Here is a 143222-nt window from a genome sequence, read left to right on the forward strand (position 1 = left end):
CCTGCGCTAGCCTAGGACGGACCGCGGTTCGATCCCCCGGTGTCCCATATGGTCCCCTAAGAAGCCAGGAGCAACTTCTGAGCGCATAGCCAGGAGTAACCCCTGAGCGTCACAGGGTGTGGCCCAAAAACCAAAAAAAAAAAAAAATAAAATAAATAAATAAATATTCCTAAAGAAAAACTTATAGGGGCTGGAGATAGGGCATTTGCCTTGCGTGCAGGACAGTGGTTCGAATCCCTGCATCCCATTTGGTTCTCCGAGCCTGCCAGGAGCAATTTTTGAGCATAGAGCCAGGAGTAACCCCTGAGCACTGCCGGGTGTGACCCAAAAACCAAAAAAAAAAAAAAAAAAAAGAAAGAAAGAAAATTCAGGGATGGAGAGATAGCATGGAGATAGGGTGTTTGCCTTGCATGCAGAAGGACGGTGGTTCGAATCCCGCATCTCATATGGTCCCTGAGCATGCCAGGAGCGATTTTTGAGTGTAGAGCCCGGGGGAATCCCTGAGCGCTGCCAGGTGTGACCCAAAAAACAAAATAAATAAATAAATAAATAGCCCTCACTTAAAATAAAACCCAAATTTTATTGTTTTTGTTTTTGGGCCATACCAGGCAGCACTCAGGGGTTATTCCTGGCTCTGCACTCAGAAATCGCTCCTGGCAAGTTCTGGGGACTATATGGGATGTCAGGGTTTGAACCCGGGTCCGTCCTGGGTAGGAAGCATGCAAGGCAAACATCCTACCACTGTGCTATCACTCCAGCCCCTAAAACCCTAATGTATATTTTTACTGGCCTATTCTGATTTTACCCTTAAAATTTTTTCTTAATTCTCTTGACTCTTTTTTTTTTTTTTTTTTTTTTTTGGTTTTTCGGGCCACACCCATTTGATGCTCAGGGGTTACTCCTGGCTAAGCGCTCAGAAATTGTCCCTGGCTTGGGGGGACCATATGGGACGCTTGGGGATCGAACCGTGGTCCTTCCTTGGCTAGACACCTTACCTCTAGTGCCATCTCACCAGCCCCTAATTCTCTTCACTCTTAATAAATTTTCCATTTTTAGGATTTATCTATTTCATGTAAGTTTTAAATTCTGGGGGCTGAAAGTAATAATACAGCAAGTTAAGATACTTGCCTTGTATACAGCTGACCCAGGCTTGATCCTGGCACCCTTTGTTGTTCCAAGAGTGAAACCAAGAGTGATCCCTGAGCACAGAACCAGGATTCATACCAGATCATTGCCAAGTATAGCCCAAAATAACAAAAAAAAAAAATGTTTAATCAATTTATTAGCAAATAATTATTCATAATATTAATTTTAATGTGTGTACTTATAAAAATGACTTTAAAATTTACTTTATCAAGTCGCCTTCTTAGTGCAGTAGGCAGCGTGTCAATCTCATAAAATTTACTTTATCAACTTATCCAGATTCATTTACAACTTTGTGGAATTTCATGAGTTTCATTCTATTCATTGTGTGCAACCTACACACCTCCTCAATAAAAAAAAAGCCTCTCTCAAATGTGAAATATGAAAAAACACTAAGTGGGGGCTACAGAGATAGTATGGCAGTTAGGGCATTTGCCTTGCATGTTGTCAATTTTGGTTCAATACCTAGCATCCCAGATGGTCTCCCAAGCATCAGCAGGTATGATACCCAAGCATAGAGCCAGGAGTAATCACTGAGCACCACTGGGCATAACTTAAATACAAAAAAAAAACTAATAAAACAAATGACCAAAGTCATCATAACTGGAGATTTTGTCTATAGAATTTTGGGAGCTGGACCGATAGCACAAGCACATAGCCAACCCAGGACCAACCCGGGTTTTATCTCCAGCATTCCACATGGTCCCGGAGTGTTCCAGGAGTGATTTTTTTAGTGCAGAGCCAAGAGTAACCCTTGACTGCCACTGGGTGTGGCCCCCCCCCACAAAAAAGGAATTGAGTTTACATTATAGTGGGGAATGAAGGAATTGGTGGAGAAAAGTGGAACTCTGGTGATGGGTGTGATGCTGGAATAATATTCACAGAAGGATAATTAAAAGTATTATAAGGGGGGGCTGGCGAGGTGGTGCTAGAGGTAAGGTGTCTGCCTTACAAGCACTAGCCAAGGAAGGACCTCGGTTCGATCCCCCGGCATCCCATATGGCCCCCCCAAGCCAGGGGCAATTTCTGAGCACTTAGCCAGGAGTGACCCCTGAGCATCAAATGGTGTGGCCCGAAAAACCAAAAAAAAAAAAAAAAAAGTATTATAAGGGGAGCTAGAGAGACAGCACAGTGATAAAGCCAACCCAGGACCAAATCCGGTTCAAATCCCGGCATCCCATATAGTCCCCCAAGCCTGCCAGGAGCAACTTCAGAGTGCAGAGCTAGGAGTTAAACCTGAGCGCCACCAGGTGTGACCCAAAAAGAAAAAAATAATAATAATTAAAAAAAAATAAAAGTATTGTAGGGGCTGGAGCAATAGCACAGCAGTAGGGCATTTGCCTTGCACGTGGCTGACCCAGGACATACCATGGTTTGATCCCCCACGTCTCATATGATCCCCCGAGTCAGGAGCGATTTCTGAGAGCATAGCCAGGAGTAACCCCTGAGTGTTACCGGATGTGGCCCCCCAAAAAAGTATTGTAAAGACTGAAACTTTAATAAAAATGGTTTCACTTTGTGTTTTTTTTTTCTTTTTGGACTAAACCTGGCAGTGTTTAGGGGTTATTTCTGGCTCTGCACTCAAGGAATTACTCCAAGCTGTACCTGGGGGACCTATAGGATACTGGGGATTAAACCAGGGCCAGCTGCACACAAGGCAAATGCTCTATCCACTGTACAAGTACTCTGGCCCCTAAAAAATTGTTTTCTTTTACAAAGCCTTCAGGGCTAGACAGTACAGTGGGTAGAGTATTTTCCTTGGATACAGCCAGATCCCCAGCAACCCCTATAGTTTCCCTGAGCTCCACAGGAGTCGTTTCTGAATGCATAGCCAATCCCCTGAGCACCAGTGGGATTGACCAAAAAGTCCTAAATAAATACGAAGTCCTTACTTTTTATTTACCCCTTAAAAATATGGGGCTGGTGGGGTCAGGGAGATAATACAGCATGGTTAAGGCCCTTGCCTTGCATGCAGCTGACCTGGGTTCAATCTTCCTCATCCCATTCTTGAGTGCCTGACCACCACCAGGTGTGACCCAAATAGCAACCACTAAAAAAGTTATATGTGGCATGTAGAAGTCTCTTTTTTTTTTTTTTTTTTGGTTTTTGGTTTTTGGTTTTTGGTTTTTGGGCCACACCCGTTTGACACTCAGGGGTTACTCCTGGCTATGTGCTCAGAAATCGCCCCTGGCTTGGGGGGACCATATGGGACGCCGGGGGATCGAACCTCGGTCCTTCCTTGGCTAGCGCTTGCAAGGCAGACACCTTACCTCCAGCGCCACCTACCCGGCCCCAGAAGTCTCAGGTTCAATTCCTGGTGAGGTCTGGTGATGCTCTGACACTACTTGGGAAGTCCTCAAAACTTTGTCCTCTAAACAAAATTAATATGGAGCCAGACTAATAGTCCAGGGGTACATGTGACCAAATCCTGTTTCAAATCTCTGCCACCACATATGATCCCGAGCCCTCCCAGGGGTCACTATGGAGCAGAGTACCAAGACTAGCTTCTGAGCATTATGGATGTGACCAAAATATATAATAACCATCTAGGGTTGGAGCAATAGATAGTAGATAAAGTCTTTGCCTTGCATGCAGCCAATTCAAGTTCAATCCTCAGCATTCCATATGGTCCTCTGAGCCCTCCAGGAGTGATTCCTGGGTTAGGAGCCAGGAGTAACCTCTGAGCACCACCGGTTGTGATCCAAAAACCAAATAAAAAATAATAATAACCATATGGAGATGAGTAGATGATTCAGTGGTAGAACACATGTGGTACATGTGTGAAAACCTGATTTTCACCTAATACTTACAGGCTGCCCCTAAGCACAGCAACACCAAACCCAGGCAACAAACTCAAAGGCCAGTGCTGCTGGGCCACCAGTTGGGAGAGTTCCAGCCCCCCAGGGTGCCATAGGATAATAATAAAAAAAAGACAGGAAAGCAGAGATAATATAGGGATCAAGTATGCTGCCTTATATGTAGCCAATCCAGGTTCAATCCCTGGCATCTAAGGTCCCCTGAGCATCAACCCAGGACAAATCCCTGAGCACTGGGAGGACAAAAACAAAATAAGCATAATAAACATATTACATTACATATAGTAAAAAATAGATTGAAGGGCCCGGAGAGATAGCACAGCAGCGTTTGCCTTGCAAGCAGCCGACCCAGGACCAAAGGTGGTTGGTTCGAATCCCGGTGTCCCATATGGTCCCGCGTGCCTGCCAGGAGCTATTTCTGAGCAGACAGCCAGGAGTGACCCCTGAGCAATGCCGGGTGTGGTCCAAAAACTGAAAAAAAAAAAAAAGATTGAAAATAAAATATGTATCTTTCTGAAACCCCAGAGAGAGTATAGCAAACAACAAACATATCTATTCTGTTTGGGTGGCTCTGGAATGTTCCTTCGTTACCAGACTCTGAGAGTTTTCTTACCTTCTCGGGTGGTATGTTCTCTCTCACATTTCCTGGAGGAAAAGGTTTGGACCTAGGGTGAGGAATCATTGGCTTTAACTCCCATCCTTGTAAAGAGCCTCCGTGAAGCTAAGCAAGCAGGGTCACGGGAGGTCAGACTTAAGAGGTCATGCTGATTCAACTGCAGATTAAGAAAAGGGAGTTTGGGGAAAGATACCTGATCAAAATGCCAATGATGTGCTGAGAAAGGCCTGACTTTGCCCTGAAACACCCCACCCATACAGTCCCACTCTTGGATGATCTGGGAATCACTGAAAGGAAGGTGGCAGGGCCCCCCACAGTAACACAGATGAGAGCAGAGGACCAGCCCACCCGGACCAGGGCCTGTTTCCATGGGGTCCACAGAAGACTCGGGCTTGGTTGGGCACAAAGGTTCTACCTCGTCGGAAAGTCCCACCAACATGAATGCAAGGGCCGATCCAGGCGAGAAGGAGGTGGGCCCTCAAAGGGGCAAGTCTTGGAGGTTCTCAAAGGACAGAGAGAATGAGCCATCACAGCTAACAAAGTCTCTCTGGGAGTAGTAGAAATGAAGAAAGAACAGGGAGAGAGAAGGGAAATTGGAAACAGAATGTAGAACTCTATATATATCACCAGTCTGAAAAGAATTATAAGAACTCAACTAAGACAAAGGGAGAGAGGATTGAGGACTGGCCACCAGGATCCTAATGAGCTGTGTCATGGCATAGCATGGGGAATAGAGAAGAAAAGGCAAGCATTGAGGGTCAGAGCGATGGCGGTAGGGTGTTTGCCTTGCACGTGGCTGACCTAGGACAGCTCGGCCCCCCAGTGTCCCAGATGGTCTCCCAAGCCACGAGCAATTTCTGAGCACATAGCCAGGAGTAACCCCTGAGCATCACAAAATGTGACCCAAAAACAAACAAATCAAAAAAAAAAAAAAAGGAAGTATTGGAAACCAGACTGGAGGGCGTTGGTTCTGGGCCTGTGATGCTGAGCTATCCCATTAGAAATGAAAATATTGGGGGCTGAAGTGGTGGCGCAGGGCATAAGGTGTCTGCCTTTTCGCGCTAGCCTAGGACAAACCGCTGTTTGATCCCTCAGTGTCCCATATGGTACCCCAAGCCAGGGGCGATTTTTGAGTGCATAGCCAGGAGTAACCCCTGAGCGTCACTGGGTGTGGCCCAAAAATGAAATTAAAATATTCATGGGGCTGGAGAGATAGCACAGTGATAGGGTGTTTGCCTTGCACGAAGCCAATCCAGGATGGACAGTGGTTCGAATCCTGGCATCCCATATGGTCCCCCATGCCTGCCAGGAGCAATTTCTGAGCACAGAGCCAGAAGTAACCCCTGAGCATTGCCAGGTATAACCCAAAAACAAAACAAAAAGCAAAAAAATGAAAATATCCTGTGGGTCACAGAGATAGCACTCGAGTAGGATTTTTGCCTTGCACACAGCTGGCCTAGGTTTGATCCCCAGAACCCCATGTGGCCTTCAAAAGCCCTAAGCACAGAGGCAGGGGTAAGTCATGAATACAGCCAAGTGTGGCCCAAACATCAAAAAGAAAAAAAGAAAAAGAAAAATACCTTGAACCATGAACACTAAAAGCTGAAGCCTGCAGGAAAGGTAGAGAACAGGCTGAGCTAGATGAGCTGCTCGAGAAAGCCCATATGCTCAGGGATTATATGCAGTGCAGGGTATACCAAGTGAAGGGTAAATGTCTTAATCTCTGTACTTCCTCTCCAACCTAAGAAAGTTTGTTTTCCTTTTTAGTTTCTGGGCCCCAACACCCAGCAAAGGTCAGGAGTTACTCTGTGCTCAGGGTCCACTTCTGACAAAGCTCAGGGATCTAACCTGGGTTGACCACATCCAAGGCAAGCACCCTGCCCTCTGTACTATCTCTCTAGCTCCCTGGGAAATGTTTTCAAGCAGAAAAAAGATAAATAAATAAATAAATAAATAAATAAATAAATAAATAAATAAAAGATAACCTCTATGTGTATCCAAAGTGGGAGTGTGCGAGAGATAAGAAATATAGCAATCCGTCTCCTCAAAAAAGTAGGAAGGTGCAATTCTGAGTTGGAAGAGGAAATCTAGATGTACAATGAAACCCATCTGCAGTCAGGACAGGGAACCAGAGCAATAGTACGGACAGGAGTGATCCCTGAGCATAGAGGCAGGAGTAAAACCTAAGCAGCCCTGCCAGGTGTAGTTAAAAAAAAAAAAATCTGGGGCTGGAGCAATAGCACAGAAGGTAGGGTGTTTCTCTTGCACTTGGGCACCCTGTGTTTGACCCCCATTATCCCATATGGTCCCCCAAGCCTGCCAGGAGTGATTTCTGAGCACAGAAGCCAGATCCAGGAGTGCCACTGGATGTGGCTCCAAAATAAAACGAAAAAATCAGAACAGAAAAACAGGTCTCGAGGGTGAAGGTAGGGGTAGATATGAGTTAGAGCAGCTACTAGGGAGGGTGTGCTGGGGTGACAGGGGGTTCTGATTAATGAAGAAGGCCCAAAGTAGTTGAAGTCCCAGATCTGAGCAAGAGATAATCTTCTCTTGTGCCTCTGGGTCTCTGAAAAATTTTAGGGTCCAGTGGTCCAATGGTTTGGATTCAACTTTAACCCCACAACCTCACTCATCACACCCAAGATTTTCTGTCGCTACCCATGCAGGCTATATTTGATGTATTTTACTTGACGTTTGACTTCGAACTTGGACTGACATCTTGGTGACTTGTCCTAAGTCCAAGGTTCATCTTGTGATGTCACAAACTCTACGGTCCTCCACCTGAGCGGAGGTCAGCATTTTAAAACCAAGAAAATGAAACCATTTCTTCTGTGGCAGAGAACTCTGAATCCCTTCAAACAAACTGTTACCCATCTTGGTGTTTCTTTTCACGGATGGACATACAGCACTGACAGAAGCTATTGCACACACAGGTTGACTGAGTAAAGATGAGTGCAAGGCAGAGATTCACTGCCAGATGGCATGGGGATGACGGCACTTTTTCTGGAAACCAAACACTGCTCAGGAATTCTTCTGATCAAAGTACAGTTCGTTGACCCCAGAATTCCAGCTGGCACCCACAGATGGGCCAAAGCATGCTTTCCAACGGCTGGTTTGGACTCTAAGCCTAAAGCCCAAGAGGAAAGCTTCAGAGTGGTACGACATGAGAACCGGCCTGGTCTAAAGGCAATCTTGCCCAAGGTGCAACATTGGGCTGAACTGGCCCAGGACCATCTCCAGAAGAGATTGCCATCAGGTACACGGGGTATCCGATTCAGTGATGCTTTGTCAGAGGTCAGGGAATAGCTCAGGGGGGTCAAGGCCATATGTCCTTCATGCGTAGGAACCCAAGTTCAATCCCTAGCACTGCATGACCCCTGGTACCATCAACCCTGTTTCCAGCACTGCTGGACCCGAGCTTTGCTGGCCTGAGCATTGGCTTGCCCTGCCTAGCAGTCTGAGTATCGCCAGAAGTGACCCTAAAGGCCCCTAATCACTGCTTGAACCAATGACCCTGCTCCCCCCCAAAAAAATACTCAAATAAATCACATTTGATAATGTCCTAAATGTGACCAAATGTTAATTGACCCCAAACATGACATTCTCCTGGGCAACACCAGGAAACTTTTGGGGGGTGGGGGTCGGGCCATACCCAGCGGCACTCAGCGGTTACTCTTGGCTCTGCACTCAGAAATCCCTCCTGGCAGGCTTGGGGGACCATATGGAACGCCAGGATTCGAACTATTGTCTCCTGTACCAGCTGCGTGCAAGGCAAATGCTCTACTGCTGTGCTATCTCTCCTGCCCTAAGGAAAAACTTTGAAGACAAGATTTTGCCTCACTTGTTGATAGAGGCCTTTGGATTGGTCCTTATACTGCCTTCTATTTCTTTTTTTCTGGCTTTTGGGCCACACCCGTTTGATGCTCAGGCGTTACTCCTGGCTAAGTGCTCAGAAATCGCCTCTGGCTTGGAGGAGACCATATGGGACGCTGGGGGATCGAACCATGGTCCTTCCTTGGCTAGCGCTTGCAAGGCAGACACCTTTACCTCTAGCGCCACCTCGCCGGCCCCATTAACTGTCTTCTAATTAGATGTCTCTAGATTGGTTCCTTTGGTGTTTACATGTTAAAAAGCTGTTTCCCGGGCCCGGAGAGATAGCACAGCGGTGTTTGCCTTGCAAGCAGCCGATCCAGGACCAAAGGTGATTGGTTTGAATCCCGGTGTCCCATATTTCCCCCCCCCCTCCCCCCCCCCCCGTGCCTGCCAGGAGCTATTTCTGAGCAGACAGCCAGGAGTAACACCTGAGCACCTCCGGGTGTGGCCCAAAAACCAAAAAAAAAGCTGTTTCCCCTCAAAGTGGTGGCACAGCAGTAAGGCATCTACCTGCCTTGCGCACGTTAGCCTAGGATGGGCTGCGGTTTGATCCCCCGATATCCCATAGGGTCCCCCAAGCCAGGAACGATTTCTGATCTCATAGCCAGGAGTAACCCCTGAGCATCACCAGATGTGGCCAAAAAAACAAAACAAAACAAAAACAAAACAAAAAAGCTGTTTCCTCATGCCTCCTCATCTGGCTTTTTCCCCCCTCCCCTTGGGGGTGGACTTTGCTTTTCCCAATAAAGGCTGTTTTGGAGGTTTAGAGGGGAGCCTGCTATCTTGGCTCGTTGTTCCATATAATGGAGCAACTGGCTTGTGGGAGGAGCTTGTGGTGTGAGTTTCTGGCCTGCTATTTCGTCCCAACCATATGTAGATTATTTCCTGCGTTGGAATTGCTGCTGGACCTGCATCTGTTGTCCTACCTCGATTGGGGGCACAGGGATCCCTCTCCCTCTCTGGGTATTGTGCAATGCACAACCCACCATTTCACAATTTGTAGGACAACAAAAACAGTGGCTCAATAAAGAGGTATGAAGGCAAATACCCTTTTACCAGTTTGATAAAGTAGAAGGATGTTGTTTTAAAAAAAAAAAAGTTTTAGGGGCCAGAGAGGTAAGGCACTTGCCTAGCATAGGGCTAATGTGGGTTGCTTCCCCGCTCTTAATACGTTCCCACAAACCTACCAGGAATGAACCCTAAACAAACAGCCCTTTCCAGCCTTCAAGATGTCAAAGTAGGACCTCCAGTGTGAAGATTTCCTTGGGTCTACCTGTAGAAGCCATGATCAACTGTGCAGATAACACAGGAGTCAAAAATCTGTATATCATCTCTGTGAAGGGGATCAAAGGACGACTGAATAGACTCCTGCAGCTGCTGTGGGTGACATGGTAATAGGCAGTGTTAAGAAAGCCAAACCTTGGGGCCGGGCGGTGGCGCTAAAGGTAAGGTGCCTGCCTTGCCTGCGCTAGCCTTGGATGGACCGTGGTTCGATCCCCCGGTGTCCCATATGGTCCCCCAAGCCAGGAGCAACTTCTGAGCGCATAGCCAGGAGTAACCCCTGAGCGTTACCGGGTGTGGCCCAAAAACCAAAAAAAAAAAAAAAAAAAAGAAAGGCAAACCTGAGCTCAGGAAGAAGTACCTCTGGCAGTGGTAATTTGACAACAAAAGTCATACTGGCATAAAGTCATACATGTTTATTTTAAAGATAATGCAGGGGTCATAGTAAACAATAAAGGCAAAATGAAAGGTTCTGCTATCACCGGATCAATTGCAAAGGAAAGTGTGGACTTATAGCTCAGGATTGTTTACAATGCAGGCAGTATTGCTTGATTCTTTGGTGATTGTGTTTGTTAAAAAGAACCCATTAGAAGTACTTACTTCCAGGGCAGGGTGAGAGTATTTGGCTTAATAAATTCATTCTGTTATTAAAAGGGGGGGCAGAGAGATAGCATGGAGGTAGGGTGCTTGCCTTGCATACAGAAGGATGTGGTTAGAATCCCGGCATCCCATATGGTCCCCCGAGCCTACCAGGAGCGATTTCTATGTCCTGCTGGATGTGACCCAAAATCCAAAAAACAAACAAACAAAAACACTCTGATAGGCTTGGGAGACCACATGGAGTGGTGGGGACAGAACCTTCCTTGGCTGTGTGCAAGGGAAGCACCCTACCTAACTGCCGTACTATCATTCCAGCCCTTAACATTGTTGTCTTTGATAATATGCTTACATCTATCCTTGAATTTAGGTCAAAATATTTAAGTGGGGCCAGCAGTTATTAAGATACAGTGGATAGGGCATTGCAAACGGCTGACCCAGATTCAATTATCAATTCCTATGGCCCCCCAAGCCTGTCGTCAGGAGTTAAGTCCTGAGCTCCACCAGATATGCCCCCGCCAAAAAATATTTAATGATCTTCCCATTAGAACTATCAATGAAAAAAATAGTTTGCGGGCCTGGAGAGATAGCACAGCGGCGTTTGCCTTGCAAGCAGCCGATCCAGGACCTAAGGTGGTTGGTTCGAATCCCGGTGTCCCATATGGTCCCCCGTGCCTGCCAGGAGCTATTTCTGAGCAGACAGTCAGGAATAACCCCTGAGCAACGCTGGGTGTGGCCCAAAAAACAAAACAAAACAAAACAAAAAAAATAGTTGCAGGTTTGTAGTGTCAGATGAACAATACTATCTTGATTTTGCAACACACTGCATTAACCGGACCTATCTTTATACAATGAAACAATAGCCATTCCACTCCTAACAGAAAATCACAGAAATTTTGTCTTTCATATGTGAGATGCTAAACTACCAACAACTTTGAGAAAAACTGGTTGAAAATCAGTCTGAAAACAGATTCATCAAATTATCATCAGTCACAAGAAAGAAATTTCAACAGAATTTAAGTCATGACCCCTAAATTATTAGGGGCCTCACAGACAGTATAGAAGGTGCTTAACTTGTAAACAGCTGACCAGGGCTTAATCCTAGACACTGTATACAGTCCTCCAAGATGTCAGGAATGATCCCTGAGCACAGCCAGGTATGGCCCCAAAACAATAACAAACCAAAAAAATCTTGTTCTAAGCTCTGCTAATCTACAGTGAGGATCTAGGAAAGCATGCGGGGCTTCTAAAATAGTGGTTCTTTTCATCCATCAGCTTATTTTGATCCCAGCAAAAACCTAGTGAGGGAGGTGCTTCAGCAAACCTCATCATCCAAGAGATTAGCTCAGAAGTGACAAAGGGGGAGAGCTCAAAGGGCTGAGTGCAAGCTTTAGCTGCCAGGTCAATCTCCAACTACCAACTGAGTGCAACTATCAAGCATACAGGGGAGAAGTCCCTAAAGCACTACCTAGAACAGGGGTGGCGAACACGCGGCTCAGCCGCATGCGGCTCCCGGACAAAATTAATGTGGCTCTTTGCCTCTTATCATTATTTTGTATCCTGTGGCTCTTTGCCAAGTTTGGATTTTGTTCTGCTGCTTCTGAGGAGGGACCTTTGAGGAGAGATCTCTGAGTGCGCAGTCCTGCAGCCGCCAGGTTGCGTCATCCCATCTCCCATCCCTTGGAAAGAACTGCACGGGCCAGCGACGGGGGGGAGGACCCGTGTCACATGTTGGGTCACATCTTGCCATTAGTTCTTAGTGTGGAGGACGCAGCACGTAGCACATCCTCACCATCACTGCAGGATTTTGACCCTTACTCAAAATGGCAAAATGCAATGTGTGTTTAATAGATTGTTAAAATGAGATGCTTTTGTGTGTTTGTCTGTTTTGGCAGGTCACTACGTGGTGTGGCTCTCTGACTCTCACAGTTTAAAATTTTGGATCTTTGTGTTGAACTTGTTTGCCACTCCTGGCCACAATGACCACCACCCCCACCCCAAAAAATAGAGAAACCTGCAAGGATTCAAATATGATGTTCCCTTGCCAGAATTATGAAGTTACAGACACTGGTATCGTCAATTGAGGGACTTTTTTTTGTTTGTTTTTTGGGTCATACCCAGCAGCGCTCGGGGGTTTCTCCTGGTTCTACGCTCAGAAATCACTCCTCACAGGCTCAAGTTGGGGGACCATGTGGGATACCGGGATTTGAACCACCATCCTTCTGCATGCAAGGCAAACATCCTGCCTCCATGCTCTCTCCCCAGCTCCAGTTAAGGGACATTTTAAAACAAGTCAATCTCCTGACTCAAATGAAGGACTTTAAAAATGAAATCTCAAACAAGTCCCTCGGTGATTCTGAACCGTCCCTATGAGGATCTCAAATTTATCCTAAATCTAAAACTAATCAGAAAACCCAGCTTTGGGGCTGGAGCGATGGTTCAGCAGTAGGGCGTTTGCCTTGCACTTGGCTGACCCAGGATGGACTGCAATTCAATCTCCTGTGTCCAGTATGTTCCCCCCAAGCCAGGAGCAATTTCTGACCCTATAGCCAGAGTAATCCCTGAGTGTCAACTGGGTGTGGCATGTGCCCACCCCACCCCCCCACCCGCAGGAAAAAAAAAAAAGGAAACCCAGCTTTTTTTTGGGGGGGGGAGGGGTTGGGTTTTTGGGCCACACCCAGCAGTGCTCAAGGGTTACTCCTGGCTCTCCACTCAGAAATCGCTCCTGGCAGGCACAGGGGACCATATGGGATGCCAGGATTCGAACCAACCACCTTAGGTCCTGGGTCGGCTGCTTGCAAGGCAAACGCCGCTGTGCTATCTCTCCGGCCCCAAACCCAGCTTTCTTATCCTTCACACAGAGCTGCCCAATTAAACCAGGAAGCGTGTTCAAGTTTATGGCCAGTGATCTAACATGAATTAGTCATCCCCAAAAGACTTTATGTACCTCAATCCAAAGAGCCATGACAATGGATTCACAATGTCCAACTGCATCATCAACTCTGTGGCACTTCTGAAAAGTACCAACAGATAAGGACTTTGAATTCCTTCTGATAGTGCTTAGCTATCAACTTATACAAAACATAAATTTCCTAGAGCTGGAGTGTTAGAAAGTGGGTAGGGCATTTGCCTTGCATGCAGCCAACTCAGGTCCAACCTGTGTTCCTCCACCGACATCCTATATGGCCCCCCGAGGCTACCAGAAGCAATTTCTGAGCAAAGAGCCAGGAGTAAACCTTGAGCGTAACCAGGTGTGGCCCAAACACCAAAAATATTTAAAAGAAAAATAAATTTCCAGAAGCAATGAAGGTGTAAAAATCAAGTATTGCAGTTGGTACTTGAAAAGTCATACAGTGACCCAGGTCCGATTCCCAGCATCCCATATGGTTCCCCAAGCCTGCCAGGAGTGATTTCTCAGAATAGCCCCAGGTGTAACCCAAGTACTACCAGGGGTGGCCCCAAACCAAAAATAGACAAAATACAACTTTAAAAAAGGGAAAAATTGGGGCTGAAAAGATAACACAGCAGTAGGGCATATGCCTTGCACATGACTGAACCATAACAGACTTGGTTTCGATCGATCGCTGGTGTCCCATATGGTCCCCCAAGTCCGGAGCGATTTCTGAGAGCATGGCATTAAGCCCTGAGTGTCAGTGGGTGTGGCCAAAAAACAAATAAAGGGGAGGGGAGATTGGTGACAGCTTTCTTTTACAGGTTGCTTTTACTACCTCCAAAAAAACCATTCCATGGGGCCAGAGAAATAGCATGGAGGTAAGGCATTTGCCTTTCATGCAGAAGGTCATTGGTTCAAATCCCAGCATCCCATATGGTCCCCCGAGCCTGCCAGGAGCGATTTCTGAGCATGAAGCCAGAGTAACCCCTGAGCGCTGCTGGATGTGACCCAAAAACCAAAAAAAAAGAAAGAAAAAATTCCATGTGAAGAAAGGGCCTGAGGAGGCTTCACTGTAGTTCTGCCATGCTTAGGACCTCTGAGAGGAAAGATTTCTCATAGTAACTAAAATGCAACGCAGTGGGAGGCTAAGAAACGTGAGAATCAGAGGGGAAATGGAAAGTGTCAGTATAAGCACACCTGTAAAACCTGACCCATGACCTGTGATTGTTTCTTTACCTATCATTTAAACCTAAAACTACATGTCCAGGGCAAGACAAATTTCAGAAGACACGACACTCTTGAAATACAGAATTTTATTTAGAAACTGTTTAAAGTAGAAAAAAACCCTGTCAAGAAAGACCAGGTGGAAAATGAGTTCCCAATAAAATGGAATTTTAGGGCAACAAAAGTCTAAAAGGCCACAAAAGAGAAATAGCACCACTGTTATTTGAACAATGGCTAGTTACTTGCATTTTTTTTTTTTTTTGGCATTGTAAATCACTGAATCTGGGTTTTCCTCTGAATTCCACACAGCATGCACTACACGATTTTATCATAAAATATCTGCTTTCTACACACATTTTAGGACAAGCTACCACCAGAAACAAATCAATGCAAATACATCAGGGGTTGAACAATCTCAGTAGTGGGTGACACACGCTTTGCAGAATTCTGCTAACCAAAGAAACTGTAATAGGCTGTGGGCAAAGCAAATGAGGGCGAGTTAAGGGATGAGATATTTTAAATATTAATAATAAATTCAGACATGGTACTGAAGTTTCTGCAAAAGAAAATTAACATTTAGTAACACGCTAACACATTTTATCTCCAAAGAGATTAGTGCACTGGCAAAGGCTTCCGAGAACAGTGGGGGGCTGTGGGCAGCAGGTGTTGAAATTCACGGCCTGGCAGCGCCCAAGGGAGTGCGAGCCTACACAGACCCCTCCCCTGGCTGCAGGTCCACAAAGTACTTGCAGCCTGGTCACCGACCAGCTGAAATTCCACTCTAAGCAGCAAATGTGAAGGAGCCAAAGAGGAGACCCCAGTGGGCAGGGAGGACAGAGAAGAAAAGCATGTTAAATGTAAACTTAAAGGGCATAAAATGGAACACAATCCCAGAAATGTGGGCAAATTCCTGAAAAGTAATGCTAAGATTTAAAACTGGATAATCTCAACTCTTTAAAAAAAAAATGTAAGAATGCAAAAGAAACTTCAGGGGTCACTGAAGAAAGATCACCAGGAAAATGCTTGATGAAAATCAAGTTCTTCACCTCAAAGGTCTCTGGGCTGAATTGCGCGCCCTCTACTCATCCAGGCAACAATGCCTCTCGCTTGTCAGCAGGATGCAATTGGTCAAAGATTCCCAAAGGCATTCCAGAGCAACTTTGACTCTCCACTGGAGCCCTGTGGAGGCCTGTGAAGTTTCAAGCAGCTCATGAGGCCTATGCACAGCAGCTTCAAGATGTCCAAGTCGGCCCTTCCTTCCCCAGACACAATGGCAAACACACAGCATTTCCTATCACATTCCTTTTTATATTTTGAAATATGGAAGCATCTTTTAAATACTCTTAAGGCATTTATTTATTAAAATTTTTCTGCCAAAATTTCACATTAGTCTTTACATTTTCTCTCCCGAGGTCACCACCTCAGCATATTTATTACACAGAAACGCCTCCTCCAGCACTCAGTGTTAACCAGCGTCCACACGGTGAGCCCATGGCCAGCCTCTGTTCCCTGGGTGAACCAACTAGATGTTAATACTGCTCTGCTACAAGGTAAAAGCTCCTAACTCAAACTTATTGGAAAAGGAGTGAAACTTCTGCAAAGTGCACTTTAAGAAGAGGTACGTTTTGCTTATGGAAAGAAACCAGTGAGTCCTCTAAGAATAAAAGGGAGTATTTTACAGTTAAGCACATGATTTGGAGTGAAAAATCCCGATGCTGCTCTGCTGGTCCACGCTCTTAATACTCTTCTTGATCCTCTTGGGGGCCTCCTTCATCAGGGATCACAAAGCCTTCCTAAAATGGGAAAAGAGCAGATACCTGTCACTCAAAAGAAAAGTAGCAGCTTTGTATGTGGGTTCATTTCCCTATAATTAAAGCCTCTCAAAGTCAACAGCTCTTCCAGTCTCTACTGCACACTTGGCACTTAATGACTCAGGCCAATGACCACTTGGTTCATGAAATCACTTCACAAGGGACAAAGCCTGAAGATCAAATTCATCATCACACTTTTGGTGGTGATGCTTATGTCCAGTGTCTTGCTAGGATAGAGATTTCATATGCTACTAAGCTAACCAATTTTTTTGTGTTTTTTGGTTTTTGGGTCACATCTGGCAGCACTCAAGGGGCCACTCCTGTCTCTACAGTCAGAAATCGTTCCTGGCAGGCTCGGGGAACCATATGAGATGCTGGGATCAGAACCACCATCCTTCTGCATGCAAGGCAAACGCCCTACCTCTGTGCTATCTCTCCTGCCCAAGCTAACCACTTTAAATATGTGTAACTTATGTTTGTACTACCTAGCTCATTGAAGCAGGGCTAGAGAGACAGTATAGAGGTTAAGGCACATGTCTTACGTGAGGCCAACCCTGGTTTGATTCCTGTACTAGATGGTCCCTAAGCACCAATGAGGTGTCTCAGCTAATCCTCAGCATGGTAGAGTCTAAAAGCACTACATCCTTGGGCCCATAACCAACCAGCCTTTTTGGCCAAGAATTTTCAATGAGACACCCCCCGGACTTCCTCCCAATAAAAGAACCCCATTAAGTCCCTCTTCATAATGGCAGAAATGCTCCTACTTTTATGATTTGGAAAAACTACAGCATCCTAGCTTCTACCTCCCTTTCATTCCGTAACACATTCTGACATGAATCCACTACAGAGAACTCCCTGCCAGTAAGAAGCAGGGTGCCCCTTCACCTATCCCACCTTTTGTAAACTAAATCTCTATGGCTGAATTTATGGTAGATGGAATTTGATCCAAGTAATGCTCATGGGCCAGAGAGAAAGTACAGTAGCTAAGGTACTTGCCTTATACATGGCCAACCCAGGTTCAATCCCCTGCACATGAATACTTTTGATCCATTAGCACAAAGTCAGAAGCAAGTCCTGAGCACCACCAGGTGTGCCCCCCCAAAAAAAAAAAGAGGAAACAAAAGCATACTTACCCTAGAGCAAGAACCCTAATGCTTTAGCATCTTTATTTTCATTATGTGGCACAGAGCAAAATCAACTAAGATCTTTTAGATCAACTTTTCAATCATCTGCCTAGTTCCTCCCAAACTCACAGTGAAAATGGTCCCAAAAGAGGCTTCTCTTTGTAGTGTCCTACACATACAAGCTAACACTATGACAAAACTGGAAACTGTCTGGACATGCTGGGGGCCCTGAGGAAGGCAAAAAGCTCAGACCCATGGATCCAGGTAGTAGCATGGGGAGGCGAGCAGATTGTCCAGGGCAAGAGTAGCACTTTGTGGCCTGCCTCACCTACAACTGTGGTTCTATTTCTGTGGACACAGAAATGGGCCAGTGGCACAGCCCTCCAGGCAGAGGCAAAAGTGCCTCAGTGCACTCTGAGAAGGCTGAGCTGCACAGGACAGACATCAGCAGTTAAGTGTGCCAAAACCAATCAGACAAAATACATTTTCTTAGCACATGTTGCCCTAGGTACATGGTGCCCAATCTTAATATGTGTATTTTCAGGGGCCTGAGAGATAGCACGGAGGTAGAAAGTTTGTCTTGCATGCAGAAGGACAGTGGTTCGAATCCTGGCATCCAATATGGTCCCCCAAGCCTGTCAGGAGCGATTTCTCAGCGAAGAGCCAGGAGTAACCTGAGCACTGCTGGGAATGACCCAAAAACCAAAAAAAAAAAAAAAAAGTGTATTTTCATACTTTTATGCTGGGTTGTGCACTGGGGCTCCCTATGCCTTTAGAGAAGCCTGCATTCTCTTTTGAACGCATTACTCTTTCCTATCCTCTCCCTCAGAATTTCTAAATAAAGCCCGTTTTTACTTTTAAAAAAAAAGTGTTTTCTGGGGCCGGAGAGATAGCATGGAGGTAAGGCATTTGCCTTTCATGCAGAAGGTCATTGGTTCGAATCCCGGCGTCCCATATGGTCCCCTGAGCATGCCAGGAGCGATTTCTGAGCATGGAGCCAGGAGTAACCCCTGAGCGATGCCAGGTGTGACCCAAAAACCAAAAAAAAAAAAAAATAAAAAATTTTGTTTTCTTAGGACCAGAGATGATCTGGGGGTTAACACTTGCCTTATATCACACCCAATTCAGTATAATACCGAGTATTACATAAGGTCTCCTAAACACTGCCAGGGTTCAATCCTGAGCACCTTAAGGTAGGCCCCAAAGTAAACATGGGCCAGAGAGATAGCACAGTTGGTAAGGGCTTGTGCATGACCCACCAAGGTACAATCATCCACACCACATATGGTCCCCTAAATCCTGCCAGGAATGATCCAGAGCCCTAAGCCACACTGGGTGTGTTCCCCCAGCCCCTCTCAAAAAAAAAAAAAAAAGCGACCATTTTTCTGGCAAAATGCAATGAAATCCCCTCTTGAATACATACATCCGTGGCATACAGAATATCCACAATCCTCTGTAGTACTGGATTGTTCTCCCCCTCGTTCTCCTGGCAAATTAGCTCAATGTTCCTGAGCTTCCCGAAGTAGAAATCTCTCTCTTTCTCCAAATCTTCAACAGTGAGTTTCAATACGTTGACCTGTACAAGATATGACAGAAAGTGAAAACAGTAGCATCCATGTGCCAGACACAGCACACTAACTTCTACCAGCAGAGGCGCTCTTTCACCAACTCTCTACCAGGGACACGAACCTATTGAAATTTAAAGTAGATTTTTTTTCAGCCCCAGAGGTTCATTTGTGGTTTTAACCTTAACTCTCTAACTCAGGGGTCCTCAAACTTTTTAAACAGGGGGCCAATTCACTGTCCTTCAAACTGTTGAAGGAGAGCCAGATTATAGTAAAAACAAAAATTATGAACAAATTTCTATGTGGCCCGCGGGGCGTAGTTTGAAGACCCCTGCTCTAACTTCTAGAAAAGGAAGTGAACATGCAAGAACTGGTTGGGAAGTGAAAAGATAATCTGGGAATAAGAAATGTGCCTTGCAAGCACTCAAACCCAGTTTGGTCCCTATAACCATATAAGATCCCTTGGGCATCACCAGCACATGTGCAGGTATGTTCCAAACCTCCAGTCTCATTCCCCAGCCCCGAAGAGACAATGCACAATCCAGCCCAGCAATGTTGCTGACAATCATACCCAGAGGCCTTACCAGGGCATGGGCCCATCGAGTCCAGGTCTTCCTAGTGTGAAAGTCAATAGAAAAAAGAGTCTAATGTGGGAAAGCAATGTCAAATGGGGGACAGACAGACTGCCTCAAGACAATCTCCTAAAACAGCTTAAGACCTGGTACACAAAACCTCTCCCCAAATGGATGTATGTGTGTCTGTGTGAGAAAGAGATTCATGCCTCCACAGAGAAACAACTCTTTCCCAGATCTCTCTCAAAAGGGAGGAGAGACAGCCAAGGCAGGTAGGGAATGGACCCCACCACATTCTACCACAGGCTCCACAGAGTGGCATGCCTGCTCACACACATGCTGTAATCTAGCAGATACAGCCACTTGGCCAAGAGGCTCTCACTTCAGCAGGGCTGAGTCAACACCCCCATGGTCTGGGGGGAAGAGAGGCACATACATCTTCATTCCAGTGGCTTCAAACCTACCACAGATAAATTCACCTTTGTGCTCACTGAATGCAGATGCCTTGGCACATGAGATCACAGACCAGGGCCACCAGGCAAGACAGAAAACAAAGGGACTGCCTACTGAGAGCCAATGAGTGACAGGGGCTCTGGGAACCAGAAGGTGCCACAGAAATCTCATCTCAGTCCCAGAGAGAAAGAGTAAAGGGATTAAGGTACCTGCCTTGCATGCAGTTCACCCCAATCTGATCCCCAAAACTAGAAGGTCCCCCCAAATAGCCAAGAGCAAGCCCAGAACCAAGCCAAGAGTAGCCCCAAGCAACCACCAAATATGACTAAACTACTCCCCCACCCCCCAGAAAATGATGAACCTTGAAACTCACAGCTGCAAAAAACAAAAATGAAGCAAAAAGTCCCACCAACTCCCCGCACGAAGAAGCCAAACACAGTGAAGCCATCGAACACCAGCCAAAGGGGAAAGAGAGTTCCATTTCCCTAACCTGACCTGCAGTCGGAAGCATCCAGAGGCCAGGGAAAGGTGACCAGGCCACCAGGATGCGCTCATCAGACTTACCTTCGACGGGTATCACCAAAGTCCTGAACAAACAAAATCAGAGTCAAGGTTCTAGGCAGCCTTTCTCTGGCCCTTTGTCAATCACAGAAAGGGCTTTTGAGATGTTCTGAATTTTCCATCAAGTACTGCTGTTGTCTAGTAGCCAACCAGCTAAATCATTCATTGCCACACACATTCACCCCTACTCTTACTGCTCCTCATTGTCTTTCCTTAAAGTACCAATCAAGGAGCAAGAAGGGTGTTTGCCTTGCACACAGCCAACTGAGTTCAATTCCCAGCATCCCATATGGTCCCCAAGTCTGCTAGGAGTGATCCCTGAGTATAGAACCTGGCTGGATTAAGCCCTGAGCATTGCTGAATGTTACACCCCACTCAGGAAGGGCACACATATCAGAAGTGTTGCACTCCTGAAAAAGAATTATTTGCCAAAAAGGTCCGCTTAGAGCAGTCAAATCAGTTGACCCTTTGCGTGGATTGTTTGGCCATAATTCTAAAGTGGCTGTAACTATCTCTCTCTTTATTTTTCTGACCATTATTAGAAATCAGGCCTCTATATTTCATTCTAACAAAGAAGCACAGTACAAAGCCCGCCAAAAGTATCCTGCTGAGCTCCCTTTGTGATCTCTCTCTCCCCTCATTTTCTTAAAGGTATCTATCTGGTTTCTCCTTACCTGTCTCTTCACATGCTAATTCTAGCTCTGATCTCACTGGTTTATCCCCTTTTCGTTTCTCCCTGGCTACGCCCCAAATATCTATTTAAGGCCCAATAATGCTCTGGCCTCTCTCTCTGGCCTCACCTCTTGTTTTCACCATGTAATTCTGTGTGGTCTCATTTATTTCATATTTCATAAATTCATATTTCATATTCACCTCTTCATGCTCCCGCTTAACTCTCAGTGGGAAAATGAACTCACTAAGGTTGTGCTTAGGGACTTTTTATCTCATTAGGATAAAGGTCCGCAGCACCTGAATATTGTCCAAACTCAAAAAAAAGGAACTACCAGTTAATCCCAAAGTACAGTGAGTCCAAGGTGGTGAAGAGAAGGGCCAGAGAGAGTACACTGGGCAAAGCACTTGCCTGTATCCAAAGTCAACCAGGTTCAATCCCTCAACATTCCATAGGGTCTGTCAAGCACCACCAGGAGTGATCCTTGGGTGCAGAACCAGGAGTGACTCTTTTGTGGTGGTGGTGGTGGTGGAGGGTTCTTTGGCCACACCCAGTGATGCTCAGGAGTCACTTCCTGGCTCTGCACTCAGAAATAGGTCCTGGCTTGGGGTACCATATGGGACGCCAAGAGATGGAACCACAGTCCGTCCTAGGCTAGTGCGGGCAACGCAGATGCCTTACTGCTTGTGTCACCACTCTGGCCCCATCAGGAGTGACTCTTGGTATCACCAGATGTGATTAAAAAAAAAAAGTGAGGGCCGGAGAGATAGCATGGAGATAAGACGTTTGCCTTTCATGCAGAAGGTCATCAGTTTGAATCCCGGTGTCCCATATGGTTCCCCGTGCCTGCCAGGAGCAATTTCTGAGCATGAAACCAGTAGTAACCCCTGAGCACTGCTGGGTGTGACCCAAAAACCACAAAAAAAAAAAAAAAGTGAGAAGAGCAAGAGTTGACCAGAAGCTGAATAGAATCTTCAGTTCAAAGACTAACGCACCAGGGAGGAGACCATCTTATTGCATGCCTGGTGGCCTGAGTGCGTGAGGAAGAAAGGGAGCCAGGACAGTTTAAAAGGTGGCATCATAGATAAGGTGCTAAGCCTTGCCAGTGGCAGACCCAGGTTTGATTCCCAGTAGCCAATAAGGTCCCCCCCAGCACACTGAGGAGTAAACCTTGAGTACATAGAACCAGAAGTAAGCTCTTATTACTGACTAGTGTGACCCCCCCCCCAAAAAAAAAAAAAAACACAAACTAGAACAACCCCATAGATCTAGACCACAAAGTCAGTCCTGCATCATAAGCCACACAGAGAGGTAAAAAGCTAAAACGCAGCAGTCACTGCATCTTCTCACAATTATCTACAACAGACATTCTCAGAGCCTCCCTCCCAAGAGCATCCCATCTGCAACCCCAGGTAGTCTGATGCACTCTCCAGTGACCAAGCCCGGAGGGTATTCAGGATGTCCACACTAATGGGGATAGTCACACTGAAACCATGGCCCCCCACATACAAACATCAGCAGATGCTACTTGAGGCCACCTCTAAGTCCCTACTACAGGAGTAGGGAGGAGTGAGTAGAGGACCTAAACATTTCCAAATGAAAGTACAGCTGTTCTTCCATTTGGCTTTTAGGGAGGGAGGGAGGGAGGGAGGGAGGGAGGGAGGGAGGGAGGGAGGGAGGGAGGGAGGGAGGGAAGGAAAGAGAGGGAAGGAGGGAGGGAGGGAGGGAGTGTGTGTGTGTGTGTGTGTGAGAGAGAGAGAGAGAGAGAGAGAGAGTGTGTGTGTGTGTGTGTGTGTGTGTGTGTGTGTGTGTGTGTGTGTGTGAAGGGAGCATGGAGTGTGTGTGTTCAATCCAAAAGAGGAGGTAAGGCGTTTGCCTTTCATGCAGAAGGACAGTGGTTCGAATCCCGGCATCCCATATGATCCCCAGTGCCTGCCAGGGGTAATTTCTGAGCATAGAGCCAGGAGTAATCCCTGTGCGCTGAGGGTGTGATCCAAAAACAAAAAAAATAATAAAATAAAATAAAATAAAAAATGTATTTAATCCTGAAAATACTTCAAGTCACTAACCTAGTGCCAGGATGAAGCTCAGTAGAACATGCCTGGCATGACTGAGGCCCTGGGTTTTAATCCAGGCACCACTACCCCCAAAATGACTAACTGAAACAGAAAAGGAAGGGCTAGAGCAATGCTATAGTAGATCAAGTGTTTGCCTTGCACAAAGACAACTTGGGTTTGGTTCCTAGCACCCCACAATGTCCTCTGAAGTCCTGATAGAGGTCATCCACGAAGGCAGCACCAGGAGTAAGCTCCGAGAAAAGTGTAGTCCAAAAACAACAAAATAAACCCAAGAGGCTGCTACTGGCTTTTTTTTTTCTTGGGGAGTGCGGGGGGAGGAGGAGGCGGTGGTGGCAGCTGGAGGGGGGTGGAAGCGGCCGCTACTGGCTTTTTTTCAATGATGCTCAGAACTCCCCACAAAACAAATAAATGCCCTACAAGGAGCCAGGTGTCCGGCCTGAACCTACTGGCTTTCGTACTAGTTCCACTTTCTTCCTCTTTTTCTGGGGGTGGTGGTGGAGGAAGTCACACCCAGTAATGGTCAGAAGTTCCTTCAAGCTTTGTATGCAGGATCACTCCAGCAGTACTCAGGGGCCCATATAAGATGCCTGGAATTGAACTCACACTGGTCACATGCAAGGCAAGCACCTTACCCACTGTACTATCTTTCCAGCCTACTAGTTCCACTTTCAACCTGAATTCTAAATGACTGCTATTTGAGTGCAGGCTGTAAAACCTTTTAAACTATGACACACAATGGAATTGTCCTATTGTCAAAGCCAAAATGTAAGATACTCTAGATCTCAGAGCCAAAGGGGAGTCTGAAAACATAAGCATAACAGTGATCACACACATGCTGCTACAAGTTTGTGCTCTCCAACCAGCACCCAGATGTCCCCACCAGCCCCAAAGGACTAAAGCAAGCAGACAAGTCAGCTCTCCCTCCAAGCACTCACCCCAGCTCTCCTGTTCAGCACAAAGAGTGTTCTCTCTGCCCCAACCCAATCTGCACCTACCTGCTGCATTAATTCGGCTGCTTCATCATCCCCATTGCCCACACCAGGGTTCTTCCGCACCACTCCTGGTCCAGCCTTAGGCGTTGCAGTAGTTCTGTGTGTTGCAATGGGCCTCTGCGGGGCTGATAAAGAAATAGAGGTTTTCTAAAAGACTTTTCAAGAGAAAATCCACCAAGGCCAGAGCTAACGCACAGTGGCAGGGCATTTGCCTTGCATGCAACCAACCCCATATGGACCCTGGTTCAATTCCCGGCATCCCACATGGTCCCCTGAGCACAGAGCCAGGAGGAACCCCTGAGCACTGCCGGGTGTAACCGCCCCCCACCCCACCCCACCCCCCTGTGGCCAATCCTGGGTTCACCCCGGCACCAGGTGCTCCCTGTGTATCACCAGGCGAACTGATGGTCTGGTTGGCCAAGATCACCAGGAGGGGGATCGGAGAGATAGTATGGAGGTAGAGCGTTTGCCTTGCATGCAGAAGGATGGTGGTTTGAATCCCAGCATCCCATATGGCCCCCTGAGCCTGCCAGGAGCCGTTTCTGAGCGTAGAGCCAGGAGGAATCCCTGAGCGCTGCCAGGTGTGACCCAAAAACAAAACAAAACAAACAAAAACAAATCACCAGGAGGGGTCCCCAGGTCTCCTCTTGGAGACCTCCTCTCCCCCATAAAAAAAAAAAAAAAAAAAAAAAAGAAAAATTGATCCATCAGATAGTTAAAGGAGGCTGTGGACCTCTGCCCTCCTCAGTTTTTCAGTAAGAGGATTCTCTGTGAAGGGACCCAAAGCAAGAGCCCAGCATGCAAGAAACTATTAACTTATTCACCCACAGTGTCCTGGACACCTCACAGCAGAGCTAATTACCAAGTTCAGTATATCTATACACACGCACGCACACACACAAGCACACTGACTAGGTTTTCTAGTCTTCTCCATAGTAAGGGCAGGACAAATAGGGGTTAAGACACCTGCAAATGGTCAAATCCCCAGCACCCCAGATAGACTCCTAACCCTTAACAGCAGTGATCCTTGTACAGAACCAAGAGTAAGCTCTGAGCTTTTTTGCTATGTGGCCAAATACAAAAATTAAACACACAAAAGACTTCTCAGTATTAGTAGTCCAAGAAAAATGTATGAAAGGGCTCAAGCTATCTACAAGTTAAAACAACTGAGCCACTCAAGGTAAACTTAACATTTGTGCATTTAATAATTCAGAAATCATTTTGTCAAGTTTGTACATTATGCCAGGCTTAGAAATAACTGACCTCCAACACTATTCAATAACCATTGGATTGAGGGGAGATGACACAAAGGGATGGACCACATATTCTGTGGCAATCCTGATCGCTGGCACTGCATGGTCACCGTGTGGGGTCCCAAAACCACACACGCACACAACTAACCACAGGTCTTACAACCACAGTAACAAGCATTTTATCTAGATGGTCTCTAGTATATGTTGCAAAGGTTAAATACATAATGCGAGCCTCCACATGCCTATTAGTCTCTGTAGTAGACAACCGCCTCCCTAAGTAGATAAGAAATAAAAGAAGTAGTAATTTGGATTTACAGAAATCTCCAAATCAGTATTTGAAGAAACACTGCATGCTTTGCAAAATGATAGTCACTTATATTTGCAGTGCCGGGAAGAAAACCCAGGACCTCACACATGCAACTCAACTGCTCAATCAGAAGCTACATATCCAGCCCAATAGCCAGTTTAGAATTCAGTTCTGTGGGCTAAAAGATAGCACAGGGATTAAGGCACTTGTCCTGCAGGCAGATGTCAGTTAAATCCCTAGCACCAAATATGTCCCTCCCTGAGCACCACTGGGTATGGTCCAAACCTCCCTACACACAAACTAATTAATGTTTCAATGATCACACTGTAGCAAAGTGATTCCTGCACATAACTTAGGTGTGTGGGTGGTTCTGTTAAATGCATACACACAAAATCTATGCTGTTCACAACACATTTACCTAATAACATACTTCTCCAGACACATACCAATCACTTCTGTAACTACTGAGCTGTACATTTACACTACATCAAAGGCAAAGAAGAAAGACCACATATTCTATCACTCCACTTATAGGCAATGTTCGTGTTCAATCCAAGTCAGGTAGACAGCTTCTGCATTTTGCATGCACAAGGCCAGGTTTGATTCCTGATGCTTCATGATCCCCAGAGCACCACTAGGAACTCTGCCCTAGAGCAACAAACCAAGACCAAAATACCACTGGGCATGGCCCAAAAAAAAAAAAAAAAAAAAAAAAATAGATAGATAAATAAAAATTAAAAAAAAAAAACAAAAAAACAGAATAGCCAAATCCATAGTAAGTGGATTAGCAGGCAGGAAAGAGAGAAACAGCAGGGAGTACTGAGCAGCTATGACCCAGAACAAATTTTCAAAAAGGAAAATGTGGATTAGAAATTGTCTAGTTCAGCCCAAAAGGAGAACTGAGAACATCAATAGGTCATTCAGTTTCCTTCATGGACTATAGGGAAAAATAAAAAACAACTAAAAGTGCTATCTGAACACACCAGTGTATAGACTAAAAACCATTCAACAGGTCCGGAGAGGTAGCACAGCAGTAGGATGTTTGCCTTGCACGCAGCCAATCCAAGACAGACAGTGGTTCAAATCCCAGCATCCTACATGGTCCCCTGTGCCTGCCAGGACCAATTTCTGAGCACAGAGCCAGGAGTAACCCCAGAGCGCTGCCGGATGTGACCCAAAAAACCATAAAAAAAAAAATAAACCATTCAACAACACACTTTCAAAATTTAAAAGCACCCAATGTACTTCTCCATCTACTAGCAGACCAAAGTTTCTTTTCAGGGCTCTTTCAGACTTTAATTAAAGCTCTTGCTCCCTTCTAGGGGGGAAAAAGCTTCTACAGAACACCCACACTGTTCCACAATGCAAATATATAAATATGCTTCAGACAACATCATGGAAGACCAACTACATCAAGGCCTTTAAAAAATGTCTCGGGGCCGGAAAGATAGCACAGCGGTGTTTGCCTTGTAAGCAGCCAACCAAGGACCTAAGGTGGTTGGTTTGAATCCCGGAGTCCCATATGGTCCTCAGTGCCTGCCAGGAGCTATTTCTGAGCAGATAGCCAGGAGTAACCCCTGAGCACTGCCGGGTGTGACCCAAAAAACCAAAAAACCAAAAAAAAAAAAAAATAAACAACAGAAAAAAACAAATGTCTCCAATAGGGGCAGGAGAGATAGTACAGATGGCTACCTGCCTTGTACACGACCAAACTCAACTCAATCCCTGGCACTATGAGGTGTAATTCCTGAGTATCACCAAACAAGAGAAGATTAAAGAGGGGGGGAGGCAAATGTAAGGCCATGTTAAAGAGAACTAAGAACAAGGACCAGAGCAATAGCACAGTAGTAAGCCTAGCACACAGCAGGCCTGGGTTTGAGTCCCAGCATCCCATAACCCCCGAGCCTGCCAGGGGCAATTTCTGAGCGCAGCCAGGAGTAGCCCCTGAGCACTGCCACGTGTGGCCCCCCATAAAACAAACAAACAAACAAACAATAACAGAGAACTAGGGGCCGGCGAAGTGGCGCTAGAGGTAAGGTGTCTGCCTTGCAAGCGCTAGTCAAGGAAAGGGCCACAGTTCGATCCCCCCAGCGTCCCATATGGTCCCCCCAAGCCAGGGGCAATTTCTGAGCGCGTTGCCAGGAGTAACCACTGAACAAACAGATGTGGCCCGGAAAAAAAAAACAAAACAGAGAACTAAAACAGATATAGGTCTGCCTGATGCCACAATCCATGCTCCTAACATGTGGCTTAAAACAAACTCCTCAAGCATATAGAAATGATGACTACATAAATAGCTGGAATACTGCACTTGGAAAAGGTGCTCTGGGATCTTTTACCTGCACTGCTAGAGCTGAGAGGTTTCTTCGGTTTGTTCAGAGCAGGAGCAACAAGAGAGGGTGCCACAGCAGTCTCTTGACCTTGTCTGGCTGCGACAGGGTCATAGTCTTTCCCATCGTAGTTTGCATCAAAGAACTTCTTGAACCATTGAACAAATTCAAAATTGTCCTGAAACTTTCCTTTTACTAATTTGTCCACAGGAATTATCTGCAAAGAAAAAAGACAAGCTTAGCCCAGAGCAAAAGAATTTTGTTAAGATCAAATCAATATAAAGCTGTCTAAAGGAAATATAAATAAAACAATAAAAACAGTGCAGAACCCCCTCCCCTTAAGTGTCCAGAACAAAATAGCAGTCTAGCAGGCAAGGCTAGAGTTTAATCCCCAACACTCCATATGGTCCCTCAAGCTTCACCAGAAGTGATCCCTGAGTATAGAGCCAGAAGCCCTGAGCACTACTGAGTATGCCCCCCACCCTCACAAAAATGAAGGAAGGAAGGAAGGAGGGAAGGAGGGAGGGAGGGAGGGAGGAAAGAAGGAAGGAGGTAGGGAGGAAAGAAGGAAGGAGGTAGGGAGGAAGGAAGGAGGGAGGGAGGGAGGGAGGGAGGGAGGGAGGGAGGGAGGGAGGGAGGGAGGAAAGAAGGAAGGAGGTAGGGAGGAAAGAAGGAAGGAGGTAGGGAGGGAGGGAGGAAGGAGGGAGGGAGGGAGGGGGGAGGGAGGGAGGGGGGAGGGAGGGAGGGGGAGGGAGGGAGGGAGGGGGGAGGGAGGGAGGGAGGGAGGAAGAAGGAAGGAAGGAAGGAAGGAAGGAAGGAAGGAAGGAAGGAAGGAAGGAAGGAAGGAAGGAAGGAAGGAAGGAAGGAAGGAAGGAAGGAAGGAAGGAAGGAAGGAAGGAAGGAAGGAAGGGAAGGATCAAGAATATCTAGAACAGGGGCCAGAGAGATAGCACAGCAGTAGGGCCTTTGCCTTGCAAGCGGCCGACCCAGGACCGATGTTGGTTCGAATCCCGGCATCCCATATGGTCCCCGTGCCTGCCAGGAGTGATTTCTGAGCACAGAGCCAGGAGTAACCCCAGAGCGCCAGGGGTGACCAAAAGAATATCTAGAACAAGTCACACTTTGTCTTTAAAATGGTATTCATCACCTGCTAGAACCCTTCCAATTCCATAAATTTATAAAAAGACTCCAAAATGGGGCCGGGCGGTGGCGCTGGAGGTAAGGTGCCTGCCTTACCTGCGCTAGCCTAGGAGACGGACCGCGGTTCGATCCCCCGGCGTCCCATATGGTCCCCCAAGCCAGGAGCGACTTCTGAGCGCATAGCCAGGAGTAACCCCTGAGCGTTACCGGGTGTGGCCCAAAAACCAAAAAAAAAAAAAAAAAGACTCCAAAATAAAAAAGAGCAAATAGTATACAATATCCAAACTATTCCAAAGATGATAGCTATCAGATCACTCTATAGTAGGGGTCTCAAACTCGTGGCCCGCAGGCCATTTGCGGCCCTCCATACAACATTTTGTGGCCCTGCCCTAGAGGAATCTTTGTTTTGTTTTGTTTTGTTTGGGTCACAACCTCAATGTTCAAGGCTTACTACTGACTTTGCACTCAAGGATCACCCTGACTTTGCCTCCTGCGGCCCCCAGGTAAATGAGTTTGAGACCCCTGCTCTATAGTATGTATCTCTCCAGAGTCAGAACAGGCAGGGGTATACTATACCGCCCACCCCACAAAATTCCCCAAGTCATCGGGAATAATCTCTGAGCATGGCTAGGTATTGCCCAAAAATAAAACAAAACAAAAACAAACTAACAAGAGTAAATATGTCAACCCAGTGCCCTAGGACCTTTCACACGATAAGAAATATAAAAATTAACCAGATTCCTACAACGAACAGTATTAAAACAACTTTCGTCTTCTATATCCATGCTAACTGCATTTTTGGGCTTTTTTGTTTTTTGGGTCACACCCGGCAGCGCTCAGGAGTTACTCCTAGCTCTATGCTCAGAAATCGCTCCTGGCAGGCTCCGGAGACCATATTATAGGATGCCAGGATTCAAACCACAGTCCTTCTGTGTGCAAGGCAAACGCCTTACCTTCCCACTATCTCTCTGGCCCCTAACTGCATACTTTTTAGAACTTTAGTTTTTATTTTTGGATCACACCCAGTGGTACTCAGGGATCATTCCTGACAGGACTCACTGGTCTATGGAAGGGTCAGCTGCATGCTAAGCAAGCACTCTACCTGCTATATGTTACTCCAGCCCCAAGAAATTTGTATTAAAAGAACAAGAACCACATTATATAGTCTTGTGGGCTAAGCAAATGGTATATTAGATTAGGCGCTTACCTTGCATGTGGCTAATCTGGACTGACTCCCCTGACATGATATGAAGCATGTATAAGGAGTAATCCCTGAGTATATTCAGGTCTGAACCATCCCCCCAAACAATCTAAGGGTAGATGTAATAAATATTCAAAGACCCTAAGGATATGCATTATATTGCAGGAGGCCTGGGTTTGGTCCATGTCACTGCATCGCCATAGAACTGAACTGTGAGTAACAGCTGAGCACCACTGGGTGTGGCCCAAGTACCAAAATAAAAATACAAAAAAAAATACAAAAGGCAATGAAGGGGCTGGGCGGTGGCGCTAAAGGTAAGGTGCCTGCCTTGCCTGCGCTAGCCTTGGATGGACCACGGTTCAATCCCCCGGTGTCCCATATGGTCCCCCAAGCCAGGAGCAACTTCTGAGCACATAGCCAGGAGTAACCCTTGAGCATTACCAGGTGTGGCCCAAAAACCAAAAAAAAAAAAAAAAAAAAAAAAGGCAATGAAGATGGCTCAAAGTACTGAAGCTTGAAATACTTAATACTACTCTCTAAGAGAATACTTTCATTCTACCATAAGGAGAGCATTAGAGAAATAAATCCAGAGATTGAAAGTTCATTACATTTTGTTTCAACTTCTTTTTTATTTTGAGGACACACCCAATGGTGCTCAGGAGTTATGCTTAGTTTAGTGCAAAGCGGGCCAAAAAGTGTCCTAGATAGAACCAGGCCTCTTGCATACAAAGCATGTGCTCTGGCTCACTGTGCTACCTTTGGAGCCCTAATATTTTATTAATCATCAGTACAGATTTATGGATTGATTCCTAAAGCTACTAACTTAATCACAAAGATGACTGCAGAAAAACTGAGGATAGGTAGAAGGGAAATTTGTTCCCAGTAAATTCTATTAAGGTTTCTTATTTAGATAAAAGAAAAAATAAAAGGCTCAGAGTCAGAAACTAGCACCTCTATCCTTAGTTTCTATGAGTTAGAAGACAGATCAGGGGGCCGGAGAGATAGCATGGAGTTAAGGCGTTTGCCTCTCATGCAAAAGGTCATCGGTTCGAATCCCGGCGTCCCATATGGTCCCCTGTGCTTGCCAGGAGTGACTTCTTTTTTTTTTTTTTGGTTTTTGGGCCACACCCGGCGGTGCTCAGGGGTTACTCCTGGCTGTCTGCTCAGAAATAGCTCCTGGCAGGCACGGGGGACCATATGGGACACCGGGATTCGAACCAAACACCTTTGGTCCTGGATCGGCTGCTTGCAAGGCAAACACCGCTGTGCTATCTCTCCGGGCCCAGGAGTGACTTCTGAGCATGGAGCCAGGAGTAACTCCTGAGCACTGCCGGGTGAGACCCAAAAAAAAAAAAAAAAAAAAAAAGAAGACAGATCAGGGGGCCAGAGAGATAGCATGGAGGTAGGGTGTTTGCCTTGCATGCAGAAGGATGGTGGTTCGAATCCGGTGTCCCATATGGTTCCCCGAGCCTGCCAGGAGTGATTTCTGAGCATAGAGCCAGAAGTAACCCCTGAGCGCTGCAGCCAGGTGTGACAACCCCTCCCCCCAAGAAAAGAGAAGACACATCAAAGGAGCCACAGATTCCATCCCCAGCATGGTCCCAAGCACTGCCATGAAGAAGCAGGTAGCCAAGCATACAGTAAGAAGCCCCTTAGCACCTCCCCAGAGTAGTCCAAAAACAAAACAGGAGGGTGGAGAGAGAGCAAGTGGTTCGTATGCAAGAGACTCAGGTTCAATTTTGAGCAGTCCCAGAAACTGCCAAGATGACATACCAACAGCCAGAAGTCCCTGAGACTGCCAGGTGTGGGGCACACCCTCTAGTTTCACTCTCCCTCCCCTCCCCCTTCCCTCTTTCTCATGATCCAGAGATGTAGTTCTGCAGTAGAGCAACTGTGAGGTCCTAAATTTGATGCCCAATAATGGGTTAAAAAAAGAGGAAAGGAAACGTTTTTTTGTCTGTTTCTTTTTGGGCGACCCTGGAGATGTTCCAGGATTACTCCTGGCAGTACCTGGCAGATCACATGTGATGCCAGGATCAAACCTGGGTTGGCAATATGCAAGACAAATGCCCTATATTTGGCTGTATTGTGGCTCCGCCCCTGAAAAGAAACAAACTGGAAAAATAAAACTTACTTTGTCAACACCCATTCTCTTAAAACCTGCTTGTAGTATTTTGAAGTTCTGAATATATTCATGTTCTAGCTTAGCTTGAAATTTCACTTTCTTCAAGGCAATGGAGCCAGGAAACAGCATGTCCATAAACTGACAATATGCAGCCCCTAAATAAACAACACAGAAGAATAAAACACAGTCATTAAACGCCATTAGTAAAACAGCAAATGCTTTCACCAATCCATTGAACCTAAATACCATTACAGGGAAATCTCCCAAAGGCAATCAGGAAATTTGGGACTCCCTCCAAGGAATCTCCATCAACTATGTCAGCAGTCCAATGCTAGAGACCACCCAAAGAATGGTTCCAGGATCTCCACGACTGGGACTGGCAATTTGCTCAGGAGACCATGGGTGAGGATTAGACTGGACTTGGCCACATTCAAGGCAAGTGACTTAACATCTGTATTCTTATTTATTTATTTTTGGTTTTTGGGTCACACCTGGCAGTGCTCAGAGGTTACTCCTGGCTTTATGCTCAGAAATCGCCCCTGGCAGGCACAGGGGACCATATGGGATGCTGGGGTTCGAACTGCTGTCCTTCTGCATGAAAGGCAAACGCCTTACCTCCATGCTATCTCTCCGGTTCCAACATCTGTATTCTTTGGTCCCAATAATACCTTTGGTTTTATGTATTTTCTTTGGGGTGAGGGGCACCTCCAGCAATGCTCAGGAGTTACTCCTATCTCTATACTCAGGGATCACTCCTGATAGTGCTCAAAGGACCTTATGAGATGGTGGAGACTAAACCTGGGTCTGCTACATGTGAGGCAAATACCCTACTCGCTCCAGGCCCCCCAAATATAATGTAAACCTTTATAATAAGGATCCTCAAAATCCAACAACTTCAGGAATGTGGCTCAGCAGTAGATTGATTAATTGCCTGCATGTGTAAGGTTCTGAGTTAGATCCCAGTGATACCCCCTAACCCACACATACATTCCTTCATTATCATTTAGCTTCAAACTCAACTTTTACCATCTGATTTTGGCTAGATTAGGACAGAGATACATAGTCAACATTACATGGAATCTCAAACTTGGTATTATTTTGGTTTTGATTTTTGGGTGCAGAAATCAAGCCTGGGGCTCTGGTATGCACGAAATTTGCTTCAGTTCTTTTAAGCTATCTCCCCAGCCCCAAACCCCATATCCATGTTGCTCAGAATACTCCTAAGCTTGGGATCACCGTGGAGGTGTTTGAGGGATCACAAACCACAAACTTTTGATTAACAACCCAGGCCTCCTACCTGTAAAACATGAATTCCAACCCTTTGAGCCTCTATCCAGCACCATACTCCATTTTTCAAAACATGTAACAAACAAATTTTTTTGTTTTTGTTATTGTTGTTACTTGTCCTTTTAAAACTAGTTTTAGAAGGGCTGGAGCAATAGCACAATGGGTAGGGCATTTGCCTTGCAGCGAGCAGCCAACCTAGGTTCAATCCCCAACATCCCATATGGTCACCCATGCCAGTCAGCAGTAATTTCTGAGCTCAGAGTCAGGAGTAATCCCTGAGCACTACCAGGTGTGACAGCACCCCACCCCATTCCAAACAGTGGGAAAGGGACCTGGAAGACAGGTAATAGGTTGCCTTGCTGATTCTAGTTGGATGTTCCCTGAGCAGAGACAGATGTAAATTCTGAGCATTTCAGGCTGGGTTCCCCCTTCCCTCCAAAACAAATAGAAGGAAAACAGGTGAAACTGTCTGCAAGGAGAGAACCTCCTCTCCACAGGCAGGAAGGGGACATACTCCTCAAGTACCTACAGTTCACCCTCCAACCTTATTATTTTCCTAACATGTCTACCATCCCAAAATAAATTTAATCCCTCTATTCATAATACTGAACTGTCCAAGTCTAGCTGGCCAAGTATCTCTAGGAGTGGGCCTCAAGTCTCTGAGCACTGCTTGGGAAGCCTTTGCCCTACAACTCCTTTATCATAAGAAAGTAATGCTCATCATCCCATTTGTTCCCCAATTCTTTCCCCCACTTGCCATTATTTTTTCCATCTCCACCCCTAAAGATACTTTTTTGGTGCTTAAAATTTCCAAGAGTACTGGGGCTGGAACTATTGTTCCAACATAGCAGGTTGGGTACTTGCACTACACATAGCCAACGCTGGTTCAATCCCCAATCCTGCCCATTGTGATCCCCAATCACCAACCCAGGAGTAAGTAAGCCCTGAAAACCATCGGGTGTAGTCCAAAACAAAACAAAAAAATTCAAGAGTATTATTTTCCTAATGTCTCATGCACACCCCAATTCCAGGGCAGGTGTCAACCTGCTGCTGTCCATCCTCCAGGGCTAATTCATCAAAAGAGAAAGCCAGTGACTAAGCAATCGGCATCCTGCAGAACAACTTGACATCACCATCATGTGTGTGGTCAGCTTCCTTTAAATCCACCACACTGGCTCCCTGCCAGCCCTTGCCTGAAGAATGCTGTCACCGTTACTTTCAGAAAGATGCAAAGAAAAAAAAACTAGAAAAAGACCAAAGTGATATTCTTCGAAGAAAAGAGTGTCAGAAAGTGAGTCTTGTTTTGGGGGTAGATGGCTTATTTACTCTTCTAACAATAACACACTGTGCGCATTTATGAACCAGGAACTTAATCTATTCATACATTTTTTTTTTTTTTTAGTTTTTGGGTCACACCCGGCGGTGCTCAGGGGTTACTCCTGGCTGTCTGCTCAGAAATAGTTCCTGGCAGGCACGGGGGACACCAGGATTCGAACCAACTACTTTTGGTCCTGGATCGGCTGCTTGCAGGGCAAACACCGCTGTGCTATCTCTCCGGGCCCTTTCATACATTTTTAAAAGGGACACTAAGGGTAATGGTAATAGCTAGAGCACAAGCTTTGCAAGCTGAATTCCCTGAGGAGTGCCAGGTATAATCCCTGGCAATAGTAAATAATAATAATCCCCTCCCCTATAAAATAACTGCCAAAGGGGCCCGGATAGCACAGCGGAGTTTGCCTTGCAAGCAGCTAATCCAGGACCAAAGGTGGTTGGTTCGAATCTCGGTGTCCCATATGAGACAGCCAGGAGTAACCCCTGAGCACCGCCAGGTGTGGCCCAAAAAACGAAAAAACAAACAAACAAAAAAATAACTGCCAGAGATAGTATAGAGCACTTGTCTCCCACAGACCAACCCCAGCACCATATATGGTGCTGAGTATTGCCAGAAATAATCCCTGAACAATGCCAGATGTGGGCTAAAGAGATAGTACAGCAGGCAAGCCGTTTGCCTTACATATGTCCAACCCGGTTTAGATTCCCAGCATCCCATATGGTGCCCAGAGCACCACAAGGAGTGATTCCAAAGTGAAGAAGAGCCAGTAGTAATCTCTGAGCACCACCAGTTGTGGCTCAAAATCAAACAAAATATTTCAAACTTTAAAAGAAGGAAAGTGACAGGCAGACAATGGAAGCACAGTAACATAAAATGATTAAAAATATTGGTGATGGGAATGATGCACTGGTGAAGGTGGGTGTTCTTTATATGACTGAAACCCAACTACAATCATATTTGTAACCAAGGTATTTTAATATAGATATAAAAAAAAAAAAAAGTACTGACTTGAGGGGCCGGGAGTGCTGGCACAAGCGGTAAGGCATCTGCCTTGCTCGTGCTAGCCTAGGATGGACTTGGTTCGATCCCCCCGCATCCCATATGGTCCCCATGCTATGAATGATTTCTGAGCACATAGAAAGGAGTAGTATCACCAGGTGTGGCCCAAAAACAAAATAAATAAGTACTGAATTGGGGCTGGAGTGATAACACAGCAGTAGGGCATTTGCCTTGCACACACAGACCTGGAAATGACCCAGGTTCAATCCCTGGTAACCCAAATGGTCCCTGGAGCCTGTCAGGAGCAATTTCTGAGTGTAGAGCCAGAAGTAATTCCTGAGCACTGCTGCAAGTGGCCCAAAAAATGTACTGACTTTAATCTTTTGTTACGTGCAATTAAAAAAAACTAAACACTTAATAAAAATAATCAGTAACAATGCTTCCTAGATTCCAAAGTCAAAGACCCAGTTTCTACAACAAAGTAACAACACTAAAAAAAGAGTCAACAAAGGAGGCCAGAGAGATAGCACAGCAGTAGGGAGGACATTTGCCTTGCACACAGCCTATTCAGGACTGACTGGTGGTTCAAATCCTGGCATTTCAATGGTCCCTTGTGCCTGCCTGGAGCTATTTCTGAGCGCATTCTGAGCGCAGAGCCAGGAGTAGCCCCTGGGCGCTGCCAGGTATGACCCAAAAACCAAAAACCAAAACAAATAAACAAAAAACTATACATTTAATAAAAATAATCAGGAACAATGCTTCCGAGAATCCAAAGTCAAAGACCCAGTTTCTACAACAAAGTAAAATACTAAAAAGAGGGCCCAGCAGCTGATCCAGGACCAAAGGTGGTTGGTTCGACACCGGGGTGTCCCATATGGTCCCCGTGCCTACCAGGAGCTATTTCTGAGCAGACAGCCAGGAGTAACCCCTGAGCAACGCCGGGTGTGGCCCAAAAACAAAAAAAAAAACAACAACAAAAAAACAACAACAAAAAATACTAAAAAGAGGGGCCGGGCGGTGGCGCTAAAGGTAAGGTGCCTGCCTTGCCTGCGCTAGCCTTGGACGGACCGCGGTTCGATCCCCCGGTGTCCCATATGGTCCCCCAAGCCAGGAGCAACTTCTGAGCACATAGCCAGGAGTAACCCCTGAGCATTACCGGGTGTGGCCCAAAAATAAAAAAAAAACAAAAATACTGAAAAGAGTCAACAAAAGGGGGCTGGAGAGATAACAGCAGTAGGACATTTGCCTTGCATGCAGCCTATTCAGGACTGAAGGATGGTTCGAATCTCAGAATCTCAATGGTCCCTTGTGACTGCCTGGTGCTATTTCTGAGTGCAGAAGTGTTGTGTAAACATTTTTATGGGATTATTATGTTACTGACCCTACCCTTATGGTGATTGTGCCCTACCCTAGGATGTGATCTGGCATTCTGCTCCCGCCCTAGGGTGGCACCTGATTCTGCTCTCATCATTGGGTGGTACCTGATGCTGGGGCATAAAAGCAAGGGTCTGTGGAAGGTGAGGGGCTTTTTTCCTGGGGCCTATTCTTAGGCCTTTTGGCTTCGGCCTCTTCATGGAATAAAGAGCTGTTTTCTTCAGAAGCCTGACTGCCTATTGGCTTTCTTCCCGCCGCATTCACCTCAGAACCGCCTGCTTAACAGGGTAACAGACGCTCGTGGTCCGAGCTGGAAGAAAAAGGCCTCATCCTCCATCCCTCCATCAGTCAACCTCATCAGGAGCTGATTTGCAACACAGAAGTAACCCCTGGGTGCTGGCAGGTATGACCCAAAAAACAAAACAAGGAACTATACATTTAATAAAAAATAATCAGGAACAATGCTTCCTAGATTCCAAAGTCAAAGATCCAGTTTCTACAACAAAGTAACAACATAGAACAACAAGGATAGAATAATAGAACAGCACAGCAGCAGAGCGTTTGCCTTGCCTGTGGGATTTGATTGATTTCCAGCATCCCATATGGTCCCCAGCCTACCTGGGGCAATTTCTGAGTGCAAAGCCAGAGTGACCCCTGACCACCACTGGGTGTGACCCAAAAACCAATCAATCAATCAATAAAGTTTAAAAAATAATAAAAAAATAAAGTCCCCCAAATATGATCATGTTACTTAAATAAAAAATATATTTAATAAAAAAAAATAAAAATAGACAAATAAATAAAGTCCACTACTTCGGTTTTAAGAGATTTAAAGTTGTTTATTTAGGGGCCAAAGAGATACTGTATTTCCCTGAAAATAAGACATTGTCACTTCCCTACCCCTCTCCTTCCTCCCTCCCTCCCTCCCTCCCTCCCTCCCTCCCTCCCTTTCCTTCCTTCCTAAAAAAAAGAAAAGTATTTCCAGATGAAATTTCTGGAAGTTGCTTTAGGAAAAAAAAAAAAAGAAGACTGTCAGAAAATAAGACCTACTTACAGGTTTCCTTCTGGGTGAAATATAAGGCATCCCCCAAAAATAAGCACACCCACCCCAGGTTCTGACTCAGAATAAAAGTTAATTTACCATAAACTGGTTGCTAGGGTCACCCACCTGGGGTCTGTAGGATTCAGTTGGTCTGGTTTGTGTTGACAACTACCATACTATGGTACTGTATACAGGTAATGAATTTCCTTTATTTTCATTTAACAATAAATGTGTACCATATTCTTCTTTATGAAAAAATTAAGACAGCCCCTGAAAATAAGACCTAACGCATCTTTGTGAGCAAAAATTAGTAAGACACTGTCTTATTTTCGGAAAAACAGGGTAGTACAGTGGGTGCTTGCTTTGTACATGGCTGATGCAGGTCCAATCCCCAAAATCCCTGAGACCCATCAGGTGTCATCCCTAAGTGCAAAGTCAAGAGTAAGCCCTAAGTAACACCAGGTGTGGCCTCAAAACCACCACCAAAAGTTGCTTAGGGGCAAGAGAGATAGATGGCTCAAAGAGCTGAAGTTCGGGCCAGAGCAGTGGCAGTAGGGCATTTGCCTTGCATGCACTAACCTAGGACAGACCGCGGTTCAATCCCCCGGCATTCCAGATGGTCCCACAAGCCAGGAGGGATTTCTGAGTGCATAGCCAGGAGCCAAAAAAGCAAAAAAAAAAAAAAAAAGAGCTGAAGTGCATACTTAGTCTGTTGAGAGACATGGTTTAATCCCTAGCAACCTCATGGTCCCTTGAGCACTATCAATAATGGCAACCTAAAAAAATAGAACCAAAACCTATGGGTGGAAAGCAAAGGTTAGAGATCAAGCTGAGGTCCAACCTGGGCATATGGATTTCCCTCTCTCTCAGAACATACAGATAATGAAAGCAGCAGGATGGAACAAGAGGAAGATGGGTGACTGGGTCATGCTGCTACACTCTGACTGTAACAGTTAATACAAGATCTTGACTCTTAAGAGTCAAGAAGATGCCCCAGGGACTAGAGAACAAGCTTTGCATGTGCAGGTTCCATCCACAGCACCACTCAGTCCACCAACTTGCTGGAAATACCCCTAGATACTGCCAGATATAAGCCAAAACCAACAAAAAGAAAATTAAAAACTAAGACCCTAATAAAAATGGACCCAGTAATTAAGCAATTCATAAGAGGAAGCTGGGAAAGTGGTTCAGAAGTCAAGTACTATAATGGGTAGAGCATTTGTCTTAACGTATATCCAACCTGGTATCCCAATCCCAGGTATCCCATATGGCTCCCTGAGTAATATCAAGAGTGATCTGAGTATTGCTGGGTGTGTCTCAAAAAACAAAGCAAAATTATATACAGGCAGCCAGAGCAATAAAATATAGACCCTCGCAACTTTAGAAAAAATAATGATCAAAGACCTCTGATCCATATATACTTCTGTATCTGGGAACCATTGAAGAAAGAAATAGGTAAGATCTATTTTAACACAGATCTCAGTAGTAACAGCCACTCAGCCTATTCATAAAAAAAATCCCAAAAGCTGGCTAGAGAGACAAGAGTCGATAATGTGCTAGTCTTACTTGTGGCCAACCTGACTTTGCTCCTGGCATCACATAAAGTTCCCGGGGTACTCCCTGAGCACTGCCAGGATTGGCTCAAAAAAGCCAAATAAGGACTGGAGAGATAGCACAAAGGTAGGGCATTTGCCTTGCATGCGGCCGACCCAGGACCAAAGGGGTTCAATTCTCAGCATCTTATATGTTCCCCTAAAGCTGACTAGGAGTAATTTCTGACCGCAGAGCCAGGAGTAACCCCTGAGCGCCACCAGGTGTGGCCTAGAAACAAAAAAGGAAAAGAAAAATTTTTTACAATTAAAAGGGAAAAGTAGGGCCCGGAGAGATAGCACAGCAGCGTTTGCCTTGCAAGCAGCCAATTCAGGACCAAAGGTGGTTGGTTCGAATCCCGGTGTCCCATATGGTCCCCCGTGCCTGCCAGGAGCTATTTCTGAGCAGACAGCCAGGAGTAACCCCTGAGCACCACCGGGTGTGGCCCAAAAACCAAAAACCAAAAAAAAAAAAAAAAAAGGGAAAAGTAATCACCCAAACAGTGGTTTTGTCAAACTAGAAGAACTTTTTTTTTTCTATTTTAGTTTGCATACCACACCTGGCAATATTCAGGAGTTACTCCTCTATATTCAGGAGTCAATCCCGGTAGGCTAAGGATACCATATGGCATATCAGGGATCAGCCCACTACTAGAACATTCTTGCTTTAAATCTCTCCCTCTCTACCAAATTCTTATTAAATAGTCTGAGAAAACTGAAGTTCAAGGGGCTAGAAATATAGTATAGCAGGTAAGGTGCTTGCCTTGCACATGGTCAACCCAAGTTCAATCCCGGCCACCACATTATGATGCCCCCAAGCCCTGTCAGGTGCCACACTCATGATCCCTGAGTGTGGAGCCATGAATAAGTCCTGAGAATCACCAGATGTCGTCCAAAAAAAAAATTTGCAGCTGAAATAGCATTGCCCAACTGTGGCCTTGTGCTACTTAGGAAAAAGATATTCAAGTGATAAATTAATGTAGAAATAGAACAAAGACAAGTATTGTTCTCAGCGAAGCATTTTGAAACTGGATGTAGAAGGTGCAAACAGAACTCAGAGCTAAGCAAAAGCATCAGCATAGACTCTAGACACACACTTCTTTTTTTCATTTTTGAGTCATACCCAGCAGGGCTCAAGGCGACGCCCAGTACTGTGCTCATGAGTAACTCCTGGCGATGCTCTGGACACACACGGTGCCTAATGCAAGGATTAAACCTGAGCTTCTCGAATGCTTTGCATACACTCAGCACTTGGACCTATTTTTCTGGCCCTCAGCAATATACTCTTTGAGAACTGGAAGTTCATTCAAGAAGGGGAAGCAAGGCAAGGCTGAAAAAAGGGAAACAGTGACCAAAACACAAAATGTGGACCTGCAGCTACTACAAGCAGACACTGGCCTTATGCAATCCTAAAGGAGCTGCAGCCTTTCCTGAAAAAGCAGTGATGGCTTGCTCTTACCTGAGCACAGCTGTTCAATCTTCGTCAGATTCAGCTGCAGAGACTCATTGATCCATGCCAGCATGTCATGTCGACTCAGATTGTCACTGGTGACTGATGTTGAATATACATTCACTGCCATCTTCTACAGCATTGAAAAGAAAGAAAAGGGCTCACATTAAAGGAGAGGCGCAGGAGTGAAATTCATTCAAGAGCAAACCTAGTGTTGAAGGCTCAACGGTTTTCTTTTCTTTCTTTCTTTCTTTTTTTTTTTTTTGGTCCTGGGGATAGAACCCACCAGGGCCCCAGACATGCCAAAGCATGTGCTACCATGAAGCTACATCCTTGACCAACTGAACACTCAATTGTTAGGCAGTGCCTGCTTCCCCAAGAGGCCAAACCAGATACACTAGGATTCCAGCCAAGGGTCCAGACCTCCATGGGTACATGGTGCCTGAAATCAGCCATTTTGCCACTGCCCAACGCTCGCCAGCTGAACACTTAGGCTCCACTTTAATGTGAATGGCATAAAGCTTTATCTCCAAGAGCTCTGACTAAAGGGATAATTAACCATTTTAGGAAAAGGAAAGTCAAAGCACAATTAGACCATTTCCTGCTTACAAAAAAGAAACCCAGACCAGACAAATATTACAGGGACTTTCCTTGCATGCAGTCAAACAGAATTCAATCCCCAGCACCACACACGGTTCCGCCTCTCTGGAGTGACCCCTGAACATAGAGCCAGAAGTTAGGCCTGAAGCTTAAGTCAGTATGGTCCTAAAACAAAGAAAAATTAAAAACAGCAGTACAGCTTTATCTACTGAGGTATCAAAATGTTTATTTTGAGGGCCTGAGAGACAGTACAGAAATAAGGTACTTGTCTTGCATATGGCTGACAGGGTTCAATCCACAGCACCAGATATGGTCCTGAGTCCGATGGGAGTGATCCCTGAGCACAGTAGGTGTAGCCACAAAACCAAAACAAAAGTTCACAACATTTCCCTTCAGATAGCGAACTTTTATTAATTCTTATCTACAGTTTATTTACAGTTTTCCAAAATTACTTTGAAAACTGTTCATATGTCTCAGAGAATTAAGAGGCTAAAGAGATAGTACAACAGGTAAGGCACTTGCATCGCACTCAGCCAACCTGCGAGGATGGCACTACATACCATCCTACAAGCCCATCAGGAGTGATTCTAGTAAACCCTGAGCAGAGCTGGGTGTAACCCCCAAATAACTTTAGTAAAGTAAAACAATAAAAGCTCAGCACTCCATGGAAAGTAAATAAACTACCCTAAAGGCAGCTGAGTCCCTGTTATTAGATCTCTGTTGAGTTCCCCCATGGAAGAGTATGACAGCCAATTAACTAGGCATCAAGAGCTTCGAATATATGGGTCTAGAGAGGGAACAGCAGGTAGGGTGCTTGCCTTGCATGCAACCAACCCGGGTTTAATTCCTGAATGCAGAGCAAGCAGTTACTCCTGAACATTGCTAATATGGCTCCAAAACAAACCAAAAAAAAGAGCCTCAGATGGGGCTGGAGCAGTGGTGCAGGGCATAAGGCATTTGCCTTGCTTGCGCCAGCTTAGGACAGACCACAGTTCGATCCTGTGGCATCCCATGTGGTCCCCCAAGCCAGGAGCAATTTCTGAGAGCATAGCCAGGAGTAACCTCTGAGCGTCACCAGGTGTGGCCCAAAAACCAAAAAACCAAAAAAAAAGAAAGAGCCTCAGAGCCAGAGTAATAGCACAACCGTAAGGCATTTGCCTTGCACACTGCTGAATCCTGCTGCTGAAAAAAGTCTCAGACATGTGTCACATGATCCTGACAACTCTGAAAGGTTCAGTCATTCTCCTCAAGGTACAGAAGAGGGAAGAGGTGAAAATATGGAAAGCCCAGCCAAGACAGCTAAATCCACATTCCCCACCCACCCCTCACTTCTTTGCAAAGTTCTCAAATTTGAACATACAGTACACTATTAAAGTGCTACTACTAAATGTGGGTGCCCTGACCATCCTCATTCACATACTGTTCTTGGGGATGGAAACCAAACAAGGAGAAACAAGATGCCTGCTATTGGGAACACACATGTTCTGGAGAGCAGAGCTTTCGAGCTTCCTTGACACATCGACCCTGTTTCGGGCGGAAATCAACACTCCCATGGAAATCGATCTTAAGTGAAACGGGGCCAGCTAGTGGTGGTGTCCAAAGCTACTACTACCCGCACCCCTCATCCCACCTCTCACCTGTGATTGAGAAAACATCACCAATCCCAGGGGAAATACTGATTCACACAGTAAGAAGAGAAAGAGGAAAGGATCTTTAAAGGAAGATTTGAGAACCAGAGTGAGCTCACTGGGCTGAAGCCATGTGCTTTGATACAGGAGGTCTGAGTCTGTTTGGATCCCAATACCCACAATATCATCCCTGAGTACCAAGCCAGGAGTAGCACCCAAATTTCTTCAATATGACTCAATGGCAAAAAACATGGTTCGCATGCAGGAGTTCCATCCCCAGTACTGGGAACTGGGGGGTAAGTGAGGCTTAAAAACAAGACACAAAGTGAAGTCTGAATTGTAGAACTCAGAAGGAGGTAGTCATGTGGGGACCTGGGGTGGCAAAAACCTAGTGAGGAGGATGAGCAGTACAGATGAAGAGAGACAAAAAGGAGCCAAATCATGTTAAGGTCATGGAATCATTTTATTCTCTAGTGAAGGATAGAGCTCAGCAGCAGAGCACCTGCCTTGTACGTGACAGCCTCGATTCTACTCCCAAGTATCCCAGATTTATTAGGAATCTGCTATAGGGAATCGCACCTTCAAGCTGGGCAGAGCTCACCCTACTGTACTACTAGCAGAGGGCGGACAGGAAAGAGGGAGACGAAGGAAAATGAACTAAGAGCAAGGCAGGGGAGTCCACACCTAGTGAGATCTGGGCAGGCCCCTAATAAAACATAAAACATTTGCTGTGACATCTGAAATGCTTGCCAGACCAATCTCGCTGAGGAACATAGAATAAAAAAATATGAAACAAATGGGGCCGGAGCGTTAGCACTGCGGATCCAGGACAAACCTTGGTTGGATCCCCAGCATCCCATATGGTCCCCTAACCCTGCCAGGAGTAATTTCTGAGCACAGAGCCAGGAGGAACCCCTGAGTGCCGCCAGGTGTTACCCTCCCCCAAAAATCCTGGGGACTCAAGATGGTTTAATATATGCACTCAATTAACATCATACACTACAACTGAAATGCTTCCCAGTATTGCCAATACTGAGGGAAACAGTGATTTGCACACTCCAAATGGCATCTGTCCCCCTCAACTTAGTGGCCAGATTAAGAACTGGTCTTCTACTTCCTTTATTATGGTCTGCCCTAGGCTGCTGCAAATCACATAGCTACAGAATCTGGGCTCTACTCACCCAAGAGAGGTTCCAAGAGAGGGTATCAACTTATCAGTTCTGTGTCCCCACAACCCCACCCCCACATCTGCACACAGAGGGGTACTCAGCAATACAACTTGCTTTCAGGCTGGCAGGACAGAAGTGTCAGAGAGAGAAAAATATATCTACATATGCTTTTTCTTTTCTTAGATGGCAAGTTATATTCCTAAACTTAGATAATAGCACCAGGAGCCAACACAACTAGGGTTTCTCATACCACATGAATAAAAACCTCTTGGGCCGCAGAACCTCATTTAAACCACAACACAACTCCAGTTTCTGAGCCTTTGCAGAACAAGATTTGGGCTGGAGGAAATTAGCCCTATGCATAGAACTGTAGATTTCTTGCCACCAAGACTAGTCTGAACTGGAGGCCACTCATTAATTGTATAACCCCTGGCAAATTACTTAACTTTAATACACCTCAATTATACTACAGAATTAAGGCCACCTATCCGAAGAGGAAAATGGGGAGGCTCAAATGAGATAAGGCATATAAAATACTGAGCAGAGTGACCAGCACAAAGAGTAAGTATTAAACAAGATGCAGAGTAGGAAAGAGTCTGTCTCACTCATTGGCAAAATCAATTCCAGTGAACTGTCACCCAGTTTTCATTCCAATCCGCTCCAAATCTCCAAAATTATCTGAGTTTGTCTCAGTTTGTTCTTATATAGTAGCTAGAAAATATTGTGGGCCAGCGTGTATGTAATGGGCTGGGCACATGTGGTGTGTGCAAGAGGCCCGCACCATATGGGCCCTCAACTATGACCAGGAGACCCACCCGCACCTCTCAAAGCACTCCACAGCACTGATGGTCCCAAGTCAACATGGTCCCAAAGTCAACATCAACAAAATCAGGTCACACATCTTTCCACCCCACCCCCCACTGCTTAAAACCTGTGTGCAAAAATGCTATTACCAAGCAGAAAACATGGTTTTCATGATTGAGCCCTTACCATCTATTTTTCAATACACAAACATATTCTGAACAATGTATATGTCCTACCATCATATAGTGAAAGCTGGTATAGCCACGTGTCTCCTGACCACACCCAATTTTAGAGAACTTAATGGCCTTTCATCATCATATAATTTAAAACGCTTTCATTAGCAAAGACTAATACCAGTGCCATATGCTCTGCAAAACCTGCAGCCACTTAATACTTGAGTGAGGCACCCTGTGATGTGTAATAAACATCCCTAACTCATCCTATTAATTGGCTTTTACAGGTAGTCAAAGCATAGCCTAGTTCTCAGAGCTACAGATAACTCCATCTCCACCTCCTACTCAGCAAATATTCCACTGGAGGGGCTGGAAAGATAGCACAGAGATAGCACAGTGGTAGAGCATTTGCCTTACATGCAGCCGATTCAGGACTGAAGGTGGTTCGAATCCTGGCATCCCATACGATTACCCGTGCCTGATAGGAGCGATATCTGAGCGCAAAGCCAGGAGTAAACCCTGAGCACTGCGAGATGTGATCCAAAAAAATAAAAATAATTCCTCTGGACCGAACACCTGTGACCATTGGTAAACATGAGCCTTAAAAGAAACTTCTGGGTTGGGGCCGGGCGGTGGCGCTGGAGGTAAGGTGCCTGCCTTGCCTGCGCTAGCCTAGGATAGGACGGACCGCGGTTCGATCCCCCGGCGTCCCATATGGTCCCCCAAGAAGCCAGGAGCAACTTCTGAGCACATAGCCAGGAGTAACCCCTGAGCGTCACAGGGTGTGGCCCAAAAACCAAAAAAAAAAAAAAAAAAAAAAAAAAAAAAGAAACTTCTGGGGTGGAGATATAGCACAGCTGTGGGGCATTTTGCCTTGCATGCGGCCTACCTGGGAGGGACCCAGTTCGATTCCAGCATCCCACGTGGTCCCCAGCCTGCCAGGGGCGATTTCTGAGTGCAGAGACAGGAGGACCCCTGGGCTCTGAGTGTGGACCAGAAACCAATCCATCAATCAATCGGTGAATCAGTCAATAAAGTTTTGAAAATAGATAAATAAAACTCCTAAATTCAGGGGCTGGGGAGATGGCTCCAAGGACTAGAGTACATACTGTGCACGTCTGAGTTCCGGGCTGCATCCCTGACACTGCATAGTCCGAGAACATCAGGCCAAGAGTAGCTCTCTGAGTACTGCAGGGTGTGGCCCCTAGACAAAAGATGTCAACCCAAGTTCGTGGGTTGTTTTGGAACTGTTTTAGATTTTTTTGTTTGTTTGCTTTTTGGTTTTGGCCACACCCCGTGACGCTCCCGGGTTAATTCTGGCTATTGGCTCAGAAATCGCTCCTGGCTTAGGGGACCATATGGGACGCCAGGATTCGAACCACAGTCCATCCTGGATCAGCTGTGTGCAAGGCAAATGCCCAACTGCTGTGCTATCACTCCATCCCGATCTGTTTTGGTTTGGGGTTTTTTGGGTTTGTTGTTTTTTGTTTTTTTTTTGGGGGGGGGCAAGGAGGGAGACTTAAACCACACTTAGAGGTGCTATGCATTTATTTCTGACTCTGCTCTTAGGGTTCACTCCTGGTGGTGCCCAGGGGTACAGATTTAGTACAGGTATTGAAACCTGATCAGCTATAAGCTATTAGCTCCACACTATCTCTCTGGCCCAGGTTTTGACAGCTTAAATAAGATCCTTCTGGGTCACCGAGGTATCCCTCTCCTACAGGGTACCCCTAGCAGGCTCCCAAACCTATACTGACTAAATTCTGCCTGATGAAATGCTCTAGAAATTTCAAGCACCATATTGAGCCCCACGGAACGAGCTGGAGGGGAACGGACCACCAAAAAAGACAGGATGGAGTATGCCTTCCTTCCCCGGAAAACCTGTGCAAAGCAGAGAGAGCATCCTGGTGATGGTGAGCGCTTAGGGAACAAACACATCCTAAATGAAGCTTCCCAGCGTGCCAAAAACCTGTGGGAGACTAGCTTTGCGCTTGGAGGAGAGCACAGGGGAGAGCGCACAACGGGGAAAAGGGGGGAGGGCTGCTGTCACACCCAAGTGTCAGCATCCTCATCGGTGACACATGCTGACGCATGATCCGCCCCCAGCCAGCCAGCCAGCAAGCAAGCAATTGCAAGCAAGCGCTCAATGCATGCGATGCGGTGCCTGGCCCTACTGCTCCTCTCCTCCTGGGGTATCACTCGTCCTCCAGACCTCTCCCAGGGTCTCGAACCTGGCGTCACAGCCCAGTCCGTCCTCCGGGGTCAAGATAGATCTAATCCGCGTCTTCCTTTTCCTTATTTCGCTTCTTTCTCCCCACCACGACAGATCTATCAGGAAGGTGCTGGCGGGTGCCCCCACTGGGCCTGGCTGGGTATATATGGAAGAAATCCATCCGCAGAGCCTGCGCTGAGGCACCCCAAATTACCTTGTGGATGAGGAACCGGGAGCTTCCTGCCACGCATCGCATTGCACCGCGCTCGGGGACATTTTTGAGCACCGCGTGGCCACGGTCTCCCCACCTCCATAGTCCCCGTAACACGGATGACAAAACTGAGACCCTGCCCAAGGTCGTCTGGCAGGGAAGGCGTAGGCGGCAATCTGCATGGATCCTAGGGCGACATCCCCTCCCGGGGACGGGTCACCCTGCAGCGCGGCCGGCGGGGACCACGTCGATCACAGACACAAGCGCGCGCCCCCTTACCTGCGAGTCTCTTCGGGTCAGCCCGGAACCTGCCGCCGCCGCCGCCGCCGCCGCTGCTGTCCGCTCGCACGCGCCGCCGCGGCCCACAAGCCCCCACGCCGCTCGGGGCAGACCCACTTCCGGCGCCAGGCCCGCCCCCGCGCGCGCCCCTGGCCCAGCTTGTGCGCGTGCGCGCGCCCCTGGCCCAGCTTATGCGCGTGCGCGACCCCGGCCAGCTCGTGCGCGCGCTCACGGCCCCGCCCTTCCCCTCCCCCTCCCTCCCCCGAAGCGCACGGCTGAGGGGACAGCTCCGGCCCGGCCGCCACCGCCGCCCCCCAAGAGCCCGCCCGCCGGCGCCCGCCGAACTCCCCGCTCCCGGCGCCCCACGCCCGCAAGCGACCCCGGCTCACCGGCTCAGCGGAACCGCTCCTCCACCACCCGTGTGACCGGCTCCGGGCTCTGGTTCCGTCTTCGTCTCGTTCGTTCAAACCGCCCGACCCCGCCCGCCCGCCTGCGCGCGTGCGCACACTGGCGCTCGAGCCCGCGCCCGCGCGATGACCTCACACGTACGCGCCGACGTCGCGGCTCGTCCTCGGCAGCGCGGGGCGGCTCCTTTTATAGACACGGAAGCGGCGGCGACGGCGGCAGCGTTGTGGCTGGCTAGGGGCGGAGCTTTAGATGGACGTCCGGGAGCCGAAGGGGCGGGGCTATGGTTGCCACGGAGACTGAGGTCACGTGGGGCAGCCGCCACTGAAGCCCCGCCCCCTGCCCGACTCTTCTAAAGAAGGCGGGAGCCTGGGGCCGGAAGAGAAATAGCATGGAGGTGGGACGTTTGCTGGAGATCAAACCTAGATAAGGGACTGGAGAGGTGGCACAAGCAGTAGGGTGCTTGCCTTGCACGCGACTGACCTAGGACAGTGCACGATTAGATCCCCAGGCGTCCCATTTGGTCCCCCAAGCCAGGAGTGATTTCTGAGCACATAGCCAGGAGTAACCTCTGAGTATCACCGGGTGTGGCCAAAAACAAAAACAAAACAAAAAAAAAACTAGATTAGCCGCAGGCAAGAAGAGTGCCCCACCCTTTGCACTTATTCTAGCACTCAAGGGCCCTTTACTTTCTTTTTAATGACAAAGTCGACCTGTTTATTTGTTTACACCTCTATTGTCTGTCTCTCCATAAATTCCATAGAAGTAAATACTGTGTGTTCCTGGCTGTGTCCCAGAGAATGGGATGAGTGCTGAAAAAAATAAGCCCAGTAGATAAAGAAGAAAGTGAGGATCAGCAGCCAAAATAGTAGGCAGATCCAGGTTTTGAGATTTCCCTGCCTTACTCATGCATTCAACAAATATTTTCCCTGACCCCATAGGCCCGAGCAATTTGATGGTGAGCAGCAGCCGTATCTTCTGAGCTCCTCTCTGGGTTTGGGGACTCAGAGGGCTGAGCTCATCCATTGCATGTGAGGTTTTCTGGGTTGGATCCATGAACTGTATCCCTTCCCCACTTCACTCCACTACGACCGTTTTTTCTGGCGTATAAGACGACTTTTGAAACAAAAAAAAGCCAACCGAAAATTGGGGGTCGTCTTATACGCTGAGTATATCCCGAAAAATGTTTCAATATACCACTAAACGAAAATTGTCTGAATATTGCCACAAAACAAATTTTCCAACTCGACCCTGCACCAATCACTGCAAGGCTGCTCGGACCGCCTCTCTAACTCCGCCAATCCAAGCAGGCTTTTGATGCATGCGAATTAGGCAATGTTCTGGACCCGAATCTACACTGTCACAAAGCCTGCTCAGATGGGCCAGAGTCTAAGAGGAAGTCTATTCCAGTAGAACCTTTGGACCTTTGCTTGTAGCAATTGGCTCACTGTGGTACGTAGTTGCAGCACAGGAACGTTCTGTCTGATACAGCGAATATAGGCCTAAACCTATGTGTTAACTGCAAAATTAGGGGGTCGTCTTATACGCCGGCAAATACAATACCTGATAACTACCTAGTGCATCCCCCCTGTACCGCTAAGCCTAAGAGTTGAGCCTGCTCTTGGTGGAGCAGGTACCAAGCATCAGGCTAGTACTGTTGGACTATATGCACTAGAAACATATGAACCCAGGGCCGGAGAGATAGCATGGAGGTAGGGCGTTTGCCTTACATCCAGAAGAACGGTGGTTTGAATCCTGGCATCCCATATGGTCCCCCGAGCTTGCCAGAAGCGATTTCTGAGCTCATAGTCAATAGTAACCCCTGAGCACTGCCGGGTGTGACCCAAAACCCCCCCACCCAAAAAGAAAGAAACATATGAATCCTACTCTCCAAAATTACTTCAGGAGGAGTGAAAGAAAGCATAACTAGGGGGCCAGGAAGGTGGCACTAGAGGTAAGGTGTCTGCCTTGCAAGCGCTAGCGTAGGACGGACTGCGGTTCGATCCTCCGGCGTCCCATATGGTCCCCCCCAAAGCCAGGAGCGATTTCTGAGCGCATAGCCAGGAGTAACCCCTGAGTGTCACCGGGTGTGGCCCAAAAACCAAAAAAAAAAAAACAACACAGAGCCAGGTATAACCCCTGAGTGCTATTGAGTTTGACCCAAAAACTAAAAAAAAAAAAGTCACTATTTTAACCAGCACCTTTGATTGTTGCTTCCCTAATTTGCAACAGAGGTCCATCACAGAGACCTGACCTAAGCTGAGCAGTGCTGGAAGGACTCCCAGCAATGAAGCTGTGGGACCCAAGCCATAGCACAGCCTTGCAAACTGCCAGTCCAAGTTCAATCCCAACATCTCATATGGTCTGCCAAATCTGCCACCAACTCCTGAGCACCACAAGGTAAAGCTACCCTTCACCAAACTAAAAATAAAGGGCTGGAGTGATAGCATAGCAGTTGGCTGTTTGCCTTTCATGCTATGTCCTGGGTTCGAGTCCCTGCAATATGGTCCCCCAAGCCTATCAGGAGCAATTTCTAAGCACAGAGCCAGTAGTAACCCCTGAGCACCGCTGGGTGTGGCCCCAAAACCTAATGTATATAAAATTAAATTAAAGAAGAGATGAAGTTTTTTTTCTTCAGATAAAATACAAGCTTGGCCAGAGGGTTGAGTTAGAAACAAACTATGGAGAGAAATAGCAGAGCCCTTTAATCCCATAATATCCACAGTAGGACTATGCGGCTATAGGGAATTGACAGAAGCATGGATACTAAAATCAATATATTCACAAGGGCTTCAAGGCAATACATTTTTTTGTTTGTTTTGTTTTGATTTTGGTTTTTAGGCCACACCAGACAGTGCTCAGGCATTACTCCTGGCTGTCTGCTCAGAAATAGCTCCTGGCAGGCACGGGGGACCATATGGGACACCGGGATTCGAACCAACCACCTTTGGTCCTGGATCGGCTGCTTGTAAGGCAAACACTGCTGTGCTATCTCTCCGGGCCCAAGGCAATACGTTTTACCCCCATAAGATATAGCAGAACAGTAGCTGCCAGCAACCAGGTGAATTCTTCTAAGTACCCAAACAAGCAAGTCTTGACTAGCTTAAATCCTGACTTGGCTCGAAGTTAGAATGAAATGTGTGTCAAATTCTTAAGCCTCTCCCTGACTATAGTATGTGCTCAAAAAATGTCCACGATTTAAGGCCTTTTTAGTGAAAAGCAGTATTCTATTTAAGTTGATAGTCAATACTACCAAAAGATCTTTTTGTTGAGAAAAGATGTTGGGGGGAGGGGGGGAGGGAAAATCCATTTAGAAAGCCAAATCAAGTCCAGGACTAAGAGTATAGCAGTAGATCATTTGCCTTGCATGTGTGAGGCCCTGGCTTCCATCAAGGGTCAGAACTGAGTCTAAACTGGTTCTAGAAACAGGTATTCAGAGATTTCTGAGCAAGAAATTTTTTTTTCCTTATTTTTTTGGTTTTTGGGTCACACTCAGCGGCACTCAAGGGTTACTCCTGGCTCTACACTCAGAAATCACTCCTGGTAGGCTCAGGGGACCGGGATTCGAACCAACATCCTTCCGCATGCAAGGCAAACACCTTACCACAGTATTTTCTCTCCGGCCCCTGAGCAAGATTTCTACATAGAATTACCTACCCTCCCATGAGACCACTCTGGAAGATAATGCCATAGGGATTCTCAGGGTGTACTTCCATCCTGGGAAGAGATTAGCCATGTTACCTTGGTCATTTTGAGCCTCCTAGATTACCAAATGTTTAAGGGTGGGGAAAGAAAATATAATTCCCAGCCAGCTGACAAAATATGTCTAGAGACATCAAGCTTCATCTTTATGGTTTGTGTCTTGTTTGTTCATTTCTGGGTCACACTCCAGGGTACACAGGAAACCATGTGGTGCTCAGGATTGAATTTGGGTTCAATACACTGGGTATATATACTGGAATCCCAGTGTTTCTTTAGCCTCTTCAAACTGATCTTTTTTTTTGGGGGGGGGGATCACACTCAGCAGCACTCAGGGGTTACTCCTGGCTCTATGCTCAGAAATCGCTCCTGGCAGGCTCAAGGGACCATGTAGGATGCTGGGATTTGAACCACTGTCTTTCTGCATGCAGGGCAAACGCCTTACCTCCATGCTATCTCTCCGCCCCCTTCAAACAGATCTTTAATGCATGTTTTACTATATGAACTTACCCAGTTATCACAAAAAATGTTCATCTCTTCTCCAAAATCAAAACACCAGGATTTGGGGCCAGAGCGATAGCACAGTAGGTGCTGTCTGCTCAGACACACGACCAACATGGGTTTGATCCCCAGCATCCCATGTGGTCACCCAAGCCTGCCAGGAGTGACTTCTGAGCTTAGAGCCAGGAGTAACCCCTGAGCACTCCCAGGTATGTCCGCAACAACAAAAAAAGATGACTTCAAAGCCCGAGTTTTTGTTGTCATTGATTATTCTTTTGTTGTTTTTTTGAGCTTTATTGGCTGTTGGGCCACATCCAGCAGAACTCAGGGGTTACTTCTGGCTCTGTGCTCAGAAATCGTTCCTCGCAGGCCAGGGATTGAACCCAGATCAGTCCCAGGTCAGCCACATGCAAGGCAAACACCCTACCACTGTGCTATCACAACAGCCCCTGTTTATTCTTTTGTTGTTGTTTGGTTTGGGGGTCATACTTGGCAATTCTCAGGAGTGACCCCAAACCATGCTCAAGAAGCCAGGCAATGCAGGGATTCAAACCAGATCTGAGGCATGTAAGGCAAATACCTTACTTCCTGTACTATCTTCAGATCCAAAGCTGAGTAGTTGTGTTGGAGCTACATCCAGCGGCAGTACTCAAGCTTACTCCTAGCTCTGTGTTCAGGGCTTACTCCTGGTAGTACTCCTGGTAGTACTCAGAGCACCATATGTAGGGGATCAAAATGAAGTCAGCCTCATGCAAGGCCAAGTCTTAAACAGGTATTATCTCTTCAGCCTTCAGGACCTTAGATTCACAAAAGTACCAGAGACTATTCAACTAAAAAATAGTGTTGGAGGGTCTGGAGAGATAGCACAGTTGTAGGGCGTTTGCCTTGCAAGAGGTCAACCCAGTACAGACCTAGGTTTGATTCCCGGCATCCTATATGTTCCCCTGGCCAGCCAGGATCAGGAGTAATTCCTGAGCGCCACAACAAAAACACAGATCCAGGATTAAACCCTGAGCCCACAAATCCAGGAGTAAACCCTGAGCACAGCTGGGAGAGGCCCAAAACAAAAATAAATAAACAAGACGGTGGTGTTGGAAGAGCCACAGAACCCTCAGAAATTCGTGGAGCAAAGCACAAGTGTTAATTTTAATACTCTGCCACGATTGTCTCTTTCCTTGAAAGAAGGCTCAAATTGGGGCATGGCTCCTAGTCTGATTTAGAATTAGAAGCAAAGAAGGCTTTCTGGAAGAAGTGAAACCATTCCTAGCAGGGTGCAAAGGCTAAACAGGCAGATAACAGCAAACACAAGCTGCACCAGCTCCAGTGAAACCAGCCTGTTTTCTGGCCGTACCGACAGCTATCGGCAGGAACTAAAGCTCAGAGCATGCAGCTAGGTTCTAGCACCAAGATACACTGTTTGAATGTTTCAACTAAAATGTAACCAGCTGCATTCTGAAATGGATACCAAGGACATTTTTGGGGGGAGTGCAGATCGATATCTCAGCAGCAGGACAGTGCAGCTGACCCAGGACAGAGCAGGGTTCAATCCCCAATATCCCATATGGTCCCCAAGCCTGCCAGGAGCAATTTCTGAGCAGATCCAGGAGTAATCTGAGTGACATAGGTTGTGGCCTAAACCTTCCCCCCAAAAAAATCATTATTTGGGACAAATAGAAAAATACATATTGGACTGGAATGACAGCACAGTGGGTAGAAAATTTGCCTTGCACACTATATTCAGGCACTGATATAAAGAAATAAATATATATATACATATATATACATATATATACACACACACACACACACACACACACACACACACACACACACACACACACACACTGATCCCTGGCATTCCATATGGTCCCCCAAGTCTGCCAGGAGCAATTCTGAGCTCAGAGCCAGGAGTAACCCCGGAGCACCACTTAGTGTGGCCCCAAAACAAAAAACATACTGATGAAAGAGTATATCTGAAATTGACAAAACGAGCAAAACGTTAACATCTGGGAATGTAGATGATGACCATTTAGAAATTCTTTGTACTGTTCTTGGAACTTTTCTTGGGGGGATTTATTTTGGAGCTATATCCAGTGGTGTACAAAAATTGTGCTTGGGGACCTATCCTAATGGCCCTAGGCAGAACATGGGGATCCTACATGTTAGAATGCACTCTCAGCCCATTGAGAAATCTCTCTAGCCTCTAAAATTTTTATGAGGTCAGAGTGATAGGTTAGGCTTGTGCACAGCCAGCCCAGGTTTGATGCCCAGCATTACATATGGTCCCCTGAGCCTGCCAGGAATAATTCCTCAGTGCAGAGCCAAAAGTAAAACCCGAGCGAGCACTGCTGGTTATGGCCCAAAAACGAAAACATGAAATGTAATGAATTTATTTTGGGGGGCCGGAGAGATAGCATGGAGATAAGATGTTTGCCTTACATGCAGAAGGACGATGGTTCTAATCCCGGCATCCCATATGGTCCCCTGAGTCTGCCAGGGGCGTTTTCTGAGCATAGAGCCAGAAGTGACCCCTGAGCACTGCCAGGTGTGACCCAAAAAACAAAAACAAAAAAAATTTATTTTTTTTGGGGGGGGTTGTTGAGGCCAGAGCCACTGGTGCTCAGAGGGCTATTAGTGGCTGTGTGCCGAATAGTATTCTGAGTTATCAGGAGACCAAATATGGTTAAGTTCAGCCACATGCAAGGTGAGCACCTCGTGCACTATTAATCCCAAAATTGCCATTATTTTTTGTTTTTATTTGGTGCCTAGACCCAGAAGTGCTAGGATTACTCCTGATAGGGTTTGGGGAGCAAATGTAATGCTGGGGATTAAACCCTGGTCAGATCCATGCAAATCAAGGGTTTTACCTGCTGTACTTCTCTCCAGCTCTCTTCTTAAAGTTTAAAATATATATTGGGGCGGGGCCGGGGAGATAGCATGGAGGTAAGGCATTTGCCTTTCATGTAGAAGGTCATCGGTTCGAATCCCAGCATCCCATATGGTCCCTCGTGCTTGCCAGGAGCAATTTCTGAGCATGGAGCCAGGAGTAACCCCTGAGCACAGCCGGGTGAGACCCAAAAACCAAAAACCAAAAAAAAAAAAAAAAAAATATATATATATATATTGGGGCCTGAATGGTAGGGCATTTGCCTTGCACACAGCCAACCCAGGACAGATGGTGGTTTGATTCCCAACATCTCATATGGTCCCACGACCCTGCCAGGGGCGATTTCTGAGTGCAGAGTCAGGAGTAAGCAACCCCTGAGTGCCACCAGGTGTACCCCCCCCCAAAAATATATATATATATAATCAGGACAGAAGGTAGGCACTGACCTAGTGAATAGCTGACCCAGGTTCAATCCCTAACATCCCGTTTGGTCTTTCAAGCAACTCCAAGAGTGAAAGTCAGATATATATATAGTTGTTATATATACATATATGTAGCTATATATACATATATATGTAAAAAATAAAAATATGTATAAAGTATATATAAAAGAAATATATTGAATGAACTGCACCATTGGTTGGTAGGCAGAGACCTGGGCTCAATTCCCAGCACTACATGGTCCCCTGGCACCACTGGGAGCCAAAAATCAAGCACAGTGCCAGTAGCACCAAACACTGCTAGGTGTTGCCCACACCCCTAACTACCCTTAACGTAAGGGTAGGACAGAAGGATAGATTAAAAGGGAGAATCCGAAGAAAACAAGAAAGGGAGATCAAGAATCGTAGGCAATGGGGCCGGAGAGATAGCACAGTACTATCTTTGAGCCCCATGAAAATTGGGCTGCAGGCCAGAGAGATAGCATGGAGGTAAAGCATTTGCCTTTCATGCAGAAAGTCACTGATTCGAATCCCGGCATCCCATATGGTACCCCGAGCCTGCCAGGAGCGATTTCTGAGCCTGAAGCCAGGAGTAACCCCTGAGCACTGCCGAGTGTGACCCAAAAACCAAAAAATAAAATAAAATAAAATTAGGCTTCAAAGACCCATAGGTAATCTTAGGTTCCAAACATATAAAATATAAAGCAACATAGTGAGACCAGAATGGGAGCAAAAGCCAGAACACGTAGATTCCACTCACAACTGCTGTTATGGCTATGGGCCCTGCGAGGTGCTGTGGTGTCCTGGGCCTCACCTACCTACATGACTCAGCCATTCTGAGGGCTGCTCACATTCTCAAACAGGGTGCTGGTAACCTTTTCAGTGCTCACTTCTACAAGCATACTTTCATGTACATCATATATCAAGGGAGTTGGGGGTCCCAGAAACATCCCTGAGGGTGGTCACTATCACTCCAGGTTGGTCTGTTCTTTGGTGGGGGTGGAGGGACGCCTGGCTGTGCTCAGGACTTACTCTTAGCTCTGCACTCAGGATCACTACAGGCAAGGCATGGGGGATCACATGTGGTATTAGTTGTGTTCAGCAGGGGGTCAATAATTCTCCATCCTTACAGGTGTGATGAACCCAAACTTTGAAACAAAAATCTGAGTCCCCTTTCATGGGAACCCTCAACTACTGTCTAGGAAGCTGTTCATAATGCCCTTTCCCACAAAGGGGCATTTTCAAGGCCTTTCCTTGCCAATGAACCTAGAACCTACCTAGAGAAAAATAACACCCCACCTCTACCCCACCCCACTTCACATGCCCTATGGGCAGGCAAGGACAGTCAAGAGCATCTCACCCGTGGGGCTCGTCCATCTCCTTTCTGGACCCTCCGAGGCCTCGGCCGGGACTGTTTGTTCTGCTTCATCCTGCCCTGACATCTGGTGCAGTACTGTACACAAGATGGTGTAATGGGGCAGGCAGGCCTCCTGGGGTCCCTTTGCCTCAGAGACAAGTGCAAGGCCAGCTTGCTAATTGCCAATTGTCTCACCATAGAGACTCCTAACTGGTCTCTTCAAAGCCCAGTGGCACCTAAGAACATTGATTTCTTGTCTTCTGCTTAAATTCTGGGCTAGAACCTTCGCAAAGGAACATGGACCTGACTATAGTCTAGCACACAAAATTGATGATTGCCCTGCATACAGAAGGATGGTGGTTCGAATCCCAGCATCCCATATGGACCCCCAGGCCTGCCAGGAGCAATTTCTGAGCAGAGCCAGGAGTGACCCCTGAGGGCTGCCTGTGTGAACTGCCCCCACCCAAAAAAAGTTGAGCTGACCATCTGAGCTCCAGATTCTCAGCTGATTTGCATGTGTGCCACTTACAGTGCCTTACCTTTCTTTGGAAAGATGAAGTTTTTATCCTACCCAAAAGTTTTTAAAGGATCATGGTCCCTTGACAGCCTCTGATCCAATGTTGTGTATGCACATTTCATAACCTGAGTTCCCATCAGCTCCAGGACCCATTGAGCCATCTCCCTAACCCAATGCTTAATTGCCTAAATTACAATTCCAAAGATGGCTGATCTGAATAATTAAAAAACCCTCTAGGCAGTGGAAATCTAGTACATGGATAGTGTGTAAGCTACCTAAGCTGCATAAAACCCAAATTCTGCAGATCTCTGGGCCATGTTACCAGAACCAGCACTCAGTCCATAGCTCCACTAGCAATCCTATTTCCAGTTCTGAAAATCAAGGTTTCTGAAATAGATGTAACAGTAGTAAAGAACTTCCAGGTTCTGTTCAGAGTCTATCTGAATGTGAGGTGTAGTGATCTGGTGTGGAAGCCCCACCCCCACCCCCAGGGATGACAGGGCAAAGAACCAAATTCAAGGCCCATTCATATGAAGCACATGCTGTCAGTCAAATCTCAGATTCCAGCATTTAAAAAAAAAACTCAGGGAGAGTTGATACACTGTAGGTTTTGAGACTTGAGCACCAAGGCACTGAAATCACTGAACTGCAGTAACACTCCAAGCAATGAGCCCTCTCCCCGACAGTTCTCTGTACCAGGTCCTCCCATGTCCCTCTGCTTGCACCCACAATAAAAAGAAGGGAGGCTGTTATAGAGAAATACTGATTTTAATCCAACATAAAGTAAACTCTAGGCATCCTCATCCTTCAGCCTAAAAATTAGCAACTGTTGAGACAAGGCACAATTTTTCCCCATCATTTTGTTACGTGGCTCCAGTTACAAAAAAAAGATTTATAAAGTCTGAGGTTTGTTTCTTAAGGTGTATATTAAAAAAGTCCACAAAACATGACATTTTTCTTTACAAAATAGCACCAGTAAGTAGAGTCAAAAGGTGTAAAAACCATTACAATAGCATTTTTGAAATGCAGCTTGTCAGTCCTCCCATGCCATCTAAAAACCAACTTGTTGAGCCCCTAAACTGACTCAGAATAACAGGTATTTTAAAAATCCCCAGAGCTTGGCACTTAACACTGCAGTTGATGTGTCTTAGAGAAGGTGGTGGTGATGTTTTGGGCCCTTCGTGTCTACTGGGTACTGGATGCAGAAATGGCTACGGGAGGGGGGAGTGTCAGGCTTTCCCTCTGGCGAGGTTATCTGGAGGGAAACCTTATGTATGTGCAAGGAGTAGCCTTCTCCTTTGCTATTACCCATGGGGCAGAGGAAGGTAGGGAGAATGGTTCCTGGTTATATGGCAGCTTCTAGCTCAGGGCATTCCTGAGCTCCCCATTAGTCTGCAGCCCCTATATGGACCAGGACCAAGTTGGCCCTACCCTTAGACCCATGGGAAGCAGCAGCCCTGAGTGATGATGCCATCCCTGCTGAAATAATTTCACTCTAAAATCAAATATTCTAAAAGAGCCCCCCCCCAAGCACAGGTTGGGGGGGGGACTGAAGACATTCCCTTATCTGGCCCTAAGACAAGTGGAGGAGTAGACACAAACACCAACATTCTGGGTCCTTGAAAAATGAAGTTTCTTAGCTGCACAGCGGCACACAGAGCCAAGGGACATGAGATCATCTGCATCTTGGGTGGGTTTATTGCATGGACCTGAGCACCAGAGCGCAGTGGCGCTATGGTTTTGGCATCTTAGTCATCATTTTTTCACTGAATAGGAGACCCAGGATGGGGAGGGAGGGGAAGAGAGTCATCTTACTACCTACTTCAAGTTTTAAAGTTTTAGAAGACAAAAAAAATCAGCACCAAGTCTGGCTGTTCCATACAGCCAGGTGAATGTGCACTTGGAGATGGGCATCTTGTGTCACCCTGCCAGGAAGTGAACAGGCTGCTGGCTCCCGCCGAGGTATGCTGTGTGGCACCACACACAGCTGAGCTGAAGGAAGGGCACAGCCCAGGCTCTGGGGTAAGGGTTCTACCCAGGACCCCAGGTACCCCAGCAGGTCATTGGAGCAACTATTCACAGGCAAAGTAGTCCTTTAGCGGGGCAAAGAGATGTCTGATGACAGGCACGCTCCAGGACCTCCCAAGCAGCTTCTGGCGGGCACCGCGGCCCATGTTGGACACGTCTGTGTAGTGCACGGGAAAGCCAAAGATCCTGTGGGAAATGAACAGAGGTAAACACCCATGTCAGACTGCTGAAGGTCCACTGGGAAGTGCTCATCTGGCCAAGAAAGTGCAGTGTCTACTCTTGGCAATCACTTTGAAGCCTCCAAGGTCTGGATGAGTCATGGTTCTACAGGACACAACAGGATCTGTTCTGTGCCTCTTCCCTAGCACCATGCCATAGAACGTAGTGGAAGCTATGGAACATTTTACAAATGAATGATAACCTGACCCTATTAAAAGACAATGTCTGAAATGTCAATATTTTGAACTATACCTAATGGCCCTTGGGTTAGTCCTGGCTCTGTGCTCAGAAATCACTCCTGACAGGCCTGGGGGTCCATATGGGATACTGGGGATTGAATCTGGGCCCATCCCATGCAGCACACCTACTGCTGTGCTAATGCTCCAGCCCCAAAAACCTTCATTTTTGTTGGAATAGTTCTGCAGCATTGGGTGTGGCCAAAAAAAAGGTAGAGAGAGCACGATACTTATAAAGTCAGTAATGACTCATTTGATGTACAGTATACTATGTTTTTTGACTCTTTTTTTTTTTTTTTTTTGGGGCCACACCCAGCGGTGCTCAGGGGTTACTCCTGGCTGTCTGCTCAGAAATAGCTCCTGGCAGGCATGGGGGACCATATGGGACACCGGGATTCGAACCAACCACCTTTGGTCCTGGATCGGCTGCTTGCAAGGCAAACGCCGCTGTGCTATCTCTCCGGGCCCAGTTTTTTGACTCTTAACTAAATTAAGGGCATCAATTGCACTTGGATGACAAATATCCTCTATGATTCTCACAGACCTCAGTATGCCACAGTAAACTTGAGTGTACCTAACTGTACCCATAAGTCTTAGCAGGTGTACAACAACTACTAGCAAACACATCCAATGTCCAATGTCTGAGCTGAGAGAGTGGTTACACTTAGAATGTTTTAGGGCCTATGACTTTATAATCTTCAGAAAAAATATTTAACCCAGGACTACACTAGGCCTGAGCCATAGCAGAAAGGGAAATGTCTGACATCTCTAGCAACCAGAACTTACTGGGGTTTTTAGGTGTGTGGGGTCACGCCTTTGGATCATACCTAGAGGTGTTCAAGGACGCTGCATTAAGGAATCATTCCTGCTAGTGCTCGGAGTACCATGAGATGCTGGGAATCAAACCCAGGTAGGACACATGCAAGGCAACCATCTTACTGATTTCTCTCTGGACTTCTGTTTTGGATTGGGGACATACCCAGAAATGCTATATTTCCAGTGCAGTATTTACTTGCTTTGGCCATGTGATGTCATGCTTAACCCTGAATGTGCTAGCCCTTTGAGAATGCTCTCTGGACTCAAACATGGCATTATTGGATACTATGAAAACTATTGTTTCATAGTGATTTGTTTCATAGCGATTATCTACAATGAAAATTCAAAGAAGCCCCCAAATTTAAGGACTATTCATAGGTCTTTCCATATTTTAACTATAAAACATAGTCCCCCCCAAAATAAACAACAGTAAAACAAAGTGTAAGCTAAGAGCTGGTTCTTTAAATAGATGCTATCAACTTAGCCAAATAAATCGAAGAGATAGGGTAAAAAGCAAGGCAGGAATCAGATATAGATTGAGCAACTTGGCAGAAGAAAGCTTGAGAAGATCAGTGGCATGTTACTAGGTATGCACTGGCTGCTGGCTTAACCTTCCTGGTATCCCAGCGTGTTAAGACAGGAAAATGCAGACAGCTGGTGTCTAATGACCCCTTGGCTCACATTCCTTACACCATCCCTCCCCTTCCACCATTTCTGCTGGAATATCGGGTCTGACTCAAAGCTTTATCCAGCCCAGCTCACACAGGCCAATGAACCTTCTACACACAGGTGTTGGCAGGCCTTCACCACTTCCCCTCTTGCTGTCTAGATAGTTCCCTCGCCACAAGAGGCCTTGCTCACCTTTCTATCTCAGTGCACCACAAAATATCTTCTTTGCCATTCATGACAACGGGGAAAAGTTGATTTTTCCCCTGTTTGATCGAGTTCGACTTGGTGGTTATTGTCTGTACTTTCTTTAACTGGAGAACAAAATGACATCATGGAGTGAACACAGAACTTACTAAGAGAGGGAAGAAGGGTGTGGAGGAGAGGGAGGGAGAGAGTGGCAGGGCTGAGCTTGCAGAGAAAAGAATTGTTAGGACCAGAACAATGTGCGCTGCCCACAAATGCTAAGAAAGGAGTGAGTGCACAGCAAAGATGAGCCTCAGACATAAAAAGTGACCGTGAATGAGAACATATGGCATTAATTAAGCCAGATTGAGGGGAAGACGAAGAGGATGGTCACCAGGGTTTGTATAGTGATAAAAAGCACTGAATACCTTGATGAAGGGTATTGTTAGAAAAATACTTTTTCTTTGGCTTATTTTTTCAAATGTATTATTTATTTATTCAATTGTTGAGAAGACCAAGTTGAATTGTATCTCTAATCCATATTCAAAGGAAACTATTTGCCTCTTCTGAGAGGTCATTCTAAGACCCTCCTCTGCTCTGCACTTGGAAACTGAACAGAGAGATCAGATCATGTGGAGAAAGATCCCAGCACCATGGAGTCAAGGGTAGGAACAAAAGGCCTTTCTTGGGAGCTACAAAGTGCGCTCTCCGAAGCTAAAATCCAGCAACTATTGCACATATCTTACCTTGGCTGTCCTATTGAACTCCAAGCAGTCCTGCAGCTCGAGTTTATCATTCTTTGATGCTATCACAGGCCTGGGGATAGCCAAAACCCATTACTTCAAAGGGCCCACATCTACTTGGGCACTTGAAGTCCAAAAAACTGAGGATCTCTGACTTTACAATGTGCTCTGAAAATTAAGACTGGCTACAAAAATGAGCAAAATGACCTAAAAGATAGTCTATGACTAGACACCCATTGACCCTGATTCCAGGGACATAACACCACCATGATGCCCTCAAAGGAAGAGAAGGGGGATTACACGTTATAGGACACCTTGTGGTCCCAGTTTCACAGGTTTGCTTTTTGTTTGCCAGGACCTTGAGCTAAGTAAGCCTCATTTTTCAGAACCACTGGACCTGGGATGAGAAGGGCTACCAAATGTAGGTAACAAGACTGATCCATGATGGCATGGTGACCTGCTTGTAGATAGACTCAGGAGGCCTCAAGGACAAAATGTGGATGCAGTTAGATTTCTTGAGAAGGCCCATTGCCCTCATTATAGCTTCAAAATTTTAGTTGCAGTCAAATTAATATGCCCAAGAAAGGGAATGAATAGAATAATCAAGACCAGTAACCAAGCAATTCCAGCAGAAAAGCAGCAAGAGATCTAAATGCTGAGGTGTTCTTCCAGGCAGCAAGAGGTAAACAGTGTCAATGTCCTTGATTCTGAACCTAATCTAACCCTGTCCCCACTTCCATCTACTTCCCCAGCTCAGCCCTATGAACCAAGGCATTTGCTTCCTTGAAAAATCAATGGCCACTGCCTGGTTGATGTGCATAAACCCAGAGTTCAGTTCAATGGCCCAGTTCTTATCATAACTCAGTAGACAATACTGCAGCCTTCACTGACTCCTCACTTGTTCACCTCAAAATTCTCAGAATGTCAGAGATCTGATCCCTTCCTGCAGAAGAAATTGCAACCTGCCATTCCCAGAAACTTCCTATCCACTCAGGTGCCAGATGCATATAGGGCTCCTGGGTACTAGAATCAGAGTCACAACCTCATAAATGGCAAAAAATGACCATCATCTTTCTCCCCATAGTGTAAATCAGGGGTCTCAAACTTGTGGCCCTGCCCTAGAGGAATTTTGTTTTGTTTTGTTTTAGCTGTTTGGGTCACACACCCCAATTACTACTGACTTTGCACTCAAGGATCACCCCAACCTTGCCTCCTGCGGCTCGCAAGTAAATTGAGTTTGAGACTGTAAATGGATAACTGAAACTAAAAACCAGGCCCTACCAGTACAGATGTAAGGCTTGCATGCAGTAACCAAGGGAATTCCCAGAAGCACTCATGGTCCCTCCAGGGGAAGATTCCTAAATGTAGAGCCAGGAATGAGCCCTTGAGCATTGCTACCCTTGGTCCAATAATAAAAAACAACCTGAAACTTGGCACATACCACATCTCCTCTGACTCTGCATGCCAGAGACATCTCCGGCTTTCAGTAATTTCGTTGTTTTATCTTTTTTTTTTTTTTACCTTTCCTTCCTAACTAACTGACAACACCTGTGTGCGGATCTGTAAATCTCTGACAACTTATCCTCTCCTCTTAGCCTACAAATAACTCCAGTTCCTCTACTTACTTTGTGGGGAAGGTAAGTCTCCTTCCACCTCTCCACTGCCAGCCATATCAGAAACCACTTACTGCATTCCCCACACTACTCTCATTAGCAAGTTAATATATATGAGTGCAGTGACTTGCATTCCAGTAGCCACACCTCCAACTCTGCTGGCAGACACTCAAGCTCCAGGGTGGAGTGACTGAGCCAGATTCCCTCTAGACACAAGGAAAGCATGAGCTGATATGAAGAATAAAAATGCCAAGATGCCAGGATATTCTCGTAGCTATTGTAGAGCTTTCTGTCTTTGCATGGTTAAAAATGCAAGAAACAGGGCCCAGAGAGATAGCACAGCGGCATTTGCCTTGCAAGCAGCTGATACGGGACCAAAGGAGGTTGGTTTGAATCCTGGTGTCCCATATGGTCCCCCGTGCCTGCCAGGAGCTATTTCTGAGCAGACAGCCAGGAGTAACCCCTGAGCACCACCAGGTGTGACCCAAAAACCAAAAAAAAGAAAGAAAAAAGAAAAAAAATGCAAGAAACAGGGCCCGGAGAGATACCACAGCGGTGTTTGCCTTGCAAGCAGCCCATCCAGGACCTAAGGTGGTTGTGGTTCGAATCCCAGTGTCCTATATGGTCCCCCATGCCTGCCAGGAGCTATTTCTGAGCAGACAGCCAGGAGTAACCCCTGAGCATCGCCGGGTGTGGCCCAAAAACCCAAAAAAATAAAAATAAAAAAATGCAAGAAACAGGCTTCTAACACTTCCTTCTATTGCATTAATATAAAAGCAACTCAGGGGCCGGAGAGATAGCATGGAGGTAAGGCGCTTGCCTTTCATGCAGAAGGTCATTGGTTCGAATCCCGATGTCCCATATAGTCCCCTGTGCCTGCCAGGAGCAATTTCTGAGCTCATGCATGAGCATGGAGCCAGGAGTAACCCCTGAGCACTGCCAGTTATGACCCAAAAACCGCAAAAAAAAAAAAAAAAAAAAAAGCAACTCATACAGGTGGGGAAGGAAATCTCACCATGAAAATTTTATATCTTAATGAGGTTGGTCTTCCCTGAAACCACGGTAAGAGACTATAATTAATCCTGGGTCCTGCCACTGCCTTGCAGTTTCCAACATAAAATTGATGATTAAAAACTTGGGTAAAGGTTTCCTGGCTAATAAAATTAGAGGGATGGGGCTGGAGAGACAGATAGCCAGGAGTAACCCCTGAGAACCGTCGGGTGTGGCCCAAACAACAAAAATAAATAAACAAATAAATAAAATTAGAGGGATAACTGGTGATGGGATAGGTGTACCTTTTATATTTTGTTTTTGGGGGGCCACACCTAGTGACACTTAGGGGTTACTCCTGGCTATGTGTTCAGAAATTGGCCCTGGCTTGGGGGATCAAATGTGTAAAGGAAAACGCCCTGCCGCCAGCACCAACATTCCTCCAGCCCCCTGAATACCTTTTGTAACTTGACTTCAATGCAATATCACTGCAAATATTTTTAATTTAATAAAATAAAATTTAAAGATAAGAACATTGGAGGAATAGGCTTTGCACACTACAAATGCTATCTAAAAATGTTATAAATTAAGTCATAAAAGCCTGATTTCAAAATCAGTGCATCCTGGGGCCAAAGCTATAGCACAACTGGTAGGACGGTTGCCTTGCATAGGCACCTAGGCATTCCTTATGATTCCTTGAGGGCCTAGCCAGGACTGATTCTGAAGCTCCGAGCCAGGAGTAATCCCTGAGCACTCCAGGATCTGCTCAAAACTAAAACTAAAAAAATATTTCATTTTATCCCTAGAGGCAGGGATAAAATCACCCTCATTCATGTGATTTTATCTAGGGAAACAGCTGGGAAGACTGTACCAAGAAACCAGCTTCTCTGGGAGATTCATGCTCTGTGCCACGCCCAGGAGCAGAATGAACCAATCAGACAGACTTGAATCTGCTGAGATGCCCCGGTAGTTACTGAATCCCAGAGCTTCAAATGAAGTCCAGGGTATAGCTGTTTCTTAGCAGAGTAAGTTCTTTCTGGAAGGCTTGCACCTGGGCCCTGTCTCCATGCTTGGCCAGACTTAGAATGAATGAAGGTTATGAAGGTTCATTGCCCCTTGTTACCTGTTCATCCCAGGCAGGTTGCCCCAGAAGTAGCGAGCCCTGTGAGCTGCGGAAACTTTGATAGCATCAATCATGACTGGATTGCACTGTAGGGAGAAAAGAGGAACCAGTGACCATTCAAGCAGCAGCTGTCCCTTGGCTGTAGTAGGTGTGTGTGAGATAAGAAGGGACAGACCAATCTCCCCAGGAATCTTGTAGACCACAGGTCCTGGGTCTTTGTTGATGATGGGGCAAGGAAGAACCCAAGTTCTAAGACAGGGAATGTGAGATTAGTACAAAGTGCTGCACTGAGGGTTAATGAAGGCAGCCAAAAGTAAATCAAAATTGCTTTTGGTTGTTGTTTTATTTGAAGAGGGAGGGGTTACTCAAGGATCTGCTCAAGAATTATTCTTGGGGGCCCGGAGAGATAGCACAGCGGCGTTTGCCTTGCAAGCAGCCGATCTAGGTCCAAAGGTGGTTGGTTTGAATCCCGGTGTCCCATATGGTCCCCCGTGCCTGCCAGGAGCTATTCCTGAGCAGACAGCCAGGAGTAACCCCTGAGCACCGCCGGGTGACCCAAAAACCAAAAAAAAAAAAAAATAAAATAAAAAAATAAAAGAATTATTCTTGGGCCCGGAGAGATAGCACAGCGGCGTTTGCCTTGCAAGCAGCCGATCCAGGACCAAAGGTGGTTGGTTCGAATCCCGGTGTCCCATATGGTCCCCCGTGCCTGCCAGGAGCTATTTCTGAGCCGACAGCCAGGAGTAACCTCTGAGCAACTCCAGGTGTGGCCCAAAAACCAAAAAAAAAAAAAAAAAAAATTATTCTTGGCAGGGCTCAGGGGGTCATATGGAATTCCAGGGATTAAACCTGGGTAATATTATGCAATGCAAAAAGGCCTATCCATTGTAGTATTATTGCTCCAGCCTCCAAGTCAAAATTTCTTTGGCCAGATGAGGTCCTGGTGGCAGGATATAGGGGAAAAGTTATGTCAATATTTATTATCACTTTACACATATGTGAAAATTAGATTTTGTGTGGTTTCTATGATGGCAGCTCAGAATAAGAATGAATCTGGGGGGCCGGGCGGTGGCGCTGGAGGTAAGGTGCCTGCCTTGCCTGCGCTAGCCTAGGACGGACCGCGGTTCGATCCCCCGGCGTCCCATATGGTCCCCCAAGAAGCCAGGAGCGACTTCTGAGCGCATAGCCAGGAGTTACCCCTGAGCGTCACAGGGTGTGGCCCAAAAACCAAAAAAAAAAAAAAAAAGAATGAATCTGAAGGGCCGGAGAGATAGCATGGAGGTAAGGCATTTGCCTTTCATGCAGGTCATCAGTTTGAATCCGGCTTCCCATATGGTCCCCCGTGCTTGCCAGGAGCAATTTCTGAGCCAGGGGTTTCCCCTGAGCACTTTCGGGGGGGTGACCCAAAAACCAAAAAAAAAAAAAAAAAAAGAAGAAAAGAATGAATCTGAGGGGCCAGAGTGATAACAAACCAATAGGGCATTTGCCTTGCATGTGGCCCACTCAAGATGGACCCGAGTTTGATCTGACATCTCATAAGATCTCCAAGACTTCAGGAGTGATTTCTGAGCGAAGAGCCAGGAATAACCCTGAGCAGCGCTACATACATGCGGCCCTCCCAAAAAAAAACAGAATGAATTTGAGTTCATAAATGGGACATTAAAATTTTATAGGCCATCACAAGAAAACTGGCTTCAAGAGGCTTAAGAGCATACACATGAGACGTGATATTCTTTGCTTGTGGGAAGGCATAGGCTAGCTTATAGGGTGGCCTTCCACCTGGGTTTCATTCTCAACTCTGGTTACCCTGGGGAGTCCCCAGCACTGCAGAAATCTAAAGCATGGCCTCTTGCAGTGGCTTGGCCTGTTTGCCAAAGAATCCCTGCAAGAGACCTGAGAAACACATCCCACAAATGCAAAACCAAGAGTTCCACAAAGAGAACCAAATTACAGTTCTGAAATCTGCCATAATCAACAGTCAGCATTCCTCCCATGAGGACATAGGGTGCCCCTTACCTCCAGGAAGCGAGAGATATCTCTTTTATCTCCGACTTTCATGGCTACCACATTCTCGAACATCCAGAAGAAGGGTCGGTCATCACCCTCCTTAGGGCGTGAATAATTCAGCAGGTGGTAGAACTCAAAGAAGAGTCTACCTGTACCCTCTGGGGGAACAGAACACAGAGGACACATAAGGCAGGTCCCAGCCCTTAGCACCTGCCCGGATTCCAGGGAGATCTGTGAGGACTGGTAGGTCCTGGGCAGACAGTGGCTGCCTTTGCACTCACTAAGCACCCTCTGACTCTTATCCCATGGGCTGATAACTCACAACAGAGTCTGCAAGCCATCAAGGCTGCCTTCTCATGGCAGCCAATAGAAGGGCTGCTTCTACGACACAGGGTTGGGTTCAAAGATCTTGACAGTGGGGCCCAGAGCACACAGAGCAGGAGAACCCTGCAGCTCACCATACAGACCCTTCCGGGCAGGATTCACATTGGAGAGGTCATTGCACGGGCTGCCACCGATTACCAGGTCAAAAGGACCCCATTCTTCAATCTGAGAGAGAAACTAGTGTTTAGTGGAGATACTACTCTCAGTAATGACCCAGAAACAGAAAACCCCAATCATGGTATTATAACAGAGTATACCACTGTACTATTGACCCCAGAAAACCTGATGTCCAGGCTTCTCTTAGTGTTAGTTAGCTTTTCTGGATCCTTGCAAACTGTGTCATGTTTCAAGACATAGGTCCAGGGTCTCAAACTCGTGGCCCGTGGGCCGTTTGCGGCCCTCGTACGACATTTTGTGGCCCTGCCCTAGAGGAATCTTTTTCTGTTTTGTTTTAGTTGTTTGGGTCACAACCCCCAATGTTCAAGGCTTACTAATGACTTTGCACTCAAGGATCACACTTCTTTGTCTCCTGCGGCCCCCAGGTAAATTGAGTTTGAGACCCCTGCATAGGGGAGACCTGGGAGTACGTAAGGTGAGATATGTTTGCAGGGATCCCTGGGAGTAAGGATTTGGGGTGAGGGACATATTTTCACAGCTCCAGAAAACTCACATTTCTCTTGGTGATGTTCCTGACATCATTCACATATTTGATGTTGCCCTCATGTTTCACTGTCCCCACTGCAATGGACTCCTCACACACTTCGGAGGCCACATATTTCTCAACTTTGATGCCCAGTTCTTTGAGCACCAAGTAACCTGGAGAAGAAATATAAAATGGGTTTTACTGGCTGGAATACTCCCTGCAGTGAGTTACAGACCAGCCTTCACAAGGACTGACAGGCCAACAGTGGTTAGCATAGTTCACGAAGCATCTCAGGGACAAAATATGGCGTAACAGGTGGGCATCCATCTCTAAGAATACTGCCTTAGTTGTGGCAGCCCTGGCTTTCATCCAACATCATACACACATCTAAATCTTATTAATACTTTGAGGGGCCAGTGATATAGTACAGAAAGACTAAGTGCAGAGCCAGGACTAAGCTGTAGATGTGTCCCAAAAACAAAAACAAAAAAATGGAGCAGAGACGTAATACAGATAGTTCATAGGGTACTTTTTTTTGGTTTTTTGGTTTTTTGGGCCACACCCGGCGGTGCTCAGGGGTTACTCCTGGCTGTCTGCTCGGGGGACCATATGGGACACTGGGATTCGAACCAACCACCTTCGGTCCTGGATCGGCTGCTTGCAAGGCAAATGCCGATGTGCTATCTCTCCGGGTCCCTAAGGATCGCCAGGAGGGATCCCTAAGCACTGCTAGGTATGAATGCAAAAGATAACAAAGTTTGTGGGGCTGGAATAGTACAATGGCTAAGATGCTTTGTTTTTCACAAGGGTTTGATTCCTGGCACCCTGTATATTCCCTTGAATACCACCACTAGAGATACACAGGAATTACTGAATTCCAGGAATTTCTTCTGAGCAAAGCCAACTGTGAGCCATATAAAAGAAACCGTATAAAACAAAATTTAACGATAAAGGGCCATTGAATGCCTATGCATAAAGAGCTTTGCCTTTTACACTAATGGATTTCATCCAGCCCAGGGGCAGGATGAACAAGTCAGACAGAGGATTGCTGCCGAGATGCTCATGTACTCCCTGAACATCAGGGATCCAAAGGAAGTCCAGGCATGTTTCTCTAATACCCCACAATGGGTGATCCCTGAATATGGCCATGTGCAGCCCCCCCCCAAAATAAAAGCAAACAAATAGTCAATATATTTAACACTATCTGACTGAGGCATAGAATAAAATTGACAAGTCAAAGTCCTGACACAGAAAATACCTGTCTAAGGTTCCTGGTCAAGGTCTTATTTTATTGCAGGTGATCTGCTGCCAGAGCTGGATCCTAATAGGGGGATGAAGTCCTGGCAAAGATTTGGAAGCTATTGTACAAGGTCAGTGTTCTGGGCAATATGAGACAACCATCCCTGAATATGCATGACAGGAGGTGCTCTGTAACAGACTACACTGCTGGCTGCTCTACTGAAATGAATTGCAAAGAATCTGATTCCAGGATTAAATTCATTGCATTGGGCAGATCCCCAGAATCTCCTGGCTATGTCAAATCTGTGTTTGGATAAAGTGGGAGGAGCAGCCATATTGGTACCTCATTAGTACTAAGAGTTGCCCCCATTAATGTCTGCCCTGTCTGCCCTACTTGTTGCTTTAGGAATGAACAAGTTTTTTCTAAGGAACTGTCAAAGGACACTTGGTTTTGACAGAAGGTGGCCAAGTCATACCCAGGAGTTTATATGCTGAGGCCAGTTACACAGGAGCAGTCGACTCACCTGTTGCAATGCCATCGAACAGAGATAAGACGCGAATAGGCCGTCTTCGAGATGCAGGGATGGCAGGGTATAATTTAGGGGCTTCCTGCAATGTTCAAAAATGAGGTCATGGATGAGTCAGGACACTGGTCCCTCACAGTTGGAAAGGAGGCAACCTAGTTGAGATGGGGGTTTTTGTAATCTCGGCCCTACAGTGTATTTTTAGCTGAGAACTTCTCTCGCCTTAAGTATTCTCTCGCACCGGAAACACACTTGTTCCAAACTTGAGTGCCCTTGATTCTCAATATAGCAAATATCAGCCCCACTAGGACACACAAGGAATCCCTGGCATAGGCTTAATCTTCTGCTTCATTCATTGTATGTATATATATTGGTTTCTGGGTCACATCCGGCAGTGCTCAAGAGTTACTCCTGGCGTCATGCTCAGAAATCGCCCCTGGCAGGCACAGGGGAACATATGGGATGCCCGGATTTGAACTACCATCCTTTTGCATGCAAGGCAAACACCATCTCTCCGCCCCCATTGAGCGCATATTAAGTCATGCTTAATTATCCAACTTCTACAAGAGATCCCTATATCTACATAGTCACCTCTGTTAAGGCCCAATGCAGGACCATTGTTTAGCTACTGAGATGAATAAGGTCCTCAGAAACTCAGGAATAATGTAGAAGTTCCCAAACTGATTTAGACTACAGTTTTCACAATAGCCAAATATACAGAAGCACAAGACATAGTTCATTTAAGAAAAAGAATATGCTGTGCTAACAGAATACTGAACTTCCCTATTGTAATGAATACCCCCAGATCTTTGCTGTTGACAAGTAATAGTTCCCACTTGGGAAGGCCTGTATATATATATTCATTTTCTTTTTTTTTGTTTGTTTTTGGTTTTGGGGCCACACCCGGCGGTGCTCAGGGTTACTCCTGGCTGTCTGCTCAGAAATAGCTCCTGGCAGGCACAGAGAACCATATGGGACTCGGGATTCAAACCAACCACCTTAGGTCCTGGATCAGTTGCTTGCAAGGCAAGCACCGCTGTGCTATCTCTCTGGCCCTGGGGCTTCATTTTCATTCCTTCCAGACAGCTGCCCTTGACATCCCCCAACCATTGGGTCATTGGAGCCCAGGGCCTTACATATTCAAGTCCTGTGTCGCTGGTGAAGAAGGTCTGCAAGCGCATGTTCCAGTCCTTGCGACGCCTCAGGACTCCATGGCAGCGCTGAGGGACACACATGTAGCAGCTCCAGGGCTCCTGCAGTTTGGCCTCGGCAGCTGTGCCTTCACCCACTAGCAGCTCCAGGCATTCCACACAGAAGCACCTTCATAAAAGTAGGGAGAATGGAGGCCTGATTCATTGGGACAGTGTCCTAGGACAAGGCACTCTGATGCCTTTATATCTAAGGATAATATTTGACTAGGGTTTCACTAGCTCCTTCCTTGGTGTCTGTGGACCTGAGGTTAACAAACTGGATTTTATCTCCCTGTTGATATTCCTGGCATAGGAATTCCTTTCAATAGAAAGATCATGACATAACGTGTTGTGGGGGAGCCCCCACCAGTAATGACCCAGCCACGCTCACCGGCTGCAGCTCGTGTTACTACAGAGCAGTAGCTCTCGGCCTTCACAGCACACAGTGCAGTAGGACTGGTAGCCATCATCATCATACATGTAGAAGAGCTCGAGGAAACGGTCCTATAGACAAAGTAAGCAAAGGCCTGGTGAAACACAGGATTATAATGTCATATGAGCTCTAGGGTTCTGACATGCCTCTAGAACACATCCTTAGCCATCTGGGGAGGAATGACATGCCAGGGAATACATTCAACAGCAGGCAGGCAAAACTTACCCGACATGTCTGGCAGAGGCCTCCCTCAAAGAGAGGGTGGAAGGACACAGGGTTCTTCTTGCCACAGGACAAACAGCTATCTGTAAGACACATACAGCTTGTGCAACCTAGCCTACACAAGCCATTGAAGCACTGGGTTCAAGTGTTCTTGAACAAGCACACCAAACTTGTAGGACTCAAGGACCTTATACTTCATACTTTTTAAGAGGGCTGCGTTGAGCAAGCAAGTAAGGTGCCTTGCCTCCCACAAAGTCCATGTTGTTTGAAATTCCCAAGCAACCCAGAGTTCCTTGAATCCACCAGGCGCATGATGAAGTGCAAACAGGAGTAAGCCTGGAACAGTGCTGGGAATGTCCCACTAAAACAAAATGCTTTAAAAAATGTTCCCAAGGGGTCGGGAAGGTGGCGCTCGAGGTAAGGTGTCTGCCTTGCAAGTGCTAGCGTAGGACAGATCATGGTTCAATCCCCCAAGTCCCATATGGTCTCCCCAAGCCAGGAGCAATTTCAGAATGCATAGCCAGGAGTAACCCCTGAGCGGCAAACGGGTGTGGCCCAAAAACCAAAAAAAGGGGCCGGGAAGGTGGCGCTAGAGGTAAGGTGTCTGCCTTACAAGCGCTAGCGTAGGACGGACCGCGGTTCGATCCCCCGGCGTCCCATATGGTCTCCCCAAGCCAGGGGAGATTTCTGAGCTCATAGCCAGGAGTAACCCCTGAGCGTCAAACGGGTGTGGCCCAAAAAACAAAACAAAACAAAACAAAACAAAACAAATTCCCAAATCCAGCTTAACACAATCCTATGCAGGGCAGGTGCCTTATCTCTTGCATAATCTCTGAGCCCTTGTTATCCATTGACCATACAATCCATGCAGCAACAGCAAAGCAAGCTGCTTTCTGTTACGTGGCACTTGATTTCATGTGCTTTAGTCAAGACCCAGGAGCTGGACACAAATCCCACACCAAATCTGGAGCTAGAGAGGCTCAAAGGGTTCAAGCTTTCCCTGTGAGTTCAGGATTTGATTCCCAGAACACAATATCCTTGGACCTGGTGTTCCAAGGCTAAGAGCAGAGAGGGCAGGAGGGTCTACAAGGCAGGAACTGAGTGACTCATTCCTGTTCTGAGGAACCAATCACCTGATAAGTATTTGTAATGTCTGTCTATAGATTCATTCAGTTTGGACTCCCTATGATCCATTCATGGCCTTTCTGTTGTTGTTTTGGGGGCACACCCAGCAGTGCTCAGGGATTATTCCTGGCTCTGCACTCAGAAAATTGCTCCTCACAGGCTGAGGACCATAGGGGAGCAAACCTGGGTCTGTCCCGGGTTGGTCACATGTAAGGAAAAAACACCTTACTGCTGTGCTATCTCTCAGCCCCTCATGGTCATTTCTAATCCAATGGCAGCCCTCAGTCAGGAGACTCCAGCTTGGACACAGTAATAAGATGGAGGCAGTTGCACTAGCATTACAAGGGGTAAAGGAGGGAGATGTGGGATGCATGCTGGGAACAGGGATGGAGGGAGGACAACATTGGTGGTGGGAATGAACCTCATTCATTGTCACTATGAAAGATTTATAATTAACTTTGACTACAATCAAAATAAAAAGATGGAGACAGTGAGCCGGGCCAGCCACTCACCTCTCAGCCCAAACCACATGTAGATCTGGGGTTCTGAGCCAATGATCCCAAGTATCTGTACTTATCTCCTTTTCCTGCTGTCTTAGGCACATAATATCTTGGCCATTTTTATATTCTGAAGCCCCAAATCACCTTACCACATCCACCCAAAGATCAAGCTCGTATATTAGTATAATTTAAAAGTTAGACATCAGGGTCATAAAAGGAATTTGTGTATGCAGAACATTACCTTCCAGGTTGTTCTTGTTGTTGGTCACATCCATAACCATTTGCTCTGTGGACACAAGCAGAAGGGATTAGGTGGAGTAAGTAAGCTGTTGGAAGAACAGCATCTGAGGGCCCAGCATTGCCCAGTCACCTCGGCTCTGATCCTCCTCTCCTCGGTCCTTGCCATTGTTGTAACAGTTGGTCTTGAGCCGCTTGGGTGGGGGACAGTAGTCAGAAGCAGTGGAGTCATCTGCTGTGCCGGTGCGCCTGCGTGCCTTATTCTCTGTGCAAGGGAAGAAGGTAGTGGGGCTGGTAGGAGCATGGAGCCAAGCTAGACCAGGCCAAGCCCCACTCTGTGTCTGGGTGCCAACTGGGTGTGAGCCAGGGATCCCTCGGATACTAAAATCTCTTAAATTTAGTTTCCATATGGGGGGGGGGGAGAGTGGGTGTGTGTGTGTGGTGTGGTATATGTGTGTGTATGTGTGTCCATTCAAAACACTGCTCAGGGCTTACTTACCTATGGCTCTGCACTCAGGATCCACTACTGGCAAGCTAAGGACTTTATCGGTTGGCCAAGGGATCTAATAACATTGGTTTGCAGTGTGCAAGGCAAGTGCCTTACTTGTTGTACCCAAGGTTCTAGGTTTCCTATACATTTTAAAACTGCCAATTGGGGCCAGAATGCTAGCACAGTGGTAAGGCATTTGCCTTGCATGCAGCCGACCTGAGACGTACACTGGTTTGATTCCAGGTATCCTAAAGGGCGAGCCTGCTAGGAGTGATTCCTGAATACAGAGCCAGGAGTAACCAAGAGCCACCTTGTGACCCAATAAAACCCAAAAATAAAACCGCCAATTGACTTAATTCAACTAATTCTATTTGGAATGTTGGGCTTTTTGTAAAATTATAGATAAAAGCTTTTACAGCATCACTTTTCAGCGTTCAAAAATATGTTGTAAGATGTGTAAACTACAGTGTATTTTGCAAATATTAAAGAATGTGTATGTCTGTAATCCATACAACAGCCTGAGGAATATGCCTTGATCAGACCAACCCTGGACAAGGAAAAAATTACATACAGCAACAATAAAATCATGAGACCCGTTTAGTGACAATTGACATCTGAGAGTGCTCTTGATTCACCCTGAGAAAGGAAAAGCCAGAATTTCAGAGTATAAAGAACAGGCATGAGGCCATGCACAACCAAAGTTACCCTGGAGGAAGAGAAAAGTGAAGGGTCAGGTTGTGGGGGACTTTTTCACCAAGTTGATGTTCTCCCAATGAAGACCATAAGAGGAATTGGAAGAAAGTGCAGAGAACATAGTGCAGTGAGCAGGTGGTAAAGGAATACCGTGTTTCCTTGATTCTAACTTCCCATTGCCTGAACGACGCACCTTCGACTTATTAACCACTTTTGAAAGGGAAACAAAACATAGAAATCACGATGTAAAAGGATGTAGGGAATGTAATACAAGTCTTGAACTACAAAAGAAAAATTATGTATAAACCATCAGAATCTATAAATGCAGATCAGTTAACCTGTAGGACAGTGGTCAGAGTTGCATAGGATTTTTATCTCCAAGAGCAAAATTTCTACCTCAAGATTCCTAAGCACAATGACTTACAACTGCTTGTTGTCAGGAATTCTAATCCCAGGTGTCTGTACCAAGCGTGATTGTGGCAACAGATGACCTGACAATCCCCAAACCTTGAGGGATTTGAGCTCACAGCTGGTTCTGTCAGGCACCATGAACAGGGAGAAATCCTGAAAGGCAAGGGAGCTTTGGCATGTGTGAATGCCAGTCAAAAGGAACACATGGGGGGTCAGCGAGGTGGCGCTAGAGGTAAGGTGTCTGCCTTGCAAGCGCTAGCCAAGGAAGGACCACGGTTCGATCACTCAGCGTCCCATATGGTCCCCCCAACCTAGGGGCAATTTCTAGGTGCTTAGCCAGGATTAACCCCTGAGCATCAAACGGGTGTGGCTCGAAAAACCAAAAAACAAACAAACAAACAAACACAAAAACAAAAACAAAAGGAGCACTGCCAATGAAGTGTTCAAGCTGTAAGCAACACCAAAGCTGCAACCTTTTTCTATTTGCTTTAGGTTTAGGTGTCAGGAAATGAATGCAGAGCTCTGGCAAGTGCTCTGCTGCTGAGCATCAGACCTGGCCACACACTGCACCTGATGGGAGTATGAACCAAACTAATAATCTGAAAATGTTTAAGAACCAGCAAGGAATTACACATAAGACTTTCTCACAAAGAGGAAAGGTTGAATGACCCCAAATTATCATTCTGGCTGCCTTAAGAATTGCAAAGAGCGGGGGCTGGAGAGATAGCATGGAGGTAAGGCATTTGCCTTTCGTGCAGAAGGTAATTGGTTCAAATCCCAGCATCCCATATGGTCACTGAGCCTGCCAGGAGCGACTTCTGAGTAGAGCCAGGAGTAACCCCTGAGAGCTGCTGGGTGTGACCCAAAAATCAAAAAAGTAAAAAAAAAAATATTTGCAAAGTGCAAAAAAAAAAAAAGGGGGGGGGAGCTAGAGAAATAGCATGGAGGTTTAAGGCATTTGCCTTACATGCAAAAGGACGGTGGTTTGAATCCCAGCATCCCATATGGTCCCCTGAGCCTGCCAGGAGTGATTTCTGAGCATAGGGCCAGGAGTAACCCCTGAGCACTGCCAGGTGTGACCCAAAAACAAAAAAAAAAAAAAATTGCAAAGTGGGCCCAAGAGATAGCACAGCAGTAAGGTGTTTGCCTTGTACATGGCCAACCCAGAATGGACCCAGGTTTGATACTTGGCATCCCATATAGTCCCTGAGCCTGGCAGGAGTGATTTCTGAATGCAGAGCCAGGAGTAATCCCTGAGTGCCGCCAGCTGTAGCCAAAACAAAAATCAAAGCAAACAAAACAAAAAAATATTGCAAATTGTTTCTTCTTGTTGTCAATTGCTTGAGTTTGGGGATCCATTGGCAGTGTTCAGGTATTTCTCCTGGTTCTCTGCTCAATGAATGTTCACTGTTGAAGTCAAACCTGTCAATCTCATGGAGGTCATATGTCTACATCCCTTTGTTATCTTCTTACCCACATCCATAAAATATACATATAAATAAAATATAGTCAAATGATCAAGGAAGCTGCAATAGGCTAATCTGCTTTGCTGTTATTGATCTTTGGAGCTTCATCATGAAAACCCTTTTGTGGAATGTCAGGGTTCTAGAAAATTCCCCAGGCCAAAATCTGAAATGCCATGCTAAGGAAGGGGTTATCCAATAGAATTGGTTGCATCTGGCCACCAATCTGCTTCCTCCCACCCATCACCAAGAGGTGCTGTCACGGGGCCCCAGTCCCACCTGGCTGCTGCTTGTTGTTGGGTTTCAGGCCCTCAACCCCAGTGGGTTTAAAGCCCCCATGCGCCCATTCGAGCATGGGCTTCAACTGGTCCTCCAATGAGTCTCCTGGGCTGCTGGGGAAGTTCTTGCCAGCCCGAACCCTAGCTCTCTGCCAAAATAGAAGAAAGTTTGTAATGAATGGGGGCTGGGGTTGATCGAGAGGTTAGAAGCACGGATCTGGTTCCATACTGAACTACATCACACCCAGGGCTTTCCCCCATAGGGGGCCTGCATTCTTCGCATTGAGCCCTTTCAGAGGAAGCAGCTGTCCTGGGCTCTGCTATGTGCCAGAAAGGAGGGGCTGGTACAGGGAAGGAGACAGGTGGGGGACCCTCAGGGAAGTGAAATTGTTTGCAGGCATGATCTGAATAGTTGGGTTCCTCCAAAAGAAACACATCAGAATCAGAGCCGCCACTTTTGGATAAAGGGTCTTTCAGCCTCTATGCTGAGATACAGGTAGATTCAAGCACAGAAGCTATCATGAGAAACAGCTTTGCCTGTAGAGTTAAGCAAAGAGACTATCTACTAGTTTGGGCCAGCCAAGATCTCTTGTTGCCTTTGTGAAGGTAGGAGGAACAGAGTTCAAATCAAGAGAGCAGGCAGCTGGCCTAAGTTTCTGATAAGAAGGAAGGCCTAGAAATGCCTCACTGGAGTTAAGGGTACTATCCTCTTACACATTTGCTCTGCCCTCAGGTAAAGGCAGTTGGAAATCACACCAGGAAGCCATGAGAAAGGATGCTACTTCTTTGAACAAACTATCTTTTTGTCAAACTTTACCAATTCCTGCTTGTCCCTCTTCTTCAAGCTAATCCAGGGCTCCAACTGGGGTCTTTGCTGGCTTTAGTGCTGCTTTTTGCTATTTTGGAAGTTTTGGTAACTGGGGCTGGACTGATAGCATAGTGGTTAATAAGGCATTTGCCTTGTACCCATGGCCAACCCAGGTTCTATCCCAGGCATCCCATATTCTCCATTGAGCCCAGCCTACCAGGAATAATTCCTGAGTACAGAAGCACAGGAGGAAGAAACCCTGAGCACCAGCAGGTATGGCCCAAGAAACAAAAAGGATTTGGTGTCAACCCAGTAAGCAATGGCACTCAGGATTTCTTCCTGGCTCTGCTCTCAGGGATCAGTCCTAGGAAGTCTGGGGTTATCAGAGATTGAGCCCAGTTCAGCTACGTACAAAGCAAGCAACCTATCCACTGTACAACTATACTACTGTACCGTGGTTAGGGTACTCTGGATTCTGCTGTTCTTAAATTCTAAACCCTGATGTTCCTGAACACCCAACTTACCTCCAGTGCATGGAACATGGCCTTCCTGTAAGAGACCAGCTTGTTGAAGGTTGCCAGGTTAAAGTGCTGGCTGAATAGCCCCAGGGCCACCAGCTTGTCTGCAGAGACCTACAAGAACAAGACAGCCTCATATAGAAACCAACAGGGAGTTTTCTCGGGGGTCCTGGTTAAGTCCTGGCCATAAACTTTATGGATAATAAAAGGGCAGTGGGGAGGTAAAATACAGACCAAGGAAGTGCCAAGGATGCTTTAATATACTCTCTAGCCAGAATACTCAAAGGGAAACTCAAACTGTGAAAGTGGGACAAGGGAGAGAACTCAAAGGGCTGAAGCACATGCATGCTGTCCATGCAGGAGCTGAGTTCATTCCTCGGCCCTGCATAATCCAGGAACATTGGGAGTGACTAGAGCAGAGTTCACAGGAATTTCTGTGTAATAGCAAATTAACAGGAACGAGGGACCAAAGCAGAGCCCATGTTTAGAGTTCTCACTTGGCACATGATTCAATCTTACCTGAATGTGTATATACATTTACATGTTTCTGGGTTTTTACTTTCGGTTTTTGGGTTAAACCCTGTGGCGCTCAGGACTTACTCCTGGCTCTGTGCTCAGAAATGGCTCCTGTGCATTGCCAGGTATAACCCAAAAACCAAAAAGAAAAAGAAAAAAAGAAGAAGAAAGAAAAAGAAAAGAAATCGCTCCTGGAAGGCTCAGGGGACCACATGGGGATGCCGGGATTCAAACCACCATCCATCCTGGATTGGCTGTGTGCAAGGCAAATGCCCCTTAACTCTCCGGCGATTTCTGGCTTTTTATTGTTTGATGTGGACTAAGGATCTATCATCCCCTGAGCTCACCAAGAGTGAATCCTAAGTACCACCAGGTGTGGCTCAAAAACAAAGTTGTATTTTCTAAAACCTATTCATACTTACTGACTTTAAATGAGGACATATTGGTTTGGTTTAAAAGTGTGGGTTAGGGGCCCGGAGAGATAGCACAGCAGCATTTGCCTTGCAAGCAGCCGATCCAGGACCAAAGGTGGTTGGTTCGAATCCCGGCTTCCCATATGGTCCCCCGTGCCTGCCAGGAGCTATTTCTGAGCAGACAGCCAGGAGGAACCCCTGAGCACCGCCAGGTGTGGCCCAAAAACCAAAAATACATACATACATACATACATACATACATACATACATACATACATACATACATAAATAAAAGTGTGGATTAAGGAGGCAGGAGATAATATGGGGGTAAGATGTTTCCCTTGCAAGTAGCTAATCCAGGTTCACTCCAGACCGCATTTAGTCCCCATGTCTGCCAGGCATGATCCAAAGCCAGGAGTAAACCCTAAGCACCATTGGGTATGACCCAAAAATATTTAAGAGGAGGCCGGAGAGATAGCACAGCAGCAAGGCATTTGCCTTGCAAGCAGCTAATTCAGGACAGATGGAGATTAAAATCTGGGCGTCCCATATGGTCTCCTGAGCCTGTCAGGAGTGATTTCTGAAGGCAAAGGCAGGGATAACCCCTGAATGCCGCCGGGTGTGACCCAAAAAAATTATTTAAGAGGGTTGCTCCCCCGCATAGTGCTGGGGAAACATGCCATGGGGGGATGTCAGTGGGATGCAAGAATCTTCTGTATCGGCTGTCTGGGCCTGAAGTACTTTCCTCAATGCCAAGCTACTCAATCAGATTCAACAAGAGGCCCCATATTAATCCTGATTCATGATCTCAGACTCATGCTTTAAATCATTAGCATCAAATCCTGTCTTGCATGACCCACTTATGTCTCAATGGGCCAGGGCAATTACATACCCAGTTATTTCATTTCACTCAAATCTCTGACACACTTACCCTGTAATTAGATGCATAAGGACAAGCATCAACCTAGGACATCTGTCTCTGTCTTGCTCCATCTGCTGGCTAAAGAGGGATTTGCATGCAGGCCCTTTCATTTCAATAACCTGCCTGCACATTATTTTTTTGTGTCTGGGTGGCAATGCCAAAGAAAAAGAGCTCTTGGCTCTGTGCTCAGAGATTATTACTCATTGTAGACTTGGAATACTATGGAATGCCTGAGATTCAACTCAGGTCCATAATGTGCAAAGCAAATGCCCTACCTACTGTCCTGTCACTCCAGTCCCAAGTTTTTTCCCTCTGGAACCACAACTTTATTCCTTTTTTTTTTTTTTTTTTTTTTTTTTTTTTGGTTTTTGGTTTTTGGGCCACATCTTGAGTTGCTCAGAGGTTACTCCTGGCTCTCTGCTCAGAAATAGCTCCTGGCAGGCACGGGGGACCATATGGGACACTGGGATTTGAACCAACCACCTTTGGTCCTGGATCGGCTGCTTGCAAGGCAAACACCGCTGTGCTATCTCTCCAGGCCCCACAACTTTATTCTTATCCTTTGTAAATTTCTATTTCATTGCCACAAATCCATTTACCAAAAACTCCCCCCAAATCATGCTATATCAAAAACCTGATTTGAATCTTACATATACAGAGACCATATTTTTACCCTACTGAGCTTGCTGACAGGTCTTCCTTAAAGCTTCAGAAAATGAATTATACCCACATTTCTGGATGAGACCCTCACAGAGAAACAACACCCTGCACAATTCCCAATCTCAGTCTCACGCAGAGTCGTCAATCACATCCTACCACACGAGGTACAATTTACAGCAGCCTCATATAGACTTGCCACAGTTCTTCTCACCCACCAAGATAAAAATAGTGATTACCCATTCCAAAGAGCTCCAGATCAATGCTAACAAGTCCCAATTACAATTGTTTCAGCCAAACCTAGAAACATGCCAGAGGTAATCCCTGTTGGTTAAGGGTTAGAAGCAAAGATCATCCAATACCTTCTCAGTGCCCGGCTGGCTACCCTCCTGACAAATCAGGCTAGTGGCTCTGCCCCAGAAAAAAATAGGAACACACTTTGAGGCCAGTGAGTTAGTGCAGTGGTAAGGATCTGCCTTGCACAAGGCAGTTTCAGTCTCAGACACATGCATGCCACAAATGATCCCTTAACTCAACAGACATAAGGAAGCACTATCAATGAGGTCTTGTCAGCTGTTGAGGCACAGCTCTAGATCACAGAAGAACCTGGAGCCAATAAATGCAACTTACTTCCAACTTCTGTATTGCTGAGACTCACCTTGTTGAGTCTCTTAAAAGGAAAAGAAATTAAAGGGCTTAAAAAAAAAAAAAAAAAAGAAGTTAGGGGCCGGGGCGGTGGCGCTAGAGGTAAGGTGTCTGCCTTGCCAGTGCTAGCCTAGGATGGACCTCGGTTCGATCCACCGGCGTCCCATATGGTTCCCCAAGCCAGGAGTGACTTCTGAGCGAATAGCCAGGAGTAACCCCTGAGCGTCACAAGGTTGGCCCAAAAACCAAAAAAAAAAAAAAAAAAAAGAAATTATGGAGCTTGGGTCAGAAATAGAACAGTAGGAGGACATTTGCCTTGCACACGGGCCAACCCAAGATGGACCCAGGTTCAATGGATGTGATCCCCAGACACCCATCCCCGAGGCTGCCAGGAGCAATTTCTAAGTGCAGAGCTAGGAATAACTCCTGAGCATCACCAGTGGTGGCCCAAAATCAAAGAAAAAAAAAAAGAAATTATGGGACTGGTTAGAGAACAGAGATACAGAGAACCTCTGTTCCTGCTTAATCTTAATATTGTATAATTAATCTAAATAGATCTCCCAATCTCCTATATATGAAGCACACAAACACACACCCTGTAATGAAAGAAACAGCTACTGACAATGGGGAAATAATGCTGACTCACCTCAGAGAACTTGCCATCGCCAAACCATTGCACCCAACGCATGCCAGCCATAGCCTGACGCTTGGAGGTGGCCTTCCAGGATACCACCATGGCTGGCCACCAGGAGAAGCCTTTGATCTTCCCCCACACAAGGTCCCCAATTCCAAACTCCTTGCCATCCTAAAGAAGGAAAAAAGGTATATGAAGAATGCCCGGAAAAGGCTGGAATGATAACGAAGTGGATAGGGTGCTTGTCCTGAACGTGCCAATTCTATGCCCAATTCCTGTGCCCCATACAGTCCCACAACCTACCAGGAGGGATCCCTGAGTGCAGCGATGGGAGTGAAACCTGAGCATAGCTGGGTATGACCCCCAAACAAAAATAAAATAAAAGGGAAGTGACTGAAGAAATACATGAAAAATAAAAACCCACTGGTCAAAAGTTGAAGCCCTACTCAGGGCTCTATGAAATTACAGCATCTGAACATCCCCAGGACTCAAGGCTTTATCAGCAAATGCATGCGAAAATCTCGATGCTGGATAATGGGCTGTCTGCTGGGCATGCCCTGCCTTCAGCATTACCTGGTACTCAGTGCCATCTGCTTCTCGGCTGTCAGCATCCCGCACGTGGGGGGATTCCAGACCATCCTGCAGGCTGTCCATGACCAGGCAGGTGTAGGGGGTGCTACTGTTCTGAGGTATCACATCGTCCTCTGTAAGGTCGATGGTGAGATAAGAACTGGAAGGTGATGGCCATGGGGTGCTGGCAGAGGATTCTCCTCTAGGCCTCAAGGACTGCGAAGAGAGAGACAGAGGTTTGGTTTCCAGTGGTCCAGGGCATCCCCAAGGGCTTCCCAGGCCAGTAGAAAGGGTGAAGACATCAGTTAGAGAGAAGTGAGGGCATCCAAGATATCCATCAACTCATTGGAAGAAGACAGCTGCGATCAGAACAGAGAGAGACTCGTGGAGTAGTGCCTGCAGGCTGATTTATCCAGTGCCCTGGGTGCCAGCCAGTGAAGACCATAGGGAGGTCAGAAACTCTGAAGAAGACTGAGAAGCCGGTCACCAGTGAAGACTCATGTTCCCCAGAGTTCCAGGATCAGATCAGAAGAGCTAAACCAACACCCAGGGAAGAGAGAAAGGAGCTAAGGCCAGCGTGTTCAGAGAGGAAGCATGTTCCGGTCGTTCAGACACAGAAACAAATCCCAGGAACCAACCCTGGTTGCTGAGAACTCCACGGGTGACTCGTCCACAGGCTGGCGTCCGTGCCGGCCTCGGGTGGAACGTGGAGAAGGCCTGAGCCTCTCACAGCTGGAGGCACTGTTGTTGCTATTTCGGGTTCGGACCTAGAATGGAGAGGACAACACGGGGGCTGTGTTGAGTGCAGGCAGGGGGGGTCTCTGGGTGAGTGAGGCCATCACTGAGATCTTTAGGTCCACATGTTGTTCCGGAGGTTGAGCAGATATAATGGACCTGTGCTACCAATCCCCTAAACTCTGCCTAAACTCCCAATTGGGATATTGGACAGAGAGAGGCCTCCCTCGCCTACAACTGGTAAAATATACTGAAAACAATCTAGGTTGACTGGAAAAGCAACTTGTTTCTCCTCCCGCCAAAAAAGAAGTTTAGCAGCTGAGAGCAGCATGTAAAGTGTTGGCCTTATACATGGCTGAGTTCAATCCCACTCACCACAAATGGACCTCTGAGCAATGCCAGGAATGACATGAGCAAAAAGTAAAGCAAGGGTCAGCTAGTTAGCATGGAGGTAGGGCATTTGCCTTGCATGCAGAAAGACAGTGGTTTGAATCCTGGAATCCCATATGGTCTCCCAAGCCTGCCAAGAGCAATTTCTTTTTTTTTTGGTTTTTGGGCCACACCCGGCGGTGCTCAGGGGTTCCTCCTGGCTGTCTGCTCAGAAATAGCTCCTGGCAGGCACGGGGGACCATATGGGACACCGGGATTCGAACCAACCACCTTTGGTCCTGGATCGGCTGCTTGCAAGGCAAATGCCGCTGTGCCATCTCTCCGGGCCCTATAAATATACTTTTAAATATTACCTTTTATAAATTTTTTTTAACACCACCCATCACCAGTGCAACATTCCCATCACCAATGTCCCAAGTCTCCCTCCTCCCCACCCGACCCCCGCCTGTACTCTAAACAGGTTCTCAATTTCCCTCATACATTCTCATTATTAGGACAGTTCAAAATGTAGTTATTTATCCAACTAAACTCATCACTCTTTGTGATGAGCTTCCTGAGGTGAGCTGGAACTTCCAGCTCTTTTCCAAGAGCAATTTCTGAGCCTAGAGCCAGGTGTAACCCCTGAGCTCGGCTGGGTGTGACCCAAACAAACAAAAAAAAGTAAGCAAAATCAAATATCAGTGTACTAAAACATCAGTACAGCAAGTAGCACATTTGCTTCGCATATATCTGACCTAGTTTAATTTCTTGCATCCCATGGAGTTCCAGAATACTCAACAGGAGTAATCCCAGAATACAGAGCCAAGAGTAAACCCAGGAAGCCGGAGAGATAGCATGGAAGTAAAGCGTTTGCCTTGCATGCAGAAGGTCAGTGGTTCAAATCCCAGCATCCCACATGGTCCCCCGGGCCTGCCAGGAGCGATTTCTGAGCATAGAGCCAGAATAACCCCTGAGCACTGTCTGGTGTGACCCAGAAACCAAAAAAAAAAAAAAAAGTAAATCCAGAATATTGCTGGGTGGGTTTGCTCCCAAAACCTATGACAACACAGAGCTAAAATTTTAAACTGTGATTGTCAGAGAGCAGCACCACAGTAACCTGCCAAAACAGGCACTCACACAAAAGCATATAATTTTAACAATAATATATTAAATACATATTGCATTTTGCCATTTTGAGTGAGGGTCAAAATCCTGCCGTGATGGTGAAGGTGTGCTGCATCCTCCACAATAAGAACTAACGGCAAGATGTGACACAACATGTGACACACAGGTCCCCTCGCTCGCTGGCTCGTGCAGTTGTTTCCAGGGATGAGAGACTGAAGGACGCAGCCGGGGGGCAGGACTATGTGCTCAAAGATCTTTCCTCAGAGGTCCCTCCTCAGAAGCAGCAGAACAAAATCCAAACTTGGCAAAGAGCCACAGTATACAAAATAATGATAAGAAGCAAAGAGCCACATTCATTTTGGCCAGGAACTGCATGTGGTTCGCCACCCCTGACCTATGGGATCTTCTCCCATTTATACAAAAGCAGTGATTAGATTCTATTCCAGCGGGGCCGGAGAGATATCATGGAGGTAAGGCGTTTGCCTTTCATTCAGGAGGTCATCTGTTCAAATCCCGGTGTCCCATATGGTCCCCTGTGACTGCCAGGAGCAATTTCTGAGCCTGGAGCCAGGAGTTACCCCTGAGCACTGCCGGGTGTGACGACCCCCCCACCAAAAAAAAAAAAAGATTCTCTTCCAGCAAATTTAGAGATTACACATGCCTACAGGGTGGGGGAAGATATCTCTATGGGCCTAGACAATAGGAGAAACATTGAATCATCACTCCCAACACTAATGGGTGGTTCCCAAAATTGGAAAAAAAAAATTAAGGGGGCCGAAGTGAAGTGACAGTACACTAGGTAGGGCATTTGCCTTGCAAGCAGCTGACCCATGTCAATCTCTAACATCCCACATGTTCTCCCAAGCCTTCCAGTAGTGATTTCTGAGCAGAGCCACACGTAATCCCTAAGCAGCACCAGGGATGGCCCAAAATCTAAAACTATATATATAAGTATATAAGTAATTGGATCAGAATGATAGCACAGCAGGAGGGCACTTGCCTTACACTCAGTGACCCGGGACAGACCCGGATTCAATCCCCACATTCCATGTTTCCTGAGCCTGCCAAGAGCACAAAGCCAGTAGTAACTACTGAGTGCTGCTGGGTATGGCCCAAAACAACACAAACATTAGTCGATTTAAATGTCACATGCTGTAGACCTAAATGTGGGGCTGAACTCAGGTGAGCTGCTGGACAATGACCATCACTGCCTTTTCATTCTCAATCTTCAAATATTCCAATAATATTCATCTGCTAACTCCCAGAGTGCAAAATGTCAACAAGCAATGCTGCCATGACAGCACATGAGTCTTATAACCTTTTCCACCTTAACATTTTCCATTTGGCTTGTATGAAGGCCTGTCTCTGTCATGGGCCTGTGTGCTGGAGGAGCCTGGCATTAGGTGGGACTTACTGCTGGGCTTTCCGAACGAGTCCTGGTTTCTCGGAAGAGTTTTGGCATCACTGGCGTGTGGGAACCTTCTCCATCCTCCCCATCACCATCTCTCTCGCCAGTCAGATCCTTAACAAATGAAAAAGTTAAGAATTTGAGGACAGGGGCAGGGAAGGTGGTGCTAAAGGTAAGGTGTCTGCCTTGCAAGCGCTAGTGTAGGACAGACTTCGGTTCAATCCCCTGGCGTCCCATAGGATCCCCACAAGCCAGGAGCGATTTCTGAGCACATAGCCAGGAGTAAGCCTTGAGCAAACGGGTGTGGCCCAAAAACCGAAAAAAAAAAAAAGGAACTTGAGGACAGGGGCCAGAGATATAGCACAGTGATAGGGCATATACCCTGCACGCAGCCAACCCAGGATGGATGGTGGTTCAATTCCTGGCTTCCCATATGGTCCCCAAGCCTGTGAGGGGCGATTTCTGAGCACAGAGCTAGGAGAAATCCCTGAGCACCTCTGGGTGTAAATCCCCCTCCCCCTCCAAAAAACTTGAGAACTGGGGCAGGAGTGAAGGAGTGATAGCACATTGTGGAGGACATTTGCTTTGCACACAGTTGAACGAGGTTCAATCCCAGCATCCCATATGGTCCAGAGCTTGCCAGGACTGGTTTTTGAGTTCACAACCAACAATAAACTGAGGGCCACCAGAGGGAGGGAGGGAGGGAGGGAGGGAGGGAGGGAGGGAGGAAGGAAGAAAGGAAGGAAGGAGGGAGGGGGGAGAGAGGGAGGGAGGGGGGAGAGAGGGAGGAGGGGGGAGAGAGGGAGGAGGGGAGAGGGAGGGGGGAGGGGAGGGAGGAAGGAAGGGAGGGAGGGAGGGAGGGAGGCAGGCACAACTGCCACTGGGTGTGTCACAAAAACAAAAAAAAATAAAAAGAATGAGGGGCTGGAGCATAGCACAGGGCAGATCCAGGACAGACCTTGGTTTGATCTCCAGTGTCCCATAGGGTCCCCAAGCCAGGAGCGTTTCCTTAGCACATAGCCAGGAGTAATCCCTAAACCTCACAGGGTGTGGCCCAAAAAGCAAGAAAAAAAAAAAAAAAAAAACATGAGTCTGAAAATTATGACACTAATGGTTGTCTGACCACTCCTGGGAAAACAGGACCCTGGAATCGCCAGTTTTGTAAAGAGCCAGTTTCTGCCTGACCACCAGCTCTCTCAGCACTCCAACCAGCATCAAACTGTAAGGAAGCTTGGACACCGGAAGAGAAACTCAGGCAGCTGCCTCAGGCAAAAGCTTCTGCTGGATACCAGCAACAACCTGCCAGTAACATCAGTCTGTAAAGGAATCCAGAGCCAGACAAAATAGGTCCCAGAGATGTTGAAACAAGAACAAATAATCTCTAAGCTGTCTAAATTCCTGTTCACCCCAAAATCTATGGAAGATTACTTACGCCCCATTAATTTGAACTTTCCTAATTAGAGATCTGAGATAATTAAATTTCTAGTGTTAGGCTGGCTGAATTCATTCAAGTAGCTCTGTAAAGCGAACTGAAGGAACCAACGGAAGAATAGGACTATAGAAGTTGATGAACAAATTGTTTCAAATACAAAGTTCTCTACATAGAGGGCACTCCATACTATGTGAGAGATCATTCCTATCATCTTTAGGTATTAGTTTTAAAGTATTATATTTGGTCAGTTTAAGCACAAGATTACCTGTGCATGTATGTATCCTCTCTTATTTACTAATAAAAGGAAGAATTCAATGAGGAAAAAAGAGGAAAGGAAAAGAGAAAAGAGAACTTGAGCACAGAACTCGGAAGTTGTGAGCAATGTTGTTTTTTTTTGTTTTGGTTTTTGGTTTTTGGTTTTTGGGCCACACCCGGCGGTGCTCAGGGGTGACTCCTGGCTGTCTGCTCATAAATAGCTCCTGGCAGGCACGGGGGGGGGGACCATATGGGGACACCTGGATTCGAACCAACCACCTTTGGTCCTGGATTGGCTGCTTGCAAAGCAAACACCGCTGTGCTATCTCTCCGGGCCCGAGCAATGTTGTTTTAAGAGTAGGGGCTGAAGACAGTGGACAAAGCATTTGGCTTTGTATTTCCAGGAGTGATCCTTAAGCCATCAGACTTAAGCCCTGAGCATATCCAGGTATGACCCAAAAGAAACATAATAAATAAGGGTCAAGCTTGGGGAAAAGGGAAAGCAACACCTAAGAGACAAGATCAACCGCATGGGGGGCTGGAGAGATAGCATGGAGGTAAGGCGTTTGCCTTTCATGCAGGAGGTCATCAGTTCGAATCCCAGGTCCCCCGTGCTGCCAGGAGCAATTTCTGATCATGGAGCCAGGAGTAACCCCTGAGCACTGCCGGGTGTGACCCAAAAAAACCACAAAAAAAAAAAAAAAAAGATCAACCGCATGTCCAAGGAGGTGGGTGGGGGACAGCTAGTGGGGATCCTTGGCACCTGGCATTTAAAGTCTCTGGCACCTCACAGGTACAGTTAAAAGTTGTATGTGTGTGAACATAATATCAAAGTGTATGTAAGCCTCCGTCATACACCAAAGAAACGAAGAGAGAAAAAAACAGCAGCACTGAAGTGTTTTAGTAAGGATCAAATAATGAAGGCTTTGTTCAAGGCAGAGGAAAAGCAAATGTTTGGACAGGATAAATCCTTTCTGCAACCAGGAGCAATCTGACAGAGTGGCAACAGCTGTCCCTGAGCATCTTGTGAGCTCAGCTCCCATCACTCCACACAGTGCATTCCTTCTCATCTTGCTCCACACCAAAATCACCAGGATCCTCTGAATTTGGGTTTGGGAAACCACTGGCATAACTGATTAGTAATCTAAAGGCATAAAAAATATATACATGAGGGCCCGGAGAGATAGCACAGCGGCATCTGCCTTGCAAGCAGCCGATCCAGGACCAAAGGTGGTTGGTCGAATCCAGGTGTCCCATATGGTCCCCCGTGCCTGCCAGGAGCTATTTCTGAGCAGACAGCCAGGAGTAACCCCTGAGCACCGCTGGGTGTGGCCCAAAAAAATCAAAAAATATATATATACATACATGAAAACAAGGCAGAAGAAATCACCAGAGCCAAATGTGATTCAACTCTGGGCACTGCCAATATGATCCTGAGTATGACTGTGTCCCCAAAACAAACTCTAAGGTCAATAACCCTGATCTAACTTGGACTCAATCCCTGGTATCCCATGTGGTCTGAGCCTGGTCAGGAGTGAATCTAGAAAAAGTAAAATTAAAATCAGTTCAATTTATTCCTAAACATCCTTAAACATATAACATTTTCATGACCAAATTAAATTCTATTATAAGAGACACTTTAAATATAGCAGTGTATGAAAGGGAAGTTTTCCAAACCTATGCAAAAAAAAAAAAAAAAAGCTACACAATTCTAACTACTTGCAAGGTTTTAGAATATAAAGTGTGTGACGTGTTTGTTATAGAGCTTTACTGAGCCAAAGCAAATAGTACAGCAGGTAGGGTTGCTGACCTGGATTAGATCTGCATTCAACGTGGTCCTCCACCACCACAAGGAGTTAGATTTTGAGTATAGATCCAAGATTAAACCCTAAGCACCTAAGCATTGCTGGGTAAGGCCAAAAGCAAAAATAAAATAAAATAAAATAAGGGGGGGGGGTAATTCTTTCACCAACTAAGACTGCTCAACAAGCAGTGCTCATACTATCTTCAGCAAGGGCTTCTTCCTGGAATAACTAGTATAACCCAAATGACAGCTAAAAAGGGCTCCAGAAAAACCATACCTGAGTGTAGCTCAGCAGGCTGGACACCTCCCTCTTTGACAGTCGGGAGCTTGATCTTCGGCTCGTGGCTAAAGGTAAAGAGTTTGTTGAAGGACAAAGGCCCAGTGTCACCAAACCCACAATATCTTCTAGGGCAGTGATGGCTAACCCTTTTGAGCCCGAGTGCCCGAACTGCCACACAATGCCCAGTCCTCCCAATGGCCAGTCCAGCCTTGATGCCAGGTGAACTGCAAAGCAGACACCAGCACTCGCCTCCCAATGCGCCGCATATCTTAATTGTGGACCTTCCCACGTGCCAGCTGCAAAGCCTTCAAGTGCCACAGCTGGTTCGCCATCGAGGTTCTCCCAGCCATATACCCCTCAGTGGATTCATAGGGCAACAATGCACAGGACCAGGCACATCACAGCTCATGTTGCAAGTCTGGAGTTCTAACAGCATGATTGCCAGGCACTGCCCAAAGCAAACAGTCCATTGCACCACAGCAGGCATTTTCATGTGTGGCTAATGGCTACTGTGAGGCTAAAACCAGGTTTTATTTAAGTTTCCAGGATGTTGTATTTAAAAGCTTGGCACCAGGGGCCAAGGAGATAGCATGGAGGTAAGGCATTTGCCTTTCATGCAGAAGGTCATTCATTGGTTCGAATCCCGGCATCCCATATGGTCCCCAGAGCCTGCCAGGACCGATTTTTGAGTGTGAAGCCAGGAGGAACCCCTGAGCACTGGAGGGTGTAACCCAAAAACAAAATAAAAAAAAAGGTTGGCACCAGTGCCCATAAAATGGACAAGAGGGGTTTGCAATCCAGCCAGGAACAGAATCTCAGCATGAAGAGCACAGGAGAGCTATGGGGTGCTGCTAAGGTGGGAAGGATGTGCTGCCTTAAGGCTACGCCAGCTTCAATGAGTTAGGTCCCCTACAAAAATAGAGAAAATTTAAAAAGTACAAAGGAGGGGTCAGAGTGGGTTTGATTCCTAACACTCATATGGTTCTCTGAGCAGCACCAGAAAATGTAGAGTGTAGAGTCAGGAGTAACCCCCTGAGCACTGCCAAGTGTGGCCAATAATAAAAATAAAAATAAAAAGAAGTACAAAGGAGGGGCAGGCATGGTTCTTGTCTTGCACTTGGCCAACATGGGTTTGATCCCTAGCATTCTATAGTCCTCTAAACACTCACTGCCAGGAGGGATCCCTGAGCATGTCAGGTGTGATTCAAAAACAACAAAAATCAAGGAACATAGCTTGGGGCACCTTCATGATTCCCTGCTGAGGTGAGCAGAATAGGCAAGCAAGTCAGGGGTGAAAGTGATTTGGGTTTGGTTCTGTGGATACCCTCCCATGTTTGGAGCATGTCTTCAGAGCTCAGCCCCCTCCCCAAAACCTTTCTGGTACCCACCAGGAGGCAGCTGTCCCTGCTGTGCTGAAAAGGCCCACCCAACCCTCCTGCCCACAGCCCAGCCACCTCTGATCTCCGGGGTGCTGATAGCCTCCAAGACCGGGGGCGAGGGGGCATCTTTGGAGTCGGAGGACTGGTCGCTGCAGGCCCCATTGGTGATGATGGAGTCTTCCCTTCCGCTGGCCTCTTCCTCTCTGCTGGGTTGTAGAGTGTCCCCCTTCATGGTTTCCTGTGGGAGGGCCAGGTGTCAGGCAGCTGGAGAGTTAAGGGTCAGCCAAGGCTGGGGGGGGGGGCGGTCACAACAAATAGCAAAATGAGCAAAGTCTTCCTCCTTTGGCTCTGCGTCCTGGACCTGGAGACCCTCACCATCCCACCTCCCCTCCCAGAGCCTATTCCCCCTCACCAATCTCGGAGGCTCAGGACTTGGTTCCATGTGAGCACCTCAAGGCTGAAAAGCCAGCACCCAGGAAGAGGAGGGGGCTGGCCTGGGTCTCAGTCTCTGGCTGATGAATTAGTGGGCCATTTCAGACTGCCTGCCTGCTGCCCGCCCTGGACCCTTCTGCCTTGCCCAGCCTATGCAGGGCCTCAGGAAGCCTGTGCATTATTTTCCCTCCTGACCCCTTTGTTTGCTCTCTCCCTTCCCCTCAATCTCCATGTCCTCTTCCCACCGCCCCCGCTCTCCTCCCCCACATAACAGCTTCTCTTTCTCCATGGCAGCAGAAGCCCCGCCTCACAGCAACCTCCAGGGTCTATTGGCCTGCTGGTCTGCCACTCATTCCCTTCCTCCCTCACCAGCTGGGACTGAGCATCCCAAGTTCCCAGGAAAGAAAGGGACAGAGACACAGACCCCACAAGGCCAGGGGAGCACTTATCCAGGGGTTAACTGCCACTTCAGTTATGGGCATGGGATCTCCATTAGCTGCTTTAGGCAGATCAACTTCCTCTTGCTCACCGCAGGCTCTGCCAGGGACTGAGGGTCTGTGTGACCTCCACAGCAACCTTTGTGGGCTTGAAGACCTGGCCCTTCCTCTAATTCAGTGCTGGTATTCAGTTTTATTGTGAACAGTTTTGTTTCTTCAACATATGGCAAGGTGAGATTCAGAACTCCAATCAGGGTCCTGAGCCGTAGGGCAGTCGTAGGGCGTTCAACTTGCACGACAGACCTGGGTTGATCCCCGGCAACCCAAATGGTCCCCCAAGCCAGGTATTATTACTGAGTGCATAGCCAGGTGTAATCCCTGAGCGCCACCAGGTGTGCCCCACCCCCCAAAAAAATAACTCAAATCACTTGGAGATGAAGTCACCTAATATTACATCAACACCAGATTAAATACACCAGAATTCCTAAAAGTCAGGCCACAGGGTCAGATAGTAGAATGGATAAGACACTCGCCTTGCATACAGCCAAGGGCTTTATCCAACACCCGGCCTATATGGTCCCTGGAGTGATATTCTTTCGGAAGATAATTAACCTAGTTACATAAGTGTTTGGAAATCACTTCCAAAGGGAGTTTGTAGCAGTCTTGGTTGCTCTCGCCGGGAACTCTGCCTAGAAAAAGCATCTGAAAAAACAAGCACTAAACACTCTGCACCCTTGTTCCCCATTTTTCATGAAGTGCTGCTGATACTCCACTGTTTCAAGAAATGGTCATCTAGAAGCATCTACAACATGGGCTGCCTAAGTAATGCTGATATGTGCTCACCAGGGGACGCTGTGGGGCTGTGTGTAAAGTGGCCTACTGCGCCCCCGTGCGGATTTTCAAGTCACCAGAGGTCTCAGTTCCATTCTCAGTGTCTCTTCAGCCTCCCAGATGTGGGCACAGGGCAAGGAGCCCTCTTTTCCTGTGTTCCAGGGAGCTGCACCCGTGTACAGACTCAAAAGTTGGTTACAGGGCACAGCAGTAGGGCGAGGGCGTTTGTCTTACACACAGCGACACAAGACAGATCACCATCCCAGCACCTCATATGGTCCCCAGAGCCAGCCAGTCCTGAGTGCCACCAAGTGTAGCCCGAAAAACAACACACCCCCTCAAAAAGTGCAGCACCTCAGGCCCATGCCTTGTGTTCTGAGGCAACAGACATTTTCACAAGATACTTGGTGTTAATAGCAAGGGAGCATTCGGTTGTAAAGATCTAGCAGATTCCCAACAGCAGTTATTAACCCCCGTGACCCCCTCCTTGTACAGGTTCAAAGTTCCTGGTGTCTGTTTTCCTGTCACATATTATGGAGAAGCTTGCTCTCAGTCAGAGCAGCTGCATTTCTTGGTCCTATCGCCCCTGTTCCTAACCCAGAAGAACAGGCTGGCTGACCCTAGGGCTCCTGTATTTTCAAACAGCAAAATCCCAGGAAAACTGCTGAAGTGTGGCTCTGAGTAATAATTAATTTCAGTGCTTTCCCTCTGGCCAAATTAATGAACTAAGTCATCTGGGTGGCCAGTACAAGATGGGAGACAGGGTGCCACAAAACGTGGACACCGGGAATATCTCCTCTACAGAAAATTCTGGAAAAGCACAGGTTTCTGAGCTTGGTGGCTGTCAGAAGCTCAAGTAAGCTAATTTCCCTCTCACAGAGTCTCTATCGAGACCAACCAAGTAAACCAGGCTGGCGTTTTCCCTCCCAGACAGAGAGGCCCGGGGGGGGGGGGGGGGGGGAACGGACCATCAGCCCAGAGACAATGATTAACTACTTCGGGCCTTTCTCCAGAACCTCTGCTGTGCCAACTTGTCCACCAGCCTCAGGGCCAGATTTGTGGGAAGAGAGCCTTTTCCCCAAAGCCGGATCTTGGCATCAAAGAAAAATGTTTAGCCTCTAAGGCCCAGGCTCCTGGACACTGACTGGCGATTGACAGGCTCTCTCCATGAATCAAGGCTGCCTGGCTGCCCTGCGTTCAGCCCAACTGAATAGACTTCTTGTTCTATCTTCAGAATGTAAAATGTTTTTAGAACTGGAGGGCCCGGAGAGATAGCACAGCGGCGTTTGCCTTGCAAGCAGCCGATCCAGGACCAAAGGTGGTTGGTTCGAATCCCGGTGTCCCATATGGTCCCCCCCCCCCCCCCCCCCGTGCCTGCCAGGAGCTGTTTCTGAGCAGACAGCCAGGAGTAACCCCTGAGCATCACCGGTGTGGCCCAAAAACCAAAAAAAAAAAAAAAAAGAAAAGAACTGGAGATCATACAGGGAGGGTTAAGGCACTTGTATTGCACAAGTGCCAATACTGGTTTGATCCCAGCATTGCAGAGCAAGCCTGCAATAGTATAAGCACTGTCAAATTTGCCAGCCCAATCCCCCAAAATCAAAAAAATATAAGGGGCCAAAGAGATAGCATGGAGGTAGGGTGTTTTTGCCTTGCATGCAGAAGGATGGTGGTTCGAATCCCGGCATCCCATATGGTCCCCCAAACTTGCCAGGAGTGATTTCTGAGCATAGAGCCAGGAGTAACCCCTGAGCGCTGCTAGGTGTGACCCAAAAACAAAACAAAAAAATTAAAATAAAATAAATATATATAAAAATAAAAGTATAAAATAAATAGCACAGTGGCAGGGCATTTGCCTTGCACCTGGCCAACACTGGACACTGGTTCAATTCCCGGCATCCCATTTGGTCCCCAAGCCTGCCAGGAGCGATTTCTGAGCGCAGAGCCAGGAGTATCCCCTGAGTACCAATGGGTGTGACCCAAAAACCAAATAATATAAAAATAAGGGCTGATAGCAAGGAGGTAAGGCATTTGCCTTGCATGCAGACGGACGGTGGTTCAAATCCTGGTTCAAATCCCAGCATCTCATATGGTCCCCAAAGCCTGACAAGAGCGATTTCAAGCCTGCCAGGAGCAATTTCTGAGCGTAGAGCCAGGAGTAACCCCTGAGCGCTGCCAGGTGTGACCCAAAAACAAAAACAAACAAACAAAAATAAAACTTTTCTTAAACATAAAGCAGATTCTACGATTGCCAGCTCCATGACTAAAATTCCTGTATTTTTGTTTTGAGGGTCACACCCAGAAATGCCCAGGAGTTTACTCTTTGCTTTGCACTTTACAATCACTGCTGGCAGGGTTCAGGGACTATATAGATGCTGACTATCAAAACCAGTGGGCTGCATACAAGGCAAATGCCCTTCTCATTGTGTTATCACTCAACCCCTGAAATTTCCTTTTCTATTTTCAGTGAAATAAATACTGATTGGTGCCTCAGCTTCCCTCTCTACATGCCTACTGTGGCAAGCACAGTTATGGGCTGGAGGAAGAAACATGAAGTAGCTCTGAACCAGGACTTACCAGAGTCAGGTCACAATCTCAACCTTATGTCCCATCTGCATTGAGCACTTTCTGGGCAGCCGTTTCACCTGACTACAGCCAGATGTTAGTACCAGAGAGAACCCATGGCACCAATGAACAGCTTTAATTGCCCCTCAAGTAAGCATGACCAAGCACCAAGACCTCAAAAATCGTAACACAGCTCCACAGCCTGGTGGTGGAAGGCCTCTGGAGAGTGTGTCCAGGTGATCTGCCCAATACTCTCCTGTGCTAATAAACTGAGACACAAAATGGTTAGGCAATGTTCTATTTCCTCAATGCCACCTAAATTTGATTTGATACTCAATCAAAACAAATAAGGGCTGTTGAGTTACTTGTTTGTTCTACAAGTGGATGACCCACGGTTCAATCTCCTGTAGAGGACTAAACTGGCAGGTGTGACCCAAGAGATCCTGGAGTAAGCCCTGAACAGTCAGGTGTGCCCTTCCCCGAAAAAAAAAAAAAAATCAAAAAGGAAAAGGAGGGGCCGGGCGGTGGCACTAGAGGTAAGGTGCCTGTCTTGCCTGCGCTAGCCTAGGACGGTCCGAGGTTCGATCCCCTCGGTTCGATCCCCCAGTGTCCCATATGGTCCCCCAAGCCAGGAGCGACTTCTGAGCGCATAGCCAGGAGTAACCCCTGAGAGTCACCGGATGTGGCCCAAAAACCAAAAAAAAAAGGAAAAGGAACTGATGTTTCCCAGATATTGGCATTGTCCTACCTCCACCCGTAACAGCAATGAACTAATTTAGCTAAAGAGATGCACTTCTCCAGGAAGGGTTGGTTAAGTTACTGTTTACTGGGGCCAGAGATATAGCACAGCGGTAGGGCTGTGCTTGCCTTGCAAGCAACCAATCCAGAATGAGATGATGTTTAGAATCCCGGCATCCCATATGGTCCCCCGAGCCTGCCAGGACCGATTTCTGAGCGCAGAGCCTGGAGTAACCTCTGAGTGCTGTCGGGTGTGACCCAAAAACAAAACAAAAAACAAGTGCTCGCTTCGGCAGCAACATATACTAAAACTGGAACAATACAGAGAAGATTAGCATGGCCCCTGTGCAAGGATGACACGCACATTCATGAAGCGTTCCATATTTAAAAAAAAAACACAATGGGCCCGGAGAGATAGTACAGCGGCATTTGCCTTGCAAGCAGCCAATCCAGGACCAAAGGTGGTTGGTTCCAATCCCGGTGTCCCATATGGTCCCCCGTGCCTGCCAGGAGCTAATTCTGAGCAGACAGCCAGGAGTAACCCCTGAGCACCGCTGGGTCTGGCCCAAAAACAAACAAAACAAAAACAAAAAAACACAACCACAACAAATAACTTACTGTTTACTGGTTGGGGGAACTTCAGGGAGGCAGAAGAGGAACCTGACAATAGGTTTTCTTGTCATTGGAGGTGGAGTCAAAGCCTTGTGCTGAAGAGGAAGTGGCCCTGGCCAGTGTCTAAAGTAGTTGGGGACTCCAGGTACCTACCACCAACTCTGCGAGATGCCCACACCCCCTTTCCCAGTCCAGGCTCCTTCCTCCTTTATTTGGTCCTGCCTCATTAGTGAGGCCATTCTAGCAGCTCTGCAGCAGGTCAGATGTCTTCAAATGCAATGTGGCAGACAGAGCAGGGTGGCACACCCAATTAAGACTGGAGCAGGCAGGAAGCCTCCCCCCACCCCCCAGGAGGCTACAAGGCTGAAGGATGAGGTCATCTGTTTCAGGGAGCAGCAGCTGCAGCACTATTCCTCAGCACCTTGTAAATGTTAATTGCATTAATTCAAGACAAAATGTGGGGCACTGTGGCTGGGGTGGGGATGTGGGGGGGGACTCATGCCCCCCCACCCAGGGTCCTCAGGTCTTTGAGGCCTGGTAATAGAACAGAAGATTTGAACCCTTTCTACTTCCCCCAACTGAATAGAATTCCTGCCTCTCCCAGAGGAGGGAAATATCAACTAGTGATATGACCCTCACTTGCCTTGCTCCTGTCACCCCCAAACCATTCTTAGAGGCCAAGAGGCAGCAGTGATGCAGTAAGGCTCTTGCTTGCCTTGTATATAATCAACCCAGCATTCTTCTAGGCCCTCAGTTCCCACCAGAAGTGATCCCTAAGCACAAAGCCAGGAGCACTTCCAGTACCCAGAACACTTCTGGTTGTGGTCCAAAAAAAGTTTGTTTTTTATATTTTGTTTTTTGGTTTTTGGGTCACACCCGGCAGCGTTCAGGGGTTCGGCAGCGTTCAGGGGTTACTCCTGGCTCTAGGCTCAGAAATCGCTCCTGGCAGGCTCAGGGGACAATATGGGATGCTGGGATTCGAACCACTGTCCTTCTACAGGCAAGGCAAATGCCTTACTTACCTCTATGCTATCTCTCCGGCCCCCCAAACAAATATATGTGCATTTCACAAAGAGAAATGATTCCCATTCTCCTCATCACTCTGCCCAACCCATTTTTCAGATTAAATACGCAAACTCAGCAGAAACTCACCAGCAAGATTTCTCGATGTTCACAAAACAGATGAATCGAGGTGTCTTTCAAGACAAGCTCAAAATCAGCCTGGCAAGCAAGTCTCTGGTGATGGAGAATGTTGCACACCTGTAACCTGTTTTCAGCCCAAGGCTTTTAAATCTTTTCAGTGAACTCACTGGTAATTAAATTAAGTCAAATCTAGCTAGTATCATTCATCTGGATAATAAAATTTAGTGGGCCCCAGGGAGATGACTTAAGGGAACTGGAGCACCTTGTTCTCCATGAAGAAGCCCTATCAGGTATTCATCCACCCCCCCAAAAAAAATACAGTTAAAACATACTGAGGGAGGGCCCGGAGAGATAGCACAGCAGCGTTTGCCTTGCAAGCAGCCGATCCAGGACCAAAGGTGGTTGGTTCGAATCCCAGTGTCCCATATGGTCCCCCGTGCCTGCCAGGAGCTATTTCTGAGCAGACAGCCAGGGCCAGGAGTGATTTTTTTTTCTGTTTTTTGATCACATCTGGCAGCACTCAAGGGTTACTCCTGGCAGGCTCAGGGGACCATATGGGATACTGGGATTTGAACCACCAACCTTCTGCATGAAAAGCAAAGCCTTACCTTCATGCTATCTCTCCGACCCTGCCAGGAGTGATTTCTGAGCATAGAGCCAGGAGTAAGTAACCACTGAAAGCAGTAGGGTGTGACCCAAAAACAAAAACAAAAAAACATACTCTGAAAAAAAAAAAAAAACCATATTCTGAAACTTCAGGTTGTCCAACTTCCAGGCTTATAAAATGAATTCTGAGGAGCCTGAGAGACTAGTGGTTAGGATGCTTGCCTTGCACACTGCTGATCTCTAAATTCGATTCCTGATATCCCATGTGGTCTCCTGCCAGAAGTGACCTCTGAGCCAGAGTCCTGAGCACAGAAGGCTGTGGTCTCCAAACCAAACAAAAACTAGATGACTGGTTACAGGAGGGCACCAAGTCCAGGGTGTGAGGAAAGGCCAACTGGGGACCTGCCATAACCACTGCTGTGGGCATCTGTCTCCTTGAACAACCAGGGTCTCCCCTGGGGCTATAAGTCACTGTTCTAGAATCAGTGTCCTTACCACCAGGAGCTGCACTCTAGGCTGATGGAGGTCAGCTGACAGTCAGCTTTCAGACAGTCTCCCCTGCAACCCGATCATAGGGCCTACATTCAAGAAGTCCTGTTACCAAGGTCCATGTGGTGAAAATGGTCTGTTGTCCCTTGGAGGGCACAATCACCTCCACCAGCCTGGGGAATATTATGTAACAAATGAGGCAACTATTGATCAAGGGTCATGCATGTGACATGAATGACAGGAATATATGTGCATCATTGAAGAGCTGTTTCCTAGAGGTGCTGGGTAGAACAAGGTTCTCAAACATGCAATGTACTTTACTGTACTTTCCCACTGAGTTCTATCCTGGCCAGAGACCATTTATTGATGTTTGTAAGCACTAAATCATATTCCTCCAGCATTTTTCTCTAAACTGTACGTTTTCTAAAGGGACTGAGGGACATGGAGGTAAGAACCCCATAAGAAAAAAAATAAGAAAAAAAATATCCAGGGGCTGGAGATAACAAAGCGGTGTTCGCCTTGCAAGCAGCTGACCCAGGACCTAAGGTGGTTGGTTCAAATCCTGGCGTCACATATGGTCCCCCGTGCCCGCCAGGAGCTATTTCTGAGCAGATAGCCAGGAGTAACCCCTGAGCACCGCCGAGTGTGGCCCAAAAACCAAAAGGAAAAAGAAAAAGAGAAAAAAAAATTTTTTTGAGGGCCAGAGAGATAGCATGGAGGTAAAGCTTTTGCCTTGCATGCAGAAGGTCAATGGTTCAAATCCTGGCATCCCAAATGGTCCCCTGAGCCTGTGAGGAGCGATTTCTGAGCATAGAGCCAGGCGTAACCCCTGAGCACTGTCGGATGACCCAAAAATACAAAAAAAAAAAAAAAAATTAAAGAAAAAAGATCCATAAGAGGGCCCGGAGAGATAGCACAGCAGCATTTGCCTTGCAAGCAGCCGATCCAGGACCAAAGGTGGTTGGTTCGAATCCTGGTGTCCCATATGGTCCCCTGTGCCTGCCAGGAGCTATTTCTGAGCAGACAGCCAGGAGTAACCCCTGAGCACCACCGGGTGTGGCCCAAAAACCAAAAAATAAAAAATAAATCCATAAGAATACAATAAGAGGGGCCAGAGAGAGAGAGCATGGAAGGGAAGCATTTGCCTTGCATGCAAAAGGACAATGGTTTGAATCCCAGCATCCCATATGGTCCCTCGAGCCTGCCAGGAGCTTTTTCTGAGCATAGAGCCAGGAATAACCCCTGAGCGCAGCTGAGTGTGACCCAAAAAAAAAAATAAAAGAATTCAATAAGAGGGCCCGGAGAGACAGCACAGCGGGCGTTTGCCTTGCAAGCAGACGATCCAGAACCAAAGATAGTTGGTTCGAATCCCGGTGTCCCATATGGTCCCCCGTGCCTGCCAGGAGCTATTTCTGAGCAGACAGCCAGGAGGAACCCCTGAGCACCAACGGGTATGGCCCAAAAACCAAAAAAAAAAAAAAAAAGAATTCAATAAGAATTGAATTGGAGCAAGCAGTTGACAAAGGATGGACCCCGGTTCAAATTCCAGCATCGGTTCAAATTCCAGCATCGCACCTGATCCCGAGCCTACCAGGAGTGATTACAAAAAGAAAATGCTACTTTTACTACTCAGAGGTTAAGGTCTGATTCCTTGTAATTTACATACACATATCCCCCCCCTCCAAAAAAAGAGCCAGAAAGAATGCAAAGACCCAGAGCACTTTGCATGTAGGAGCAGATATTCAATGCCCAGAACCATTGACTTGTGAGCACTGAAGGGAGTGACAATGCCACCACCACCAGCATACCATGGGATGTTTGCCAAAAAGGGGCAGGAAGATCAATTAGCACATTTTTTTTTTGGTTTTTTGGGCCACACCTGTTTGATGCTCAGGGGTTACTCCTGGCTATGCGCTCAGAAAACACCCCTGGCTTGGGGGCACCATATGGGACACTGGGGGATCGAACCATGGTCCGTTCCTTGGCTAGCGCTTGCTTACCTCTAGTGCCACCTCATCAGCCCCAGCACATAGATTTCTATCTGGAGGCCTGTGTTCAAGCCTTGAATACACCACGGTACCTCCTGTACACTGCAGGGAACAAGACCTTCTTGGTGAGGGTCTCTAGGTTAGCCTGGTGTGCCAGGGATTGAACGCAGGTCTTCAGCACAAAGCCTGTATGTATGCTCCAGCCCTCTGAGCTCTCTTGCTAACCCTGCATATACGTATGGTTGCAAAAGTTACCCAGTGAAGAAAAGGGTAAAAGTGGTTGAAAGGTATAAACTTCCACATCTTTTTTTTCACACAACATGGCCTAGAGCAAGCCCTAAGAACAACAAGCACAGGATGTGCCCCATCCCCCAAAGTTAAAGTAATTTTTTGCTGAAATAAATGTGTTAAAATGATGCTAAACATAGGGTCGGAGCGATAGCAGAGCAGTAAGGCATTTGCCTTGCATGCAGCCAACACAGGATCGACCCCAGTTAGAATCCCAGCATCCAATATGGTCGCTGAGCCTGCCAGGAGTGACTTCTGAGCTCAGAGCCAGGAGTAACCCCCTGAGCAAGCTGGGTGTGCCCCCCCCCCCAAATTACAGTCACAATATGTTTTGTTTTGGCATGGTCTTGGGGCCACAGTTGGTGGTGCTCTGGAGTTTCTCCTGTCTCTATACTCAAGAATTACTCCTGGAGGTACTCAAGGGACTTTGAGATGCTGGAGAATTCAACCCAGGTCAGCAGCATGGCAAGTTCCTTACCCACTGGACTTTCTCTCTCCAATGTAATGCTAAACTCCATAAAATGGAAAAAGACCGCTTTGTGGGCTGGTAGGATAGCTCAAGGTTTAAGGTGCTTGCCTGCATCCTACTGAATCCAGTTGAATCCCCAGCACTTCATATGGTGTGGAGCCAGGAATAGCCCCCAGAGAAACGCTCACAAAACTAAATAGTTCACAAAACACGGGGCCGGAGAGATTGCACAGCAGTAAAACATTTGCCTTGCACACAGCCGATCCAGGACAAAAGGCGGTTCGAATCCCAGCATCCTATATGGTCTCCCGAGCCAGCGAGGAGTGGATTTCTGAGCTGGAGCCTGAGTGCTGCCGCCAGGTGGGACCCAAAAAGAAAAATACTTCACAAAACAAAAACAAACCAAGGGGCCGTTGAGATAGCATGGAGGTAAGGCATTTGCCTTCCATGCAAAAGGAAGGTGGTTCGAATTCCAGCATCCCATATGGTTCCCTGTGCCTGCCAGGGGCCATTTCTGAGCGTAGGTAGAGCCAGGAGTAACCCCTGAGTGCTGCAGGGTGTGACCCAAAAACAAAAAAACCCAAGGAAGTTTTACATGTGAGTTCCTACACTGGACTCCTGGAAAACAGCAAAATGAACAGAAAAGCTTAGCAATGATTTTAATCATAAGCAGAAACAAAAACGAAAGTTTAAATCAAGTAAAGCAACAAAAAGGGGGGTCCAGAGAGATAGCACCTTGGTAGGGCATTTGCCTTGCATGCAGTTGATCTGAACAGAAAGTGGTCCTAATCCCGGCATCCCATATGGTCTCCTGTGTCTGTCAGGAGTGACTTCTGAGCGCAGAGCCAGAAGTAACCCCTGAGTGCCTCAAAAACCTAAATAAATAAGTAAATAGGTAAATAAATAAAGTAAAGTCCTTTAGGAAATTGCAAGCTCTAATTTTTGGTGTATGTGATGCTTCACATGCAAGGCAAATGATCTGCTGCTGTGCTATATATGTAGGTCTTCACCCACTTTCTTAAAAAGCCTGAAGGAGAGAGCCATGAGCAGAGTCACTACTAAGTTCTGAACACCGAGAAGTATGGTCCGAAAAAAAAAACAACAAACTGAAAGCCTGTGATAGCTTACAAGCCACTGTTAAACAGCCCACATTAAATTACCTGGGAAGGTTGCAGAGTCACCAGTATTGTATCATCTCAGCACACACCTCAGCTCACACATTTCAACACACAGACACCACAGCATCTCAGCTCAGTTGTACCTAGCACATCAACTAAATATGCTCGATTCTGCCCGTTGTGGGGGTATGAAGGTGAAGTAGCATTTCTGTCCTTCCTTGGAGATTTTAGTGCAGGGGCTGGAGGTACTGCAGGTAGGGCATTTACCTTGCACACAGCTGACAGGTCGATCCCCTAATCCACGCCATCCAATGTGGTCCCTGAGCCTCCCAAAAGAAAAATTATTTTTTGCTTTTGAGCAACACCCACCAGTTCTTTGGGGCTACTCCTGGCTCTAGGCTCAGAAATCACTCTTGGCAGGCTCTGAGAACCTTATGGGATGCCAGAGATTGAACCTGGGTAGGCTGCATGAAAGGAAAATGCCTAACCTGCTGTGCTATTATTGCTGTCCCCAAAAGTTAATTCAACATCTGGGGCTGGAGAGATAGCATGGAGGTAAAGCGTTTGCCTTGCATGCAGAAGGTCAGATGCAGAATCCCTGCATCCATATGGTCCCTTGAGCCTGCCAGGAGTGATTTCTGAGCAGAGTCAGGAGTAATCCCTGAGCACTGCCGAGTGTGACCTAAAAAAAAAAAAAAGTAATTCAACATCCACAGGTATGGTCCAACAACAAAACAAATCAAAATTGAGAGGGGCCAACCAAGTCCAACTTCCTCAGCTCCTAACTGGGTCAGAATGTTTCCAAAGGAAAATCTGTTTTCCAAAGGAAAAATTCTTGGGTTTTCCTCACTGACAATTACTACTCTCGCCCATTAACTCCCAAACACCCCTGAACATGCTACGCTCTAATTTTCTTTTCTTTTTTTTTTTTTTTTTTTTTTGGTTTTTGGGTCACACCCGGCAGTGCTCAGGGGTTACTCCTGGCTCCACGCTCAGAAATCGCTCCTGGCAGGCCCGGGGGACCATATGGGACGCCGGGATTCGAACCACTGACCTTCTGCATGAAAGGCAAATGCCTTACCTCCATGCTATCTCTCCAGCCCCGCTATGCTCTAATTTTCTGCTTATAATACTTCATAGCTACTGCTTAGCAAATTTCTCAGGTAGTTAAGAACTTAAGTTTAAATCAGATCCTCAGACCCATAATCCTGACAGCAGAGAAAAAGTATTACAGCCGCATGGGGGCAGAGGACTAGTATAACTGGGTAGGGTGCTTACTTTACATGTAGCCGACCTGAGTTCAATCCCAGGCATCCCATATGCCCTGCCAGGAGTGATCCCAGAATACAGAACAAAAGTACAGAGCAGGGAGCCAGAGAGATAGCATGGAGGAAAGGTGTGCCTTGCATGCAGAAGGACGGTGGATTCGGATCCCAGCATCCCATATAGTCCCCAGAGCCTGCCAGAGCAATTTCTGAGCCTAGAGCTAGGAGTAACTCCTGAGCGCTGCTCAGTGTGACCCAAAAATCAACAACAAAAAAGTACAGATTAGAAGTCCTGAGCACTTCTAGGTGTGCCCCCAAAACAAAAAACATGTAAAGCATGCACTCAGCACATGCAGAAAGCACAGTTGTGCTGTCTCTCCAACTCAGTCACTAGTTCAATCACTGAATAGGAACACAAGCCCCTGTAGAGCCCAAGTAATAAAGCAGGTAGGGAGCTTCCCTTGCATGCATCTGTCCTGGGTTCATCCTGGAAACACATAAAGGTCCCCATGAGCTCTACCACCAGGCACACACCCCCACTAAGTACAAAGTCAGGCATTAAGTCCTTAAGTACAGCCAGATGTGACTCCAAAACAAATAAAACCCATTCAGGGACAAAAGAGATAGTACAGTGGGTAGGGACTGGCTCAGCATGAAGCTGACCAAGGTTCAATCCCCTGCATAGCATGTAGTCCTCCCCCTCCCCTGCCAGCATCAACAGGAGTGAATTGAGTAGTAAAGTCAGGTGTAACTACTGAGCAGTTGGGTGTGGTCAAAGCCCCCACATGAGAAAAGTTTAATAGAACCCATCCTTATCTGTATCCCTATAGTCTCAGTCTGACAATTTGCTTTTTACAAATTATAAACCTAGTGCCAAATTCCTTTTGTGACTGAGCAAGTAGGTTTCCTGAGCTGAAAGGCAAAGCCTATCCTCTACAAAGAAGTCCTGGGAGGATTCCTCCTGAGGGGAACAGGCCAATCACTGACAGAGCCAAGATTGCACCTATTCCCAGTGCTTCTCTGCCACAAGTGGAACCTGTCAGGAAATGGAGATAAGTCAAAACTGCAGTGGCAGGACCGGAATGATAAAAGTGGTAGGGTATTTGCCTTACATGCAGTTAACCTGGGACAGACCCAGGTTTGATCCTCGGCACCCAGGTCCCTGGAGCCTGTCAGCAGCAGAGCCATGGGTAATCTGAGCGCTACTGAGTATGCCCCAAAACAAAACCAAAAAAAAAATAAAAATAAAAAAAAACCTGAAATGGCAGGTCCAGAATGACAGTACAATAGGTAGGCCAGATTCCTGGCACCCTGAGACCACCAGGAATAATTCCTGAGTGCAGAATTCGGTGTAGACCCTGTGTACTGCCAGGCATAGCCCTTAAAAAAACTTGCCAAGGTATGGATGTGTGTGAAAAATAATAGCTGCAAAAGGGCCTAGAAGCAAGGCCTGCCTCTTCCAAAGAGACAGTCCCAAGGGAGCATGGTCAAAGAACAAGTCTTTAGAGCAAGTGTTTTTTTTTTTTGGGGGGGAGAGGTGTTGAGCCATACCGGAAAGTGCTCAGGGATTACTTCTGGCTCTGTACTCAGGAAATTACGCCTGGCAGGCTCAGGGGCCATATGGGATGTAGGAGATAGAACCTGGAACCTGGATAGGCAGCAAGTATGGAACGCACATTACCTGCTCTACTCTCACTCTAGCAACCAGAAGTCTCCTTTCCAGCTTGCTCTGAAAAACAAAAAGGCTCCTGATTTAAAACATAGACACATGCGTAGGCCAGGTCCTGTGGAGGACATACCAGGATGTCAGACTTAAAGGACTCTAGAAAAGGGATCTGAGCCTAGAGTAGACTCAGCTGGCCTGGGGACACAACACAGCTAAGACTATGCAACCCAAAATGTCTTCCTAAGAGAAACATCCTAAACTCCCATTAGAAGTAGGCCCCTGGGGAGATACGGAAGTGACAGGAACCTCTGGGTCACAGGTGCCTCATAGCTGGAGGAAGAGAAGCAGCTTCCCCCCACCTCCCTTCCTTCTTCTCCCTTCACCCTGCCCACTACCAGACACCCACCTCCTTGTGTGTGTGTGTGTGTGTGTGTGTGTGTGTGTGTGTGTGTGAGAATGGGAAGCTGCCAGTTCCAACCTCCTTGTTTCAGCTCCCCCCCCCACCTCCAACAGGTAAAGGTAAACCTCCTATCACAGTTATACCTTCAAAGTAGGCCCCAAGCTGGTGGGGGTGGGTGGAGTGTCATATAAAAACTGCCCCAACCCCTAATGCAAAATCATGGTTCCTTTCAAAGGGGAACAAAGGCGGTCCTTCCTGCCAGCTTCCAAATGAGACAGAGGACAATAAGTTGAAAAGCCTTTCATCAGAGGAAGAGGAAGAAGAGTTTGGTAAAGAAATTAAGATAATGACTTATCTCCCAACATCCTAACCCTCAGTTATAACCTCCCAAAAATTAGGGTTGATCTGGTGTAAAAATCAAAAAGAGCCTAACCTGGTGTCTACTAAGGTTCCCACTGTCTTGGTCCTTACAGAAGGCTGGACTAGGCTGTGGAAGGGAAGTGTGGGGTGAGTGGAGTTAAGTCAGGCTGTTCCCGCGCTTGCACAACCTGCAGTTTACTCAGATTGTGGTATTAAGCTGCAGTTCCTGAGGGAGAAAGCAATGTAGTGGGCAGAGCAGATTTAATCTCCTGCCTATGCATTACCCCCTCACACTATGCATAGGTAGATTAAATCACCCGTGCAATTTAAGAGACCTGGGCACAACATCCCCCTTCCTTCGCGCCACGGTGGCTGGTGAAGCAGACTGTGGCGGCCACGTGCTAGCAGCTAGACAGAGCATGGGGACAAACCGTGGAGAGCGCCAAGGTTTGCACCATCTGGAACATCAAAAGTGCTGCAAACAGGGCCGGAGAGATAGCATGGAGGTACAGCGTTTGCCTTTCATGCAGAAGGTTGGTGGTTCGAATCCCGGCATCCCATATGGTCCCCCGTGCCTGCCAGGGGGCGATTTCTGCCAGGAGGAACCCCTGAGCGCTGCCAGGTGTGACCCAAAAACCAAAAAAAAAAAAAAAAAAAGTGCTGCAAACTGCAAAACTTGGGTGGGACAGAACCTGCCTGGTGGAAGGGGAAGGGGACTTCCAGAATGGGTAATTGGGGGCAACCTCCCAATTACCCATTTCCCAAACAGAAATGAGGTCTCAAAAACCAGTGGTCCTTAAATAATTCACACACACACACACACACACACACACACACACACACACTCTAGTCTGGGGGTGACGGATGTTTGGGAAGCACTAGACTATTATTCCTGGGGATAGCATTTGATAATAGCACCGGCCTGTGGCTGGGTTCCTTGCTCAGGTGTCCCTTCCTTCCCTGCCACAGGTGAGCGAGGAAAGGAAGGAAAACCTGGGCATGGTGCAGCCCTGGGCAGGGCCTCCCGCCAACCGCTCTCGGGTCGAGAGAGCTCAGACCCACCCCGTGCACCCCTTCCCAAGTAGGCAGGAAAAACTACCTTCCAGGAGGGGCTGCGGAGATCTCAGTTTGAGAGTTTGGGAAAGGGGAGAAGTCTAAAAGAGAAGATGCCAAGTGCGCAGGCAGCGTGGGCCCGGCCCGGCCCCGTCCAGGTGTCCTCGGGGCCGCGGGCGGCGCCCCGAAACCGGGCCTGCCCGATGGTCACTGGCCCTTCCTGCACAGCGCACGACGCTCCCTCACACCTACGAAGTTTGGGGAGGGTAAAAGCAAAAAAAAGAAGAAACGGTCCCTCGGTGGCGCTCCTAAGTGCCAAGATCATGCCACCCTAAAAGACACACAGTTCGAGTCCCTGGGGTCTCCAGGGAGACCCCAAAGCCGGAGCCAGGTGAGGTCACCCCCGCCCACCGCCCACGCGTGCGCCCCCCAACGCGCCCGCCCCCGGCCGAAGCGCACGCGACGCACCGCACCGCAACGCACCGGCCTCCGTCCCAGGGCGCGCGGGGCGCCCCTCGCGCCACCTCCCGTTCCACGCGTGTTCGCGAGCGGCTCGGCCCACGCGGCCCCCACCGTCCCCCATTGGCCGGGCGCCTCTCCGCCCCTTGGCGTGCTGCAACCGGCGGGGAAGAGCCGCTGTGCGCGGAGGTGCGCGCCCGAGGCTGGGTAGTTGGGTGGGGAGGTGGGTGCGTGTCCCTTCCACGCCACACCGCGCCGCGTGTCCGGACCGGGTCGAGACCCCTTCCTTCGGCGGTGCTGTGGCCCACCTCGACCCCTGGGACCCCCTGGGACCCCCGGGACCACCCCGGGACCACCCCAGGACCCCCGGGGGGCGTTCACCTGGCTTGGCGAGGGCAGGCGCGGACTCGAAGTCGGCCCCACCGTGGGTTGCGCTGCGAATCAAGCGGGTCGCGTAGACCAAGCCGGGTCGGGACGCGCGAATCTCCGCCGCCGATCGCCCGGCTACGTTTACTTGCGCCCCGAAGTTTCTCCCAACCCCCGCGCGCTGCCTGCCGGTGTGTGCGGGACGCGGCCACCCGCCCGGCTCGCGCGCTCGCACGGTGCGCTCGCTGCGCGCAGGAAGCCGGTGGCGTCCGTCCGTCCGTCCGTCTGTCTGTCTGTCTGTCTGTCTCTCCGTCCGTCTGTCCGTCGGGGTCCTCGGGGCGTCCACGCGGGGCGGCGAAGGAGCGCGCGGCACGGGCCGGACCGGGCAGGGCAGCGGCAGCGGCAGAGGGTGGGCCGGGGGCGGTGCCGAGGCCCCTTGTAACCCCAACCCCGCGCTCGCCCCGCCCTCGCCCGGGGGCGCCCCCAACGCAGCCACTCAGCGCCCGGCCCGGGCACGCGGGGAGGGGACGAGGGAGATTTGAAATCCCTCCCGAGCCTGCTGCCCCTCCTCCACGGGCACCGCCTCCGCCCCCCTCCTTCTCCTCCTCCCACCACCCAGCTCCCCAAGGCCCAGTGGGGAGCACGGCACACCGCCTGCACACACACAAACCCGGGACACCCCGCCCGAACCCCTTTCCCGCCTCCGCCCCCATCCGGACCTCAGACACCCGCACCTCCTCCTCCAGCTCAGGAAGCTGGACCCTGCCGCAGAGGGAAACTGTGGCCCCCCACGGTGACACTGTGGCCCCCTTTTTTCCCCTCATACCTTCACACCAGTTACAAGCCCTCCAAGGCCCCACTCCTAGGCTAGGCGCTCTCTGCAGTCTAGAATTCCTTCCTCCCACCACCAGGCTAGGCCTTTAGAAGGCATCTGGGGGGAGCAGCGGGGAGGACGGAGGAAGTGAGGTTCCTGGCAGCTTGGAGATGTGGGAGGGGGGGTTGCTGATGGCCTGAGCCAGCTGCAGAAGGACCCCCGCTGCCCACTGAGGGAGGGCCACTTGCTAATGGTTACCCTGTAAGGATCCTGGTGTCTGTACCTAGTGTCTGTTGACCTGTCTGCATAGATGAGTAGAGACACACACTTAAGTGGACACGTGTCCACACGGTGAGGGTCTCCATGGAGATTTTGTTATGTTTTGTCTTTTGGTTTTTGGGTCACACTCAGCAGCACTCGGGGTTACTCCTGGGTCTAGGCTCCTGGCAGGCTCAGGGGACCATATGGGATTCCAGGATTCAAACCACTGTCCTAATGCATACAAGGCATACGCCTTGCCTCCATGCTATCTCTCCAGCCCCTTGTTGTTTGTTGTTTGGAGGCCGTTTCCAGCTATATTCTGGGCTTACTCTGGCCTCAGTGCTTAGGGATCACTCCAGGGGGAGTCGGGAATCATATGTGGGTCAAACCCCAGATCATGTCCTAAGAGCACCAAAATGAATATGACAGGCCAGGTCTTGGGAAGCCCCCACCTCCCTCTGGATATCCCCTCTTGTCCCTCCTTTCCAATAACCTCCTGCCTCCTCTCTACCCACCCCCCCACCCCTCCACTTTCTTGGCCTACACCCCCACATGGTCTGGCTTCTCACCCTCATTTGTTTCCTCAAGGGTCACCTATTGGATGGGTGTTTCCTGAATCCCTCTCCTACACTAAGTCTGCTTTCACTCCTGTCCTGTTTCTTTCTTTAGAGAGTGCTGAGAGCTACTTGAAATTGCTTGTGCAAGTAGGATCTTTGCCTTGTGTGTACTAAGGATCCCCAACACTCTATGTGGCCCCCCAAGTCCTGCCTAGTAGTGATCCTTGAGCACTGGGTGTAGACCAAGAAGCAACAATAAAGACATCAAATCTTTGTTTGCCATCTGATGTATATTGCTTTTTCTTTCCCTGAAGGCAGAACCTATGTCTTGTTGCAGATTGTAACACGGGGTTCCTATCTGCAAACTGCAGCTTCTGAGTCAAGCACAAGCTTTCTCTTTTCATCTTTTGCCAGGTATCTGCAAATACATAAATGACAGATTCTTTGAAATTTACAAAATCTTCCAAACCTGGGTGAGATTGCTCTCCCTCAGAATCCCAAGGAGAGGGAAAGAAGACAGATTAGTGAGGTAGGCCTGCTTTATGCATGGCCAACACGGCCTTGTGTGACTTGTGAATGAGAATCGGGAAATACAGTTCTGGCACAAACATATAAAGTTGTTGTTCAGGCCTAGAGAAATAATTCCACTTGTAGAGTGTAGGTTTTGCATGTAAGAGACCTGGGTTCAATGCCCAGCACTCCATGGGTCCGAGAGCACTGCTCAATATTATCCAAAACAAAATTGGGGGGCTGGAGAGATAGCATGAGCGTAGAACCAGAAGTAAGCCCTGAGTGCTACTGGGTGTGACTGCCCCCCAAAAATATGAGGTCCAGAACCAGAAAGAGAGCTCAGAAGACTGAAGTATATACCTTAACTCTCATACATGGCATGTACCCCTGCCACCCAGCACTGTCGAATGTCGCCCTGCGGTCCCCCAGTAACAGCAGAGTGTAAGCGTCAGGCTCATACCACAAGACTCAGTATCACTCAGTAACCCCAGCTCCCTGAATACAAAGTCCTCTAAACTAATTGGGTTTTCAAGGACCAGAGCAATAACACAGCAGGTAGGACATTTGCCTTGCACATGGTCAATCCAGGTTCAATCCTCAACATTCCATATGGTCCCCTCAACACTGCCAGCAGTAATTACTGAGCATAGAACCGGAATCGCCTGAGCACAGCTGGGTATGGCCCAAAATAAAAACCAGAAACAAACCAAAAAAAATACCATAAACAAAGCCTCAATCAATTGGGGTACAATTGCTGGCTACACCCAGCAGCACTCAAGGGTTACTCCTGGCTCTGAGCCCAGAAATCACTTCTGGCTGACTGCCAGAGATCAAATCTAGGACTGTCTTGGGTCAGCCACGTGCAAGGCAAATGCCATACTGCTGGGGTCCACCTCAATCAATTTTTTTTTTTTTTTGGCTTTTGGGTCACACCCAGCAGCACTCGGGTTCCTCCTGGCTCTCTGCTCAGAAATCGCTCCTGGCAGGCTCGGGGGACCATAATGGATGCCGAGATTTGAACCACCGTCCTTCTGCGTGCAAGGCTAATGCCCTACCTTCATGCTATCTCTCTGGCCCCAACCTCAATCTATTTTTAAAAGTTTAAACAATAAATAATTGGGGCCGGAGACATAGCATGGAGGTAAGGCATTTGCCTTGCATGCAGAAGGTCTGTGGTTCGAATCCCAGCATCCTATATGGTCCCCTGAGCCTGCCAGGAGCGATTTCTGAGCGTAGAGCCAGGAAAAACCACTGAGTGCTGCCGTGTCTGACCCAAAAACAAACAAACAAAAAATAAATAAATTATTAAAACAGAGACCAGAGAGATAGTACAGTGGGTAGGGTGCCTCCTTGTTCACAACCAATCACGTACGGTGCCAAATTCAAAAATTTTAAAAAGTAAAACAAAACAAAAAATAAGACTGCCCCTGGGGATGAGAGCTAGCATGTGTCGATCAATTTGATCTATGTGTAATGAGGATGTAGGGCACCTGGAAGGGGGTGGTGGCTAAGACAGGAGAGAAGCCTGACTCATGGGAGCTTGAGTCAGGAAGACCTTTTGCTACTAATGGGGAAGGTAGATCAGGGATGGTCCTGTGCATTGATGTGGGTGAAGTGCATTTGCAAGGGAGAGCTAACTTGTTGCTTCTGCTTTGGCCATGTAAATGCAGAGTCCCACTGGGACTGACCTGTGGGGGTGGGGGCTTTGTGTCAGGCCCTATGGGTTCATTTTTGCAGGAGTGCCTCATTCCAGTGCTGCTTAGGGCTCACTCATGGCTCTGTGCTCAGGAATCATTCCTGGGGGACATGGGGATCCTTATGGGGTGCAGGGAATGAAACCTGTGTCAATCACTTAGAAGGCTAGCTCCCTACCAGCTGTAGCTCAGGCTTCACAGAGATCTTTCTGCACAGACAGAAGCAATGGAAAATGCAAAGGTTATCTTCCCTTGGTGCATACAGGGTTGTAATAATGTTACATAAAATTTATTTTAGGGGATTGACTTAATACAGGGGTTAGTTTTGCCTTTCATGTGTCCTATAAGGTCCTGGAGCAGCTCCAGGAATTAACTCTGATAATTCAAGGGAGTAACCCTGAATGGTGCATGATCCAAAAGCTAAACAAAAATTATTTTAATGGATCATGATGAAGCATTATAATAAATTTTATTTTAAGAATCAGCAAAAATTCTGATGAAAGGTAGAAAGATAGGTCAAGGGGACAGTACAACGACTGATCCAGGACAGACCTGGGTTCGATCCCCGGGGTCCTATATGGTCCCCCAAGCCAGGAGCAATTTCTGAACTCATAGCCAGGAGTAACACCTAAGTGTCACCGTCACCGGGTGTGGCCCAAAAACCAAAAAATAAAAGAACAGTTTAGGGATGAAAGCACAAAATGTTACCAATTTTCTTTTAAATGGTTCAGAGTAAAATATAAATTATGGGAAAGAAAGATTATAGAGCAAATGGGGCCAATTGTAAACAAACGAAGAATGGTTAAAACATACTTTCTTGGGACAGAGAGATAGCACAGCGGTAAGGCATTTGCCTTAGACACAGAAGGATGATGGTTCGAATCCCGGCATCCCATATGGTCCCCGGAGCCTGCCAGGAGCGATTTCTGAGCATAGAGTAACCCCTGAGCGCTGCCGGGTGTGACCCAAAAACCATAAAACAAAACAAAACAAAAAAACAACCATACTTTCTTGAGGAGCCTGAGCCCTGAGCATAGTACAGTAAGTAGAACATTTGCCTTGCACATGCTGACCTTGGTTTGATTCTGGACACCCTATTATATGGTCCCCTGAACTCTCCAGGAGTGATTGATTTTTTTTTCTTTTTTTTTTTTTTTAGGTTTTTGGGCCACACCCGGCGGTGCTCAGGGGTTACTCCTGGCTATCTGTTCAGAAATAACTCCTGGCAGGCACGGGGGACCACATGGGACGCCGGGTGCTCAGGGGTTACTCCTGGCTATCTGTTCAGAAATAACTCCTGGCAGGCACGGGGGACCACATGGGACGCCGGGATTTGAACCAACCACCTTAGGTCCTGGATCAGCTGCTTGCAAGGCAAACACTGCTGTGCTATTTCTCTGGCCCCTCCAGGAGTGATTTCTAAGTACAGAGCCAGGAATAACCCCTGAGAACAGCCAAGTATGACCCAAACACAAAACAAACAAACAACAAAAAGACACAGACACACACACACACACACAAGACTTTTTTGAGTTCCTTGTACTAGTTGTCTATTATTAGTTAAAGGTTTTGTACCAACTGTAGCAGGTAAATTATCTACATTGCATACAGCCAACCTGGGTTAGATCTCTAATAATACTGGGTCTCCAGAATCCTGTCAGGAATGATCCCTAAGTACAGAGCCAGGTGTAAATTCCAAGTAAAGCCAGGTGTGACCCCAGAACCTACAAAATTATAAATGCTATAATATAATAAATTTGGGATAGGTCAGAGAGATGGCATGGAGGTAGGGCGTTTGCCTTGCATACAGAAGGACAGTGGTTCGTAGAGTCAGGAGTAACCCCTGAACGCTGCTGGGTGTGACTCCAAAACAAACAAAAAAATAAAATAAAATAAATAAATTTGAGATACCATATGAACTCGTAGGGGAGCACAAAACTTAAAAAGAAAAATTGCACATGCATCCATGCTACCTTCAAACTATTGATGCACTTAAAATCATGAGGCTAAGCACTGTATTTGTGATGAATTTGACCAACATTTCTTCAGCTGTTAGAACAGCAAGAGAGTAGTTGTTTGGAGGGGTAAGAGGTATTGGGTTTGGGCACATTCAGCTGTGCTCAGGATTTGTTCCTAGGTATGTAAACAAGGATCACACCTAAAGGCTCAGGAGGCCATTTGCAGTGATGGGGATAAAATCAGTGTCAGCTAAGTGCAAGGCAAGCAGCTACAGAAATCTTGTGTTTTGGTTTGGTTTGATTAGGTGGCCACACAGGGCAATTCCTAAGTCAGTACTCAACTGTCAGTTCTGGTGGTTGGTGCTCAAGGGACCAGGGTGCCAGGGGGCTTAATTCAAAGTTACAGAGTACAACCAGGTGCTCCATACAATTGACTTAGCTCTCTGATCCCAGCTACAGACTTTCAGCCTCTAATCCAGTGTTTTCCAGGGCATTTAACATAGGCCTGCTCGATTTCAGGTTGTAAGTATTTTAAGCAGGTTGACTCACAATGTTATCTTGCTATTGCTAATACACATGAGGTTAGGGTGCTAGTTCCTTGGACTGTGTGAGAATTCTCGGTAAGATATTTCCGGCAGAGTCTGGGCTGGGGGGTAACTCCCCAATGCTTACTGACTCACAATGGTATATCACTATTGCTTGTGCACACGAGGTCGGTGTTTTCTGGAGGCCCTGCTCTTGGCCACAAGCAACAAAGAACTAGAAAGCAGATTCACATTCTCAGGTGACATAACCTGACAAGTCCAGGTCACCCCTAGGACTAGGATGAGCCCATTTTCCTGTCAAAGGCAGCTTGCAGCAGACACTTAGTTGGTTATTAGCAGAGCTTTTCCGCAGATAGCTCTACCCCCAACCCTTCAACACCCCCTCCACACTGCATGCTGTGCTAAGGAGTTTGAGCCTAAGTGACCTGCCCTTCTAATTGGAATAATAAAGAGGATAGTAATGCCCACTTCCAGGACAGATTGTGGAGCTGGGAAATGATCTGTGTATGTGAAAGGACCCCATTGTAGTGTCATTAAAGGTCACGTTCACTTGCAAAGTGGGGTCCACACCTTGTCATTTCAGCTGGAATACCCAGACTTCCTTCTGTCCCCCTGAATCCAGGGAAGGAATGTTTTCACTTTATTTATTTTGTGTTGGTCAAATTCAATATAAAGCAAAAAAACAAACAAACAAAAACAACTTTATTTTGTGAAAGAGAAAGGAAGGGAAAGTAAGGAAAAGAAGCTCCCACATGATGAAAAAAGTCTCCTAAAGCAGTTTTATTCTCGGGGGTGGGGGGGGTATAGCCAGTGATGCTCAGGGGTTATTTCTGACTGCACTCAAAAATCACTCCTGGCAGGCTCGGGGGACTATATGGGGTGTTGGGGATCAAACTTGCTCCACAGCGTGCAAGGCAAATGCCTATCTGCTGTGCTATTACTCCAGCCCCATCAAACTACTTTTTTTTTTTTTTTTTTTTTTTTTGTGGTTTTTGGGTCACACCCAGCAGTGCTCAAGGGTTTTTCCTGGCTCCAGGCTCAGAAATTGCTCCTGGCATGCACGGGGGACCATATGGGATGCCGGGATTCGAACCGATGACCTTCTGCATGAAAGGTAAATGCCTTACCTCCATGCTATCTCTCCGGCCCCATCAAACTACTTTATATTGAAAGTCATCTACTTAGGGAAATATGAGGGCAGAGAAAGAGAGCAATGTGTTTAAGAAACAATATGAGCTCCCCAGTAGGAAAAGCCTCTGATTTTTATTTATTTGTTCTTGTACTTTTTTTTTGGGGGGGTGGAGTTTGGGAACCACACCCAGTGGCGTGTAGGGGTTACTCCTGGCTCTGTGCTCAGAGATTGCTCCTGGGATAATGGAGACCCAACCCTGGTTAGTCCTGGGTCTGCCAAGTATAAGGCAAATGCCCTACTGCTATGCTATAACTCTGACCCTGTTGTATAAATTTTCGTACTTTTTTGTGGGGGAGGGGAGTGGGTGTCCATACTTGGTAGTACACAGGGCTTACTACGGGCTCCGAGCTCAAGGATTTCTCTTGGCAGCTGGAGGGACCATATGGGGTGCCAGGGATTGATTGAACCCAGGTCAGCGATGGGCAAAGCAAGTGTCTTACCCACTGTACTATCTCATTGGTTGTAATTCCAAATTGGATCATTGAAATGTTTGCTTTCAAAATAGGGATCATAGTATAGTGGATAGGGCACTTGTCTTGCACATAAGTAGCCCAGGTTCAACCTTTGACATCCCATATGGTCCCTGGAGCACCACCGGTAGTAATTCCTGTTTGCAGAGCCAGGAGTAAGCACTGAGCACTGCCAGGTATGATCCCAAAAATAAAAATAAATAAATAAGGGCCCGGAGAGAGCACAGCGGTGGCATTTGCCTTGCAAGCAGCCGATCCAGGACCAAGGGTTTGAATCCCGGTGTCCCATATGGTCCCCCGTGCCTGCTAGGAGCTATTTCTGAGCAGACAGCCAGGAGTAACCCCTGAGCACCGCCGGGTGTGGCCCAAAAACCAAATAAATAAATAAATAAATAAATAAATAAATAAATAAATAAATAAATAAATACTGGATGCCAGGTGCTGAGCTTGGCATCATAAACCTTGTGATGCATAAAGGAGCAAGGTGGATAACTCCATTGACACATGGGAAAACAGACTTCAAACCAGAGTCATTATTCAAAGTCATCTTGCCAGGAAGTGGGCCCAGAGTTGGTATTAAATACCAAGCCATGTATCCATCACTAGGCTACTCTGGAAAAGGCTTCCCCACAGCTGTTCCGTGTTCGCTAGAAAGTTGCTATTGTTAGATTCTTATCATGAGCATGAGGCCCTGCACAGCTGCATGTGAGCCCCAGAAAGGAGCTGGAGCTGGAGCTGGAGCTGGAAAATCCAGAGCAAGTCAGTGAAGGGCACTGGCAGGTAGGAAGAGTAATCCCAAATCTTCCTGAGCCCCAGAGCCCTTTTTCACTACACAGCCCACCTTCTTTTCCTTGCCTACGGAGGGGACTTCATTCTGTCTTCAGAGCCAGAGAAATTCTATCCTGAGGCAATGCTCCAGGCAGCTCTCCTCACCACTCTCTTGATTGCTAAGAAAAAAAAAAAAAAGGAGAAAGAATTTGGGAGCAAAAGTCAGACACCTGGGCCGGAGAGATAGCATGGAGGTAAGGTGTTTGCCTTGCATGCAGAAGGCCAGAAGGCCGATGGTTCAAATCCTGGCATCCCATATGGTCCCCTGAGCCTGCCAGGAGCAATTTCTGAGCATAGAGCCAGGAGTAACCCCTGAGCGCTGCCGGGTGTGACCCAAAAACCAAAACAAACAAACAAAAAAAAAAGTCAGGCACCTTTTCTCCCAGTCCCTGAACTTACACTCTATCCCTCTATCTCAATAAGCTGCAACCTTATTGTATTGCTGCAGAGGCAGATGTGCCACGGAGGAGAGGAGCATACGTTTACAGGATTGGTTGAAGTCATATCTGGCACTCTGTAAAAGCAGAAAACAAAAACCAGAGTCCTGATGGAGTCCTCCTGAAACTTACCGTTGAGGGGGAGAAGCAACAAATAAACTAATTTGGGGCCGGGAAGGTGGCCCTAGAGGTAAGGTGTCTGCCTTACAAGCGCTAGCCAAGGAACGGACTACGGTTCGATCCCCCGGCGTCCCATATGGTCCCCCCAAGCCAGGGGCGATTTCTGAGCACATAGCCAGGAGTAACCCCTGAGCGTCAAACGGGTGTGGCCCAAAAACAAACAAACAAACAAAACAAAAAAAAAACAAATAAACTAATTTATTGAGCAATTATAAAATAACAATTGTATTAAATGGTAAGAAGAGAGGGACAGAGGATATTAAGAGTAAAAATTAGCTAGGCCGGCCCAGAGAGATAGCATAGCGTCATTTGCCTTGCAAGCAGCCATCCAGGAGCTAAGGTGGTTGGTTCGAATCCCGGTGTCCCATATGGTCCCCCGTGCCTGCCAGGAGCTATTTCTGAGCAGACAGCCAGGAGTAACCCCTGAGCACCGCCGGGTGTGGCCCAAAAACCAAAAAAAAAAAAAAAATTTAGCTAAGCCACATGGTCTGAGAATAATCCCCCAAGAAAGACTTGGGCAAACAGAAATCTGGAATAGAATAGCAGGCAAGCAGGCTAAATATCAAGGAAAAGAAAAAGTGTTTCATTTGATTAAGTCCTATTACTGTGACATAAGGAACATAGAGCAGGAGACTGGAGTGTTAATACAGTGGGTAATGTCTTGCACATGGCCAGCCATCATCCCATATGGTTCCCCAAGTAACCCCAGAAGTAATCTTAGTGCAGAGCCAGAAGTAAGACTTGAGCACTAAGCTGGGTTTTTTGTTTGTTTGTTTGTTTGTTTTCAATTTTGGGCCCAAACTCGGCAGCACTCAGGGATTACTCCTGGCTCTGAGCTCAGAAATCACTCCTGGCAGGCTTGGGTGACCATATGGGATGCCGGGGATTGAAGCCGGGTCTATCCTGCTCGCCACGTGCAAGGCAAATAAATGCCTTACCTCCATGCTATCTCTCCGGCTCCTGGGATGGGATCTATTGAAGAAGGAAGCAGTCAGGGGATGGAGTCCTGGGGGCCAAGGAAATAGCTCAATAGTCAATAGCACATACTTTTGCTTGTTTGTTATTAGGCTATACCTACTGATGCTCCTGGCTTGCTCCTGGCTCTGAGCTCAGGAATCACTATTGGAAGGAAACAGGGGTTCATATATGATGCCAGGAATTGAACCCAAGGTCAATCCCTTGTAAGGGACAATCCCTTACTATCTCTCTACTCCTACCACACATACTTTGCATGCTGAAGTCATTGGTTTGATCTGGCACAGCATGATCCTTTGAGGGAGGCAGATGCAGTGATTTTTGATTTTTGAGCTCAGAGCCAGGAGGAACCCCTGAGCACCGCCAGGTGTAACCCAAGTCAAAAACAAAATAATGCAGGCAGGTGGCCGGAGCAATAGTGCAGTGGTAGGCTGTTTGCCTTTCATGCAGTTGATCCAGGATGGACCTTGGTTTGATCCCTGGCATCCCATATAATTCCCTCAAGGCAGGAGCAATTTCTGAGCACATAGCCAGGAGAAACCACTGAGCATCACTGGGTGGGGCCCAAAAACAAAAACAAAACAAACAAACAAAACAAAAGGTAAAAAGAAATTACTCTGGTAGGATGCCATATAGGATCCATATAGGATGCCAGGGATCTAACTCAGGTCAGCAGTATGCAAGGCAAAAGCCTTACCTGCTGTGCTATCACTCCACCCTCACTCAAGGGTTACACCTGGCTCTATGCTTAGAAATTGTTCCTGGCAGGCTCGGGGGACCCTATGGGATGCCGGGATTTGAACCACCCACCGACCTTCTGCATGCAAGGTAAATGCATTACCTCCATGCTATCTCTCTGGCACCCTTTAAATATTTTTTGATATAATTTTTGTTTGTTTTTCATGTTACGCACACTGATGTGCTCAGGGTTTACTCAGGAATTACTCCTGTCAGTACACAGAGGGTGGGATGCTAGCAATTGCCCTTGTGCAAGGAAAGTGCTCTACGCTCTGTGTTATCACTTCAGCCCCTTTTAAAATCTTTTTTGGGGGTGGTTTGGGGCTACACGTAATGGCACTGAGTTCAGAAATCACTCCTGGGGCCAGAGAGATAGCACAGCAGTAAGGTGTTTGCCCTGCAAACAGCCAAACCAGATGGATGGTGGTTTGAATTCTGGCATCCCATATGGTCCCCGGTGCCTGTCAGGAGCAACTTCTGAGCACAGAGCCAGGAGTAACCCCTGAGCACCGCCAGGTGTGACCCAAATAAAACAAACAAACAAAAAAAGACAGAAAAAAAGAAATCACTCCTGGCAGTCACAGGATGCTGGGAATTGAACTGGGATCAGCTTAGTGCAAGACTAACACCCTGCCCCCTATGCTATCAACCTGGCCCCTCCCTTTTAAAATCTTAAGGGAAGAAAGGTGAAAATACCAAAAGGACTCTTGCCTGAAGTCACACATTTCTTCCCACATTTTATTTTTCCTTGGAGTGCCAATAAGCATTGAACTGCTCCTTCCCTAAAATGCTTGGCCTCTGAGCTCCTCAGAAATAGGGAAGACACAGACCCCTCAGGATAGATCAGCAAATGTTTCTTCTCTTCAAGCCCTCACTCATTCTTTGTCTTTCACCTTTACCAAAACCAAGAATTCCTGAGTTGTGGCTGGAGAGATAGCACAGCAGGGCTTTTATCTCGAATGCTGTCAACACAGGACTGGACCATGGTTCGATTTCTGGCATCCTATATGATCCTGAGCCTGCCAGGAGTGATTTCTGAGTGCAGAGCCAGGAGTGCCACTGGGTGTGAACCCTCCCCCCCAAAAAATTTCCTGGGACACTCTCTTACTTAGGGATGTCAGGCTTGACTCCTGAAAGGGAGAAGGGAAAGGGAAGAAGGCCAGCAGCCTGAGGCTCTGATTTCACCCTTTCATCAGCCTGCTGAGTGACCCCAAAAGATCCTTTCCCTCTCTGGGCAGCTGCTTCCTCCTGTCAAATAAAACAAAAAATATAGAAGGGACCCAGTAACCTAAATATGATTTCTTTTTTGCTTTTTGGGCCACATCCAGTGATGCTCAGGGGTTACTCCTGGCTATGTGGTCAGAAATTGCTCCTGGCTTGGGGAACCATATGGGACATAGGGGATCAAACCACGGTCTGTCCTAGGTTAGCGCATGCAAGGCAAATGCCCTACAGCTTGCACCACAGCTCTAGCCCTAAACATGATTTCTTTTTATCAGAAATCCTAAAGTCTTTAGGCCAGAGGTATCACAGAGATTAAGGCAATTAGTTTGCATATAGCTGAGCATGGCTAGATCTCCAGCACCGCCAAGACTGATCCTTGAGCACAAAGCCAAGAGTATCAGTAGGGCATTGTGTGTGCAAACACTCCATCCCCAGTACTCTCTCTCCAGCCTCTTCAGCCTTTCGTTGTTGTCATTTTGTTTGATTTTGTTTTGGAGCCACACCTTGTGATATTCAAAGATTATTCCTGGCTCTGTACTCAGGAATCATTTCTGACAGGCTGCCAGGTGGGCACATACAGGATGCCAGGGATTGAACCTGGTTCAGCCACATGGAAGGAAACACTTTACCTGCTGTACTATCTATCAGTCTGGCTCCCTCATCCTTTTTACTTTTGAAATGAAAGGAGGAGGTGGATGCTACTTGTTCAGATCTATTCTTGTTTTGTTCCCTTGGTTCGGGGTCCATGGAAGCTAGGTCTCCTGCCTACCAGGTAAGCAATTCACAGAGCAACAGCCTAAGTCCCCAGACCAGTTCTGCTCTCCTCTGGACCACATGTCAATACTTTGTCATACATGTCAATATGATGTCAATCATTTTGGGAGACGATGCCTGAGTTATACTAAACAGGGAGTAGAGGAAGAAAGCAGGGAGGGCATGCCCAGATTTAGGGTCCCCCTTGACAATAGTGTTCCAAAGTCTATAACTCATTCTCCTTAACTTTCATTCATCCTTTAGGCCCCCACCTCCTTAGCTTGCTCCACTATTGAAGCAGATTCTATTCCCTATCCCCTTCTCATTCTTCTTGTGGACTCTTTGTGGAACTCAAGATCCTGAGCAGCATGGCAGGGTTGGGGGGCATGGGCTGGGGGTGGGGTGATTGAATGAAGACCCTCACCCTACCCCCCACCCATACACAAAAACATTCTAAAAGAGAAAGTAAGCCCCATAACCCCTCCAATGCCAGGGAATGTTTACAGCACCCATTGCAGTTTGCTCTGCAGACCCAAAGGGGGCCAGACCAGGCATTCACTTTATAATTGTCCTGAGAAGGAAAACAAAGAAGACAAAAGAGATTAAGGTCTCATTTTCTCAGGCAAAGTGTTTCCTACCTTGAATTTGAAATAAAGGATGAGATTCCGAAAAGGTTAAAACATTAACACCCCCCACCCTCAGAAACAAGACTTGCCATAGGGTCCTTTAAAAAACAAATTTGTTGGAGGACAGTTTCAATGCCTATAGAAGCTGAGGAGCAAGGGTCTTGTTAAAAGGAATTCCAAAGATTGTGAAAACTTATTTCAGGGAAGTTTGAGATTTGCAAGACTTTCTTTTTGGGGGGAGGGTGTATTTGGCTTGGGGGCTAGTGTGGGGGCTACTCCCAGTTTTGTGCTGGAGGGTGGGAAATAACTCTTATTGGTGCTGGAATCAAACCCAGGTGTCTGCAGAGACTTGACTAGAAAAGCAAGTTCACTAACACATCATTTATGAAAGTAGTCTAAGCATAGAGGGTTGTTGACACTAATTTATAAATCAAAAAACATTGGAATTAGGGCTGGAGAGATAGCACAGCGGTAGGGTGATTGCCTTGCAAGCTGCTGTTCCAGGATTGACCTTGGTTCCAATCCTGGCATCTCATAAGGTCTCCCAAATGCATGCCAGGAGCGGTTTCCGAGTGTAGAGTCAGGAGTAACCCCTGAGTGCTGCTGGGTGTGACCCAAAACAAAAAACAAACAAAACCATTGGAATTGGAGGGGGGGAAGAGGTAGATTGGGGGCATTGGTGATGGGAATATTGCACTGGTGAAGGGGGGTGTTCTTTATATGACTGAAACTTAACTATAATCATGTCTGTAATCAAGATGCTTAAATAAATATTAAAAAACACACACACACACACATTGGATTTGAATTGTCTCTCCAATTTCCGGCAAACTCAGACTCCAACTGAAAACCTAACACTTCTCCTTCGCTACACAATGCACAAAACTATTGTGTACCTACCCTGGTACTGATGGACTATTCCCTTTTTATTTAAATTCTCCCATTTAGGTATCTCATTTTCTTTGCTCCTAACAGCCTCTCAGTGGGGGATTTTGTTTTGTTGTCTAGTTACCTGCTCTGACCAAGCTCCCAGCAGGATGCACAGTGCTCAAAGGTGTTCAGAAAAGACAAGTGTCGGAATGCATCAACAAATCCACAAAGTGGTGCCCCATCTGCATGGGCAACTTGGTCTCTTTGACCAACAAATGCAGTCCCAGCCAATGTGTTCACGAGCACGGAAGCATAGAAAAATGCACTCTACCTGCTGTGTGTCTTCCTTTTTCTTTTCCTAGGAAGCTTCTTAGGGGGTCTAGGTCCTTTCCAGTGATCCTTGGCCCAGCTGTGTGGGTTTGATGCTTCAACATTCCAACTGGTACTACACAGACTAGCTATCTCGTCAGCCCTGTCATGTTTTTATAGTAGTGAAGACCTGGGAACACTCAAAATTCACCTAGCAATAGGAGCACCTCCCAGTGAGCAGGACCCATCCTTAGGATCCATTCAGTGATTGTAAGATCTGGCAAGTCTCTTGTAGCTCAGGACCAAGCTCAAGATGCACTTCTTCATCCTAAATTAAAGGTGTAGTTATGGACCAGAGAGATAGCATGGAGGTAGGGCATTTGCCTTGCATGCAGAAGGACGGCGGTTCGAATCCCGGCATCCCCTATGGTCCCCTGAGCCTGCCAGGAGCATAGAGCCAGGAGTAACCTCTGAGTGCTGCCGAGTATGACCCTAAAACTAAGGGGGAAAAAAGGTGTACTTATACAAATTCCTGAATCATTACAGTAAGTAAATGACTTGGGACAGGGGAGGAGGAGATCCAATAGACCCTTCCAGAAAGATCCTTAGAGCATATACCAGAGAATCTGGACCCCCTCAGTCACCACGTGCCCTGGTGACCCCATCACTTCCCTCTGAGTGAAAACACCCCAAAAAGTTATAACCTCTTGGTTTAAAGGGAGAAAATGCAGGTACAGATCCAGTATATATGAATGAATCATCAATGAGATGTTATATTAAAGTAGAAAACCGGTGGGGGGTGGAGGGCTGGATTAATAGAGCAGTGGGCAGGTTTACCTTACCATGTAGCTAACCTGGGTTTGATACCTGGAACCCCAACCCCATATAATCATCTCAATCTCCCAGGCGTGACTGACCCATGAGTACAGAGCTAGGAGTAAACCCTGAGCACAATTGAGTGGTCCCCAAAACACCAAAATGAAAAACCAATACATGTGTGCGTGCCACACACACACACACACACACACACACACACACACACACACACGCTGCGGGGAGGGTCTGGAGGATGTGCCCCCCAAATGAAAGAAAAAAAAGAAAGGAAGGGAGAGAGAGAGAGAGAGAGAGAGAGAGAGAGAGAGAGAGGGAGGGAGAGAGAGAGAGAGAGAGAGAGAGAGAGAGAGAGAGAGAGAGAGAGAGAGAGAGAGAAAGAGAGAGAGAGAGAGAAGCAAGTTTGGGACATGGCTCAGGGGCAGAGTACTTTGCCTTACATGCATGGGATCCTGGGTTTAAATTCCCAGCACCACATGGTTCCCTGAACACTGAAAATGAGCCTTGAGCACCAAACTAAGAGCACAGTTGACTCCCAAACTAACATAAATGAATTAATGAATAAAATAGAAAATTATATATATATATATATATATATTTTTTTTTTTTTTTGCTTTTTTGTTTTTTTGGGTCATACCTAGCAGTGCTCAGGAGTTATTACTGGCTCTGCACTCAGAAGTCACTCCCAGGGCTAGAGAGATAGCATAGTGGTAGGGCTTTTGCCTTACAAATGGCCGACCCAGGACCAATGATGGTTCGAATCCCAGCATACCTTATGGTCCCCCATAACTGCCAGAAGTGATTTTTAAGCAGAGAGCCAGGAGTAACCCCTGAGTGCTGCTGGGTGTGGCCCAAAAACAAACAAACAGAAAAAGAAGTTGCTCCTGGCAGGCTTGGGGGACCATATGGGATGCCGAAATTTGAACCAAGGGTCCATCCTGTGTTGGCTGCATGCAAGGCAAATGCCTTACCAATGTGCGCTATCACTCCGGCCCAATAATTTTCCTTTTAAGCAGGGGAAAGCAAAGATCTTTTTTTGGGGAGGTTGGACCACACTCAGAAATAGTCAAGGTTTGCTCTTGACTCTGTACTCAGGAATCTCTCCCAGAGGTGCTGAAGGAACCATATGCAATGTGGGGACTAAATCTAAGGTCTCACAAATGCAAGTACTCTGCCACCTAGCACGACCCACCTCATCTTGTCTTTTTTTTGTTTAATTTTTCTTTTCGGTTTTTAGGTCACACCTGGTGACGCTCAGGGGTCACTCCTGGCTCTGTGCTCAGAAATCGCTCCTGGCAGGCTTAGGGGACCACATGGGGTGCCAGGAATCAAACTATTGTCCATTCAGGATGGCTGCCTACAAGGCAAACACCCTCCCGCTGTGCTAACGCTCTGGCCCCTGTTTACTTTGTTTTGAGGTTACACTCTACATCAGGCTGTTCTCAGGGTGTACTCCTGGCTCTGAACTCAGGGGTCACTCCTGGCTGGGCTAGGGAACCATATAAAATGCCAGAGGTCAGCCCTTACATACAGTACTATAGCTCAGGTCCTCATCTAGTCTTTTAAAATTTAAAGTATAATTTCAATGTTTTTCAACCTGGACTGATTTTCCAGCCTTTCTTAGCTGATGGAATAACAAAAGAGTAGCTACTGCTGAACTATGTTGAAGAAAGTCATAGATGGAAACTTGAAACTAAAAGCTACCTATAGTACAGCGGTAGGGCATTTTTGCCTTGCACGCCACCAACACAGGACTGACGGTGGTGGTTCAAATCCCGGCATCCCATATGGTCCCCCTGCCTGCCAGTAGTGACTTCTGAACACAGAGCCAGGAGTAACCCCTGAGCACCGCTGGGTGTGACCCAAAAATCTAAAAAAAAAAAAAAAAACAAAAAACGGGAAAAACAGAAGCTTAAAGCTACAATGTTACCCCTCTACCACCCTCAACCACAGTTGCATTTTTTGGTAGAAAGATCTGGAATGTGTCCTTCTCCTTTCAATGCCTCTGGGTAACATGAGGGAAATAGACATTTGGTCTCAATGTCAATATCTCCCTAGTGTGTGTGTGTGTGTTGTGTGTGTGTGTGTGTGTGTGTGTGTGTGTGTGTGTGTGTGTGTGTGTGTGTGTGTGTGTGTTAAATTACTGTCTCCAGCAAAACTAAGAAATCTATTCCTGGTATTAGTGCTTACAACTAGATGTGACTCTGCTGTGATCTTCAAATACAAAATGTAATTTAAAACGTGTCCTTTTGGCATTTCTGAGTGAGAAGGGTCTGATCTTCATGCTGGCAAGAACCTGGACCCTGGGTACTGCTCCCTGCAGGAATCCTGGGGAGTTTCTTGTTTTTTTTTTTGTTTTTTGTTTGTTTGTTTGTTTGTTTGTTTGGTTTTTGGGCCACACCGGGCTCAGGGGTTACTCCTGGCTGTCTGCTCAGAAATAGCTCCTGGCAGGCACGGGGGACCATATGGGACACCGGGATTCGAACCAACCACCTTTGGTCCTGGATCGGCTGCTTGCAAGGCAAACACGGCTGTGCTATCTCTCCGGGCCCTGGGGAGTTTCTTAATGAACTCCTTTCATTTGCAGGGGTAGCAAGCAGGAGTCTCCACCTGGACATTTTCAAGTGAACGTGGCGGAACAAGGTCCCTCATTAGGGCTGAAATGGCAGCTAGTGGGGCCTGGCCCAACTCTGCATTTCCTGCCACAGACTTCTGGCCTTAAGTGGGATTGGACTCTCATTCCTTTCCTCATCTAACAGTGGATTTAGAAAACATTTTTTATTTTATTTTTATTTTATTTTATATTTTCTGGGACCACACCCGGCGGCAGCGGCAGCACTCAGAGGTTATTCCAGGCTCAGCACTCAAAAATCGCTCCTGGTAGGCTCAGGGGACCATATGGGATGCTGAGGATCAAACCCAGAACCATCCTGGATTGTCCATGTGCAAGGCAAACACCCTAACTGCTGTGCTATTGCTCTGGCCCCAAGTTTAGAAAACTTTAGAAAGATTTTTTCATTTTTGGTTTTTGAGACACTCCAGGGTGTACTCTTGACTCTGTGCTTGATAACTTATTCCTGACACTGGTTTGGTAAATTTAACCTACTCACTGTACCAGTATATATATATATTCTGAGACTGTGTTTTTTATTGTTATTTTGATTTTGGGATTACAACTGGCAGTGTTCAGGGTTGTTGTTGACTCTGCACTCAGGAATTACTCCAGGCAGTGCCGGGAAGGACATCATATGGGATGCTGAGGAGGTTGGACCCATGTTGGAAGGCAAATGCTCTCCAAGCTATTCTATCACTCTGGCACCTATTGCATGTGTTTGCTGCAAAGTTCTTAATACAATTTTAAAAATGGGGCTGGATCCAGAGCGTGTTTGCCTTCCACAGGGTTGACCCAGGATGGACCTTGGTTTGATCCCCAGCGTCCCATATGGTTCCCTGGGCCAGGAGCAATTTCTGAGCGCAGAGCCAGGAGTAACCCCTGAGCAACACTGGGTGTGGCCCAAAAACTAAAAATAAATAAATAGATAAATAGAAATAAAAATGGGGTCGAAGTGGTAGTACAGCAATAGGGCATTTGCCTTGCACGCGGCTGACCCAGGAAGAACATAGGTTCAATTCCTAGCATCCCATATGGTCCCTTGAGATAGAAGCAATTTCTGAGTACAGAACCAGGAGTAATCCCTGAGCACTGCTGGATGTGGCCCCAAAAAACAAACAAACAAAAAACTGCCCAAAAATGGTAAGTAGGAGCTAGAGCGACAATACAATAGGTAGGCATTTGCCTTGCACATACCACCCCAGTTCAATTCCTGGTATCTCATATGATCCTTCAAAGCCCTGCCAGGAATGACCCCTGGGCATAGAGTTGAGTAACCCCTGAGCAGGTGTGGCCAAAAAAAATTGGGGGTGGGGCCGGAGAGATAGCATAGAGGTAAGGCGTTTGACTTGCATGCAGAAGGACGGTGGTTCGAATCCCAGCAGCCCATAGGGTCCCCCCAAGTCTGCCAGAAGTGATTTCTGAGCGTGGAGCCAGGAGTAACCCCTGAGTGCTGCCAGGTGTGACCCAAAAAAACCCCCAAAATTGGGGGTTAGTTATGGGCATAATTATATCTCATTCAGTAGAATATTATGCCACTTTTTTATTTGTTTGTTTTGATTTTTGGGCCACATTCAGCAATACTCATAGACTGTTCCTGGTTCAGTGCTTGAACATACTTCTCCTAGTACTTGGGAAGCCATAAAATGCTTACTGAGGTATTTCTTTGGCTCTCAAGCAGCATTCTTTTGGTTTGTTAGTTTTGGTTTTATTTCTCTCTGTCTCTGTCTCTGTCTCTGTCTCTCTGTCTCTCTGTCTCTCTCTCTCTCTCTCTCTCTCTCTTTCTCTCTTTCGTCACCTAGCAGTGCTCAGGATTTATTCCTGGCTCTGTGCTCAGAAATCACTCCTGGTGAGGTTCAGGGGAATCTAAGAGATGCCAATTATCGAATCAGGTTAGGCCATGTACAAGGCAAGATCCCTACCTATTATACTCTCCCTCCAGTCCCCTAACTAAATTATTGGAGGCTGGGTGTCAGGGGAATATTTAGGCTACACCTGACAGTGCTCAGAGGTTATTCCCAGCTCTGTGTTCAGGGGTCATTCCTGGTGGTGTCTGGGATCAAGATAGCATTGGCTACATGCAAGGAAAGCACCTCATGCCCTCTACAATATCTCTAGCCCCATCCTGTTAATTTTTTTTTTGTTTTTGTTTTTGAGTCACACCCGGCATCGCTCAGGGATTACTCCTGGCTCTGCTCTTAGAAATCATTCTTGGCAGGGTCCCGGAGAGCCCAAAAACAACAACAACAACAAAAAAATCACTCTTGGCAGGCTCAGGGACCATATGGGATGCCAGGATTTGAACCATTGTCCTTTTGCATGCAAGGCAAATGCCCTACCTCTATGCTATTTCTCTGGCTCCCCATCCTATTAAATTATAACAGAAGACTTATTCTGTTTTATTTTATTTTTGATTTTGGGACCGTACCTGGTGATGCTCAAGGATTGCTTCTGATTCTCTGCTCAGAAATTACTCCAGGTGGGGGCCGGAGCGGTAGCGCATCAGTAAGGTGTTTGCCTTGCACACAGCTGACCCAGGATGGACCTGGGTTCTATCCCCAGCATCCCATATGGTCCCCAAGCCAGGAGCGATTTCTGAACGCATAGCCAGGAGTAACTCCTGAGCATCACCGGTTGTGGCTGAAAAACAAACAAACAAAAAGAAATAACTCCGGGCAGTCATGGGGACCTTATGGTATGGGGGGTTTGTCTCCTGCAAGGTCAGCCTCATGCAAGGCAAGACAAGTACCTTCCCCACTGTTCTATTGCTCCAGCCATTTCTGTCATGGCATATGGCTCACTATAGGCTCCACATGGGAAAACAGTCAGAGAAATAAAATAGTGAGAAGGGGTGTCCAGCAGGGATCCAGGTGTCCAGCAGAGGAAGAAAGTTGGTAGAAAGGACAGCCTATTCCCACACAGGCCTCCACCCCAGCTTTGCATCACCCAGGCTGGATGCAGTGGGCTGGATGAGGCAGGGGTGTATGTGGCAGAATAGAGGCTTTGGGCATGGGATTTCTGGATCACTTGAAGAACATCTTTTACTGCACTTCTTCATGCATATCAGAGGAAGGAAACCTAGGAGATGCAGGGGTCCTTTTTTGTTTCTTTGTTTTGGGGCCATATCCAGCAGTGTTCAATGTTACTCCTGGCTCTGCACTTAGGAATTACTCCTTGCAGAACCATATGGGGGTGGGACCATATGGGATGGCTGGTGATGGAACCCATGTCAGTCTCATATGAGGCAAATGCCCTACTGGCTTCACTATTGCTCCAGCCTCTAAAAGAGTCCAGCAAAGGGGTTAAAATATTTCAGGTGGGACCAGAGAGATAGCATGGAGATAAGGTGTTTGCCTTGCATGCAGAAGGTCGGTGGTTCGAATCCTGGCATCCCATATGGTCCCCTGAGCCTGCCAGGAGCGATTTCTGAGCGTAGAACCAGGAGGAACCCCTGAGCACTGCCGGGTGTGACCCAAACAACAAAAACAAAAACAAAAAATTTCAGGTGAGTTGGGGATCTAAGCCTGGGTATCAAACACATATGTAAAAACTACTGTAATAATTATAGAAGGGCACAGGAGTACAATAAGTATGATGCTTGCCTTGTGTACAACCAAGCTAATTCCCTGGCACCACATAGGGTGTGTTCCTCTCTGACCCTCTAAGCACTGCCTGGTGTAATCACTAAATGCAGAGCCAGGATAAGCCCTGAGCACTGCCAGGTGTGGCCCTAAAACTAAAATACTATTAATAAAAGACCATAAAACAGTACAGGAGTTATAAAGGGGATGCAGAGGGCCGGAGAGGTAGCACAGTGATGAGGCGTTTGCCTTGCATTCAGCTGACCCAGGACGGACCCAGGTTCAATTCCTGGCATTCCATATGGTCCCCGAGCCTGCCAGGAGTAACCCCTGCAGGGTGCAGGGTGTGACCCAAAACCCCTCTCAAAAAACAAACAAAAACAAAGGAAAAAAGGGGATGCAGAGACCTCAGGTCCAAACCCAGGCACCACATGCCAGGGCATAGCTCTGGAGGTCTGTGGAGAAGATGCACTGATCTGCCAGCCAGGTATTCACCTATCCAGCATGGGGCATGGTCCTAGGTTTCCTGAGCTGAAATGAATTGGCTGCTGGCAATTAGCCTTTGCTTAGGGGCCTCCAGTTTACCAAGACATTTTCTCAGTTTTTCTGGAGGCATAGGTCATTTTAAATTTTTATTTTGATTTATTGCAGAGGGGCATTTGGGGCCACAAGAGGGCTACTCCTAGTTCCAGGCTGGCTCTATGCAGGTTCTAGGAATCTAAGTAGTCAAGAGGAATGCAAGGCAAGCACCTTAAGCCTGGTACCATTTCTCTGGCCTTTGTGTTAGGTCATTCTCAGTAACAGACATACTTACACAGATTAAGGTGCTTGCCTTGCATGTGGACCATCCCAGCACCACACTCTGAGCTCAGAGCCAGGAGGTATCCCTTAACAAATTGCTGGGGGGGCCCAAACCCCAATACTCCCCACCCAATACGAGCATGATTTTTGTGTTATTATAAACCACACAGCTTGAGATTAAAAAAACTTTTATTGGGGCTGGATAGCACAGCAGGCAGGCCAACCCTGATTCTTTCCTGGCATCTCATATGGTCTCCGCCCCCCCCCCCCCCAGCTTGCCAGGAGCGATTTCTGAGTGCAGAGCCAAGAGTAACCCCTGAGTTTTTGGGGGTGTGTCCCAAAATCCCCATAAAAATTGTTTTGGTACCCGGTGGTGCTAAGGGATCACTTCTGGAGATTATCTGAGACCAAAAGTGGTGCCTGGGATGGAGCCAGGTATGGGGGAGCAGGGTGGTGGTGGTGGTGCAAGACAAGTACACTAAGTCGGCTCTGGCCCCTTAACAGGGTTGCATACCTCAGGCCTCAGTTTTAAAAATAATAAAGCAGGGGGCTGGAGAGATAGCAGGGAGGTAGGGCATTTGCCTTGCAAGAGAAGAGTGGTGGTTCGAATCCAGGCCTCCCAGATGGTTCCTGGAGCCTGCCAAGAAGGACTTCTGAGTGCAGAGCCAGGAGTAACCCCTGAGCATGGCCGGGTGTGACCCAAAAACCAAAACTATAAAATAATATAAAATAAAATAAATAGGGCCCGGAGAGATAGCACAGCGGCGTTTGCCTTGCAAGCAGCCGATCCAGGACCAAAGGTGGTTGGTTCGAATCCCGGTGTCCCATAAGGTCCCCTGTGCCTGCCCGAAGCTATTTCTGAGCAGACAGCCAGGAGTAACCCCTGAGCACCGCCGGGTGTGGCCCAAAAACTAAAAACAAATAAATAAATAAATAAATAAATAAATAAATAAATAAATAAAGTAAAAGGGGCTGGAGAGATAGCATGGACGTAGGGCATTTGCCTTGCATGCAGAATAATGGTGGTTCCCATCCTGGCCTCCCAGATGGTTCCTGGAGCCTGCGAGGAGGGACTTGAGTGCAGAGCCAGGAGGAACCCCTGAGCGCCGCAAGGTGTGACCCCAAAACCAAAATAAAATAAAATAACATACAATAATAAAATTAAAACAATAAAATAAAATAACATACAATAATAAAACTAAAACAATAAAATAAAATAACATAAAATAACATACAATAATAAAATTAAAACAGTAAAATAAAATAACATAAAATAGCATACAATAATAAAACAGTAAAATAAAATAACATAAAATAACATACAATAATAAAATTAAAACAATAAAATAAAATATAATAAAATAAAACAATAAATTAAATTAAATTAATAAAATAAAACCATAAACCAACAAGCAGCAGAAGACGGAAGGAGAAGGCCGGGGCGAGCGGGCGGGGTTAGCCGGCCGGCGGTGGCGAAAGTGCGGCTGCAGAAACGCAGCTCGGCGGGCGGCAGGAGGAGGAAGAAGGGGAGCCCCGACACGACGCGATGGGCCGCCTGCACTTCACGCAGGACCCGGTGCCCGAGGCCGTGGGCGGCGACCTGCAGCAGCTGAACCAGATGGGCGCGCAGGTGAGCCCGCGGGGGGCCTGGGCGGCGGCGGGGAGTGTCCGGGGAGCTGAGGTTGGCCTGGAGAGGAACTGGGGCGCCTGGAGGGGCTTTGGGGTCTCCCTCGTGGTGGCTGGACTGGGGGTTCTGCCAGGCCGAGGGCGCATGGGCCAGCAGGACCATTGCATGGGCCTGGGGAGGGAGGGAGGGAGGAAGGGGGTCCTTCAGCAGTGGGTAAGGGCCAGGCCAGAAGTCGGGGTGTGGGGGTGTAGGCCTGGGCTGGTGAACACCGCCTCTCCCACCCACAGCTAGGAGAGAAACATCTGGAAAAACCCAGATGTTTAGGGCCCTTGAAGGAGGGGTAGGGTGGGGAGGGCTCTGGCCCACCTCTGCCTCTCCCACCCCCCCATTTTTGAGCTGCCAGGGCTGCACCTCTCAACACCCCTCCATTCAAGTTAAAACTGTGTTAAACATGTTAAATCCATATTCCAAGTTAAAACTATGTTTCTCCAAAAAAATAAAAGTAAATACATAAATAACTATGTTTCTCAGGGGGAGGGCTGGAGAGAGAGAGAACACAGCTGGTAGGGCTTGCCTTGCAAGCAGCTGACCCAGATAGACACCCCCCCCCCCCCAACCCTGCTAGGGTTGATGCTTGAGCACTGCCAAGGTGTCTAGAACAAACAAGCAAATAATAATAATAATAATAAACAAGCCAAAAGCTTTGTGGTTTATAATAGCACTACAATCAGGTATGGCCCCCAAATATGAACAGCTTCTCTCCACCATGTGCATTTAATTACTTATTTGCGGCTTGCAATAGGCCCTCTCCTTCACCTCTTACCTCAGTTGTCCACCAGAGTAGTAAGCTTTTTGGGGTCCTGAGTTCAGTACTTAGCACTACATGGCCTCCCTGATGTTGTCTTGTTGCTAGCCTCTCTGCCTTCAGCATTGAATTATCTGACTGTGGGGTGGGGGGATTCGAAGAGATAGTATATTAAGACATTTGCCTGGCATGCTGGTGGTTGCATGAAGAGGAACTGGGATCCTGGGGTCCCATATGGTCCCCTGAGCCCACCAGTAGTGATCCCTGAGTGCAGAGCCAGGAGTAACACTGGAACATTGACAAGTGCAGCCCCGAAACAAAAAATTAAATTGCCTGACCTGCTCGATTAGGTAACCACAGTGACCTCTCACCCCCCACTGCTTGGGATGCAGAAACCAAAAATATGCTGGGAATTGAACCCAAGCTAACTATATGCACAAGAACAGCCTACCCACCATTCCCATGGTTTTTCTCTCCAACCCCAGCTTGAGCTTTTTTTTTTTTTTTTTTTTTTTTTGGTGGTGGGGAGGGAAGTACCAATCAGTGCTCTGGGCTATGTCTGACAGTGCTTGGAGGAATATGTGTTTTTGTTTTTTTCTTGAAATACCTGAGATCTGAGATCAAGCCTAGGGTCCTTAGCATGCCAGACATGCTCTCTGCTACTTAGCCACATTCCAGCATCACCAGACATGTCCTAAAGCTGTGCTTGCAAGCCACAGGGGCTGGATAGATAGCACAGTGGTAGGATGTTTGCCTTGCACACAGACGATCCAGGACAGACAGTGGTTCGAATCCTGGCATCCCATATGGTCCCCTGTGCCTGCCAGGAGCAATTTCTGAGCGCAGAGCCAGGAGTAACCTGAGCGCCATCAGGGTGACTCAAACAAACAAACAAACAAAATAAATAAATAAATTGCAAGCCACAGGCCACAGGCGTAGCTCAATAAATTGAACTCCTATGTTGCGTGCAGAAACTCTGGGTTCTGTCCCTATTTATACATGATTCCCAGAGCACCACCAGAATTAACTTATTTCTTATTAGTGCGACGTTTGGCCCCCAAATCAAAATTACCTCCATGCTATCTCTCTGGCCCCAAAATAAATAAATATGGAGGGCTCTGGAGAGATAGTACAATGAGTGAATAAAGTGTTTTCTTTGCATGCTTTTGAGCCAGGTTTGATCCCCAGTACTCCATATGGTCCCTTGATCCTCACTAGGAGTAAGCCATGAGCATCACTGAGTATAGCCTCAAACACACAAAACAAAAAATATTGGGGCTGGGGCAATAGCACAGCGGGTCAGGCATTTGCCTTGCATGCAACCGACCTGAGTTCAATTCCCAGCATCCCATATGGTCCTTCGAGCCTGCCAGGAATGATTTCTTTTTTTCTTTTTTTTTGGGGGGTCACACCTGTTGACGCTCAGGGGTTACTCCTGGCTATGCACTCAGAAATCGCTCCTGGCTTGGGGAGACTATATAGGAAGCCGGGGGATTGAACCACGGTCTGTCCTAGACTAGCGTGTACAAGGCAGACACCTTATGCCCTGCACCACTGCTCCGGCCCCCAGGAGTGATTTAAGTGCAGAGCGAGGCATAACCTGAGTGTCACTGAGTGTGGCCCAAAAACAAATAAAATTTTTGTATGGAAAATTAATTTGGGGGGCACACCTGTCAGTGTTTAGGGCTTACACCTGGATCTCTGATTACTCAATGATCACTCCTGGCAGGGCTTGGAGGACTATCTGTGATGCCATGAATTAAATGTGGGCCTGCCACTGTACTATTTCTCTGGCCCCACTGAAAAAAAAATTTTTTTTTTTTGTTTTTTTGGGGCCACACTCTACCTCTGTGTCCTGGAAAATTAATTTTGTTTTTGTTTTTGTTTTTGGGTCACACCCGGCAGTGCTCAGGGGTTACTCCTGGCTGTCTGCTCAGAAATAGCTCCTGGCAGGCACGGGGGACCATATGGGACACCAGAATTCGAACCAACCACCTTTGGTCCTGGATCGGCTGTTTGCAAGGCAAACACCTCTGTGCTATCTCTTCGGGCCCGGAAAATTAATTTTTTTTTGGGCCACACCCGGCAGTGCTCAGGGGTCACTCCTGGCTGTCTGCTCAGAAATAGCTCCTGGCAGGCACGGGGGACCATATGGGACACCGGGATTCGAACCAACCACCTTTGATCCTGTATCGGCTGCTTGCAAGGCAAATGCCGCTGTGCTATCTCTCCGGGCCTGGGAAAATTAATTTTAATATTACTATTATCCAGTGTATCTAGATATTTACTTATTTATTTATTTTTGGTTTTTGGGTCATACCCAGCAGTGCTCAGGGGTTACTCCTGGCTCTATGCTCATAAAATGCTCCTGGCAGGCTCGGGGGACCATATGGGATGCCGGAATTTGAACCACCGTCCTTCTGCATGCAAGGCAAATGCCCTACCTCCATGTTATCTCTCCAGCCTCTGTATCTAGATATTTCTACTTGTATTTGTTTCCTGTGACACTCAACAATGCTCAAGGCTTACTCCTGTCTTTATGATCAGACGACTTTATATGGTCTGGAGAACTGAAACAAAGTCAGCTACATGTAAGGAGATCATCTTGATCTCTCTACTGTCTCTGGTCTCTATTTCAGCATTAAATGTGTGTAAAAAAATCAAGGAGTTATATTTTTTGTTTACTCCTGGAGATCCATATGTGGTACTGGGGATAGAACTCATGTCTATAATGCACTAACTTAACATTATTAAGGGTGGGGCCGGCGCAGTGGGGCTAGAGGTAAGTGTCTGCCTTGCCAGTGCTAGCCTAGGACAGACCACAGTTCGATCCCCCGGCGTCCCATATGGTCCCCCAAGCCAGGAGCGACTTCTGAACGCATAGCCAGGAGTAACCCCTGAGCGTCACTGGGTGTGGCCCAAAAAACAAAAAAAAATTATTAAGGGTGGGGCTAGAGCCATAGCACTGCAAGTATGGCCTTCACCTTGCATGCAGTGACTTGGATTTAGTCTTCAGCATCCAATATGGTCCGCCAAACCCAGCAGGAGTAATTTCTGAGCTCAGAATCAGGAGTAATTCCTGAGTGTCCACAGGCTGTGTCCACCAAAAACAAACAGTAAAACAAAACAAAAAAATCCACCAAAAATTTATTTCTGGGCTGGAGAGAGAACACAGTGATAGGGCATTTGCCTTGCATGCGGTGAACACCAGACAGACTCCGGTTTGATTCCCGCCATCCCATGTCCCCCCTCACCCTCAACCGAGCCTGCCAAGAGCAACTTCTGAGTGCTGAACCCGGAATCACCCCTGAGCACTGTCAGGTGTGACCCCCAAATTTTTTTTCTTTCAGCTATGCTTAGAGCTTACTCTGGCTCTGCTCCATGATCACTCCTGGCAGTGCTTCAGGGCCCTTTGCAGTGCTGGGATAAATTTGTCATTCATTGCATGAAAGGAAATACCTTAACACTTGCATTATCTCTCTGGCCCCTGGACATGGTCAGGATTAGTTGAAGTAGATCAGGAAATAGAGTTGAGAGGCCTAGGAGATGGTTTGGACACAGGAGGCCTATGTCTGCCCAGATCCCATATACTGTTGAGGATGACCCCTAAGCACTGAGGTCAGAGTAAGGTCTATTTACCAGAAAGTGAGGTACCCCACTCTCAATAATAGTTTTTTAGTTTACATTATTTTTTGTTTTGGTGGCCATATCAGGAGGTTCTCAGGACTTAATCCTGGCTCTGCACTCAAGAATCACTCCTGTGAATGCTCGGGCACCATATGGGATGATACAGATCAAATAGGGAGTTGGCTGCATGCAAGGCAAGCAACTTACATGCTGTGTTATCTCTCTGGCTCTCCTCCTTTTGGGTTAGGCCACACTTGGCAATGTTTAGGGGTTACGGTGCTTGGGAACCATATGGAATGCCAGGAATTAAACCCAGGTTGGCCTAGTTACAAGACAAACTACCTGCTCTACTATCATTCCAGCCCCAAGGTTTTTGTTTTTCTGGGGGTGTTTTAGAATCATACTTGATGGTTTTGGGAGTGGAGTTGCTTCCAGAAATGAATCAATCTGGGGCTCTTGTTCAAGCCTTTGAGTCATTTCCTCTGCCCTAAAAATCATAATGTGTGGGGCCAGAGAGATAGCATGGAGGTAAGGCATTTACCTTACATGCAGTTCGAATCCCGGCATCCCATATAGTCCCCGAGCTTGCCAGGAGCGATTTCTGAGCATAGAGCCAGGTGTAACCTCTGATGGCTGCCGGGTGTGACCCCCCAAAAAAAATCATCATTTGTATCATTTTAAGTATATATAGGAAAAATGTATGCATTTGCCAACACACACATACAGACACAGACACACACACTTTTAAATTTTGTTTATTGAGGAACCTTCCAGAAGTGCTTTAGGAGATTTGGGATTCTCCCAATGATTCTCCTCTGCCAACCAGACTGGCAGGTCAATGCTGGGATCCAAGGATTCAATGCTGCTCAGATCCTGTAGTGCTTGGGGCCTCCAGGGCTGCACTCTGGGATGGCCAGGGGACCATGTGGTACCACGAATTAATTGAATGTGTGCTGGGCTTGCATCCTAAGCCTTGTGCATCCCCCAGTTCCATTTCTCTTTTAACTTTTTTTGGGGGGCCACCCCCACACTTGACATTGTTCAAGAGTTGCTTCTGGTTCTGCTCTCAGGAATTAATTCTGGAGTTGCTTAGGGGACCATAGAGGATGCTGGGAATCGAGCCTGGTCTGCCACGTGTGTGGCAAGTGCCTTACACTGTACTCCAGACCTCTTCTAAGCTTTTGTTTTGTTTGTTTTATTTTATTTTTTTATTTTTTGGCTTTTCGGGCCACACCTGTTTGATGCTCAGGGGTTACTTCTGGCTAAGCGCTCAGAAATTGCCCCTGGCTTGGGGGACCATATGGGACCCGGGGGATCAAACCGCCATCCTTCCTTGGCTAGCACTTACAAGGCAGACATCTTACCTCTAGCGCCGTCTCGCTGGCCCCATGTTTGTTTTATTTTATCTTTTAAACTTTTTAATACCAAAGGGATTTTGTGATAATACTTGGAATGAATTTACCATAATCAATGAACTCTTATCAATAGGCACTTCCAGTTGATATCATGTTTTTGTTGTTTTTGTTTTTATGAATAATGCTGTCAACAGACTGCTTTGTATTAATGTTTTTTTCTTTTTGGTTTTTGGGCCACACCTGGCGGTGCTTAAGGGTTACTCCTGGCTGCTCAGAAATAGCTCCTGGCATATGGGATATAATAACTCCTGGACCATATAGGATGCCGGGGATTCGAACCAACCACGTTAGGTCCTGGGTCGGCTGCTTGCAAGGCAAACACCACTCTGCTGTCTCTCCGGCCCCTATTAATGTGTTTTTACTAAATGTGTAAACTTATCTAAAAGGTATAGTTTTTGCAGTAGGTTGACCAGGTCAGGGGATATGATCACTTAAAATTTGATAAGGGTTGGACTGGACCAAAAGTACAGCAGTAGGGCAGGGCGTTTGCCTTTCAGACTGCTGATCCAGGATGGACCTGTGTTTGAACCCCAGCATCCCATATGATCCCCCGAGCCTGCCAGGAGTGATTTCTGAATGTAGAGCCAGGAATAACCCCTGAGTGGCCCAAAAGAAAAAATTTCTTAAAGTTTGTGGAATTACCCTGTGAATATGACAAATTAGTTTCCTGGGGATTGCTGTAGTACTGATGCCATTAGACTTTTAATTTTGTAGATTATTTTTTTTGTTTTTGTTTTTGAGCCACACCTGATGATGCTCAGAGGTTATTCCTGGTTAAGTGCTCAGATTCTCGCCCTTGGGCCTTCCTACATCAGCCTCACGCAAGGCAAATGCCCTGCTGCTGTGCCACTGCTCCAGCTCCTAATTTTGTATATCTTTTTTTTTTTTTTTTTTTTTGGTTTTTGGGCCACACCCGGCATTGCTCAGGGGTGACTCCTGGCCGTCTGCTCAGAAACAGCTCCTGGCAGGCACGGGGGACCATATGGGACACCGGGATTCAAACCAACCACCTTTGGTCCTGGATCGGCTGCTTGCAAGGCAATCGCCTCTGTGCTAGCTCTCCGGGCCCCTAATTTTGTATATCTAATGAGAGAAATCTAGTTTATTTTATTGTTTTGAGGTTCTTTACTGTGGAATGAACTTGAATATCTTCCCCTAGTGGGTCTGAGAGGATTAAATGAGGCCTTTGGGGCCAGAGGGATAGTACATTCAGTAAAGCATTTTGCCTTTCCTTAAGTAACTTGGATTCTATCCTGGGCATCTTTTATGGTCCCCCCCCCCCCCCAAGTCCCACCAGAAGTGATCCCTAGGCACAGAGCCAGGAGTAAGCCCTAAGCACCAGAGTTTTATTCCCTTCTCCCCCAAAAAATGAATGGGGAAAGGTTTTAGAAAACATGCATTCAGGAAGTTCCATTCATTTATAAGTAAGAAGGAACTTCTCTGTTGTTGCACACTGGCATTTCTTATCAGGGTTGACTATTCCCTGTGCCCCAGGCTAACATCCCAGCTGGCGCCTCTGAAGTTAAGAATCTGGAGAGGTCATTTTTCCCTTGGGTGTGGCTGCTGTCTCAGCAGCCGCCTTGTCCGGGCTTGGAAAGCTCAGGAAGGTGGAGATAAAGATGGGGGTTCTAATGATCAACAGCACAGTTTGAATCCACTCCCAAGAAGAAAGATGTGGGGAGGGGCTGGAGAGATAGCACAGCACAGCAGTAAGGCAAGGAGAAGGACGGTGATTCAAATCCCGGCATCCCATATGGTCCCCTGAGCCTGCCGGGGGTGATTTCTGAGCATAGAGCCAGGAGAAACCCTGAGCACTGCGGGGTGTGACCCAAAAACAAAACAAAACAAACAAACAAAAAATCTCTTGGTGACCTCTTTTATATTTTTGATTTTTTTTTCCAGTTTTTGGGTCACACCCCGCTGCGCTTAGGGGTTACTTCTGCTCTACACTCAGAAATCGCTCCTGGCAGGCTCAGGGGACCATATGGGAATGTCAGGATTCGAACCACCGTCCTTTTGCATGCAAGGCAAACGCCCTACCTGCATGCTATCTCTCCAGCCCAAAAACCAAAAAAAAAAAAAAAACAAAACTTTAAGTACCATGATTAAAAATATGTTTATAGTAGTTCTGTTTTTTGTTAGCACCGTCAATGCACCTGAGGCCACTTGGCCCTTAGCCAACCCTTCA

The 143222-nt window shown here is 47.1% G+C and overlaps 3 protein-coding genes and 1 non-coding gene across 11 annotated transcripts in view; 2 read left to right on the top strand and 2 right to left on the bottom strand.

The window, feature by feature from the left end:
• Positions 1-15774: 15774 nt before the first annotated feature.
• On the bottom strand, positions 15775-49238 carry MAPRE1 (microtubule associated protein RP/EB family member 1). 2 transcript variants are annotated; one of them, XM_049779343.1, is made up of 7 exons: positions 49165-49238; positions 41709-41832; positions 32635-32780; positions 28169-28376; positions 24273-24394; positions 18802-18954; positions 15775-16236 (listed from the first exon to the last, which is right to left on the bottom strand). In XM_049779343.1, exons 2-7 carry the CDS (start codon positions 41827-41829, stop codon positions 16180-16182), a joined length of 807 nt encoding a protein of 268 aa, XP_049635300.1. In that variant the 5' UTR covers positions 41830-41832; positions 49165-49238; the 3' UTR covers positions 15775-16179. The 2 variants fall into 2 exon arrangements, with proteins under 2 accessions (XP_049635300.1, XP_049635301.1); XM_049779344.1 differs by lacking the exon at positions 49165-49238 and adding an exon at positions 48776-48828.
• An 11224-nt stretch (positions 49239-60462) lies between these two features.
• Positions 60463-93952, bottom strand: DNMT3B (DNA methyltransferase 3 beta). Of its 5 annotated transcripts, none has more exons than XM_049779164.1 (22): positions 93923-93952; positions 93583-93748; positions 92129-92196; positions 88367-88474; positions 85362-85490; positions 84727-84939; positions 84166-84324; positions 80373-80480; positions 79042-79189; positions 75839-75970; positions 75710-75754; positions 73847-73926; positions 73580-73692; positions 73135-73318; positions 71999-72083; positions 70263-70408; positions 69667-69757; positions 69218-69366; positions 67202-67287; positions 63479-63548; positions 62742-62860; positions 60463-60795 (listed from the first exon to the last, which is right to left on the bottom strand). In XM_049779164.1, the coding sequence occupies exons 1-22, from the start codon at positions 93950-93952 to the stop codon at positions 60654-60656; spliced, it is 2571 nt and encodes an 856-aa protein (XP_049635121.1). In that variant the 3' UTR covers positions 60463-60653. The 5 variants fall into 5 exon arrangements, with proteins under 5 accessions (XP_049635121.1, XP_049635126.1, XP_049635123.1 ...); XM_049779169.1 differs by lacking the exon at positions 93923-93952 and adding an exon at positions 77039-77098; XM_049779166.1 differs by lacking the exons at positions 62742-62860; positions 63479-63548; positions 93923-93952 and having other exon boundaries at positions 93583-93742.
• Positions 93953-98793: 4841 nt separating this feature from the next.
• LOC126019820 (U6 spliceosomal RNA) lies at positions 98794-98901 on the top strand. Its single transcript, XR_007499441.1, has one exon. It is a non-coding gene; the product is annotated as a U6 spliceosomal RNA (small nuclear RNA).
• Positions 98902-135097: 36196 nt separating this feature from the next.
• Positions 135098-143222, top strand: part of COMMD7 (COMM domain containing 7) — a 911502-nt gene continuing 903377 nt past the window's right edge. For all 3 annotated transcript variants that reach the window (XR_007498887.1, XM_049779389.1, XM_049779388.1), the window contains exon 1: positions 135098-135190. Coding sequence is in view for 2 of the 3 variants with exons in the window: in XM_049779389.1 (XP_049635346.1) it covers positions 135107-135190 (84 nt within the window). In the remaining variant the exon portion in view is untranslated. The remainder of the gene's footprint in view (positions 135191-143222) is intronic.

The sequence above is a fragment of the Suncus etruscus genome, chromosome 9 (assembly GCF_024139225.1).
Source record: "Suncus etruscus isolate mSunEtr1 chromosome 9, mSunEtr1.pri.cur, whole genome shotgun sequence".
Taxonomy (NCBI): Eukaryota; Metazoa; Chordata; class Mammalia; order Eulipotyphla; family Soricidae; genus Suncus; species Suncus etruscus.

Excerpts from the sequence above, each read along its gene's own strand:
- DNMT3B (XM_049779169.1), bottom strand. The coding sequence starts at position 93,742 with ATGAAGGGGGACACTCTACAACCCAGCAGAGAGGAAGAGGCCAGCGGA. Across the intron at positions 72,084-73,134 it reads GCGACACAGGACTTGAATAT|GAAGCCCCTAAATTATACCC; the intron begins GTAAGGCCCTGG and ends TGAACATTGCAG. Across the intron at positions 67,288-69,217 it reads ATATCTCTCGCTTCCTGGAG|TGCAATCCAGTCATGATTGA; the intron begins GTAAGGGGCACC and ends TTCTCCCTACAG.
- MAPRE1 (XM_049779343.1), bottom strand. The coding sequence starts at position 41,829 with ATGGCAGTGAATGTATATTCAACATCAGTCACCAGTGACAATCTGAGT. Across the intron at positions 28,377-32,634 it reads AGAGAATGGGTGTTGACAAA|ATAATTCCTGTGGACAAATT; the intron begins GTAAGTTTTATT and ends TTTTCTTTGCAG. Across the intron at positions 24,395-28,168 it reads TCTCAGCTCTAGCAGTGCAG|CCCCGCAGAGGCCCATTGCA; the intron begins GTAAAAGATCCC and ends TTTCTTTATCAG.